The sequence below is a fragment of the Coturnix japonica genome, chromosome 1, assembly GCF_001577835.2.
Source record: "Coturnix japonica isolate 7356 chromosome 1, Coturnix japonica 2.1, whole genome shotgun sequence".
NCBI classification, from domain to species: domain Eukaryota; kingdom Metazoa; phylum Chordata; class Aves; order Galliformes; family Phasianidae; genus Coturnix; species Coturnix japonica.
Window position 1 is genome coordinate 44811554 of NC_029516.1, and position 136646 is coordinate 44948199.

General features: G+C 47.5%; 12 protein-coding genes, 2 long non-coding RNA genes and 1 other non-coding gene across 30 annotated transcripts in view; 9 read left to right on the forward strand and 6 right to left on the reverse strand.

Annotated features, from left to right (window-relative positions):
* The window catches only part of LOC107313500 (cytoglobin-1-like), a 3967-nt gene extending 3137 nt beyond the window's left edge, over positions 1-830 (reverse strand). The window contains exon 1 of the mRNA XM_015861824.2: positions 665-830. Coding sequence (XP_015717310.1) covers positions 665-759 — 95 coding nt within the window. The 5' untranslated portion in view covers positions 760-830. The remainder of the gene's footprint in view (positions 1-664) is intronic.
* Positions 831-10451: 9621 nt separating this feature from the next.
* On the reverse strand, positions 10452-14677 carry LOC107313402 (heat shock 70 kDa protein 12A-like). The gene is made up of 4 exons (XM_015861574.2): positions 14210-14677; positions 12359-12583; positions 11881-12052; positions 10452-11623 (listed from the first exon to the last, which is right to left on the reverse strand). The coding sequence occupies exons 1-4, from the start codon at positions 14663-14665 to the stop codon at positions 10578-10580; spliced, it is 1899 nt and encodes a 632-aa protein (XP_015717060.2). The 5' UTR covers positions 14666-14677; the 3' UTR covers positions 10452-10577.
* A 103-nt stretch (positions 14678-14780) lies between these two features.
* LOC107313428 lies at positions 14781-21184 on the forward strand. Of its 3 annotated transcripts, none has more exons than XM_015861636.2 (9): positions 14804-14894; positions 15253-15424; positions 15525-15647; positions 16227-16289; positions 17606-17695; positions 18347-18524; positions 19124-19228; positions 19636-19725; positions 20762-21184. In XM_015861636.2, exons 3-9 carry the CDS (start codon positions 15553-15555, stop codon positions 21017-21019), a joined length of 879 nt encoding a protein of 292 aa, XP_015717122.1. In that variant the 5' UTR covers positions 14804-14894; positions 15253-15424; positions 15525-15552; the 3' UTR covers positions 21020-21184. The 3 variants fall into 3 exon arrangements, with proteins under 3 accessions (XP_015717113.1, XP_015717122.1, XP_015717133.1); XM_015861647.2 differs by having other exon boundaries at positions 15253-15411; XM_015861627.2 differs by lacking the exon at positions 15253-15424 and having other exon boundaries at positions 14781-14894.
* A 13448-nt stretch (positions 21185-34632) lies between these two features.
* On the reverse strand, positions 34633-39319 carry LOC107313412 (heat shock 70 kDa protein 12B-like). Its single transcript, XM_015861586.2, has 4 exons — positions 38853-39319; positions 36506-36730; positions 35989-36160; positions 34633-35731 (listed from the first exon to the last, which is right to left on the reverse strand). Exons 1-4 carry the CDS (start codon positions 39306-39308, stop codon positions 34686-34688), a joined length of 1899 nt encoding a protein of 632 aa, XP_015717072.1. The 5' UTR covers positions 39309-39319; the 3' UTR covers positions 34633-34685.
* A 92-nt stretch (positions 39320-39411) lies between these two features.
* Positions 39412-44117, forward strand: LOC107313449. The gene is made up of 4 exons (XM_015861712.2): positions 39412-39517; positions 41294-41471; positions 42071-42175; positions 43695-44117. The coding sequence occupies exons 1-4, from the start codon at positions 39432-39434 to the stop codon at positions 43950-43952; spliced, it is 627 nt and encodes a 208-aa protein (XP_015717198.1). The 5' UTR covers positions 39412-39431; the 3' UTR covers positions 43953-44117.
* Positions 44118-45417: 1300 nt separating this feature from the next.
* On the reverse strand, positions 45418-45566 carry LOC116652796. The gene has a single exon (XR_004306016.1). It is a non-coding gene; the product is annotated as a U12 minor spliceosomal RNA (small nuclear RNA).
* Positions 45567-45838: 272 nt separating this feature from the next.
* On the forward strand, positions 45839-59747 carry POLDIP3 (DNA polymerase delta interacting protein 3). 3 transcript variants are annotated; one of them, XM_015861606.2, is made up of 9 exons: positions 45839-45982; positions 49072-49459; positions 51576-51653; positions 53876-53971; positions 54796-54978; positions 55876-55953; positions 56512-56641; positions 57352-57418; positions 57751-59747. In XM_015861606.2, exons 1-9 carry the CDS (start codon positions 45924-45926, stop codon positions 57923-57925), a joined length of 1254 nt encoding a protein of 417 aa, XP_015717092.1. In that variant the 5' UTR covers positions 45839-45923; the 3' UTR covers positions 57926-59747. The 3 variants fall into 3 exon arrangements, with proteins under 3 accessions (XP_015717092.1, XP_015717082.1, XP_015717101.1); XM_015861596.2 differs by having other exon boundaries at positions 45840-45982; positions 51573-51653; XM_015861615.2 differs by lacking the exons at positions 45839-45982; positions 49072-49459 and adding an exon at positions 49476-50415 and having other exon boundaries at positions 51573-51653.
* Positions 59748-61936: 2189 nt separating this feature from the next.
* RRP7A (ribosomal RNA processing 7 homolog A) lies at positions 61937-65095 on the forward strand. The gene is made up of 7 exons (XM_015861692.2): positions 61937-62072; positions 62191-62333; positions 62454-62579; positions 63221-63344; positions 63458-63555; positions 63906-64104; positions 64567-65095. Exons 1-7 carry the CDS (start codon positions 62021-62023, stop codon positions 64650-64652), a joined length of 828 nt encoding a protein of 275 aa, XP_015717178.1. The 5' UTR covers positions 61937-62020; the 3' UTR covers positions 64653-65095.
* Positions 65096-65910: 815 nt separating this feature from the next.
* On the reverse strand, positions 65911-74098 carry SERHL2 (serine hydrolase like 2). The gene is made up of 12 exons (XM_015861678.1): positions 74014-74098; positions 72932-73166; positions 72747-72860; positions 71681-71722; positions 71039-71058; positions 70760-70834; positions 69882-69991; positions 69539-69618; positions 69143-69177; positions 68314-68390; positions 67073-67166; positions 65911-66636 (listed from the first exon to the last, which is right to left on the reverse strand). Exons 2-12 carry the CDS (start codon positions 73077-73079, stop codon positions 66520-66522), a joined length of 912 nt encoding a protein of 303 aa, XP_015717164.1. The 5' UTR covers positions 73080-73166; positions 74014-74098; the 3' UTR covers positions 65911-66519.
* On the forward strand, positions 67173-70023 carry LOC116653387. The gene is made up of 2 exons (XR_004307081.1): positions 67173-67990; positions 69345-70023. It is a non-coding gene; the product is annotated as an uncharacterized LOC116653387 (long non-coding RNA).
* A 38-nt stretch (positions 74099-74136) lies between the features above and the next one.
* LOC116653386 lies at positions 74137-80239 on the forward strand. The gene is made up of 3 exons (XR_004307080.1): positions 74137-74197; positions 77854-77987; positions 78129-80239. It is a non-coding gene; the product is annotated as an uncharacterized LOC116653386 (long non-coding RNA).
* Positions 80240-84975: 4736 nt separating this feature from the next.
* On the forward strand, positions 84976-95719 carry LOC107313381 (suppressor of cytokine signaling 1-like). 5 transcript variants are annotated; one of them, XM_015861540.2, is made up of 5 exons: positions 84978-85333; positions 90605-90731; positions 93343-93521; positions 93935-94157; positions 94254-95719. In XM_015861540.2, the coding sequence occupies exon 5, from the start codon at positions 94320-94322 to the stop codon at positions 94956-94958; it is 639 nt and encodes a 212-aa protein (XP_015717026.1). In that variant the 5' UTR covers positions 84978-85333; positions 90605-90731; positions 93343-93521; positions 93935-94157; positions 94254-94319; the 3' UTR covers positions 94959-95719. The 5 variants fall into 5 exon arrangements, with proteins under 5 accessions (XP_015717045.1, XP_015717026.1, XP_015717011.1 ...); XM_015861525.2 differs by having other exon boundaries at positions 84978-85298; XM_015861531.2 differs by lacking the exon at positions 84978-85333 and adding an exon at positions 85381-85478.
* Positions 95720-105864: 10145 nt separating this feature from the next.
* Positions 105865-130326, forward strand: NFAM1 (NFAT activating protein with ITAM motif 1). 7 transcript variants are annotated; one of them, XR_004307108.1, is made up of 7 exons: positions 105865-109337; positions 111408-111746; positions 112789-112898; positions 114916-115014; positions 119317-127994; positions 128713-128748; positions 130040-130326. XR_004307108.1 is itself a non-coding variant. In XM_032444513.1 (6 exons), exons 1-6 carry the CDS (start codon positions 109061-109063, stop codon positions 119518-119520), a joined length of 921 nt encoding a protein of 306 aa, XP_032300404.1. In that variant the 5' UTR covers positions 105867-109060; the 3' UTR covers positions 119521-124916. The 7 variants fall into 7 exon arrangements, 2 of the variants coding, with proteins under 2 accessions (XP_032300404.1, XP_032300401.1); XR_004307102.1 differs by having other exon boundaries at positions 119317-128748; XR_004307107.1 differs by having other exon boundaries at positions 128713-130326.
* LOC107313374 (translation initiation factor IF-2-like) overlaps positions 127951-136646 on the reverse strand; it is a 9145-nt gene continuing 449 nt past the window's right edge. Inside the window, exons 2-3 of the mRNA XM_032444986.1 lie at positions 131999-132837; positions 127951-130813 (exon numbers count right to left, since the gene is read on the reverse strand). Coding sequence (XP_032300877.1) covers positions 130708-130813; positions 131999-132837 — 945 coding nt within the window. The 3' untranslated portion in view covers positions 127951-130707. The remainder of the gene's footprint in view (positions 130814-131998; positions 132838-136646) is intronic.
* Positions 132269-136646, forward strand: part of TCF20 (transcription factor 20) — a 109759-nt gene continuing 105381 nt past the window's right edge. Inside the window, exon 1 of one of the 2 annotated variants that reach the window (XM_015861464.2) lies at positions 132269-132416. The gene's annotated coding sequence lies outside the window, so the exon portion shown is untranslated. The remainder of the gene's footprint in view (positions 132417-136646) is intronic. The other variant, XM_015861459.2, reaches the window with a different exon arrangement.

A 136646-nucleotide genomic window follows, 5' to 3' on the forward strand; every position in this document is an offset into this window, starting at 1 on the left:
AGAATCAAAGGACGGTTGAGGTGATCACACACGCCTGGATCCATCTGCTCCAACTGCTGCTCATCAGGGACACCCAGAGCAGAGTACCCAGGGCCATGTCCAAGGTGCTCTAGGAGATCTCCAAGGAAGAGACCCTACAAATTGTGAGCAGCCCATGCTAGTGCTCCCATCACCAGCACAGCACAGAAGTGCCTGATGGTCAGAAGGAACATATGTGCTCCAGTTTGTGCCCACTACCTCTTGTCCTGGCACTGGGCACCACTTTCCCTTCAGGTGCTTGTACACACTGGTCTCCCCTGAGCCTTCTCCAGGCTGAACAGCCCCAGCTCTTTCAGCCTGTCCTTGCAGAAGCAATGCTCCAGCCCCTTCATCATTTATCATAAATACATCACTCTTTTTTAGGGGTTGGGAGGGAGGAGTGAAGAAAATGTTCCAGCCTCTCCCTCCTTTACCAGACCCCTTCTCCCTTCCTCTTACTTCTCTTTGTATGCATCACTCCTCTGCACCGTTTCCTCTCTAAAGTTGCACAATCCAAAGCAAACCAAAATGTTCCTTGTGAGGCTGTGTCAGACACAGTGAGATGTGCTTCTAGGTGGCAGCTCCATCCTTCTTGCTGGTCCCAGCTGGACCCCCAGGCTAGCAGTTAGATGGGCTCTTTCCTTACCTGACCAGCACTGCTGTCCCATTGTCTTCAGCATCCGCATACATCTTCTCCCAGGCACCACGGGCGCTCTGCACCTCTGCTTCAGAGAAGGACATGGTGGAGGAAGGGAGGAGAACACGGAAGCAGTGATGGGATGATTCTGCTCCAGGTCTCTCTTCAGGGCTGTCTAAATACTGCCTGGGGGATTTAAGAGATCATGAATGGACTCTTTGTCTCTGTTCCCATCGGTCACATTTCTGTCGGCTTTAGGGCTGCCTAATCGCCTTTAATCAGGAAAGAAATTAACCACATGAGGAGGGAGGCATAGCACTCCTGCGTGGAGTCTGAGGCCAGAGCAAAGAGCTTCATGTCCAGGAGGGAAGGGAAAATAGGGAATTTTCAGTGGGGAAGAAGAAGGTTGACTCTCCTCCCTTCCTACCCCTGCCTAAGCCAGTGTTCGGCCTCTCTCCTTGACTTAACTACTTTGTTCCCAAGAATGTTGCTGTGCTCAGAACACCCCGGTGCCCTGCACTCTAAAGATCCCCTTTCCAGCTCTGGCTACTCACTCCATACCTACTTTCATGCTGTGGCCATTTCTTTCCTCCCAACCTTCTGCTCTTTGGCTCATGCTTTGGCCTTGGAACCAGGCAGATGGCGGACCTCACTGAGGCTGATGATGATGACAGAGCATCTGTGGGCAGCCAGGCTGTGGTGCCTTCAAGGGCTGTAGCATTCTAAGGCAGAAGATGAACCAGTACAGGATGCTGGGACTGCAGCAGGGCCTTTCCTCCTGTTGGTCACCCTAATTCTCCTGCCTTGCAGCTATGATAATGTTCTGTCCCTGAGCTTGGAAGAGAGGAAGAGGTAAGTGGCAGGAGAACACACATGGGCTCACTATCATGACTGTCACTGGGAGAAGGAGGCCAAAAAAGCTCAGATTATCCACATGGCACCCAGGCTTAACCTCTGGCAGGAATGTGCTGGTTAAGCTCAGAGCACGCACACAAAATAGGGCTTAGGGGCCTAGGGAACCACCGCTGCTGGAAGGTGTGGAGACAAAGCCTCATTGTTTGGGATGGTGTGGGGGAGGAAAAGAGTGGGCACAGTGAGCAAGGCCAGCCCAGTGCCTGGGGCAGATGGAAAAGGATGGCTGCTACCCCACAGAGACCTTCTGGAAGTATTGAATTATCACAGAATCACTGCAGTTGGAAGGAACCTCTAAAGACCATCTGATCCCACTCAGAGCCCCTCCAGTCTGACCCTAGGTCAGAGACGGGGCATCCACCACCTCTCTGGGCAGCTTGTGCCCGTGCTTCATTGCCCTATTGCAGCACCACTGAGAGGGGCATTTGAAATGCTGGGAGGATGTAGAGGGACTTAGCACAGGGATGGGACAGAGGCCAAGGACTTTGTGGCCTTTCTCTGGTCTCTTTCACCTCACAGCCTGTGTTTTTCCTTTCCTCTTTCCTAATAGAGGTGAGAGCAATTCACTGAGCTCCTTACAAATTCAAGCTCTGTGGCAATGGGGCAGAAGGGACAGGTTGCTCCAGGTCCACCTCGTGACCCCATCTTTGTAAGCCTGCCCTGCTGCTGTGTGCTGGGCCACCACATCTGCTCTTTGCAAAACTCAAGTACTGCTTGCCTCCAAGGGCTTCACTAGAACCGAGCACCCTCTCCTTCCCACCCTCTCTATTTTGGCCAACAAAAGCTGTCATGCAAAGCTGCACAGCCTTCTGATTTCTCCTTCCCAGATCCTCAGAAAAAAGTCCCAGATTTTAGAAGATCCAGGCATGGGGGGACAAGCATGAAGCTGGGGATGCTGGCCAGCTCCCATGACTGGAGTGCTGCAATGGATGACTACAAACTCTTCAGGAAGGATAGGCAAGGAAGGAGGGGTGGCGGCGTGGCGCTCTGTGTTAGAGTGCTTTGATGTTACTGAGCTTGTGGCTGGGGATGATAAGGTTGAATCTCTATGGGTAAAGATCAAACCCCTCCCAAGTCCTGCCTATTCCTAGTAATCCCCTCCCCAAACTCCGCCTAAACTCCCCCAAGTCCTGCCTATTCTTGGTAAACCACACCCCAAACTCCACCTCTGAAGTAAGGTTTCCTCCCCTCTTTGATTTCTATGGAATTGAAGTGAGCCCCCCCAGCCCGTACATGTACAAGGGGACCCCCTGTACAACCCCCCCTGTACAGCCCCCCTGTATAAGGATTATCCTAGCAATAGGACTATAGGGAATAGCTTCAAGCTGTGCCAGGGAGGTTCAGGCTGGACATTAGGAAATACTACTTCTCTGAAAGAGTGGTCAGGCAGTGGAATGGGCTGTCAGGGAGGTGGTGGAGTCACTGACCCTGGAGGTGCTCAAGGAATGTTTGGACGTTGTGCTGAGGGACATGGTTTAGTGAGAACTATTGGTGATGGGTTGGACTGGGTGATCTTGTAGGTCTTTTGTAACCTTGGTGATTCTATGGTTCTTCCCGTATTATTCTTATTGCTTGGGAAAATTATCTTCTGTTTTTCCCTTGCACAATTTGCTGAAGTCCTTATATGATAAATGTAATGATACCTTGTAAAGTTTTGGTACTGATAACAGGTTTATACACACCTACACACCACCTCAGGGATCTCTAGAGACCAGAGATGAGAAGCTTTACAAGCCTATTGCTTTGACCTTGAAGTGGAATAGCTGTGAAAAAAAAATGCTGTTGAATCATAAAGCTATCAGTGCTTTGCTGGCACTCACTTCCACGCCCATAGGGAATGGGATCACGGAATCACAGAATTGTAGGGGTTGGAAGGGACCTCTAGAGATCATCGAGACCAACCCCCCTGCCAAAGCCAGTTCCCTACACCACGTCACACAGGTAGGCGTCCAGGCAGGTCTTGAATATCTCCAGAGAAGGAGACTCCACCACCTCCCTGGGCAGCCTGTTCCAGTGCTCCATCACCCTCACTGTAAAAAAGTTCTTCCGATGCATGTTGTTTGGTTTTTGTTTTTCCATTCCTTTGTCTTCTTTAGTTTGTTTTGTTTAATAATCTGTATACTGCAGAAACAGAGCAGGTACCTTCTGCTGAACAGACAGAAATGTTTTCTAGCATGGTATAACTGCAAAGACTGCCTCAAACCTGGGTGTGAGGCTCATTGCAGCTGAGGTGGGGAAATGACAAGTGGAATAGGAACCAAAGTAGGTTCCTATGTCCTTGGGGCTATGCTGCAGCCATCCTCATCCCAACAGCCACAAATGTTTCTATCATGGTCCTGCTTTTTGCTGCTCATTGTGTGCTTGGAGGGCTGGACGCTCTCCCCTCACCTGTTGAGCTCACAGAACCCAAACCCAGAAGCAGAGAGGGCTCACCAGCCCTGAGTCAGATGTGTGAGAGCGAACCCCTGGGAGATGTTTGGTTAACAGACCCCATGTTCAGCAAAGGGCCACAGAGACAGTGAGGGGACTGGAGCACCTCTCCCACAAGGACAGGCTGGGAGAGCTGGGTCTGTTCAGCCAGGAGAAGGCTCAGGGGAGACCTTATCAGTGTGTGTGCAAATACTTTAAGGGAGGGTGCAAAAAGGAGAGTGCAGTGAAGACAGTGCCAGGTTCTTGTCAGTGGTGCCCTGCACCAGGACAAGAGGCAGTGGGCACAAACTGGAGCATAAAGGTTCCCTTGGACCATCAGGCAATGCTTCTACACTGTTCAGGTGACAAAGCACTGGCAAGAGTTGGGCAGGGAGGTTGTGGGGCCTTCTCCTTGGAGATCTCCAACAGCCTCCTGGATATGGCCCTGGGGACCCCACTCTGGGTGTCCCTGATGAGCAGCAGTTGGAGCAGATGGACCCAGAAGTTTCTTCTGCTCTTTTTTTTCCCCCCAAACCCCCACATGCTTGTCCAACTGAGGTTAAAGTTACAACCAGGTTTCCTTGCTGCTCAGCTTGTGGTGCTGCTGCTCAGTGCTGATTTCACAGAGATGACAAGCAGCTGCATCTGCTGTGTGCTCAGTATCTGAGGTTTATTAGCTAATCAAATCAAGATTAGGAGCTGTAATCATAGCTGTTGGGCCTCACAGTACGTGAATGGGAAGGAACGGGGGTAGGAAAGCAGCTTTCTCAGCTGCAACCAGAATTCGCTTATCACTTCCAGTTAGAGAGCACCTGTGGACTTGGGTGGAGCTGTGTTGTGCTTTGCCCTGCTGAAAGTATAAATTCTAAAGGGTAAGAAAAAGCAGGAATGCTCAGCTTTATGATTCTCCTTTTATCTCTCTAGTGACACAGACAGACTTGAAGTGGGTTTAGTCTGAGGAACAGAGGACTGATGGGCTGGGATTGAGAGGGCCAAAATTAACTGTGTGGGAAAGGTGCACGCAGGGTTAACCCCAGCCACTCAATAAGACGTTTACTGACAAGTACCATCTGACTGTAGATATATGATCAAGTTACTGCTGGGAGTATTTAAGTTTTTATACACAAAAACACACGTGTTGTATTCAAAATATTTCAACATTTATCCATCGTGAGGCATATTTACAGATGAATACTCTGAATCTTGCTTTAAATATTGGCAGCCTTAAGCACAAAGATAGCAGCGATTCTAACAGAGTCATTAGAGCTATCAAAGGTTCTAGTTCTGATTTTGATTTTGGTGCCCTGAGGGCCGCCATGAAGGAAGTTAACTGTCACAGCCAGACCCAGTACACAGCAGTGTTAAATTCTTTTCTTGGACAAACTGGAACTCATGCCGCTCCGTTCTGGACCTGCTCTTGGGTGCTCTAGTCAGCAGGAAAAGAAATGAGCTTCTATGGAAGTGGAAAAGATCAGACTAAGGGAGGACCCACAGCTGGACAGAAGGACCAAGGCAACTGCAAGATCATTCTTTGTATGTGTAATGTTGCAATCTAGCATTAGTATCTGCCCAGTCAAGGAGATCAAACCACCCAGTGGATTAAGGGAAACACCACACTCCCCATCCATGGCTTTGGGCCGGTTTGGCCGGCTCCTGTGACTAACGGAGCAGGGCGACACACAGACTCGTGTCTGGGGAGACAGGGAAGGTGAGAAGGAAAGAAAGGGAGAAGGGAGATGGGCCTAAAAACAAAACAGTGGCAACGAGCTATGGGAAAAAAAACCTAATTTACTAAGGAATGCAAGATGACACAATATAATTGGAACCGAAGCTAGTAAATCCAATAAAATGAGAGCATGTGTTCAAAACCGAAGGCCTTGCTCTAATGCTGAAGGCAAGATGGCTGGAGAGCACACACCGCAGAGGTGGGCGGTAAAGACTAAGGGGCCACCTCATGGCTCCCAAGCAGTTTTGTCTTTCCCTCTAAATGGAAAATGGAAATAGAACAATGAAGTATTCTGGGATATGTAGTTGTTCTTCTCTTCTGAGAACCAGGTACCTGGAAATATCAGCAGTCCATGGAAATGGAGCATCACTCTTTAACTCCCAGCCTACTACATCATGTTATGATGTGGAATACTGATAACAAAAATCATGAAACCACGACACTCACACAGGTTTTGGACAGAAGTCCCCAGACTTTGTTGAATTACTGCTACACACAGAACCTTTGACTGGGACAAGAGCCTTTTAGTTGCACACAATGTATTTCTAAGAAATATTCTGAAGAAAACTAAAATACCTTTAATGATGTTCCCAGCAGATTTAAGCCTTATGAAGAGACCTGAGAACTGACTTAAGCTTTGTAAAGAGAGCAGATTGCAAACTAAGAGAGAAGCAAGTCTGAGATAATGCGTCCCTGTTACTAAGAAATTGGGAAAAGGTGCAAGGAGACCTGTGTGGATGAGTAAAGAGCTCATGTGCAAGCTCCACGGAAAATAGAAAGTACATGATATGTGGAAAAAGGGTCTGACCACTTGGGAACAATATAAGAATGTAGTCAGGGACTGCAGAGATGAGACCAGGAAGGCTAAAGCCCACCTGGAGTTGAATCTAGCTAAGGAGATAAAGGATAATAAAAAAGGCTTTTTAAAATATGTTAACAGCAAAAGGAAGGCTAGGGAGAATGTGGGCCCCGTACTAAGTGAGGGGGGCGTTCTGGTAATGGGGGATGCTGAGAAGGCGGAAATACTGAACTCCTTCTTCACTTCTGTCTTTAGTGAAAGGGCTCTCCCTCAGGAATCCCAGACCCTGAAGGTTGATGAGAGAGTCTGGGGAATGGGAGATTTCCCTTTAGTCAGGGAAGAGGTGGTCCATGAGTGCTTAGAAAACATTAAGGTCCATAAATCCATGGGGTGCATCCGCGGGTGCTGAGAGAGCTGGCAGAGGTCGTTGCTGAGCCGCTCTCTGTAATCTATCAGAGGTCTTGGAGAAATGGGGAGATGTCTGAAGACTGAAGAACAGCCAATGTCACTCCAGTCTTCAAAAAGGGCAAGAAGGAAAACCCGGGTAACTATAGACCAGTCAGCCTCACCTCTGTCCCAGGGAAAGTGATGGAACAGCTTGTGCTGGATGCCATCTCCAGACAACTGGGAGAAAAGGAGGTTATCAGGAGTACCCAGCATGGGTTCACCAAGGGGAGGTCGTGCTCGACGAACCTGGTGGCCTTTTTTGAAGACGTCACTAGCTGGGTGGACAGGGGGAGGGCGGTAGATTTAGTCTGCCTTGATTTCAGTAAGGCTTTTGATACTGTCCCCCATGACATCCTTATAACAAAGCTGAGGAAGTACGGGATAGATGAGTGGACGGTGAAGTGGGTCGAGAATTGGCGCACTGGCAGAGTGCAGAGGGTTGTCGTTGGCGGTGCGGTGTCTGGCTGGAGGCCTGTAACTAGCGGCGTCCCCCAGGGGTCTGTACTGGGTCCGGTCTTGTTCAACATCTTGCATACAAAATGACCTTGATGATGGGGATAGTGACCACCCTCAGCAAGTTTGCTGATAACACGAAGTTGGGAGGATTGGCTGACATGCCTGAAGGCTGTGCTGCCATTCAGCGAGACCTGGACAGGCTGGAGAGCTGGGTAGTAAGAAACCGGATGAGGTTTAACAAAAGCAAGTGTAGAGTCTTGCACCTGGGTAGAAATAGTTGCGTGCACCAGTACAGGCTGGGGGAAGACCTGCTGGAGAGGAGCTCTGGCTAGAGGAACCTGGGTGTCCTGGTGAACGACAGATTGACCATGAGACCAGCAGTGTGCCATTGTAGCCAAAAAGCCAATGGCATACTGGGGTGTATTAAAAAGAGCGTGTCCAGCAGGTCGAAGAGGTGATCCTCCCCTCTACTCTGCCCTGGTGAGGCCCTCATCTGGAAATATGTGTCCAGTTCTGGGCTCCCCAGTACAAAAAAGACAGGAATCTCTTGGAAAGAGTTCAGTGGAGGGCCACTAAGATGGGAAGGGCCTGGAGCATCTCCCATATGAGGGAACTGGGTCTGTTTAGCCTTGAAAAAAGAAGGCTGAGAGGGGACTTGATCCAGGTTTATAAATACCTGAGGTGTGGGAGCCATAGTGGTGAGGCTGGTCTATTTTAAGTAGCGCATGGGGATAGGACTAGGGGTAATGGGATGAAACTACAGCATAGGAAGTTCTGCACGGATGTGCGCAAGAACTTCTTTATGGTGAGGGTGACGGAGCATTGGAACAGGCTGCCCAGGGAGGTGGTGGAGTCTCCTTCTCTGGAGATATTCAAGACCCTCCTGCCCTCCTGGACACCTACCTGTGCAATGTGATGTAGGGAGCCTGTTTTGGCAGGGGGGTTGTACTCAATGATCTCTAGAGGTCCCTTCCAACCCCTAGAATTCTGTGATTCTGTGATTCTGTGATAATGTCATGAGACTGAATATGTACAAGTCTTTGGGGCCGGATGGCGTGCATCCCAGGGTTCTAAAGGAGTTGTCTGATGTGGTTGCTGAGCTGCTTTCAATAGTATTCAAAAGCTGTGGCTGTCAGTTGAAGCCCCTGCGGACTGGAAAAAGGGAAACATTACTCCCATTTACAAGAAAGGGAGGAAGGAGGACCCAGGGAACTACAGGTGAATGAGCCTCACCTCTGTGCCTGGGAAGATCATGGAACAGATCCTCCTAGAAGACATGTTAAGGCACATGAGGGATGAGCAGGTGATCCAAGACAGCCAGCGTGGCTTCACCAAGGGAATGTCTTGCCTGACCAAACTGGTGGCGTTCTGTGATGGAGTGACATCAGTTGACAAAGGGAAGGTGACCAATGTCATCCGCCTGGACACACGTAAGGCCTTTGACATGGTCACCCACCACATCCTCATCTCAAAATTGGTGGGATACAGATTTGAGGGTTGGCCTACTCAGTGGGTAAGGAATTGGTTGGAAGGCTGTAGACAGAGGGTTGTGGTGAATGGCACTATGTCCAGGTGGAAGCCAGTGATGAGTGGTGTCCCCAGGCCTCAGTCTTGGGACTGGTGCTGTTCAACTTCATCATCAGTGACACCCTCAGCAAATTTGCTGATGACACCAAGCTGAGTGGTTTAGTTGACACATTAGAAGGAAGGGATGCCATCCAGAGGGACCTCAACAAACTCAAAAGGTGGGTCCATGTGAACCTAATGAGGTTCAACATAGCAAAGTGCAAGGTTTTGCACTTGGCTGGAACTAATCCCAGATACATATACTAATCCCAGATACATATACAGACTGGGAGAAGAACTCCTTGAGAGTAGCCCTGCAGAGAAGGACCTATTGATCCTTGTGGGTGAAAACCAGCCAGCAGTGTATTCTTGCAGCTCAGAAAGCCAATGGTATCCTGGGCTCTATCAGAAGAGATATGGCCATCAGGGACAGGGAGGTGACTGTCCTTTTCTGCTCTGCCCTTCTGAGGCCCCATCTGGAATACTGTGTCCAGGTCTGGGGCTACCAGTACAGGAAAGTTTTGGAGTTGTCAAGAGAGGGTCCAGAGTTGGGCCACGAAGATGGTTAGAGGGCTGGAGCACTTCCACTATGAAGACAGGCTGAGGGGAGCTGGGCTTGTTCAGCCTGGAGAAGGCTGTGAGGAGACCTCATTGCAGAGTTACAGTAAAAGGGGATTATAAACAGGAAGGGAATCAACTTTTCACAAGGGTAGACATTGATAGGACAAAGGGGAGTACTGTTTTTGAGGCATGAACTCAGATATTAATGATCCAAATCATTTATTAGAGGTTCTAACATCCCTTATATTCATTAACTTTCCCACAGCCTTCACATGTCCACAGAACATCCCACAAACTCTCCTTTACGGCGCACGTAGGCACTCATCCCACCAGAGCCATCAGTCATTCCTAGCCATGTGCTTCTCCTCCAGTCACGGACAGTATCACACGGCCATCATGCATCTTAAATGACTTAGTTTTTCTGTTCTTCTGGAGGTGTCCTTGGTTCCTAGCCTTACTTCTCATGCCGTTCATCTTCCTCTGCAGCTCCTGCTCTGAAGAGTCTTCTTATGTTCCCACAGGGGAATGTTTTTGAGCTTAAGCAGGGAAGATTTAGATTGGATGTCAAGGGGAAGTTCTTTGCAGAGAGAGAGGCGAGCTGCTGGAACAGGCTTCCCAGAGAAGCAGTAGATGTTCCATCCCTGGAGGTGTTTAAGACCAGGTTGGATGGGGCCCTGGACAACCTGGTCTAGTACCAGATCTGGAGGCTGGTGGCTCTGCCTGTGGCAGGGGACTTGGAACATGATGATCATTGAGGTTCCTTCGAACCCAAGGCATTCTGCGGTGATTCTATGATGATGATTCTAGGTGACTGAATGATGACCTTAAGCTAAAAGAAACAGGTATGGGCATTGTATCACATACTGTCAAGGTGCAGATGATTCTACTGGAGGTATGTCAGAAAGGAAGGAACAAGGGAATCAGAATTGCAAACTGTTTACTGTTGTGAGAAGAAGGACAGATGACAGACTTCGTGGTCCATTTGCCTTTCTATCGTGGTGGTTGGCACCTCCCACGTAGGCCATGCTGCTCTAAGACTCAAGTATTTACACTGATAAAAAATCTATTGTAATTATCCGACTTTGTTTGGAAGTAACATCAGTAGCTGTGGCTTTAAATTCAGTAAGCCCAAACTTAATATCCAGATTCAGTTTGCGTTTCCTCCCTAACTTTGTGTCTGGCATTGGTACTGTGCATGAACCAACCAGCTCCAGCCCTTCCTCATCTGCATACATAGCATCCTGCTTTTCTGTGGAATAGAAAGCAAACAGTGCACATGTCTGATCTGGTTCTGTTGGTGTGAAATCATAATGGGCAACTTCATTTATACTCACAGACTCCCCAACTCCCACCAGTTTCTGGAAGAGACCTTCGCAATAGACATAGCCATCAGCTTTTGAGACTCTTCGATTACGAATGTCATGGATAGCCGGATCAAAATCCCTACTTACTCTTAGACCGTATGTCCGAGCACTGATTCTTGAGGTAACAACTTCTGGATTGATTCCAAATAAAACAGCCCCTTTTGCAATGGCAAGCTGGGCCTCCAATGGACAAAGTATATGATACTTCTTACTAAAAGCCTTCCTGACCTCATCTCTCAAGATGACACTAGATGCAAAGCCTCCCACAAGCAAAATGTACTGGACCTTGGCCATCTCAGGCTTGTCAAGGATTTCTTTCAGAGCAACAATAATATTTTTGATACTGTATTCAAAAAAGCTCTTCATTTTCTCAAATGTAATCATGATCATCCCGTCACACCACGTGACTCCTTCTGCTTTTTTGAAGAACTGGGAGATTTCCTTCTTTTTTTCTGCAAGTGTAGTCAATCTGTAGTAGCAGTGCAAATAGACTGCCTCCCTGTCAGAAGAGCATTTCTGGAGACCGAAGTTGTACATCATCTGCTGTAATTCAGAAGGGCAAGTCTCTACATATTCATCCCATACACCATCATCAAATATTTCCCTGAGAAACGCAATGAAGTTTTCATCCACTCTGTTTCCTCCCCATCCACCTCCGGACGCCTTATGTAGCTCCTTCAGGCAACAGTCTTCTTGGATCTCGTGTACTGTGATGTCTACCGTGCCACCTACACAGACACATGCACACACATGAATGAAGTCAGATCTTCTCTCTAAATTACCTTAGAAGACCCATTTTCTCCTCCCGTTTTTCTTCTTGTCCATGAAGTTTCCTTTAGTGAGAAACCAAAATAAAAATCCCATGACAAGCAGAGAAGTGGAGCCCAAGCACTGTGGTCCTTTGGGACCCCCCATATTCAGGGCTGCAAAGCACCCATGCTCTGCACCCAGCAAATGTGTACTCATTAAGAAGGGAGAAGATTACCTCCACAGTCAACAACAACGTACTGGATCCCAGGGGAGTCTTCAAACTTTTTACTGTTGCTGCCCTCTGTAAGAAACCCTTCCTGTGGAAGCTGTTTACACCAGAGTGATGCAGCCTCTGGCTCCAGGGCAATAATCAGCTTCTCAGAAGTCATGTCAGAGATAAGTCCTGCCTGAAATCACAAGATAAGTGTCAGTCTAGAAAAGGTGACAAGATCACTGCTGCATGGACACCAGCTGCTAGTGAGGCTGCTCTCACCCACTGTGGGGTAATGGCTCTTGCACTCCTGATTTCTGTGGGCTCAGTTCTGCACAGCCACAGGGGAAAGGGCAAAGCTTTTGTTATCGCCAGCTTGGGACATTTTCCTGCACACATATCATGCATAACAAGAGTTTTCACTCCGATAAAGAAAAACTCAAAATACAGACTAAGTAATCTCAGAAGAGAATGTGAGAAGTGGGATAACTACTGCCTTTACCTCCTTTGCTGCCAGCCGCATGAACTGCTTGGCAGCTGCAGTCCATATGGCTGGGACAGTAATAACCCAGGTGATCTCCTCAGGGTCACAGACGGTATTGAAAGAGGCCTCCTGGATATTCTTCATGGCATGTTGCTCCATGTAGCGCAGGCTTTCAGCAAAGACCAACAGTGCAGGAAGGGTCTTTCCATTGCTGGCTTCCAGCATCATGTCAGAAGTGACTTTCTACAGTTGACAGAAAATAGTTTAAATGTCTTTGGGGTTATATGTGGCAGCCTTGAGAACTGTCCTGTCCTCCATACACTGAGGACAGGAGCAGTGCACAAAGTGTGTTACAGAACGACATCCTGTCTCCATAGTTCAGTAAATTCCCCAAAATGATTTCGCTATGTGGCCAACTGAAATCTAACTGACACAGGTCAGCCATCAAACCATGTGATATTTCAGTAGACAAGATACAAGTGTGGCTGATTTAGCTGACTGTTTTTCCTGTTCCAGGTTGTATAAAGACCCTGTAGGCCAAACTGAGCAGTGCTGGGGGAGAACTGTTCTTTCTGTGTGACATAATCCTATGTTTCCCAAGCATGTGCATAGAGATTTCAGATTGCTCATGTGTTTGTGTGTGTGCAGATAAAAAAAATACACAGGACAAAATTATGTACAAATACGCTTATGTTCTGATACAGTTACTCTGTAATGTACCCTCTGGGTTTATGGTCTTATGTGTCTGCCTGGATGAACCTGAATCCTGAAGCAAATGGCTGCTCTAAACTCCCTCCATCAGTTCCTGGTTACTGGTTCTGTCTAGGAAGAGTGGAAATATTTGAGTGCATCCAAAGATGTTTCAGGAGCCAGCTTTCACCGCATGTGTTTCTCTTTGTTCTGCTTGGGCAGCAATCAAAGTTGGCCCTACAGCACAAGGATCATAAACTAGATCACCAACTCCATCAACCTGGGATCTTCTGCAGCCATACATAGGCAGGTCCAGGGTTATTCCATGCTAACAGGCACACACAGAAAGACCATGTGCAAGCTCTCACAGCAGAGAAACACTAATGTAGAGAATATCCACAGTAAAATAAAAAACACAGATCCAAAAAGAACCAGTAAAAGCAGACAGTGGCACTTAGAAAACGTAAACTTCAGTGGTCACAAAGCAGTAAAAGGTGAAAGACCCTGTGGGACCCTGGTGCATAGATGAGGAAGCTCTAGAGTAGCATTATATTATTGTGAAGGTGATGAGACCCTGGAACGGGTTGCCCAGTGAAACTGTGAACGCCTCCTCCCTGAAAGCATTCAAGGCCAGGCTGGATGGATCTTTAAGCAAACCTGGTCTAGAAGGAGGTGTCCCTGCCTAGAGCAGCAGGGCTGGAATGAGATGGTCTTAAAGGTTCCTTCCAACCCAAACCATTCTGTAGTTCCGTGTTTGGCTGAAGAAATCAACCCAGAGATGCTGTGAACAATTCTGAGCAAGCACAGAGCCTTCTGAGAAGAATGACGGCTGGGCACCCATAAATTGGCTTCAGCATATCCCTTCAAGAGAGGGAGAGAGAGGCCAGCATAAGTGTACAACATGGAAAGAGCCCTGTCTATGACCTTGAGGCTGCCAAACTTCAAATCGCACAGCACTTCTGTTGTTCCCTTTAGAAGACAATGAATACCACCAAAAAGGAAAAGCCCATAAAGCCTCTAGCTTATCAACAACATAAATAACTTCTTCTTCCATTTAACAAAGTGCTATTTAACTACTCTGATCTTCACCAGACAAACTGCCCAGCTCCCTTCACCTCTTCCTTTAGCCCTAATCCCTCCAATAAACAAATAGCCCTGATCCCATAAGCAGGAACATACCCTGTCGTACAGGCTCATCTTGAAGTTCTGGAAGAAGTACCACTTGTCAACTTCACCGGGTGGCAAGTTCTTGTATTTCATCACAGCATCATAGCCAAATTTCTTGAACTCCTGATTCTGGTTGAACAGGATGCAAGTGGGCGTCTTTGGGGTCTTGTACCCATGTTCCATTCCCCAGTACACCTGGCGGATTTGGTCTGTGCCCGAAGCAAGGGAATAACAGTACCCACTGTAGGACGTGCCAAAATCTATCGAAACAACGAAGACCGAACTGCTGGCCATAGCTGACAGCAGAACAGAGGTGCACAGACCTGGAGCTACAGCGGAATACAGCTGTCCAACTAAAATGAAACCGATACTGCTCTGGCAGCAACAAGAAACCAGCCCATTCCCGTCTCTAATCATGAGCGAGATTATAGTGTAACTGCAATTACAAGAATAACTGCTATTACCCATAAAAAGGAGGAGCTGAAGTTCACAGAGGGAAAACAAGTGCCTGACACTTGCAGTAGCTTCTTGTGCACTCAGCAGCACAGTCACTTGTACTGCTGCTCTTCTGGGCAAACATTTTCTCCTGTGGTAAGCGAGTGGATAGATTAATGTCTTGCATCTTCAACCAACACAAGATGCTTGAAGAAGAGTGTACAGACGCTTATCCTAGAGAGGAAACTTCAGAAGACATCAGGTATGTTGCACAGGGGTTGTCTCTGGGTAAATTTACCGTGTTTAACCCTAATTCAATGAAAAACAGGTGTCCTTAGTTAAAGATCAATCGACATAGCTGAAAACCAGTGCAATCAAGTAAACAAAACCAAAATCCATTTCAGTGGGAGAGGAATAGGAAAGTCATGGCAGAGAAGGGCATGACAGCCCCTTGCAGCAGTCATGCAGATGTGGATCTGCATAAACTGATGCATAGGCTTTGCCTGATGCTGCCTTGCTGTGGGAAGGAGCTTGCTGCGTACCCTACCTGTACCTGAGCTGAAGGAGCACCTGAGCTTGGGACTACATTTGCTATAGTTAGTTGGTGTTTCTTCATGAAGACCCCAAACAGGGCACAGAGGTTAGAAACTGCCAAAACTGCATCTAGAAGTGTGCTGAGCCATCGTGCGCCATGAAGCTGGTACCCTGGCTCTGATCTATTCACTAGCAGTGATGTAGCCATGGACTATCTGCTCGTGAGGCTGCCTGTCTTTTAGAAGGTACATCTTCAGGGTATGTCATCTTTTTTTATTCTTTTATTCTTTATTTTCAGAATTCCCTTTTTTTTTTCCTTTCCTTTTTTTTTTCTTTTGTTTCTTTTTTTTTACCCCAGAAGAAAAACAGTAAATATCCCGCAACAAATGGATACTTTGGCCTATGGAACCAATATTTCAGAGAAGGAGACATTAAGTGTTGGTATGTTAGAAAAGGTGGAGCAGCTGGAAAAAGAATGTAGGTGAGTCTGGTGACCAGAAATTATCTTCTAAATACTCATTCTTGTGGTCTGTAGTGGTGGACTCCTGCAGTTTCGCTACTGTCCTTCAGTGCTCCCAGCCTTTATGGCAAGGGTTGTTAGGACAGCAGGCACCTCGACGGCTGCAAAGGAAATCCAAGGGCTCTTTCCAGAGACAAAAGCAGATGCATGTTGACTGTCACCTCACCCTGACACTACCTAACTTGCTGAAGCTGACAGCACTGCCAATAAAAACATAACCCAGCTCGTGCCTGGCCCAGTGTAGCCTTAGGACAGCACTGCTGTGGCATGCGTGGGCCAGGTTAGACACATGATTAACCTTGCAAGCAAACAAAGCAAACAAGCAAGCAAGAAAAATGAGCAAGCAAGAAAAGACTGTGCTGTGTGGCAGAACTTAGTCACAAGTTGCAGATAAGCAGTGCAGAGAAGGCAGAGCTGCAGATGACTCTGCTACTCCAGATCTGTTTTCAGCCATGTGACAGGGCTTGATCCGTGTTGCAAAGGTGTGCTGACTGTAATGTGTTTTATCATTTCATTCTTCCTCGATGGACTGATGGACAGTGTGAATAGGTCCTGGCGTAATGATTGTGAGGCTCGACTACAGTTTCTGGAGAAGTGCTGCAGGTACTGTGACTATATGTATTACAAATTCACAGGAAGGGAAAATCATAAATGTTGTTATGATTTTTACTGAAACATGTTCAAACTTTGGTTACCACAGCTCTGTTCTCCAAGGTGCATCAAACTTACTGTCTTCTATTTGACCCCATTTGATAGCTGGTTATAAGCTCTGAGGCAGGTTGTCATGGAGTGCAGAGTTCATTGCCATGACATGTAAAAGGAAATCATCATGTTGTGGTATAAACTTTAGTTTCCATGTAACTACTTTGCTGAACAGGTAATGGCTGCATTAAGAATATCCCCGAAGGTAAAGGCACGCACACCAAAGGATGAAGAGGTGGTAAAGGTAATGCTGAGGACACTTCGAGTAGATGTGCAGAGTCAGACAGTGCTGGAATGGTGGGAAGAAAAAGGGATGCTGTTCATCAGGAAGGAAATAAATAAATAAATAAATAAATAAATAAATAAAGAAAAAAAGAAAAAGAAAAAGAAAGAGAAAAAGAAAAAGAAAAAGAAAAAGAAAAAGAAAGAGAAAAAGAAAAAGAAAAAGAAAAAGAAAAAGAAAAAGAAAAAGAAAAAGTAACCAAATTAATGAGTATAAAATGCATACAGAAATAATCCTCAATAACCAAGGTCAGGAGGGAATAACTTCAATTGGTGTAGTTGGATTTCCAAACCAGTCCTGAACACTACACAGCTTTGTAGCTTTCCTGTTGGGATTTCAGTGAGGACAACTTGTGGTATTCTAAAGTTTCTGAATATGGTTGGAGTATCCTTAGGGTGACGGGCGGTTTTCAGATGTGCAGTTCTGTATAGCCTGATAGCGAAGACAGTAAGTAGGAGAAACGTTCACATGTTCTGAAACCTGGGAGATTTCTTCAGGATTATCTCAGAGTTTGAGACTTGAGTTGATGTCAGGCAAAGGTTCCCAGACCGTGGACTCAAATAATGGCAAGCTTAGTTATGGGATGCATGATGATAACATTTTGAAGTTAAAGAAGAAAACTGGAGATTCTAACCAGTGGGGAATACCTGTGTTTTCCTCAAGCCCAGTGCAGTCTTCTTGTCTCACCTCTGATCCTTGTAACCCCACCTCCCTTTCTCCTACTCTCAATAGCTCTCCCCTTGCTCTGAGTCCTAGGTGGGAGCTTCTGGGGAGATTATTTAGCTGGTTATGTGAAGTCTTTCCTGGGTGTTCTACGCCTTCCCACCCGACAGCATTTTTAGTGGAATTTTGGGGGATTCCGTGGGGACAAGTCTACCATGATCCCAGTATCCAAATACAAAGGAACAGATCTCACAAAATAAATTTGTTGCAGTATATTTTCTGGAAGGGCCATCCAAAAAGAGGCTCGAGAGAAAGAAGAATGTGAGAAGCTCAAGGAGAAGATCAGAAAGCTAGAGGCACGGTAAGGAATTTGTTCAGATTCCTAATGCAGTGCATGTTCTTACACTGAAGAGCCACACACTTCTTGTTTCCCCGATTCCAAAGGGACTCTTTTGTTGTTGTTGTTTTGAGAAGGCAGCCTAGACACCTTCTCCCCAGACTTCTGACTAGCCAGACTCTGATTGCTGGAAGACAGTTTGCCTTCTCCTGGAAAGGAGATGTTCCCAAGGTGAACGTGTTAATAAAAGTAATCAGCAGACAATGACATAAATACTGCTCTTTGATTGTATTCTACTACAACCGTGCAAAACTGAATTGGTGAAACAGTATTTCCTACACAAAAGCAGATTGTTCATACCATTGAGCTAGGATGGTACAGTTGGGAAATACACCGTAGAAAATATGGTATTCATAAAATAGATTAATAACATGCTGCAAAACAGTTACATTCATCCACTTTTTAACAGTCTCGTGTGGGTTGGAAGGGACAGTAGAGATCATCAAGTCCAACCCCTGGGATTTGAGCCTCCTGTGTAGCAGAGCGGCACTTCTACCACTTGCGCCACAGGGGGGATTCAAACCAGGGCCTCCGGAGTTGCAAGCAACATTCCTACCACTGTGCCACTGTTTCATCTTGTCTTAGCTAACTTTTTGGATACCTTCCTTGTTCTAGAAACCAATATCTCTTGTCTCAAGCAATGAGCATGCACAAGCAGTCTGAGAACATCAATGACCCTCTGCGCTTGTCTGCTGTGCTGGAAATGTTTAAGAAGCTTAAGTTACAAGAATGGGGGAAGTGCTGGAACAGCTCAGCCCGTTGGTCCTATAAAACTGCCAGCATCATAATTCAGGTTTGCTCGTGTCCGCTTTATCAATCTGAATCTTATCAAATTGATATTCTACAGCCAGTACAGCAGACTTTGAGCGTTTAGTACTTCTGTATGAGACTAATGAGACTACAAGCTCTGTTGTTCCAGTCCAGCAGGGCCCATGTAATGCTAGAAGAGAGAAAGCTGTCAGAGACTTGCTTCCTTCTGCCTTTCAGAAGGTCATGTTCAAGTCCCGGTCCCACATCTCAGCCACATTAAGGAAAACATAGCCCAGTTTCCTTATGGTTGACGCTTTAAGTACTGTATGGGAGATGCTAGTCTGACAGCTGACTCTTTACTATGATCCTGAGGGTGTCTGAAAGGAAGGATCAAAATGGTAGAGTTTGAAGGACAAGGGTGAGGTGAAGCACTTCTTAGCACATGGATACTGAAGAATGGCCTTAACATACAAACAGCTAACAGAAATAGCTAATTTCCCAGGTATTAAAGAAGTATTTGAGCCAACTGGGGATCCTGCAGCTTACTGTGATACAGATGCGGTTTCAGCCCATGCCTCCTACATCGTGCTTCTCATTTCACTGTGACTGCTGTTGTGATCAGATGTTCTCTTTGCATTACAGAAGCTGTTTGATGCCTGCGAGAGAGATACTGAGATGAGAAAAACTGACATATGCCAAACCCTTGGCTTTCCACCTCCAGATTATGCTGCAAACAGCTACATACAAGTACTTGATATCTTTGTGTAACTATGCCCAGACAGCGGGATAAAGGGCTACCTTTATTTAGAGCTCAGCTTCTGCTAGAGATGCTGTTCAAAGTATACGGGCAATGACAGTGGGGATAAGTTATGAGCTGAGAGGGATGGGAGAGTGGAAAGCTGAGCTTCAGCAACCCTTCTCTGTCCCGCAGACACACGCTGCGTGGCTGAATTGCATCTGAGGCACACTTACAAATGCAGAAAGCATTTCCCAGATGCATGTTGCTTTTATGGGATCTTCCTGCACAGCCTGAAGCTGGAAGCTTTTCTATCTCTAATTGACATGATCTGAAAAACACCAACTCCCAGCGCTCAGGCAGTGAACTGCTTGGGTCACATGCTAACAGTCTGTTTTGTGCTGTGCTTCATTTTTAGGAGCAGATGTGTGGACAGATGCTAGCTATTTTGAAACTCTTAAGATATAGTTATTACCATAACGACTCAGTCATTTGCAAAATTATTACGGTAAGTAAAGATAGAGTCCTGAATTAAGGGCAGGGATTCATGTTTCTATGCAGTTTGTTACAAAATGGAATAGGTCTCTCTTCTGTTTGGAGTTTAGGACTTCCTGCCCAGATGCTCCCATATATTCCCATAGACATGACCAGAGCTGTACGTGTCCTTTTACCTCCCCAGAGCTGTATCAGGAGCAGTGGGGAGCAGCAAGACAGGCAGGGCAGTGCTCTCACCAGCAAGGGTAAAGTCCTACCAGAACAAAGCAAGGTGAGCAGAGCATGTTTGGTGACAGTGATCAGGGTCAGTCACAGAGAGGTGATCACCAACCAGGTAAGCCCGCAGTGACAAGGCAAGCTGAGGTTTAACTGAGAAACTGGTCTATGGATCGGATGAAACGATACAAAATTGGGCACAGGCACCCTTGATCCTGAAGCAGCTCCTGTGATGGGAGGTGAGGAGCATGTGGGTTGAGGCCTCAGATGAGGCTTCCCATAACTTCTCACGTCACTCCTTTTGCCAGCTTTGTTGTTTTTGCAGCAATCTGATCCAAAGTTGTACAGCCATGCTGTATCAGAGCTGACCCTGAGCACAAGCACTCAAATCCCTGTGAAGGCAGGGGAAAGCTTGCAGAAGCTGTTGGTGCATTCACAGCCCACTTGCTATCCAAATGAACTACAGACCAGTTTTTTCCCTCTGGAAATGCATATACATGAAGCTCCCAGGGAGCACCTTCATTCTTTTGCAGCTTGCTGGGCCCTTTCAAAATTTGAGCCTTGACAAGCTCTTTGTGAAACTCTTGTGTATGAGGAAATACAGACAGCTGCTGGATGTCGTTATGGTCTAGAAGCCAAGCCTTAGTAAATAGAAGGTCCTTTTAGGTGGCCCTGGACCCCTACCTGTCCCACTTAAAGAGCATCCTCAGCTTTGACAAATGAACTTCAGTGTTTGGATCCTGCAGGGCATCTGCACAGAATCTGAGTAGGGAAGCAAGGTCTGCTCATCGAAGTCATACTATGAAGCTGTGAAAACTGTTCTTTATTTTCAGCACGCTAACGTTTCTCCGAGAAATGCGGATCAAGAGCAATTTGCAAAGACCTGCTGCAGAGTTTTCTGTCTGCTGCTTCTTCAGGACTCACCAGTTAAGGCTGTGTGGGACATACGCGACTGCTCTCTGCAACATGTAGAGCTCGTGGACCAGCAAGACATAAAGTACTTTAAAAAATCAGAGCTTCAGATCCTATGGCCCTTACTGATGGATGGGAAAATTGTCATTGAGAGAGGTGTAGCGTGGAATGAAAAGTAACAAGGCTCTAATGTCAAGCTTATACTTATATGACCATGAGAAGATGAAATAGCTGTTGTGCAATTTGTTGCTTTTCTTTCTCCTATGAGCAGCCTGCTTCTCATATCTAGTTAAATCTTTCTGGCTTGGGACACCAAGAATAAACTATTATTGACAAAGAACCTACTAAAGAGTGAAAGTGTTTGCCTTGCTGGAGTGCATGCATTTTATGTAGCTTTGATGGTCACTATCTCCAAACAGCATTTTTGTGGAAAGTGTGGGATATAAGGAAAAACAGCTCCAAAAGAGTGGTCAGGTAGCGGTACAGGCTGCCCAGGGAGGTGGTGTGGTCACCATTCCTGGAAGTGTTTAAGAAATGTGTCGATGTGGTACTGAGGGACATGGCTCAGTGGTTAAATATTGGTGGCAGGCGGACAGTTGGACAAGATGATCTTAGAAGTCTTTCCAACTTGAGTGATGCTATGATTCTATACTGTTGGATAACACTGTTATCTCAGTGTCAGACATCTGCCATCCCATGGAGGTACCTGCCTCCTCACCAGCTCTGGCTTCCTCTAAGCATCTCTGAACAACTCCTTGGCAAGACCCCTAGCAGTGGTGGGGTCTACTTTTCTCTGAGCACTACCATACAGCCAGTGCACGAACTTCAGGCTCTTCCTTGCTGCCAAGCAGTGAGGATACAATGAACTGAATGGGAAGAAAGTATCTCTCTAGGGCAAAAAAGTGCTTAGCTGAGAAAGAGAACAAGGAACAACAACAAGAAACAACAACAAACAAACAAACAATTACATCAAACAAATAAAAACTCCGAGCTCAGAAAAGATACAGACTCTCACAAGACAGTTGGATGTAGACACAGACACAAAGGCTTACTCTTACATGCTGAAGGACTTTTCGTGCCCACATAAATGCTGCCTGCCTCCAGGCTGGTGAGAGGCAAGTCTATACTCACATGTGTATACCTTAACAACTCTCAGATGGCAAAGAACAGAAGCATCCCACAGAGAGATGATCAAGGATGGCAGTCTGAGTTTACTCAAACCTGTCAGAAAGGTGCAAGCAGGGTGAACACCAGCCGCTTAATAGGAAGTTTACTGACAAGTACCATCTGACTGTAGATATATGATCAGGTTACTCCTGGGAGCATGTCAGTTTTTAAATACAAAAACACATGTGATGTATTCAAAATATTTCAGCATTTATCCATCATGAGGAATATTTACAGATGAATACTCTGAATCTTGCCCTAATTATTGGCAGCACAAAGATAGCAGCGATTATGTTCAAGCTCAAGAGATGAGTGAGTGGTGCCAGCTCTACCCCCACTGGCTCAGCTGCCAACCCTCATGCTGCCAGCCCCCTGCACTGGCACAATGCTTTTGCTGGCTTCAAAAAAGCTCTAAAAAGAGCTTTTTGCTTTAGGTCCTTTTGACCTGTGGAACAGCACTCAGACTCACACGAGTCAGAATGTGAGGTAGTTTATTAAGATGTATACACTGGCATACAGGAAGTTTCCACTATCCCAACTGCACAACTAGTGTCTCCCAAGCAGTCATATTTATACCACACAAGATGCACACTCATAATTCCACAAAGCAGGTACTGCTATCTGATTCTAGACAGTGGGTTGTCCTATGCTAACTAATTCCTTGAGTATTTTCTTGTTCTCCACTCCTTCTTAGACATGCATATTGTATAGTCAAGTCAGTTTGAATAATTTTTCTTTTAAGGTCCAGTTTCTTATCCAAAGGTTTCAGGCCTAGGTTTCCAGAAGCTTCTTCCTTTGCGATGTGCTATGGATAAGCAAAAGCCTTGCACCCTTCCTACCAAACTTCAAGTTTGTGGCTTCAAGTTGTGCCAGGGGAGGTTCAGGCTGGACATTAGGAAATACTACTTCTCTGAAAGAGTGGTCAGGCAGTGGAATGGGCTGTCAGGGAGGTAGTGGAGTCACCGACCCTGGAGGTGTTTAAGGAATGTTTGGACGCTGTGCTGAGGGACATGGTTTAGCGAGAACTATTGGTGATGGGTGGATGGTTGGACTGGGTGATCTTGTAGGTCTTTTGTAACCTTGGTGATTCTATGGTTCTTCCCATATTATTTTTATTGCTTTGGAAAATTATCTTCTGTTTTTCCCTTGCACAATTTGCTGAAGTCCTTATATGATAAATGTAATGATACCTTGTAAAGTTTTGGTACTGATAACAGATTTATACACACCTACACACCACCTCAGCGATCTCTAGAGACCAGAGATGAGAAGCTCTACAAGCCTATTGCTTTGACCTTGAAGTGGAGTAGCTGTGAAAAAAAAAATTACTGTTGAATCATAAAGTTATCAGTGCTTTGCTGGCACTCACTTTCATGCCCATAGGGAATGGGATGCATGTTGTTTGGTTTTTCTTTTTCCATTCCTTTGTCCTCTTCTTTAGTTTGTTTTGTTTAATAATCTGTATACTGCAGAAACAGAGCAAATTGTACCTTCTGCTGAACAGACAGAAATGGTTTCTAGCATGGTAACCTCAAACTCCTTTTATCTCTCCAGTGGCACAGACAGACTTGAAGTGGGTTTAGTCTGAGGAACAGAGGACTGATGGGCTTGATTGAGAGGGCCAAAATTAACTGTGTGGGAAAGGTGCACGCAGGGTTAACCCCAGTCACTCAATAGAACGTTTACTGACAAGTACCATCTGATCTGCAAGATCATTGTTTGTGTGTGTAATGTTGCAATCTAGTATCAGTATCTGCCCAGTCAAGGAGATCAAACAACCCAGTGGATTAAGGGAAACACCACACTCCCCATCCATGGCTTTGGGCTGGTTTGGCCAGCTTCTGTGACTAACAGAGCAGGGCGACACACAGACCCGTGTCTGGGGAGACACAGAAGGTGAGAAGGGAAGAAAGGGAGAAGGGAGAAGGGCCTAAAAACAAAACAGTGGCAACGAGCTATGGGAAAAAAAAAACTAATTTACTAAGGAATGCAAGATGACACAATTTGATACAATATAATTGGAACCGAAGCTAGTAAATCAAATAAAATGAGAGCGTGTGTTCAAAACCGAAGGCCTTGCTCTAATGCTGAAGGCAAGATGGCTGGAGAGCACACACCGCAGAGGTGGGCGGTAAAGACTAAGGGGCCACCTCATGGCTCCCAAGCAGTTTTGTCTTTCCCTCTAAATGGAAAATGGAAATAGAACAATGAAGTATTCTGGGATATGTAGTTGTTCTTCTCTTCCGAGAACCAGGTACCTGGAAATATCAGCAGTCCATGGAAATGGAGCATCACTCTTTAACTCCCAGCCTACTACATGATGTTATGATGTGGAATACTGATAACAAAAATCATGAAACCACGACACTCACACAGGTTTTGGACAGAAGTCCCCAGACTTTGTTGAATTACTGCTACACACAGAACCTTTGACTGGGACAAGAGCCTTTTAGTTGCACACAATGTATTTCTAAGAAATATTCTGAAGAAAACGAAAATACCTTTAATGACGTTTCCAGCAGATTTAAGCCTTATGAAGAGACCTGAGAACAGAGTTAAGCTCTGGGAATACAAGAAAAGCTGTTCAGAGCAGCAGCTGTGGAGCAAGACAAACAGCATGAGAACCAAGGACAGCACTGCAAGGAGAAGAAGGGTCTCAGAGCTCTGATTGGATATGTGCCTGCATGGACAGTTGAAAAGTGTTTTGTAGAATGCTTTGTTGACATGTAAAGGTGGTTGGGAAAGTTGTAAGGGCGGGCGGGCGGGAAAGTCAGAAAATAACAACTTGTGAAGGTATATAAGGGATGTGAGAACTTGTAATAAACGATTTGGATCGTTCACATCTGAGTCCGTGCCGAGTCGCTGCAAATGGCGCCCAACGTGGGGCAAATCAACCCGCGGCTGAGCGAGCCCGGTCCGGCAGCGTCGCCCGACTGAACTTCGGAGACTGTTTCGCGCCCCCGCACCGTTCTGCAGGACAGAAGGTGAGCAGTCGGGAACTATGGGGAGCTCACTAACGAAGGAGCAGAAAGTAAATCTCGAAGTATTGCGGTCAGTGTTACCGTATCAGGATAAGACTGTGTCTACTAAAGCATTAGCTACTCTTCTTAAATGGATAAGCAAAAATGTCCCTGAATTTCCAAAAACTGAGTTCTCTCTCGATGGAGAACTTTGGGACAAAATCGGCTCAAAACTCTACGAGGCTTCTCTCGCTAAAGACAGAACGGCTGCTAAGCTGTTGCCCGTTTGGAGCCGGATAATGGAAGGGATTAAGCAATCACGACGGGAAAGAATTTATTCCGACCATTCCCTGCCGCCCTCCGTCCCAACCCCGCCGCTGCCTCTCGCTGCGGGAAGCGGCCCGTGCCCGGATCCGACCGGCGGCTCCGACCCCCCCGCGATTCGGGGAGACGAAAAGCCGCAACCGCCCCCCCTCGCGCTCCCGCCGTTCGCTCCTCCCCCGACGCTCGCCGCGTTGCCGCCCTCTACGGCGCCCCCGCCCTTCGCCCCGCCTACGACGTTCGTCACGCCGCTTCCGCCCCCCGCTCCGCCCACGACGCTCGCCGCGCCTCCGCCCTCCGCTCCGCCCATGACGTTCTCTGCGCCGCCGCCCTCCGCCCCCCCCACGTCGTGCGCTGCAGCGTCTGTGCAGCCGGCGTGTAACGTGATTAAAGACACGGACGGATCGAAACCAGGGGATCGTTGTGACCCAGGTCCAGTATATCCGGAATGCGAATCGGGCGCATTTCTTCCTGATGATAATTTGAAGGGAGCAGAAACGACAAATTTCCCTACAGCGTACTGTGGTGTCTTAGAGCAGTGCAGAAAAGAAGCAATATTAAGGGGTGATGGTGACACATTGCAAGCCTTTCCTGTGTTGTATCAGCCGAATCAGGTCCCCCGTTGGGAACCCCTGCCTTATGAGGCAGTGAAAGAGCTAAGGAAGTCAGTGAGAACATACGGAGTTCAGTCTACCTTTACATATAATCTTTTGGTTGCAATTGGTGATAGTTATGTTATGACCCCTCATGACTGGAAAAGTGTGTTACGAATGATCCTCTCTCCCATGCAATACACCGTGTTCATGACTGAATACCGGGAACAGGCTGCCCTCTAGGCCTTGAATAATTCGAACAACCTAAATCATATTGGCTTAGAGGAACTCATGGGGGAGGGGGTCCGGGCAACACCTCAGGCACAGGCACAGCTGGACAGGCAATGCCTGGAACAAGTTAAGACTTTGGTGTTGCGTGCTGTCCGTCGGGTTCCTGATATTAATTCACCCGATGCTTCATTTACTTCAATTAGGCAAGAGGCTACTGAGCCTTACATTAAATTTCTTGACCGTTTACAAAATTCATTAGAGAGACAAGTAGAAAATGAAGCTGCCCGAAATGTCTTGCTTAAGCAATTAGCAGTAGAAAACGCAAATGCAGACTGTCGAAAGGTTTTAAAGTCCCTAAGGAATGCAGACCCATCAATTACTGACTTGATTAAAGCCTGTCAAGATGTAGGCACAGAAAGTCATAAAATGGCCCTGCTAGCAGTTTCACTGGCAACCTGACTTGATGCAGGGACAGCTCAAAAAGTAAAGTGTTACAATTGTGGAGAACCAGGTCATGTCCAACGGGACTGTAAAAAGCCCAAGCGAGTAAATAAAAATGCTTCTGCTGTTCCAACTCGACCCTGTCCACGGTGCAGGAAGGGGCTACACTGGGCTAGAGACTGCCGATCCAAACTTCCTGTTGCTGCACAGCCCTGCGATCTGCCGGGAAACGGCAAGAAGAGCACGAGACTGCGTGCTATGACAGCAAATACGGTCCCGACTCAGCCAGACGCTGTCTGGCCAGCTCACTCAGACCAGCCACCATTGGCAGCGCAGGAGTGGATTTGTCCACTGCCCAGTCAGTGACGCTGACTGATAGCACCGTGACTCTCATTCCAACAGGGGTAATGGGTCCCCTTGGGGACGGGCGTAGCGCCCTCTTGTTAGGACGTTCTTCTGTTACAAGGATGGGACTTTTTGTTTTACCTGGAGTTATAGATGCTGACCATACCGGGGAAATTAAGATAATGGCATGGACACCCTCACCCCCCTGTTTTATTCCAAAAGGCCAAAAAATAGCACAATTAGTCCCTTTTCATTCTATGACCAAACCTGGTATTAGAGATCGAACCGGTGGATTTGGGAGCACAGATAAACCTGTTGTGCTATGGACCACACAACTGTCAAAAGACAAACCATTATTACCATGCTTAGTAAATGGCAGGCAGTTATTAGGACTAGTGGATACTGGAGCTGATGTTACCATCATTAAGTCCAGTGATTGGCCCTCTGAGTGGCCACTAAGAGACCCTAATTCTGCTATTGTGGGGGTTGGGGGCCTACAGCAGCCAAAACAAAGTGCCCGAATTTTATCTTTTGAAGGGCCTGATGGTCGCATTGCTCACGCTGCTCCTTACATTTTACCAATTCCCTGTACTTTGTGGGGTCGTGATCTCTTAAGTCAGTGGGGTATGATTTTGCAGACAAATTTTCAGTAAGGGCCATTGATCGGCAGCAACCTATACCCTTAGCTTGGAAAACAGAACAACCTATTTGGGTAGATCAGTGGCCCTTAAAAAGAGAAAAGTTGCTGCACTTACATGAGTTAGTTCAAGAACAGCTAGCTGCTGGTCACATAGTGCCTACTACCAGCCCTTGGAATACTCCGGTTTTTGTTATCCTCAAGAAGAGTGGAAAATGGAGACTTTTACAGGACTTGCGTGCTGTCAATGCAGTAATTGAGCCTATGGGAGCGTTGCAGCCTGGCCTTCCTTCACCCTCAATGTTACCTTCGGATTGGCCTATAGCAGTCATTGATTTGAAAGACTGTTTTTTTACCATTCAGCTTCATCCAAAAGATGCACCACGATTTGCTTTCTCAGTGCCCTCTATCAACCTACAAAGCCCTGTTCAGCGGTATCATTGGACAGTGTTACCACAAGGAATGCTTAATAGTCCAACGATATGTCAATTGACTGTAGCAAATGCATTACAACCAGTACGAAAGGCTAGACCTCATGTCCTTATTTATCATTACATGGATGATATTTTAATAGCAGCAGAACAAGAAGAGGGTCTAAAGGACGCTTTACTGCTCGTCCGGGAGGCAGTCCAATCTATTGGCTTACAAATAGCAGAAGAAAAAGTGCAACTTAGTTCTCCATGGAAATATTTAGGATGGAAAATTGCATCTCACACTATTCAGCCACAAATCCTCAAAATAGTACCTCACGTATATAGCCATCATGTTTGTTTATCACTTCCAGTACATCTCATAATAATATCCAACTTCTATCAGCCATATAGCTTGTTATGTCAATGGGATACCTCAAGAAAGGATCCTCTCATTATTCTCGAATGGGTATTTTTACCTCATACATTTTCAAAAACTATTACATCACGAGTGGAAATGTTTGCTATGCTAATACAGCGAGGTCGTCATCGTCTACAAATTCTACGAGCTCTTGACCCTGATTGCATATATGTACCTGCTACTAAAAAAGATTTAGATTGGATGCTTGCGCAGTCACTTCCTTTTCAGACTGCTATGGCAGACTATACCGGACAATTGTCCACTCATCCTCCCAAACATCAGTTACTACATAATTTGGCTGATATCCCCATTGCTACTAATACTTTACTTTCACATGTTCCAATACCTAATGCTGTTACTGTATTTACAGATGGCTCTGGCAAGACACACCAAGCAGTGGTTCTCTGGCGTGCGACTGCTACACGATGGCAGTCAGACGTACATGTTGTTGATGGATCACCTCAAGCTGTAGAACTCGCTGCAGTAGCTCGAGCTTTCCAAATTTTTTCAGACCAAAAGCTTAATATAATAACTGACTCTTTGTATGTTACAGGTATCATTCAGCGGATTGAAGGATCCTTTCTTAAGGAAGTTAATAATCCGGTTTTGTTTGTACAGCTCAAACGAGTCTTGCATTATGTTTCTCACCGTACTCTTCCTTATTTTATTATGCACATTCGATCGCATACTACATTGCCTGGTCCTTTAACTGAGGGCAACCGTAAGGCTGATCAAGCCACAGTCGCTTTTGCTACTGTCACGGAGTTCTCTCTAGAGCTCACTCCGGGACAGTGAGCACAAACCCGGGGCAGCAGGAACAAAAGCCCCCCCCTTTTTCTCTAGCGGCAATGCGGCGCGGCCCGGCGCGGCCCGGCCACGTGCGTTTAGGGAGACGGGGAAGGGAAGGGAGATTGCGATTAGGTCTAACAAAAAAATGAGGGAGGAAAAAGGTGATCTGAGAACGAATGGCAGTTTAATAACCTAATAACACTAAACAACAACAAGAGAGTCTCAACAAAGAGAATACCAAGTCCCAAATCTCACCGATGGAGCTGTGGAAGGCAGGAAGGTCTGACACGTTGTCTCCTCGCAGGGAGCCGGTCCAGCAACGCTGTCCCTTCCTCACTTCCCTTCCGGTGCCCCACCCACATGCTCATTAAGGCAGTTCACAGAAAAAAAAAAAAAAAACTTGTCCCCTTTACTCCCATTATTAGCATGGTGTTCTGATGTGGAATACCAACACCAACCAAATTGCAAAACCATAACAGCTACTCCTCAATTATTGCAGCAAGCGCGACTCTCCCATCAATTTTTCCATCAGAACAGGAGAGCCTTACAAAAACAATTCCAACTGACAGTAGATCAAGCCCGTAACATTATTTTAACATGCCCAGACTGCCAGGCAATTGCCCCTTTGCCTCAAACTGGGACAAATCCACGTGGAACAGCCCCTCTTCAACTCTGGCAGACAGATGTCACTCACGTTCCTGAATTCGGCCGTCTAAAATACGTACATGTAACGATAGATACTCATTCTTCTTACATATTTGCCACAGCACATACAGGTGAACGCAGTCGTGACGCCCGTAAACACTGGTTATCTGCTTATGCTGCTATGGCCCGCCTATACCTCTAAGGCCACTCAAACTTTCCTTCAAGAATGGGGAGTTAGACATATTACAGGCATCCCTCATTCTCCCACTGGACAAGCTATCATTGAGCGTACTCATCAAACACTGAAATCTGTTCTTAATAAACAAAAAAGGGGGAATACGGGAGACACACCACAAGAAAGATTATGTAAGGCTTTGTTTGTGCTGAATTTTTTGAATCGTGATCATACAAATACAACTCGTGTGGATCGTCATTTTGGGGGCTCCCCAGTGCTCAAGGAACGGCCAATGGTTAACATTCGAAATATGGCCACAGGGCACTGGGAAGGTCCCTTACCATTGATAACCTGGGGTCGTGGATATGCTTGTGTTTCTACAAGGACTGGCCCTACATGGGTTCCGGCAAGATATGTTCGGCCTCATCTCAAGGCAGAAAATAACACCCAGCCTTAATAATGATTGTGATTATACGCCTCTTACTTCATTGATATTGCTTTGTAATTTGTTGTATTGCAAATAATAATTTTAGTAATGGTAAGACATAGTAGGTAACTCTTCCACATTACTGGTATAAATTTAAGAATTAGAATTATTAAGCATTATTTAGATTATTGTGTGTCTTTCCTATTTTGGCAGTAGATAGAATATAAGTTAAATAGGATTTGATGTTACCAATGCTGGAAATTATGGGAATAGCTCTTTTAATTAGTAATGTTCAGTTATGATTTTATTAGCCTATCAACTAGCCTCTTCTTAGTTTGTAAAAATAAGACCCTGGAAAAGAATCCTGGACAAACGGATGATTCTTAAACATAACAGTTATTAACTCTTTTTCATCTCACTAATTGGGATTTTCAAAATATGACCATGCATCAATTGAAACAAAGGTGCTTGCAAAAAAAGCTAACCTCGGCAATTTATTCTGTTTTGTAAGCAGGTGTTCCACTTGGGCTCTGTACCACGCACTGGCCATGCGGATGCAGTGTACAAATGGAAAATACCATTCAGACCCTGAGTAGGAAAAGAGCAAGAGAGAATCCGTGGTGGATGAGAAAGGGAAAGTGCACCTTGAAGCAGGGGACGCCCTGCTGGCGCTGCCTATCGCATCCACCGCCAACATGATCCTTCTCTCTCCTTTTCTGCAGTTTTCTGCCTCTCCAGGGACAATAAGTAATAATGTGCTAGCTTAGGGAGTATTTGCTTCATGCTAACGGGATGGTCTAAAATGGATAACACGAAATTGAAGTCTTTTCTAACCTATTTCAAATTTACACAGAATTGGATTCTCAGGGGTTCTTTTCCAGGTTGTAGGAACTTAGGCCGCAGGCAAAATGCGTCTGATATTTTAGTGGATTTAACCATATATTTTGTCATTTGCCTTATCTCCTTTTTCATTTTCAGAATATTGTCAATTGAGTCCTTGATTATAATGATGATGTTACTTATGTAATTAGTGCTATTATTTTGTAGTATGTTAATAGTTTGCTAATAAACAAAAAAGGGGGAATTGTGGGAATACAAGAAAAGCTGTTCAGAGCAGCAGCTGTGGAGCAAGATAAACAGCATGNGAAAAGCTGTTCAGAGCAGCAGCTGTGGAGCAAGATAAACAGCATGAGAACCAAGGACACCTCTGCAAGGAGAAGAAGGGTCTCACAGCTCTGATTGGATACGTGCCTGCATGGACAGTTGAAAAGTGTTTTGTAGAATGCTTTGTTGACATGTACAGGTGGTTGGGAAAGTTGTAAGGGCGGGCGGGAAAGTTAGAAAATAACAACTTGTGAAGGTATATAAGGGATGTGAGAATGTCTAATAAATGATTTGGATCGTTCACATCTGAGTCCATGCCTCAAACGCTGCATTAAGCTTTGTAAAGAGAGCAGATAGCAAACTAAGAGAGAAGCAAGTCTGACATAATGTCATGAGACTGAATATATACAAGTCTGTGGGGCCGAATGGCGTGCATCCCAGGGTTCTAAAGGAGTTGTCTGATGTGGTTGCTGAGCCTCTTTCAATAGTATTCAAAAGTTGTGGCTGTCAGTTGAAGCCCCTGGGGACTGGAAAAAGGGAAACATCACTCCCATTTACAAGGGAGGAAGGAGGACCCAGGGAACTACAGGCCAATGAGCCTCACCTCTGTGCCTGGGAAGATCATGGAACAGATCCTCCTAGAAGATATGTTAAGGCACATGAGGGATGAGCAGGTGATCCAAGACAGCCAGCATGGCTTCACCAAGGGAAGGTCATGCCTGACCAAACTGGTGGCATTCTGTGATGGAGTGACATCAGTGGTCAAAGGGAAGGTGACCAATGTCATCTGCCTGGACACACGTAAGGCCTTTGACATGGTCACCCACCACATCCTCATCTCAAAATTGGAGGGATACAGATTTGAGGGGTAGCCTACTCAGTGGGTAAGGAATTAGTTGGAAGGCTGTAGACAGAGGATTGTGGTGAATGGCTGTATGTCCAGGTGGAGGCCAATGAGTGGTGTCCCCCAGGCCTCAGTCTTGGGACTGGTGCTGTTCAACTTCTTCATCAATGATCATGGGCTCAAGTGTACCCAGCAAATTTGCTGATGACACCACGCTGAGTGGTGCAGTGGACACTTTGGAAGGAAGGTATGCCATCCAGAGGGACCTCAACAAACTCAAAACGTAGATCCAAGTGAACCTAATGAGGTTCAACATAGCAAAGTGCAAGGTTTTGCACTTGGGTTGGAGTAATCCCAGATACATATACAGACTGGGAGAAGAACTCCTTGAGAGTAGCCTTGCAGAGAAGGAACTATTGATCCTTGTGGGCAAAAACCAGCCAGCAGTGTATTTTTGCAGCTCAGAAAGCCAATGGTATCCTGGGCTCTATCAGAAGAGATATGGCCATCAGGGACAGGGAGGTGACTGTCCCTTTCTGCTCTGCCCTTCCGAGGCCCCATCTGGAATACTGTGTCCAGGTCTGGGGCTCCCAGTACAGGAAAGTTTTGGAGCTGTCAAGAGAGGGTCCAGAGCTGGGCCACGAAGATGGTGAGAGGGCTGGAGCACCTCCACTATGAAGACAGACTGAGGGGAGCTGGGCTTGTTCAGCCTGGAGAATGCTGTGAGGAGACCTCATTGCAGACTTACAGTAAAAGGGGTGACTTGCAGAATCAAACTCTATAATCCAAAGATGGGTTATAAAGCAGATATGTTTATTCCAGTGTTGCGCAGCGCTGGGTGCAAGGTGGATAGCTCCACCAAACTTGCACACCATAAGGAGAAAAGTGTGTTACAGATATAGGTCAAGCTAATACATAACCAATAGTCTCCTCCTCAGTTTGATTACATATTCATTACATTCCCTGTGGCCCCATTCCCCACAACACCATTCCCTCATACCCCCCGACCCCATTCCCCACGACCCTTGCCGTTGTTTTGTGGTGAAATTCTTCTGTTTTTTTCTTGGTGTTATCTGCTGTTATTTTTCTCCCATGTCGGCATCATCTTGCCCGGGAGTATCTAATCCTTCTTCTTGTCATAGGTCTCCAGATGATTTCTTCTTATCTTTATTGTCCTCTTCTCTGGTTTTATTTGACTAAGTGTCTGTAATTCTCCTTTTCCCTGCTCTTTTAAATGTAAACTATCTACAGTTACCCTTTGTCTTGGTTTCTGTGAAGTTCCCCTTTCCCTTTCAATAGCAAAGTGTTACCTTGCCTCCATTTTGGGGCTTTACTCACTCTTCAGGGGATTATAAACAGGAAGGGAATCAACTTTTTAAAAGGGTAGACAGTGATAGTACAAAGGGGAGTGCTGTTTCTGAGGCATGAGCTCAGATATTAATGATCCAAATAATTTATTAGAGGTTCTAACATCCATTATATACATTCACAAGGTTTCTCTTTTAACTTTCCCACCCGCCTTTACATGTCAACAAAACATTCCACAAACACTCCTTAACTATGCACGCGGGAGCTTATCCAGTCGGAGTCATGAGTCATTCCTAGCCACACACTCTTCCTCCAGTCAGGGCCATCATCATGCAGCCATCACACAAGCTTACTTGGCATTGTTTTTCTCTTCTTCTGGAGGTGTCCTTGGTTCTTGGCCTTGCTTCTCATGACATTAATCTTGTTCCACAGTTTCTGTTCTGAACAGTCTTTCATGTATTCCCACAGGGGAGTGTTTTTGAGGTTAAGCAGGGAAGATTTAGATTGGATGTCAAGGGGAAGTTCTTTACAGAGAGAGAGGCGAGCTGCTGGAACAGGCTTCCCAGAGAAGCAGTAGATGTTCCATCCCTGGAGGTGTTTAAGACCAGGTTGGATGGGGCCCTGGGCAACCTAGTCTAGTACCAGATCTGGAGGCTGGTGGCCCTGCCTGTGGCAGGGGACTTGGAACATGATGATCATTGAGGTCCCTCAAACCCAAGGCATTCTGTGGTGATTCTATGATGATGATTCTAGGTGACTGTATGATGACCTTAAGCTAAAAGAAACAGGTATGGACTGGTACTTGTGAGAGTTAGACACCAATCAAGAAGCATTGTATCACATACTGACAAGGTGCAGGTGATTCTACTGGAGGTATGTCAGAAAGGAAGGAACAAGGGAATCAGAATTGCAAACTGTTTACTGTTGTGAGAAGAAGGACAGATGACAGACTTCGTGGTCCATTTGCCTTTCCATCGTGGTGGCTGGCACCTCCCACGTAGGCCATGCTGCTCTAAGACTCAAGTATTTACACTGATAAAAAATCTATTGTAATTATCCGACTTTGTTTGGAAGTAACATCAGTAGCTGTGGCTTTAATTTCAGTAAGCCCAAACTTAATATCCAGATTCAGTTTGCGTTTCCCCCCTAACTTTGTGTCTGGCATTGGTACTGTGCATGAACCAACCAGCTCCAGCCCTTCCTCATCTACATACATTGCATCCTGCTTTTCTGTGGAATAGAAAGCAAACAATGCACTTGTCTGATCTGGTTCTGTTGGTGTGAAATCATAATGGACAACTTCATTTATACTCACAGACTCCCCAACTTCCACCAATTTCCGGAAGAGACCTTTGCAATAGACATAGCCATCAGCTTTTGAGACTCTTCGATTACGAATGTCATGGATAGCTGGATCAAATTCCCTACTTACTCTTAGACCGTATGTCCGAGCACTGATTCTTGAGGTAACAACTTCTGGATTGATTCCAAATAAAACAGCCCCTTTTGCAATGGCAAGCTGGGCCTCCAATGGACAAAGTATATTATACTTCTTACTAAAAGCCTTCCTGACCTCATCTCTCAAGATGACACTAGATGCAAAGCCTCCCACAAGCAAAATGTACTGGACCTTGGCCATCTCAGGCTTGTCAAGGATTTCTTTCAGAGCAACAATAATATTTTTGATACTGTATTCAAAAAAGCTCTTCATTTTCTCAAATGTAATCATGATCATCCCGTCACACCACTTGACTCCTTTCACTTTTTTGAAGAACTGGGAGATTTCCTTCTTTTTTTCTGCAAGCGTAGTCAGTTTGTAGTAGCAGTCCAAATAGACTGCCTCCCTGTCAGAAGAGCATTTCTGGAGACCGAAGTTGTACATCATCTTCTGTAATTCGGTAGGGCAACTCTTTACATATTCATGCCATACACCATCATCAAATATCTCCCTGAGAAACGCAATGAAGTTTTCATCCACTCTGTTTCCTCCCCATCCACCTCCGGACGCCTTATGTAGCTCCTTCAAGCAACAGTCTTCTTGGATCTCGTGTACTGTGATGTCTACCGTGCCACCTACACAGACACATGCACACACATGAATGAAGTCAGATCTTCTCTCTAAATCACCTTAGAAGACCCATTTTCTCCTCCCATTTTGCTGCTTGTCCATGAAGTTTCCTTTAGTGAGAAACAAAAATAAAAATCCCTTGACAAGCAGAGAAGTGGAGCCCAAGCACTGTGGTCCTTTGGGACCCCCCATATTCAGGGCTGCAAAGCACCCATGCTCTGCACCCAGCAAATGTGTACTCGTTAAGAAGGGAGAAGATTACCTCCACAGTCAACAACAACGTACTGAACCCCAGGGGAGTCTTCAAACTTTTTACTGTTGCTGCCCTCTGTAAGAAACCCTTCCTGTGGAAGCTGTTTACACCAGAGTGATGCAGCCTCTGGCTCCAGGGCAATAATCAGCTTCTCAGAAGTCATGTCAGAGATAAGTCCTGCCTGAAATCACAAGATAAGTGTCAGTCCAGAAAAGGTGACAAGATCACTGCTGCATGGACACCAGCTGCTACTGAGGCTGCTCTCACCCACTGTGGGGTAATGGCTCTTGCACTCCTGATTTCTATGGGCTCAGTTCTGCACAGACACAGGGGAAAGGGCAAAGCTTTTGTTATCGCCAGCTTGGGACATTTTCCTGCATCCATATCATGTATATCAAGAGTCATCGCTCTGATAAACAAAAAACTCAAAATACAGACTTGTCTAACTAATGAGACATTCCTTTTCCTTAATGAGTAAAGAAATTTCAGAAGAGAATGTGAGAAGTGAGATAACTACTGCCTTTACCTCCTTTGCTGCCAGCCGCATGAACTGCTTGGCAGCTGCGGTCCATATGGCTGGGACAGTAATAACCCAGGTGATCTCCTCAGGGTCACAGACAGTATTGAAAGAGGCTTCCTGGATAGTGTTCAGGGCATGTTGCTCCATGTAGCGCAGGCTTTCAGCAAAGACCAACAGTGCAGGAAGGGTCTTTCCATTGCTGGCTTCCAGCATCATGTCAGAAGTGACTTTCTACAGTTGACAGAAAATAGTTTAAATGTCTTTGGGGTTATATGTGGCAGCCTTGAGAACTGTCCTGTCCTCCATACACTGAGGACAGGAGCAGTGCACAAAGTGTGTTACAGAACGACATCCTGTCTCCATAGTTCAGTAAATTCCCCAAAATGACTTCGCTATGTGGCCAACTGAAATCTAACTGACACAGGTCAGCCATCAAACCATGTGATATTTCAACAGACAAAATACCAGTGTGGCTGATTTAGCTGACTGTTTCTCCTGTTCCAGGTTGTATAAAGACCCTGTAGGCCAAACTGAACAATGCTGGGGGAGAACTGTTCTTTCTGTTTGACATAATCCTAGATTTCCCAAGCATGTGCATAGAGACTTCAGGTTGCTCATGTGTTTGTATGTGTGCAGATAAAAAAAATACACAGGACAAAATTATGTACAAATATGCTTATGTTCTGATACAGTTACTCTGTAATATACCCTCTGGGTTTATGGTCTTATGTGTCTGCCTGGATGAACCTGAATCCTGAAGCAAATGGCTGCTCTAAACTCCCTCCATCAGTTCCTGGTTGCTGGTTCTGTCTAGAAAGAGTGGAAATATTTGAGTGCATCCAAAGACGTTTCAGGAGCCAGCTTTCACCGCATGTGTTTCTCTTTGTTCTGCTTGGGCAGCAATCAAAGTTGGCCCTACAGCACAAGGATCATAAACTAGATCACCAACTCCATCAACCTGCGATCTTCTGCAGCCATACATAGGCAAGTTTATGGGCTGCCCAGCTAAAATAAGCAAGAATTGTGAGATGAAGCCTGTTCCAGAGGAGAAGCCACTGAAGAGAAAGGGAATTTATGTTTATATTTGCTTGTAAACTAATTTCTTGTCACTGATCCTGTCTCGGTTAACAGGAAAGGATGTATTCTCCATGGACACCTCCTGTAGAGATTCAGAAATAACGAATTGGGCTATTAGGTGTCTGGAACTGTGTTTACCCTTTCTTGCTTTTTGTTTTGGGATATTTTTGGGGGGGATGAGGGGTGCACTAAAATTTCTCTAAAGCCCTTCTACCCTAAAAGTGGCTAGGAGCCCATCACTCCACAGGTAACAACACTGCAGCAGACCACATCATTCACACCTTTCTCTTAGAGGGAAGTCTTCACAGATGCCTCCCATCTCCTCCAAAATCCAGTTCAGAGCTCATTGCTTAGCACTGGGAAATTCAAAGAGAAGATGTGAGACTTTAACTGGGGCTCACTCTGTGCTCAGGGTTATTCCATGCTAACAGGCACACACAGAAAGACCATGTGCAAGCTCTCACAGTGGAAAAACACTAATGTAGAGGATATCCACAGTAAAATAAAAAAAACACAGATCCAAAAAGAGCCAGTAAAAGCAGACAGTGGCACTTAGAAAACGTAAACTTCAATGGTCACAAAGCAGGAAAAGGTGAAAGAGCTGTGGGACCCTGAAGCACAGACGAGGAAGCTCTAGAGTAGCATTATATTATTGTGAAGGTGATGAGACCCTGGAACGGGTTGCCCAGTGAAACTGTGAACGCCTCCTCCTTGGAAGCATTCAAGGCCAGGCTGGATGGATCTTTAAGCAAACCTGGTCTAGAAGAAGGTGTCCCTGACTAGAGCAGCAGGGCTGGAATGAGACGGTCCTAAAGTTCCCTTCCAACCCAAACCATTCTGTAGTTCCATGTTTGGCTGAACAAATCAACCCAGAAATGCTGTGAACAATTCTGAGCAAGCACAGAGCCTTCTGAGAAAAATGACGGCTGGGCACCCATAAATTGGCTTCAGCATATCCCTTCAAGAGAGGGAGAGAGAGGCCAGCATAAGTGTACAACATGGAAAGAGCCCTGTCTATGACCTTGATGCTGCTAAACTTCAAATCGCATAGCACTTCTGTTGTTCCATTTAGAAGACAATGAATACCACCAAAAAGGAAGAGCCCATAAAGCCTCTAGCTTATCAACAACTTAAATCATTTCTTCTTGCATTTAACAGAGTGCTCTTTAACTTCTCTGATCTTCACCAGACAAACTGTCCAGCTCCCTTCACCTCTTCCTTTAGCCCTCATCCCTCCAATAAACAAACAGCCCTGATCCCATGAGCAGGAACATACCCTGTCGTACAGGCTCATCTTGAAGTTCTGGAAGAAGTACCACTTGTCAGCTTCATCAGATGACAATTTCTTGTACTTCATCACAGCATCATAGCCAAATTTCTTGAACTCCTGATTCTGGTTGAACAGGATGCAAGTGGGCGTCTTCGGGGTCTTGAACCCATGCTCCATTCCCCAGAACACCTGGCGGATTTGGTCTGTGCCCGAAGCAAGGGAATAACAGTACCCACTGTAGGACGTGCCAAAATCTATCGAAACAACGAAGACCGAACTGCTGGCCATAGCTGACAGCAGAACAGAGGTGCACAGACCTGGAGCTACAGCGGAATACAGCTGTCCAACTAAAATGAAACCGATACTGCTCTGGCAGCAACAAGAAACCAGCCCATTCCCGTCTCTAATCACGAGCGAGATTATAGTGTAACTGCAATTACAAGAATAACTGCTATTACCCATAAAAAGGAGGAGCTGAAGTTCACAGAGGGAAAACAAGTGCCTGACACTTGCAGTAGCTTCTTGTGCACTCAGCAGCACAGTCACTTGTACTGCTGCTCTTCTGGGCAAACATTTTCTCCTTTAATGTCTTGTGTCTTCAACCAACACAAGAAGCTTGAAGGAGAGTGTACAGACGCTTATCCTAGAGAGGAAACTTCAGAAGACATCAGGTATGTTGCACAGGGGTTGTCTCTGGGTAAATTTACCATGTTTAACCCTAATTCAATGAAAAACAGGTGTCCTTAGTTAAAGACAGGAGATCAATTGACAGCTGAAAACCAGTGCAGTGGTCTGCAGTGGTGGACTCCTGCAGTTTCGCTACTGTCCTTCAGTGCTCCCAGCCTTTATGGCAAGGGTTGTTAGGACAGCAGGCACCTCGACGGCTGCAAAGGAAATCCAAGGGATCTTCCAGAGACAAAAGCAGATGCATGTTGACTGTCACCTCACCCTGACACTACCTAACTTGCTGATGCTGGCAGCACTGCCAATAAAAACATAACCCAGCTCGTGCCTGGCCCAGTGTAGCCTTAGGACAGCACTGCTGTGGCATGCGTGAGCCAGGTTAGACACATGATTTACCCTGCAAGCAAAAAAAGCAAACAAGCAAGCAGGAAAAATGAGCAAGCATCAAACAAGCAAGCAAGAAAAGACTGTGCTGTGTGGCAGCACTTAGTCACAAGTTGCAGATAAGCAGTGCAGAGATGGCAGAGCTGCAGATGACTCTGCTACTCCAGATCTGTTTTCAGCCATGTGACAGGGCTTGATCCGTGTTGCAAAGGTGTGCTGTCTGTAGTGTGTTTTATCATTTCATTCTTCCTCGATGGACTGATGGACAGTGTGAATAGGTCCTGGCGTAATGATTGTGAGGATCGACTACAGTTTCTGGAGAAGTGCTGCAGATACTGTGACTATATGTATTACAAATTCATAGGAAGGGAAAATCATAAATGTTGTTATGATTTTTACTGAAACAGGTTCAAACTTTGGTTACCACAGCTCTGTTCTCCAAGGTGCATCAAACTTACTGTCTTCTATTTGACCCCATTTGATAGCTGGTTATAAGCTCTGAGGCAGGTTGTCGTGGAGTGCAGAGTTCATTGCCATGACATGTAAAAGGAAATCATCATGTTGTGGTATAAGCTTTAGTTTCCATGTAACTACATTGCTGAACAGGTAATGGCTGCATTAAGAATATCCCCGAAGGTAAAGGCACGTGCACCAAAGGATGAAGAGGTGGTAAAGGTAATGCTGAGGACACTTTGAGTAGATGTGCAGAGTCAGACATGGGGATTTTTAGTGAACACACTGATGAAAGACATCAATGCTGGAATGGTGGGAAGAAAAAGGGATGCTGTTCATCAGGAAGGGAAGAAAAAAAAAAGTAACCAAATTAATGAGTATAAAATGCATACAGAAATAATCCTCAATAACCAAGGTCAGGAGGGAATAACTTCAATTGGTGTAGCTGGATTTCCAAACCAGTCCTCAACACTACACAGCTTTGTGGAAAAGAGGCTTTCCTGTTGGGATTTCAATGAGGACAACTTGTGGTATTCTAAAGTTTCTGAATATGGTTGGAGTATCCTTAGGGTGATGGGCGATTTTCAGAAGTGCAGTTCTGTATAGCCTGATAGCGAAGACAGTAAGTAGGAGAAATGTTCACATGTTCTGAAACCTGGGAGATTTCTTCAGGAGTATCTCAGAGTCTGAGACTTGAGTTGATGTCAGGCAAAGGTTCCCAGACCGTGGACTCAAATAATGGCAAGCTTAGTTATGGGATGCATGATGATTGTTCATACCATTCTGCTAGGATGGTACAGTTGGGAAATACACTGTAGAAAATATGGTATTCATAAAAGAGATTAATAACATGCTGCAAAACAGTTACATTAATCTTCTGTTTCATCTTGTCTTAGCTAACTTTTTGGATTCCTTCCTTGTTCTAGAAACCAAAATCTCTTGTCTCAAGCAATGAGCATGCACAAGCAGTCAGAGAACATCGATGACCCTCTGCGCTTGTCTGCTGTGCTGGAAATGTTTAAGAAGCTTAAGTTACAAGAATGGAGGAAGTGCTGGAACAGCTCAGCCCGTTGGTCCTATCGAACTGCCAGCATGATAATTCAGGTTTGCTCGTGTCCGCTTTATCAATCTGAATCTTATCAAATTGATATTCTACAGCCAGTACAGCAGACTTTGAGCGTTTAGTACTTCTGTATGAAACTAATGAGACTACAAGCTCTGTTGTTCCAGTCCAGCAGGGCCCATGTAATGCTAGAAGAGAGAAAGCTGTCAGAGACTTGCTTCCTTCTGCCTTTCAGAAGGTCATGTTCAAGTCCCGGTCCCACATCTCAGCCACATTAAGGAAAACATAGCCCAGTTTCCTTATGGTTGACGCTTTAAGTACTGTATGGGAGATGCTAGTCTGACAGCTGACTCTTTACTATGATCCTGAGGGTGTCTGAAAGGAAGGATCAAAATGGTAGAGTTTGAAGGACAAGGGTGAGGTGAAGCACTTCTTAGCACATGGATACTGAAGAATGGCCTTAACATACAAACAGCTCACAGAAATAGCTAATTTCCCAGGCATTAAAGAAGTATTTGAGCCAATTGGGGATCCTGCAGCTTACTGTGATACAGATGCGGTTTCAGCCCATGCCTCCTACATCGTGCTTCTCATTTCACTGTGACTGCTGTTGTGATCAGATGTTCTCTTTGCATTACAGAAGCTGTTTGATGCCTGCGAGAGAGATACTGAGATGAGAAAAACTACCATACTCCAAACCCTTGGCTTTCCACCTTTGGATTATGCTGCAAACAGCTACATACAAGTACTTGATATCTTTGTGTAACTATGCCCAGACAGCGGGATACAGGGCTACCTTTATTTAGAGCTCAGCTTCTGCTAGAGATGCTGTTCAAAGTATACGGGCAATGACAGTGGGGACAAGTTATGAGCTGAGAGGGATGGGAGAGTGGAAAGCTGAGCTTCAGCAACCCTTCTCTGTCCCGCAGACACACGCTGCGTGGCTGAATTGCATCTGAGGCACACTTACAAATGCAGAAAGCATTTCCCAGATGCATGTTGCTTTTATGGGATCTTCCTGCACAGCCTGAAGCTGGAAGCTTTTCTATCTCTAATTGGCATGGTCTGAAAAACACCAACTCCCAGCGCTCAGGCAGTGAATTGCTTGGGTCACGTGCTAACAGTCTGTCTTGTGCTGTGCTTCATTTTTAGGAGCAGATGCGAGCTATTTTGAAACTCTTAAGATATAGTTATTACCATAACGACTCAGGCATTTGTGAAATTATTACTGTAAGTAAAGATAGAGTCCTGAATTAAGGGCAGGGATTCATGTTTCTGGCATGTCTATGCAGTTTGTTACAAAATGGAATAGGTCTCTCTTCTGTTTGGAGTTTAGGACTTCCTGCCCAGATGCTCCCATATATTCCCATAGACATGGCCAGAGCTGTACGTGTCCTTTTACCTCCCCAGAGCTGTATCAGGAGCAGTGGGGAGCAGCAAGACAGGCAGGGCAGTGCTCTCACCAGCAAGGGTAAAGTCCTACCAGAACAAAGCAAGGTGAGCAGAGCATGTTTGGTGACAGTGATCAGGGTCAGTCACAGAGAGGTGATCACCAACCAGGTAAGCCCGCAGTGACAAGGCAAGCTGAGGTTTAACTGAGAAACTGGTCTATGGATCGGATGAAACGATACAAAATTGGGCGCAGGCACCCTTGATCCTGAAGCAGCTCCTGTGATGGGAGGTGAGGAGCATGTGGGTTGAGGCCTCAGATGAGGCTTCCCATAACTTCTCACGTCACTCCTTTTGCCAGCTTTGTTGTTTTTGCAGCAATCTGATCCAAAGTTGTACAGCCATGCTGTATCAGAGCTGACCCTGAGCACAAGCACTCAAATCCCTGTGAAGGCAGGGGAAAGCTTGCAGAAACTGTTGGTGCATTCACAGCCCACTTGCTATCCAAATGAACTACAGACCAGTTTTTTCCCTCTGGAAATACATATATATGAAGCTCCCAGGGAGCACCTTCATTCTTTTGCATCTTGCTGGGCCCTTTCAAAATCTGAGCCTTGACAAGCTCTTTGTGAAACTCTTGTGTATGAGGAAATACAGACAGCTGCTGGATGTCGTTATGGTCTAGAAGCCAAGCCTTAGTAAATAGAAGGTCCTTTTAGGTGGCCCTGGACCCCTACCTGTCCCACTTAAAGAGAATCCTCAGCTTTGACAAATGAACTTCAGTGTTTGGATCCTGCACAGAATCTGAGTAGGGAGGCAAGGTCTGCTCATCGAAGTCATACTATGAAGCTGTGAAAACTGTTCTTTATTTTCAGCACGCTAACGTTCCTCTGAGAAATGCGGATCAAGAGCAATTTGCAAAGACCTGCTGCAGAGTTTTCTGTCTGCTGCTTCTTCAGGACTCACCAGTTAAGGCTGTGTGGGACATACGTGACTGCTCTCTGCAACATGTAGAGCTCGCGGACCAGCAAGGCATAAAGTACTTTAAAAAATCAGAGCTTCAGATCCTATGGCCCTTACTGACGGATGGGAAAATTGTCATTGAGAGAGGTGTAGTGTGGAATGAAAAGTAACAAGGCTCTAATGTCAAGCTTATACTTAGATGACCATGAGAAGATGAAATAGCTGTTGTGCAATTTGTTGCTTTTCTTTCTCCTATGAGCAGCCTGCTTCTCATATCTAGTTAAATCTTTCTGGCTTGGGACACCAAGAATAAACTATTATTGACAAAGAACCTACTAAAGAGTGAAAGTGTTTGCCTTGCTGGAGTGCATGCATTTTATGTAGCTTTGATGGTCACTATCTCCAAACAGCATTTTTGTGGAAAGTGTGGGATATAAGGAAAAACAGCTCCAAAAGAGTGGTCAGGTAGCGGCACAGGCTGCCCAGGGAGGTGGTGTGGTCACCATTCCTGGAAGTGTTTAAGAAATGTGTCGATGTGGTACTGAGGGACATGGTTCAGTGGTTAAATATTGGTGGCAGGCGGACAGTTGGACGAGATGATTTTAGAAGTCTTTTCCAACTTTAATGATACTATGATACAATACAAGCAAGGAAACAGAAGAGAGCAGCCTAAAGGATGGGCACTGTATGAAAGAATCCAACAGCTGGAATCTTTCTCCCATCACTCAATCCTTTACTTTTCAACAGCTGCAAGGATCCTTGTTTCATATAGGTGGAGAGAGTAAGTGAAAGGAGATGTTCTGGCTTGGAGCAAGTCCTCCTACCCATTGCAAAGAAGCAATAGGGCCAGAACCCAGGAAGCTCACTCAGCTCTTGGAATAAGGAGCAAGATAGCCTTGTAATTATTTAGTGGATCCCATTTAGATCATTAGAAGTACTTGTTCAATGCAATCAGTATTGCTTCTATTTTGGATAAAAAGTCAAATTGATGATAATGAAATCTACAGGTTCCACAAGGCAGATGTACTGTCATAGTTCTCCTGGAGCAATTACTTTGTAGACACATGACTCTAGCCTCAACATCGTGCCTTTCCCTTGGAGGGCGCAAGCCTGGCCCCCAACACAGTCACTGCCTTGCAGGTACTGGGCAAGGTCCCTTGGACATTGTTCTGCTGTGTGGCTTTGCCTACTCACCCAGTGTCCATGGGGGCAGCACACAGGCTAGCTCTGCCACCTTGTGGGGGGTGATGCCAGGGAAAGTGCCAAAGATGGATTTGGCGTAACTCAGTGCTGAAGGCTAGGGAATGGAGACAACGTATGGATATCCCACACATGCTAAAGGTCAGGTGAGACGCCAGGATAAGCCCTAACACCCCCAAATGTGCTTTAGAAGCTTTCTAACACCAGACTTCAACCGTTAGGCCGCACCGTACCAGAGCTGAGAGGCGAAGCCGCAGACAGCTCCAGGAGAAACAAAAGCCAGACGGCGGCGCTGCTGCCGCCACAGGACAGCCATATAGGGCAGCCATATAGGACTGCCATATAGGACAGCCATATAGGGCAGCCCCAACAAACGCCCCGGACTGAGGAACCGCCCCGCGGGGCTCTGTCGTTGTAACGCTGTGCACTGGGGGTCGGGCAGATCATTGCACCTGGGCATCCCGCGAAGTAAGCGGGTCACCCGGGGACGACCTGTACCCGCGCAAAAATTCCTCTCACATCAGCAGTGAGAACCCGGGCGTCACCCCGGGTCGTTATTTTCCTTACTCATAAGTTTAAGGCATAAAGCACAATCCTCCGCCATGTCAGCAGGGCCCTACGCTGGGCCTTTGTAGGTCAGGGCGATCAGCCGTCCCCGCCCTCTTTAGGCCCCCCATCGGTACCCCACTTGTACCCCACTTGTACCCCCGCTCCTCCCGCCCGTTCTCTCGCTTTTCTTGCTGCTCTGAGCCGCTCCGAGCCGGGACGCGCCGTTGTCCGTATGCAAATAAGCAGCGGAGCGCCGCGCGGGGTTGTGGGAGCGCCCCCTGCGCTCTCGGGCGGGGCGGGGTTGGCATCGCCCGCCTCCAGAGCAGCGGAAGCGCTGTGATGTCACGTCCGCGGCTCGTTGGCTGCGTCTCATCGCTGGGCCCCGCGACAAGATGGCGGACCTGTCGTTAGACGAGCTCATACGGAAGCGCGGTGTGACGGTGAAGGGGAGGTGAGCGGCGGGGGGGCGGCGCCCCGTGCTCGGCGGCTTCAGGGAGTTCCTCTCTTCTCCCTTGTGGCCGTCCCGCTCCGGAGGCCGCGGGCGGTAGCTGCCTCGGCGCGGCCCTGCTCGGCCCTGCCTCGCATTTCGCCTTCCCGTTGGCTCAGGCGGCGCTGTGCGGGGCGGCGGCCCCGATTCCACTCTATCCAGTCCCGCACAGCGGCACAGTGGATGGGCCGGTGTGGGAGATGCCGCCGGGTTGTGCCCGTTGGGATCGGCGTGGGGAAGGACTCAGGCTGTGGTGGCTCTGGAGGGCTGGTTGTTTGCCGCTCGGCCCTCTGCGACTTGGCCAGCAGTTCCCAGCCTCGTTGCTTCTGTGGATGTAGGGAGCGTTACGTATGGCTCTTCCATACAGCAGATGTCCTCCGTGTAGCTCAGGCCGTTTAGAGCAGCTGTTGCATTTCTCGCCTGCTTGTGTGGTCGCTTTCTATCCTACTGTGGGCTGTAGTCTCTTGATGCTTCTGGTTGCCCACGATTTTCTCCCCATCTGTGTTAGTTCTGATTTTGTTTTGTGTGTTTAATGATCACTGAGTAACAGCCACTTATTTAATAGGTCTATGTTAACACGTCTGCAGTAGTATTTCGAAAGTCTTATGCTATAAAATGCTTTTAATCGTGCTGTAAACAAGGCCTTAGCTTTGCACTTTCATTCATGCTATCCTCCATGTTTGGAACAGTCTTAAACAGCTTAACGTGCAGAACACCACCTTTTTTCTTTTTCACATCCTCCTTCACTTTCATTTCTTGAAGGTGATTACTCTGCTTTTTATCTGTGGAACAGAAGCCCCTCAGCAGCATTATAAGAACTTTTATACCTTGCATTTAACTTGTTTTATGTGTTCAGCTTAACTCATAAGATTTCTGAAGCAGCTGGTTTGCCTTTAGGAGGTTCGGAAGGCAGAATAGACTGGTATAATTATATTAACTGCCCTTTAGTAGTCTATGCAAAATGATAACTCAAAAACCTTCAGCTATCAAATATGCTAGCCTGTAAAATGTTGTATGATGCAATGAGTAAGTCAGAGCTTGTAGTATTTGAAAGGGCTTTTAGATATTCCCTTGTATTTCAGGTGCAGTGGCACAAAATGGGTATAAATCAGTTTGTGCCGTTCCAGGGTAAGCAATTCTCCACGAAGAGTTGCTTATTGGGATAAACAAAGCATTCAGAGAAGGTATAATCTCCAGTACAGTTTCCTAACTGATTTCAACAGCACACATCATTAACAGTCCGACTAATTCTGGCTTTAATGCTTATACATGGATTTCTGGTTTTGCTTTGACCTTTATCCTTATTAAAAAGAACCATTCATCAGTGCTTTGTGCAGCACTCTAACTAAATACTTTCAACTTTGCTGAATTAATGCTTTATAAAATAGCAAGGGTAGTGTTGTTTAGTGGTTGTTAGCTTTGTGGGTTTTTATTTTTTCATACTCCTGTCTTGTTTATATGGTGAGCTCTGCCTGTTTGAGACAGCAGCCATAGGATTCTTAGCAAGGTAATAGTGTTGCACCTCAGGCCCAGCTTTCCAGTTCTGGGAGCAGCATGTCTCTGGGTAGAGACGTGGCAGTGGACGTTCAGTCTTTCTTGTCCACAGATCTCTCTGCTGTCGGTATGTGATGGTAAATAATGTTAAGGTAGTAGAGTTAGCTGAGTAAACACTGTAGTTCAGTACCTAAAGGGAGCCTGTAAACAGGAGGGGAATCAACTCTTTGACAGGGTAGATAACAGCAGGACAAGGGGAAATGGTTTGAAGTTGAGAGAGGGAAGATTTAGGTTGGATGTCAGGGGGAAGTTCTTTACTATGAGAGTGGTGAGGTGCTGGAACTGGTTGCCCAGAGAGGCTGTTGATGCCCCATGCCTGGAGGTGTTCAGGGCCAGGTTGGATGGGGCCCTGGGCAGCCTGGTCTAGTATTAAATGTGGAGTTCAGTGGCCCTGCCTGGGGCAGAGTGGTTGGAGATTCATGATCCTTGGGGTCCCTTCCAACCTGGGCCATTCTGTGATTCTATATGAGAAATTGTATCATTGTTTGAATATGTGGCATTAGTCTTTTAGATACTAAGTAAGTTGTAGGTATCTAATTTTTAGGCTGAAGTACCGTGTGATGTGTTTCGGAAAGCAGATAAGCACTATGGCACAGTATCTTATTTTGAATTTATTGAAAAGCTGACCTTTCTTTGCAACTTTGTCATCTGCTCACGGGAAGGCAACTTAATGGAAAGAAACAATCCTGAAACTTTAAAAGGCGTTTAAAGGAGGACCTGTATTAATAATGAGGTGGTCTCCTTCCTTCTAGGAGGTGTCTGGGAAAAGTAAATCAGACCTGTAACAGGAAGCTAGTTCCTGCTTCGCTACATAATTGGCTGCTGCCTAGAATACTCATGTACAAACACTGTTCTTCCTGTGGACTGTTATATTCTGTGCTCACTTTTGTGATGAAAGTGGTATACTTAAAGTATAGGTAGCTGTTCTGTAGATTAAGGGAGTGGCAGTGATGTTGAAAGGTGGTTTGGCTGGTATATATTTGCTAAGAGTGAAACAGTTTTGGAACTGCTTTGAACTGAAGCTGGTACTTCTGCTTGTGCATTCTAAAATCCAGGCCTTCTACCATCCCAGAAATCTGAGTTTTCTGCACCAAAATCTTGAAATCAAGTATAGTTCCATGTATTTCTTTGTATTACAAGAGATGTTTAGCAGAGCTGCTCACTCCGAATACTAGAAAATCAGTTTCTGTTCCTCCTTGTCTTCCTAGGGCACCCCATAGTGCCCAAGTTTTTGATGAATTTCATTTAAATGTACCGTGTTTTTAGTGTGTCTATAGTCAGTCCCTTAAGCTCATGTTTATGAGCTTAAGGAAATGCAGAGCAAAATCTAGCATGAAACAGCTTAGGAGCTGTACTGCTGTGTTTGAGCATCAGACCTGGTTGGAGCTCTGTGCAGTCATAATGAGCTTTTGTTAGCAGTAACACAAATACTTCTGTGGATACTGTATCACATCTTGCAATGTCTGAAACTTTTCTTTTTTGTTTGTTTTTGTTTTCAGGCTCAACACCAGGCCAGTATTTGGAGGCATTAGATCTCGCATTGGGGTCCAGCAAAATATTTTAAGTAGATCATCACCAGCTGTCAATTTCCAGCGGACATTTGATGCTCGACAGAAGATTGGCCTCACTGATGCCCGACACAAACTGGGAGTTAAAGACGCACGTGAAAAACTGATTCAAAGGGACGCTCGGTTCAAAATAAAAGGGAAGGTGCAGGATGCTCGAGAGATGTTGAATTCCCGTAAGCAGCAAAGTGTTGCAGCTGAAAAGGTGACCAAAGTGGTAGATGCCAGAGAGAAGATCAGTTTAAAAAGGAACACTCCAGCTGCTATCAGCCCAACTATGGGGACAGTAAATCCAGCTGTGAAAATCACCAAGACTATCCAAGTAGGTCATGCAAGTCATCTCTGAGCTCCTCAGTATTTCTGCAGCAGTCCACTGAAAATAATAACACTTGTGTGAACATCTTCCCTTGTTTACAAGAGAAGTGACGGTGATACAGTTCGACCCAGTCTGTAGAGCAGATTCAGAGTCTTTGTGGTGTCCTTCTGGCTGCTTAGGGTTTTTTGAAAAATCCAAGCTTTCATTTAATTTTTTGGCCCAATAAAAATGAAAGTAGCGCTCTTTTCAGCACTAAAGTAGTTATTTTAGTCTGTTATCTCTGTCACCCCCATGTAAAATCCAAGGAAATGGGCTTTTTTTTTTATCATACTGCTGTTCTTTGCAAGAGTCTGATGTGGTAGATTGCCCTGTCTAGACAGCTAATTTATCTTAGTGGTGAGATAACAGTTTAGAATATACAACCGTGTTTATATCTTGAAGCAGCTTGAAAACTGTGTGTGCCTTTCTACAGTTTGTTTCCACTCACCCACTTAGCAGGAAAGTCCTGGCTTCCAGGGAATTCCTTGATTAGGTGATGCAGACCTGCTGAGGCTTGGGTTTTATTCCAGCTGCACTATAACCATTTGGTCACCATGAACTGCTGCTTTCCTTTGACTGATTTCTAAGTTCTGTGCTGTGTGCACAGTAACTTGATTCTTACTTGATTTCTCAGGCTAACATCTGTTAAACTATGTGTGTTACATACAGCAAGCAGAGGCAGAAGAGAACTTTCCAGAATGTCAGGATTGCTGTTGCAGGAGTGGCTGTGTTCCTCACCTCTTCAAGCACGTTGCAAGGATGTATATCTAGTCCCTAGTCTACCTCTTCTTTTCCCTCCTTCTGAAGATGAACAGTGTGCTTGCACACACCAGAACATCTCTGTCCTCATCAGTTTGAAAGCCCAGATGAGTTTTTCTGCTCTGCAGAAAACTACCCGTTGGCTCTTCAGATTTACTGCCAAGGTGGGAGCAAAAGGCTGGCCAGAGGAGGAGAGAGTACTTGTGGCAGTAGGAAGGGCTAATCACGGAGCAATAGAGCAGTCTGTTCAATAGCCTCAAATTAGCAGGGTAATTAATACTTGTACTGTCCAGATCACTTCCCGTAGGAGTCAAATGTTGTTAGAAAGTATCAAGGTGTTAAAAGACTTCTGCAGCAACTTGCTCTGGCCCGACTGAGCTGCTGCTGCTTTTTTTTTTTTTCACCTGGTTTGACCTGCTGTGTTTATTAGCATATTGCTATAAAATGCTGTAGGATGACATGATGATTAAGGCTGTAGACAAAATCATGCACGTAAGCAGTTATCTTACTTTTTATTTTTTTAAAGATTTGCATTGAAATTGCAGATTGCCAGTGGCCTTCCTGCAGTTGCCAAATGTGGGCGCGCAATCACACTGAAGTGTCTGAATCCAAGATGCAACCTGAAATTTTTACTGCTTGCACAGAGTGTTTTTGTAGGACCTTTTCAAAAGCAGAGAGGGTATTTTTGAGGTAACTGCAGGTTGATTTCAGTTGCCAATGAGTGCAGCTGTGTTCTCTGACTACTTCTGTTGCAATTTCCCTGTTTTCACAGGGTAGGAGATGAGACAGCCAAGGGGTCAGGTACATGATCTTATGCATTGTTTTATTCTGGTACAGCGTATTCCAGCTCTAGTGTGAAGAGGCAGTATGTGCTTCTCCTTAGAAAGGGATCTGAACAACTGAGTTATGTTGCTTGTTCCCAACTTGCTGAACTTAATGGGAATAGATATCTCTTTGTTCTCTGTAGTATGATAGAGATGTTGATTTACCCTCTTCCTCATTTTTTATTTACAGTGACAAAAATTGATCAGTGTTGTGAAAGCTGGAAATAAATCCACTTCCAATTTAACTTAGGCTAAAATGCAAGTAATTTGAGTGAAAATTATCCGTGTGGCTGAGGATTTTAATTGAAGAGCAGGTATCTCAACAAATTACAGCAGGCATTTTGCAGCGTTATATAATGTCTGTAACATGTTTGAAGAACAGGAAGGTAAATCTCGTTTAACTGATACCAGGTTATCAGTGACAACTTCAGTCTCCTGAAATGAAGATATGGTGGACTGCAGTGTTTAACGCTTTGGTTCTTTCTCTCTAATTGCAGCAGAAAGCTCCCGTTGTTCCTGGACACCCTCATCCAGCAGGAATGAGGATTAATGTGGTGAACAACCATACGCATAAACAGGTGTGTGCTCTCTCCCTGTGGTTTTTAACCTTTTATTTTTGGGGGTAGATTTGAATAAAGAGGGAAGGAAGGTATCCATAAACACTGACAGATAAGGTAGGAAAGAAAAGAGAGTTTGGATGCTCTCTGACAGCTTGTCTGTTGTAGGCTGTTGCTTGATATGGCAACACAGAGAGCTCATCAGTAAGACTTTGTGTGAGGAAAACCCTAGAATTTGTGTTTTTTCTCTTGAGATCAGTTTTGAAGGACTTTGCCATGGCCCCCAAGCATTCAGCTGCCCTACCCCACCTTAGGTTCTTTCATGGGGTTTATATTTATACTGCATATTTTGTGTATGTGCATTCATAAACTATGATATATTGATAAGTTAACACTGACAGTACCATGTCGCTGCTTATTTTTTGCCTCAGTTATGGTAAGTTTGTGTTTATCTCTGTATTGACCTGCTGCTATGACTGATCCCAGATGCTGTCGCTTGTCTTCGCTATTTGGACCTCTTTACTATAAGCCTTGAGTGTATTTCAGTTTGTCTCTAACTCAGTTATATTGTCCAGATGGCCAGCATTTTTCCCAGTTTTCTGCATAACTCTCCTACATTCCATCATCTTTTTTTGTTTCCTTTTCTTTGTAGCACTTCTGTGGTTGTAACTACTTTCTTGGTTGTAAACCGGAATCTTTCTCACCACGAAACCCACTTACTTTTCAAGTTATCATTGCTAATCCCTCAATTTTCTTTCACCGTTCTGCTAAATTAATGAAAATCTCTTTTAACGTGTAACTGCCAGTGTTCTGGGCAGTGCCATACATGGCTAGACTTTTTTCTTAGACTTTTCTTAGAAACATTAGTGTTCAGAGTACACCAAAAAATATTTATGTAGGTGTTAGACTCGGTATTTTAAGGCAGGACTGTGGGCATTAAGTAAAAGTGGGAAGTGAATTACTCATTCATTAAACTTCATAGTACAATGTTCCTAGTGCCAGACAGGCGTGTGCTGTGTTGAGGAAAGCATTCTGTTCTAAAGGAATGTTCAGTTCAGATGCATCCAGCAAGCACCTGCTTAAAATCAAAACAATCATAAGCACAAGCTTCAACTCTAGAGCTAGCAAGGAGTTAAAATGTAAGGTGTTAAGGCTTTATTCTAGCAGTGTGGTTTCATGAGTGCTGAAAAGGTGTAGAGATTAGAGAACTCTCTTTGTGGCTTCAATACACCTGGGGAGACAGTGTTTCTAGGAAAGAAGTTTGATTGTACTTAAACTGACATTATGAAGTGGGCTTGTATCGTTTTGGCTCTGTCCTGTAGTTGTGAGGACTGAAGTGAAGTCCAAAGAAGTTGCGGAATTCTAAACATGCAAACATTGTGTTTGCAATCCTATACATGAATCCAAGTTGAGTGTTAATAGAGAGCAGCCCAGCAGAGAAGGACCTGGAGGTACTGGTGGATGAAAAGCTCAGAATTAGCCACCAGTGTGTACTTGTAGCCCAGACAGCCACGTGTATCCTAGGCTGCATCAAAAGGAATGTGAGCAACAGGTCAAGGGAGGTCCTGCTCTACTCCATTCATGTGATACCCCACCTGGAGCATTGCATTCAGGTCTGGAACCTGCTGCATAAGGAGGACGTGAACCTGCTTGACCTGGTCTAGAGGAGGACCATAAGGACAATCAGAGCTCTGGGGCACCTTTCCTATGAAAACAGGCAGGGAAAGTTGAGGTGGTTCAGCCTGAAAAACAGCAGACTCTAGGGAGACCTTATTGCAGCCTTTCAGTATTTAAGGGGATCCGCTATAGGAAAAATGAGGAGCAACTCTTCTGGGGAGTTTAGTGTTAGGACAGAGTGTAACAGTTCTAAGATAAAAGGGTGTAAATACAGGATAGATATAAGGAGGAAATTCTATGTGGTGAGAGCATGATGTGAGTGGTGAGGCTCTGGAGCAGACTGCCCAGAGAGTTTGTTGGTGCCTCATCCCTGGAAACGTGCAAGGCCAAGCTGGATGGGGCTTTTATCAGTCTGATCTAGTGGGAGGTCTTGTCACCCATGGCAGGGGTTGAAACTGACTGCATGGTCTTTAAGATCCTTTCTAACTGAAAACTGTTCTGTGTTCATTTCTGCATGTTACCACGTGTCTTTTGAAGATGATGAAGGCAGGAGAAAATTGCTTAGTTTGGAAATGATGTCTAAAGTAAATCTGCCTGCTTGTGAATGTTACCTTGCTTCTTTTCAGGGTCTGTATGACGTGGAAGACGATGATGAAAGTGTCTCTCCCCTTCCTAGCAAACAGATGAAGATCACCACCTCAAACAGTTTTCTTCACAGTGTGGTAAGGGATGATCTGAACAGCCCCCACTGGGCCATTCTCATATTGAGTAGATGGACAGGCTGCAGTTTTACAGGGTTTATGCTCTTTTGAAGTATGTAAACAATGCTTCACCCTGAGATGTTTATTCCTCATCCTGCTCTTCTCTTTGTGCCAGTGCTTCAAGTGCTATTTTGGGAACAGATTCCCTTTTAGGCTGTGATTTTGCAGGCCTTTTGCAGCCACAGTGTGTGCTGTCTCCCTTGCCTGGGTAGGCTTCTGCATGTTTAGCATTTTGACTTTCTTGTTGGGAATGTGCATTGTACCTGTTCTGTAACTGTTTGAGAAGGCAAGCAAGGGAGGCTTTCTGCTACTTTTATAGACTGGACATCAGAGCAGGCAATCACTTGCCGTGCAGAATCACAGTTGGCAGCTTGATGAAGAATTACTGCTGTTTGCACTAGGGTAGCTCAATTTTTGTGTGTGTGTAAATGAAGGATCTTTGTGTACATTTTGTTAAATACTTGAGAATTGTAGGGCACCTTTGAAAAAAGGTGTTTTTCAAATTCAAACTGCACTGGTAATGTTCATTTAAAGACGATATGAAATCTAAGCATGGTGTAAAACGTGTTCTTTTGCAAGGGAAGTGCTCTTTTGAGGTAAACAAGCTAAAAAGAAACCAACAGCTTTGAGGCAAAAGTTGACTGAAGTCAACTGTATGCTGCAGTGGTTTTGGAACTGTGGAGGACATGTAGTTCTTAATTCTATCCTGTTGTTGGTGCTTGAAAAGGAGGGCCTACTTTTGCAGCCTACAGGTCTCATGGTTATTTTGTTCTCTTCTCCCATAGGCTGGGCTGAGTGGCAATAAGTTCTCTCTGTCCAAGACTGTTCCCCTGACTAAAGTGGTCCAGAATGATACGTACACGGCTCCTCCTGCACCTCCTTCCCCAATGAGGACAAAGGCCTTGACAAACATGTCCCGAACTTTGGTGACAAAAGAGGAGCCTCCAAAAGAGCCAGCACCTGTTGAGGTGAGCTCAGGGAAGTGAGACCTGTTTGTGAACAGAAGTCTCTGAAGCATCTGAAATTTGCTGTTTGTTGTTTTTCTTTGAGTAGTTTGCTTCTGCCAGGCTCCCACTGCTACCTCTGGGGCTACAAGCTGATAACTACAACCCGTCCCCTAAGAATTTAAAGCTTGTCTGAACATCATCATCACTGATGCTTGAGAGACTGGGAATTCTCATACAGTGTATCATACTTCATTCTTCTGCCTAGCATGGAAGCACATAGCATGAGAGAAAAAAGGGAAGATGCTACAGGAAGATGGCAGTTATTATTTGGACACTCTTTGGTGAATTCCATGTCCCTAGGAGTAATGCTCTAACACTATTAGTAATGTCACTTTCTACCTTCTGCTGTTAGCAAAGAGGAGATCAGGATTCTTCCCAGATGTAGCTTCTTGATGTCTATGCAAGAGCCTCTCAGGTACTCTGTAGACAACGTGCCTGGAATTGCTTTGCCAGTCTTCCTTGTGCTGGGTACAGGTGTTCTCAGACAGGTGAAGTTCAACAAGCTCTCTAGTGGCTGGAGCCTTACTTGAGGTTTGCTGGCTGGTTCAGCGTGTAGACTAGTTATGTTCTTAAAATGAAGGGGAGTCTGGCATAACTTGTGTGTGTAGGTAGATTAACTTAGTGTTACACTTGGAAATGGGAGAGAAAAGTTACTTCAGAAACAAGTTAGTGTGAAAAAGCAGCTCACTTTCATTCTTAGATGACCTGAGCTTTTCCAAGCATCAATATTTCCCATTGCTAGCTACAGTTTTCTCCTTTATGTATATATACCAATTTTCATAGGCATCCCTGTAGTGATTTTTATCTGCTGTGATGTCTGATTGCTGCATTTCTGACTTGTGCTTACTGTGTTGGCAGCTGGCCTTCAGTCCTTTGGAAGGCACGAAGATGACTGTAAACAATCTGCATCCTCGAGTCACTGAGGAAGACATTGTCGTGAGTATCTCTTACTGCATTAAATCCCTTTATGGTGAATACAGTGAGGAAAGATATGACTTTGCTTTACTTGTAAAAGAGAGTTTCTTGCTTTGAGGTTGGGGTAGGCTGGGTTTTTTCACTTATTTTTTAAAAATCTGGACTCAAGAAGATGGTAGAAAAGGTCATTTCTGGGGTGTACAGAGGTACCTGATACCACTTAGAATTCATGCCAAGTGATGTTTAGTGTTTTCCTTGGACTTATACGCGGGTGCAAATTGCCTGGGTGCTTCTGTTCTCAGCAGGCAGAGAACAAACATGATGTTTGTGTGCCTAAATAAAGAGTACAGAGCCTTAAACATTTTTGTTTGTGGCATTATGGAGGTTTGTCCAACCTGTATTAGTAATGCCCAGTACTTAGATATAGCAACCACACGAAGACAAGTTGCAATGGTCAGATTCTGCCACATTTTTACTGAGGAGGAGTGGGAATGTAATTGGAAAACTGAGCCTTTCTCACCCCTTGTTCCAGTGGTTCTTCTTTTGTGACCGCAATCCTGACTAACACTCTGCCCTCAGGAGTTGTTCTGTGTGTGCGGTGCTCTGAAGCGAGCCCGGCTGGTGCACCCAGGAGTGGCTGAGGTTGTCTTTGTGAAGAAAGAAGATGCAATCACAGCGTATAAGAAATACAACAACAGATGCTTAGATGGTAAGTTTGAGCAGGGTTACACTGAAGATGGTTGATAAATCAATGAAAAATGTTTTCTACTTCAGGAGAGAGTTTAAAAGCATTTCAGTGCTCCTGTGCTACTAAGAGAGGAAATGCCAAAAAAATGGCTCAAAAGCTGGACATTGTAATGCATGTTGAATATGTGCATAATTCATTTACATAACATTAGGAGAAAATCTTGTCCCAAAAGGAAAATGGTCAGAGATAGAGGCAGAGGGATTCCATTGTTTTGACCTCCAGATCAAATTTCTGTTACTTCAAACCCAGCGCCAAGAGCTACATTGTCTTTAGGAAGGAATTAATGCTTAGAGAGTAACTGCTTGCACTTCTTGGTCTGGTTGTATCTACATTTTGTTACAGATTGAAATTAGCTGTTAATTTCTAGCTTGAAATGGGTGCTGCTTCTTTCTCCGGATGAGTGGCAAGCTATGAATGTCAAATGAAGACAGCTGAGAATAGTAGATTATTGAGCATCTATAAGGGCTTTTCACCAGTATGTACTTAATTAATTACTGGAGTTCTTCATATGGCACTGTGTTTCAGTGGCTCTTTCGCTACTGTGATTATGTTAGAAAATGTATCAGCTGTTCCTTCTTGTGTTTCTGCAATCCATTGTTTGCGCTACTGCGTGATGTATCCGGTGTTTTCCAAAACTGGGATCCTAAGATGAGGACTCTGTTTTTGTTTAGGTCAGCCAATGAAATGTAACCTTCATATGAATGGAAATGTCATCACCTCAGACCAGCCTATATTGCTGTAAGTGTCTTTTGGGTAGAGGAAAGAACCAAATGTGTTTTCAGATTCTGTTTTGAGGAGAATCTAAGACTGTTGGCAAACTGTCCTCAGAATATTCTCCTCATCTGTGGCTCTTTGAGTGCAATATTGTCTCAATACATAACATTCTCAGCACTGGGGTTCAAAATGAGTCTGAGACTGGGAAGTTCTTGTATCTGAAAGTATGTTTAAACCTTCAGTTTCTTACAGTGTGAAGGGTACATGCTGAGAACAGCAAATACAGGCATTGTGTTAAATTTTATTTTATAATGGGAGGTTAAATGCTCTTTGTGTGTGTTTATTTAATCCTACAGCCGATTGAGTGATACCCCTTCTGTGAAGAAGGAGGGGGAACCCCGCCGGTCAAGTGCAAGTGCTGCATCAAATCCCCCAGCTGAGGTGGACCCTGATACCATCTTGAAGGCACTTTTCAAATCCTCAGGGGTCTCTGCATCTGTGCAGCCCACAGAATTCAAAATCAAACTCTGAGAAGGAGCAGTGAGCGGTGGACTGGAAAACTCATTTAAGCTGGGGAGTGAGAAAACTGCAGGAGTGCTCATTTTTGCATTTGCCTGCCTTGAAGATCTTTTTGTTTTCTATGATTGCTACCTTACTGTACAGTAGTGTTTCCTTTTGTGTGTGTTCTTTCTGTTTTCATAGTTGGAGTTTTCTTCCACGATTTTTTTTTTTTTTCCCCCAAGAGAATAACCTCCCCCTTCTGCCAGTAATAATATTACTAAGCATATACCATGTAACTCCCTCCTTTACTCCAAAGCCCCTAGTGGCCATTAAAAGTGCACATAGACTTTGAAGGAAAGGTTGGCAATCTCTTCTCTTCTGACCTACCTTTAACTAAAAGATGCATTCTCTTGATTTTCATCATTCAAGAGCAGCGCATGGTTTCTGCAATTTCCACACTGGGTACCAGATCAGGTGTGGTTGCATATAGGAATTGTGCCATCCTGCATCTTGGACTTTAATGCATTTAATTGCATACGGTTTGATTCTGACTGCTGAATATTTTTCTGCTCGGCAGCTGTGACGTTGAGAAAATACATGAAAAACTGATTTTCCTTCTGTGTATACTGGCCCGTGGAAGCTTTGGGCAGAATGGACATAAGCACAAGTGCAGCACCCATTTTGCACCTGTTGTGCTATGGGAGGGATCCTTCAACTCTGGTAATACTGAAGGTGGGAGGAACAAAGGCTCTGGCATTTGTATAATGAATATATTAGCCCTTTAGGGTGAGTGGAGTTGCTCTTTCCTTTCTGGTCTGAAAAAGCACCGGGATTGTGTTTGGAGCTGGAGGACACCATCCTGGTGTTTTGTTCCCAGTACGTTGTATTGCATCTTCCTGCTAATACAGGGACGTTTTTTTTTTCTTACCTTCTGACTTGACCAGTCTCCTTTTATGAAAAGGAAGGAGCTTGGGTCTTTTTCCAGTACTAACATGTAAGCAGCCTTCGCTTGCCTAGGAGAAATCACTTTCTTGAGACGCATATATATATGGGCAATGTTTGGCTGCTGTGCAGGCCTGCAGCTTACATGGGTGGGTTTGGAGGATGACCACTTTGCTTCCTTGCTGCAAGGAGAGGTTTTGGAGGAGGGCAGGTAGTGCTCTGTAAAAGAAGGCATGGAGAGGAGTATTAAGCATGTTTCATGCTGAGCTACAAGGACACAGCTTTGGCCCACGAGCATCCATGATGCACCACAGGCCACTAGGTGGCACTTCAGTACTTTGTCAGTACAGCATTTTTGATGCAGTTATTTGAAGTCCCGGTAGCTCCATTTGTTTGTGTTAGTTCAAATTATAAGAGAGGAGAAGAAAGAGCCACTGCCACAGTCTGGCTGGGGTTTGAATTTGAGCCTTCAAGCTAGTTCAGGTCTGCTGAACTTCAGTGAACTTTCTGTAATCATTGTAGGTCCAGATCCCAATTCTTGGTCAACTCTGTGTTTCTTTTGCTTTCTCATTCTGTATTAACTCTTCACTCTATCTAGCTGGTACAAACCATTCCTTATCTCACAGTGTCCCTCTTAGCCATGGAAATAACTGGGGACTTGACAGGACTTGTTTTTTCAGATTATTCTCTTTGGTTTGGAAATCTAGTAAAACACTAGTATTGGTAGGGTGCTTCATGTGACCAGCAGATGTTGGTAAGGGAGGGGTCTTAAGACAGCTGTTATTCCCCTTTCTTAGATCACCCGCCAAACAATTGTGTTTTAATAAACATTGGGGGGAGGGGGAGAAATGTTAGGGCTGGAGAAGATTATGTATTATCTGTTTCTGAATAAACATTTGTTATACAGAGATTGGATTGTGTAAGCCTTTTTAGGTGATGTGAAGCAACTGAAAAATCAGTAGGTAAGAGCTGAGTATTGAATCTAGCATGCTTTGAAAAACTTTTGATCTGGATTAGCTTATTGTTGTGGATAAGAATGATTTGCCTTCCCCACTCAGTCCTAATTTCTTTGTCACATGAAAGAAATGGCAATTTGTTATTGGCAGTCTAGTGATTTTAAAAAGTCATGTAAAGAAAAAACATGTCTAAACACATTGTCTAAACACCTTCCTATGTTGTATCCTACAGCAGTGTCCTGGTGTGCATTGCTCTCCTGTTCCTACAGTCAGTCAGCTCTCTACAGTCACCCAAGCCAGATAGCTCTTCACAGAGTTGGTTGATTCAGAAGGAACTGGAAGATTAATCTGCAGTTATTACTAGGCTTTTTCAAACCATTCACCTTGCAGCTGTTAAATTTAGTCTTGCTGTCCTGAAATTATCATGCTAATCTTATTCACGTTCTGCTGAGTTCACCTGCCACCTTCTGACCATTAACATCCGTGCACCTTTGCCATGATGCAGCGTGGTGTGTATATTTATTTATTATTATTTCTAAGCTGTTAAGAGATGATAAGCTTGTGTGTGAAATACTGCTTGTATTAACACAATATGCTAACAGGACAGATAGCTGGTAGGTAATTTGTAATAGTGTTTTATTCTATTTTCTTTGCTTTTCAAGTATGCTGCCTTCTAAGGTGACAAGTTTGCCTGGTATAGCTCTTGCATGTAGTATTTCCTCTGATAACATTCATTAACTTGGATATCTGCTTAAGTCAGCTGTCCATATTATTTCTTACTTCCACTAACCTTCCACCTCATACATAAGTCTTGATTCAAGATCTTTTGGAGTATGCTCTCTTCCATTCCATCATAAATATAGCTGCTTCTGTAAAGGTTGTCTTTTATTTTTCCTGATTGACGAGATTCTTTATTCTGACTGTTCTCTTTTAGTGTTCTTACTCTTTAACATTTCTTCTTTTATTTGCCTTGCTAGGATTACGTAAATTTGCTGCGTTATGCTGCTTTTGAGGTCTTCATTTCAGAACTGCTGAAACTAAATGATTGTCCTGTCAGAGTGCATCATAATGCGGGGACTCTAGGTGTTATTTTTCTGTGTAAAATAATATTATATTTCCATAGTCCTTTGCCAAGGATTTCTAGAGGAACTGAAGTATAGAATGACACCTATATCACCAAACTGTTGGGCAATATAACCTCTCTGGACAGATACTTCTTTTGCTCAGGTTCTGCCCCGCTTTAATCCCTTCTGCCTGCTTCATTTATTTCCCATATCTGCACCCCATTACCCCATGGAGAAGGGGAAAGAAAAAGTTGAACTATGAACAATTTTCCATAATTGTAGACTGTGCTAAGGAGAACTTCTACTGGTGCTTTGCTTCCTGTTATGCGTTGTTTGCTCAGCACGATATTCTTGCATTCCTTCTGCAAGTCTTTTCATGCACTACTTTTTCATGCTATTTCCATTACCATATTTTGGTGTGCTTTCTCTCTTCTGTGATGCTCGGCATGCACTTCTTCCAGCGTATATGCAGTATGCAAGGTTCCTGTAAATTGCCTGCCACCTTATGGAGCAAGTTGAAGTCAACGCTTCCCAACCCAGGTGGTGGTCACAGCTTTCTTCTGGAGATTAGAGTGGGTGTCTGACTCTTAAAGGCTGCATGGTCTACAGGTACAAGGAGCCTCTTGTCTTAGTTGGGTTGTACACCTCCTTATCTTTGGATTACGATAGAAGCTGCCTTCTATCCTCCTACGTTCCTGTTTTCACCCAGTACGTGCATCCCCTGATCCCAGTGACATCAGTCTTATTACCATCAGAAAACCCGAGCCGGTGGGTTTGCTGTTGGTGTTCAACCTCCCAAAACACATTCAAAAAGACAAGTGTTCAGAAAGGAGATGTTGATTTATTCCGTGCAGGGTGGGAAATCTCCACAAAACAAGCATACACAACATCTACACTGGCTTTTATGTATAGTCCAAAGGGTTTTCACTACACTCCTACCTAGATCACATATATTACTATATCACATATATCACTATATATTCACAGGATTACGCAAGTAGAAGGTTACTTAATATATTTGAATCTTCCGTTGAGGCTGCGGGTTGCACCTGAGGAGAGCTGGGGGCGCTATAGCAGCGGAGAGGCTCGGCCGCCGCCATTACCGGCGCCGCAGACTACAGCTCCCGGCAGCCCCCGCGGCCTCCGCTTCGCCCCGCGCTAAGATGGCGGCCGCTGAGCCGCGTGTGGCCGTGACGGCGCCGCCGGGATACACGGGTGAGGGGCGGCGGGAAGAGGGGAATACGGGGCACGGGGGCGGCGGTGGGGTGTTGGGGTGTTTAACCTGTTGGGGTGTTTAACCTGTTGGGGTGTTTAACCTGTTTGTCGCCCGCAGCTCTGGCGGTAAAGTTCGGGGCGCGGCAGCGCTCGCCTCACTACCTCTTGGTGAAGGAGCACCGGGTGCGGGAAGGGCCCGCAGACACACACCCGCCGCAGCGCACCCTCTTCGTCCTCAACGTCCCCCCGTACTGCAGCCCGGTAAGCGGGGTGCGGGGCTGCGAGGGGATCGAATGGGGGCTCCCGGCGCGGGGCTCGGTGCGCTGGGAAGTGAGGGGAATCACTCGTGTTCTCTGCCCTTCGTTGTTCCTCTGCGTGAAGGACGCGCTGTCCCGGCTCTTCGCCCGCTGTGGGGCCGTGCAGTCTGTGGACCTCCGTGACAAACCGGGACCGGGAGAGAAGGCGGAAAAACTCAAGTCCAAGTTCTTCATCAACAGAGAGGCAACGGTAAAGCTCGAGGGGGAAGGGGATGGTGGTGCTTTGGTGATCGGAATGGGAAGAAAATCCCAAGTGGTGGTGGTTGGAGCATGAGTTATGGGAAAACTGCGTGGGGGGGCGAGGGGGTATAGAGACATAAGTTGGAAGAGATCCTTAAAGCCATCCAGTCCAACTCCCCTGCAATGAACAGGGACACCTACAGCTCCATCAGGCTGCTCAGAAAAGAAATGCACATAAAAGAAAATTCAANGAAACGGGGACACCTACAGGTAGATCAGGGTGCTCTGAGCCCCTCCTGCCTGATTTTGGGATGAGGAACCATCACCTCCCTGGGCAAACTGTGCCACTGCCTCACCACCCTGACTGTAAAACACTTTCTTCTAATGCCCAATCTAAATCTCCTCTCTTTAGCTTGAAACCATTTCTCCTTGTCTTATCCCAACTGACCCTGAGACTAGAGTCTTGTCACCTTCTTTCTTATGTCCCCCTTTAGATACTGAAAGGCTGCTATTTGGCCTCACCAATGTGGTAGTAGTATTTAGATTTGTTACTTTTTTTTGTCATCCTACTGGAACTTGTGATTTGACCTCTATATGTGCATCCAAGTCCCACCATATTCTGACCATCCTGGGGGTGTTGTCTTCCTTTAGGGATTTCGAGTTGCATACGTGGTGTTCAGGAAACCAGCTGGTGTCCAGGCAGCCAAGGCCCTATCACAGAAGGGTCCCTTGTTGATATCAACAGAGAGTCACCCTGTGAAAACTGGCATTAGCAGTAAGTAATCACCGGCTGCATTCCTGTTAACTGGAGCAGGGGAAACGTTTCCTCACTGAATCCTTCCTGATGCTACAAGAGGCTACAACTGACTTCTGCTCTCTCTGTCTCAGAGTGGATCGCCAGATATGCAGACTCAGTAGTGGATCGAGAAGAACTGAAGGCTGAGGTGGATGCCTACATGGAAGACTATGACAAAATGATAGCAGAGGTGAGGCCAGGCCTGGGAGGGAACCCAACTAAGCAGTTTGTTTGTGCAGAGGAAAGGCAGGGGAGAGGACCTTTCAGTGCCCAGGTCCTAATGGAAATAGCAGAGGGGAAGCACTGGCTGACAGGGTTTGCTGGTTTGGTTCATCACAGCTGGCCCTTCTATCCAGGACTCCCAGTAGGCATCCACAAATAAAACAGGTCCTGTCTGGCATGCATTGTTGTGACTTGAGTGCCTGGTCCCATGCCTTCCTTCAAATCTTGTACAGAACCAGGTGCTGTAACTTTGTGTCTGAGTGGGACCTTGGAGGAGCCCTGCATTTACTAAGTTGCCCCACCTTCCTGTCTCTCTAGGAAGAAGCCAAAGCAGCCAAGGAGGAGGGTGTACCAGATGAGGAGGGCTGGGTGAAGGTAACACGGAAGGGCCGCAAGCCTGGCCTGCCCCGGACAGAGGCTGCCAACCTGCGGGTGCTGGAGAGGGAGAAGCGGAAAAAGGCCCGCAAAGAGCTGCTCAACTTCTATGCCTGGCAGCATCGCGAGACCAAGAGAGAGCGTGAGTGTCTGAATCACCTTCTACCCTTCTCTGTCTCACACCATAACCCAAAGAACATCTTTTTGCTTTCAGTGGAGCTACATCCAGCTGCAGGTGAACAGCTGGCTGGGAGGTTGGGCTAATGGTCTGGCCAGTTCCTGGGTGACCCTTGCCACCACCTGGCCTAGCAAAGGCTGTTGGAATATTTGGGAGAGTGGGCAAATGGTACCTTTCTAACAGGTTTTGTCAGTCTGCACAGAGGCAGCCTCTGAAAAGGAGAACTACCGTGTTCCTTCCCCAAGAGGGAGCTGTAGCACTGCAAAACAGCCAGAGCCTGAGCTCTGCTCTTAAAGGACCTGTTCTGAGCAATATGTGCTTGCAGCTGTCTGAACATCTTCCAGGGTGCAGAAGTGAAGCTCCACAGGGAGAGGGAGGTCTGCTGCTCTCCTGTGACCTGTTGTCTTTCTTTTTTGCGTGTTTCAGATATTGCCCAGTTAAGGAAGAAGTTTGAGGAGGACAAGCAGAGAATTGCACTGATGCGAGCCCAGCGCAAGTTTAGGCCATACTGAGCTATGCTGAATCTTTCAGTGCCTGTGCTGGAGAGGGCAGGAGAGACTCAGGTGCCATAGGTTTTCAAGGAACTGAGGCAGTTTCATATCCCTGCCATTGGATCTCGTGAGAGCATCGGCTTCAGTTGCACTGCATCCTGCTCTCCTGGCTGTGCTTGCACTGACATCATCCAGTACCATTTCCCAAGGTGCATGGGCCAAGGGGGCTGAGGCATGTCTTCTGATAGTATGTACCTCTGTGCCAGCTGAGGCCCCCCTGAAGTTTGGTAAGAGACAGTATTGGCCCAACAAAACCTCTGCTGGGGCAGGGAATTGCTGAAGAATTGTAAATAAACTGGTGCTGTTCCTCAAAGGCAGGAATGCCCCTTTCTCCATTGCTGTGCTGTGGGGAACAGTGTCTTCTGTATTGAACTGGGGTGGTGATAAAAGCCATGGCTTATGTGTAAGTGGTTCTTTAGGTGTTTATTTGGGGGTGATGAAGAAGGGGTAAGAAAGCCTTGGATAGAAACAACTGGAAAGTTCCCAGACCTGCTGTCACAGGGAGCCATCAGTGGTTTGGTACAGAGCCCTACCTTTTCTCTTAGTGCTTCCCTCCCAGGCAGCTCCACCTCAGCCAGGTGCTGAGATGCCCTTCCAGCTATATTTGGATCTCTGCAGCTAGGTGTAGCCTGGGCTGTGGGAACCACTGCAATTCAGCACTGTCACTAGACGAGGTGAGAGGACAGCCTAGCTTTGGAGGGAGAACCAGACTCTTCAAGGCGCTTCCACAAAACCTGCCACCATCCCACAGGAGGCAGGTAAGGATGGCAACATGGGCATCCAGTTGTGGGGCAGTGCTTTTGCTGCTAATCACATAACTTGCAACTTGATGCTAGCAGCTTGTGACAGCTGCTGTGCTGTGAAAGGAGGCACACCTAGCATGCTACATTTATTTTACTGCCTGCAGCCTTGGTAAGGGAGTGACCATGAGCATAAGGAGGAAAAACTGATGAATTCAACAAAGTTCAGCTAAAGTAGATTCACTGTCCTCTGGAAAATCCACCGTAAGTGCATCTTCCATTGCATGAGGAGTTTACCAGTCTTGCTTGCTACATATATCTTTTTGCATCTATTTAACTAGGAGGCAGATGGATACTTAACATGAAATATGCAAAGATTGCATGCAAAAATCACTGCTTCGTAGGATTGGCACTTGAGCTGCTTGGGTGAGCATCCTGCAAGAAAGGTTCACTCTTCTGTGCAGTCAAAGACAACAGTGTTAACAGTGAAAGATCAATCTTTATTTAGAAGGACAGAAATCACCTCTGCCAACTTTTCCATTACTAATAGTTCTCCCAGCTGCTTCAGCTAGAGGATTAATGACTCATTTCCCAGCAGTTCATTGAAATGGCCTTCTGTACCCAGGTGAGCTCTCATTTATCTGATTATTAAAAAAAGCAGCAGCCCTCACAGTAGAACAGAGAGGTTGAAGCTCTCTGAGCTCAGGCACTCATGGAAATAAGCAGAGAAGCAGAACTCTTTCCTGTTTTTTCAACTGGTTTAGCCCTGGGAGGAGATTTGTCACTTCATGCTGAGAGAGGAGGAAAGAGTGAGCTACCTATCTCTTGCAGAGCTACAGCTAGTGCTGCTGCTGCTCCCTGAGGAGCCCCTGCCTGTGTTCCTGCTTCATTTCAGGATGCAGAAGTTAGGAAGAAGAAAGGTGAGAGCCACTGTGTGTCTAACCTTGCAGATCTACATTCACTCCTTCAGTGAGCTCAGCATTAAGTATTATGAAATTGACATTATATGTGAGGTAGGAATGCTGACAATTTCTCCAGAGCTGGATTTTTAGCTACTCCTTGTCCTGGACTGCTGTTGCAGTGACTGCTTAGAGCCTGGCTCTGGTGTGCTGCGCTGTCAGGAAGTTACTGATGATCCCAGACACCACCTCTGGTTCGTTCAGGTGCACAAAATGACTCCCAGGCACTTCTACCAGCTGGATGTCCTACAGGGAGAAAACAAGCAGAAATAGAGCAGGAAAGTGTTCCTTCAGGCAAGCTGTGCTCACTGTGTGGTACCCACTGGGATGGAAGCCAGAGGAAATGCAAAAATGGTGTCTAAAAGAAAGGTTGGATTTCACATTGCCATAGCTGACTTCAGATAAACCAGCCACTGACAAACCCGTCACGTAAAGATGACAGTCCAACAGGGAGGCAAGACAGGGGTGGGAGGAACTGGGAAGAGCTGTATCTGGAGGGCAGTACTGACTAGGACTCTGGCAGTAAGGGCAAGGCCGGCCTTCCATCCCCCCATGTGAGGACTGGGCTGTCTAGGACAAATCCCCTGCTGTGGATGTGCTCTAAGGCAAGTTATTTCCTAGCTGCTTCCAGGTTGGTGCCCAGTGAAGTGGATGGAGATGCGAAGATGGAAATTGCTCTCACCTCTTTGAGGGTGTGCTCATATGCCTCCCGTAAGGATTTCACAAACTGATTTCTGATCTCTAGTTTGTGTGGTACCAGGAGTCCATCTTGTGCTCTGAAAAGTGAGAGCAAGGCTCAGTAAAGCACGTCGTGTGCCTCTGTCTTTGTGGCTGTTTCCAGGGCAGAAGCAGTGTCCACAGGACAAACTGGGATAGCAGACCCAGCTGCCTGCAGGCAGCACAGCTACGGGTTTGTGCATGGTTGTCAGAGGAGCAAGGCACAGCTTAGCTAAGCAGCTATTATCTATCAAGCTATCTGTTTAATACTTGGAGTACTGCCTAGTAGTATCATAGGAAGATGGGTTAAATATTATCCCCCCAGGACTGGCTCCTTAACTTGTCTCGGTATAGAATTCCCTGCCCTCCACCCTATCTTCTGCTCTTGGCTTTATTCCCTCCAGCCAGCTTCTGCATCTAACCTCTGTCCCTTCCCCTCCTCTGTGCTGCTGCTTGATCACTATCATCACAGTTCCTGCCCTACTTGGAACGGGAGGCACCAGGGCAGTTCCCCTGAAGAAGCCAGTGTCAGACTCCCTGTAGAAGTAAGATTGTGCTACAGGTAACTAGATGAAAGAATGTCTGAGGCTTGAGGGGATGTGTCCTGTATGGCCTAGATGTCCCGTCCTCACCATGATGTTGCATTTTTCTGCTCTGGACAAACAGGAAAAGTCTTAAAGAAAAATGCTCTTGTGACTTGAACAGCCTATAGAAGCCCAAAACTGAATCTCATTTCTCAGCTCCCAACACCTCCTTTCCCCTGGACAGTATGGGCCAATGTCACCAGAACCTCACACACCTTGCCCTGTAAGGAGACAGCCAAAAAAAGCAGGACAAACAGCACCCAGACCAGACAGATGGCTGATGGCTTGTGGGGCTCCAGGTAAGACACCAGCTGCTTCCCCAGCATCTCCTCCCTGCTCTGGGGCTGGGTCAGGCTCCAGAACCAGCCAGAATAGGTGAAGGCAGCAATGGCTTTACCATTTGTACAGCAAGAGGAGGAGAGGGCAGGTGGGTTGCTGCCATTGAAGGAAGAGTCAGGCACAAGGGAAGTTTGCAGGAATGATGACGGAAAGGCTCACGTGTCTGCCAGGATGTTCCCTTTGCTCAAGGCCAGGGGATGAACAGGTGGGGAGGAGCCCTTCTAGCCATCACCCCTTTGCACAGAGTGGCAGTGAAGGCTGGTTTGGCTTGTGCCTCACTCACAAAATGATGAGAACGCGGTCCTTGATACTCTGCAGGAGCTTCACACACTGTTCCACTGTGAGGTACTCTCGACTCTGCTGCAGGTGCAAAAACAGGGAGAGCAACAGATGTCAGGGACAGCAGCTGAGGATAGAGGGTATCCCCAAGCCCCATGCAGGAGAGGCTGAGGCCCCACAGCCGCTGTGCTGAGACAGGCCAGGCTGCCAGGCTGCACATAAGAGTGTCTGGCTCTGCAACTGCTCCTTCTATCCAGATGTGTTTCAGGGCTGCCAACTGCACTGCCTGCTGGGTTGCAGCACATATGGGAATGATCTCACAGCAGAGAAAAAGCTTTAAAAAGTCCTTTTACTAAAAAGGAGATAATACAGTACTCTGGTTTTCATAGCCTGGCAGTAGCACAGGTAGAGGAGGCCCTTCTTACACAATAGTGGCACGATGCTATCAACATATCAGATGTAAAGACTTCGTTCCACTCCCTCCCCCCTTCCTGTAAGGGTGACCTGACAAAGAAGCTGACCTAAAACATCCATCCATCTGCTGCCTTAAGAGTTACAACAGCAGGAAAATGTGGCCAGGAGGCCCCGGGGCTCAGGAACTGCTCAAAAATTCAGTAACATTTTCCAGTGACTCCAAGCTGAGTCAGTTAATGATCAAGTGCAGGCTCTTTTAAAAGCAGCATTTAAAAGCGGTGTGGGAATTAGGGAAGCAGTAAGTAAACGGTTGGGTGGAGGCAGGGTCTGGGCTCAGTGAGTGGGCCTCCGCTACCTCTGTTTTCTGTAAGCTCAGGGCTCAGAAGCAGCAGGGGGCAAGTCAGAACAGCAATACTCACCGTACGGGCTCTCATGTCTCTGTTATACACCAGCCCTGCAAGGAAAACAAGAGAAGGTTTTCATGTCTCATAGAAACAGGAGTTGCTCTGTCTCCTCTGCCCCTCACTCTGCGGTCTGCCCAAGACTTTTTGAGGTAAGAGGAGTAGGATTAACTCAAATATCTTTTTTTTGTTATTATTTTTCTTCCTTTACCCATTCTAGGACTTGAGCTCCAATGTCAGTTGCTGGGAAATGAAAGCTTTGCCTCCAGACTTAATTGATCCCATTCATGCTATGTAAACTCACAGCTAGGGCACTCTGGACCGTGGAAGACAATGGCTGTTGGCACTGCTCCCTTCCCACACCCGGTGCTGGGTCAGACCTGAGATGAGCCCCTTCTCCAAGCAGCCCCTTACCAGTGGGTGTCTCAGTCGCTCCTCGCTGCAGCAGGATTGCCCCACCCTCTGCTGTCAGATGTCTGTTTGCTTCTAAAAGCCTGAGGGAGACATGGCAGAGACATTGTGCTGCTGAAAAAAAAGGAGGAAGCGAAGCGAAAATGGCATGACAAGGTGACAGCAAGCTCTCAAGCTGTTTCAGAGAAGAGCAGGAAGCTGACTATAGAAGCAAAAAGTCTTGCAATGAGATACCAGAAGAGAACTTGAATGAGCAGAACCGTTACCGTTCCCCGTTATGGTTCATGCAGCCGTAACTGCCCAAGGTGAGGACAGGCAGCAAATGAAGAGACAGGTGGGAACCCACCTCTGCAACGCTGCTTCAGGGCTACGGGCTTTGGGAGCTTGCTGCTTTGCTTCTAGACTCAGTAATCTATCAATAGCCAGCCGCTTTGACTTCAGCCATGCCTCAGTGTCCTAAAACAAAGAGATGTACAGTGCACGAATAACCTTCCTTTTCTGAGTCACTTTATGTATTGTTAGAGGGTAGAGGAGGGTGTTTTACCCATCAGCATCTCTCAGAGCTAGTACCAGTTACGGATATATTAAAAATGCCCACTTCTCAAGGAAAGAGAACAGCAACACATAAGAGGCAGGATAGGAGCAGAGAACTAAGCACTGTTGTGCAGAAGTTATTAACTTTTCACTCTCGTAATCTCTTTTACCTTCTCCCTTTTAAACTGAAGACAGCCCTCTAAAAGAACAAGGTAAATCTGGGATTTTTATCCTCTCCGACCCCACGCTTCCATCCCATTTCTGTCTACCAAACCCCCAGCACCTGGTAGTGATAATGGCAGTCTGGGAACATAGCTTTATGTCCTGCCAAGAGCAGAAAAAATCTGCCAGCCTCGCACTTGGGTCACCCAACAAGCTGTTGGCAAGAAAACACCCTTGGCAGGCAGTTAGCTGCTTGGATAGAGGTTCCAGTTCCTTTTGCACATGGGCATGGCATAGACAAGTGAATTTCAGTGCTACAGGACTGCAGGATGCTCCTCAAGGGCCACCCTAAGCAGGGTATCACATCATGCAACAAGGAGCAGATCTGTGCTTGCCAAAGAAGTTTTGAGAATTGTGTGACCTGCCAGGAACTGGGCACATCAGTTTTTCCTTTGAGCAAATGAGGGGAAGACAAAAACATTCATTTTGATTTTAAAAAAGGGAGGGGAAGGACACATGAAGTCTAACCTCTGGAGCCAGTAGAAAGCCAAGATTTTCCAGCAAGATCAGCTTGTCCACCATCTCAGGATAAATGAAAGCAAACTGAAGAAAGATGATACATCATGAGATAAAGAGAAAAGCTGCGCATTGAGTGCTGTTTTCATCCTGCTGTACTGGAGAGGGGGTTAGAAAAGGGCCTCTCCTTCCCCAGGATCCAAGACCCGCGCAATCTGTCTCTTTACTCTCCCATTTGTCATTCTAGCTGCAAAAGTCACAAACCCCATGAAGAAAGTATGTTCTACTCACCATTCCTGCCACAGACCCACCTGTAAAGGGAAGGAGGGTGCTCAGTTAAGCACGAGACACCCCTTGGTAACAGGAGCACCCGTTCCCCAAAGCAGGAGCTGTCTTAGAAACATAAATGCATGTTCGTACCAAGGAACAATGCCCAAGCTACACAGTAAAGCTCTCTCAGCAGAGAGGATGCAAGTAGAGAACAGGACTGGTAAGCTGAACTCTGTGTCCTGTCCCATCTCCCCCTCAGGCAGCAAAGGAAGAGTTATCAGTTAAAACACTACAGTGTGCAGGTACTGTGAGCTGTGTCCAGAGAAGCCCTGGGCAAGAAAGGCAAGGCCATAAAGCCTGGGGAGAGCAGGAAGGCCTGCTGTGAATATTCCTGCCTTAGACCATTGCTCTTTGTTCATCACAGTTCCCTCCTGGGGGCTCAGGAAATGCCCACAGGGCCAGTCAGAGCCGTTTGTACTACAGCATTGTGGAAACAAGCATTTTAAGCAAGGATGTGAATTTCTGAATCACTCAAGCAAGAACCTGGTACTTGACACAATATAATGAATATTCCAGCCCAGCTTCTAGCAGCATGCTTTGTAAATTAATTATCTACTCATATTTCCGTGAATCTCACAGCTTACAAGGAAAAGAGCCACTTACCCATACTGTGACCCATCAGGGTGAACCGTCTCCACTGCAATGCTAAGTGGCAACAGACAAAAACAGACAGTGATGCATTAGAAACCAGAGCTGCGGCATCTTGCTGCTTCCCCACCAACACAGGCCCCTTCTCCCAAAAGGGCTTCTGCAAAGCTTGATTTTCTTCCCAATCCAGAAATAAGGTGGCTATGTAGGCCTGTTTTAAAGAAAATGAACAGCCACCACCTCATTTCCTTCAAAGTTATCTCACACAGCTCTCAACTATACTCTGCGCTGCAAACAAGCTACGGCAAATTCCCATTTACTGCCAGACATGAGACTGGCAACTAGCAAAGGAGCCTCACTGTGCAGCACCCACTGGAAGGGGGGACACCTTGACAGAGCACCCTGCTACAAGGTATGCAGCATGAGCTGCAAGGACACAGCCAGCTCTGCCGCCCTGTTTCATTATCCCAAATGAAAGCTCTCTGCACCAGGAATTACATCAGGCTCTTCAGTCCATTTTTAGGGAGCTCTGGGAGACTTATAGGAAAATACTGCTTCATCAATGCTGTCGTCTGAAAGGCATGTTTTACATTCTGGAACATTGAAGAGCTCCCATAGGCTCCCCCACAAAGATGTAGTCAGACCAGGAGTTATTAGAGACCAATGCACCTTGGCTTTGAGATTTCTTTGCACGGTCCTAAAGCAAGCACCAAGCTGTGAATGTGGGGAACCAAAAGACTCTCCAGTTAACATCTGACTCTGGCTGGAGGTTGCTGCCTGCTTAGGAAAGGTCAGTCTGGGAGAGCTATTTAGTTGCATTCACCACTCAGCCACTACGCTGCTTCTTGGTACAGAAGCATTTCCTTCCCAGGGTTTACTGTTTCTTCTCAAAAGACAAACAAACAAATCAAAAACCCACAGAGGAGGAGTCGGTTTAACAAAGCACCAGCTAAGGTCAGCCTGGAGAGAAGCACAGGGTGCTGCCTCCCAGCAGTTGATGCTGCTGACTTGTTCCAAAGAGCAGGAGTGACACAGCACCCCTTGCAAAGTCGTCATCTCAAAGCCCCTTTCAACTACTCACCTGCTACCACCCGGCGCACATCGCTCACATAATCCAGGAAATGGTAAAGGGAGCCTGCAGGTCGGTGGGATGACAAGCCATGGCCAGAGAAATCCATCGCCACGTACCGGCAATCTGAAAAGCAGAGAGCATCAGACACGCAGCCCTGCCACATGATAAGAGACGCACCAGGGAGCCACACTCACCTCTGGGGAGCAGTGGAATGAGCCTGTCAAAGGTGTTGGCGTTGTCCAGCCAGCCATGCAAGCACAGCACAGGGTGTCCCTCTGGGGGTCCCCAGGCCTTGGCTGCCACATGGCCCCAGGGCACGGGGAACTTCACCTCCAAGAACATGCCCAAAATAAAGCACTCTCAAGCGATGTCCCCTGAGAGCCACGTGCTCAGAACAGGTCCCAGGGAGCTCGTTAACAGCCTAGAGCTCTGAAAAGAGTAATACAGCTCTTTAGTAACTCGCTAGCTTTCTGTAGTCTTAATTAGCAGCTTGCTGATTTACAGCTCCCCATTCAACATCCCTAGCCACTATGCCTGCTTGCCTGTTTGGGGACTTCTCCTCCCTGCACGTACTAGTGTTGCTCCTAGGAAAAGAGGGAGTCTTCTTCCTGGGAATAAGGATGCTGCCTTCTGTACTAGATTACCACCGCCTTCTTCTCCTTTAAACTGATATTTCTCTTCTTCCAGAGCCTGACATCTCCTACAGAGTATGTCACACAGCAGGTTCCCTGCTGCCAACCCCCACATGCCCCTCTGGGCCACATGAGATGAGCCCACAACCCACCAGGCACCTGCTGGCACACGCTCATCTCACTGCTGCCAATCTGCCCATTAATTGCTGAGCTTGATCAACATGTAGAATGGTTGGATTGGAAGGGACCATTAACCCTGGGCTCTCAAGTAAACGCCCTCCAGCACAGACCAGCCTTCGGGGCTCTTTCAGGGCTGTCCTGAACACCCCTCCATTGCCCCTAACCCTTCTAGCTCCCAGAGACCCACGGGTACCTTAATCCTCCCACACACACCCATCCCCGCTGTGCTCCCTTCTCAGTCCCTTAAGCTGCCCACCCTACTGCAATGACTACAACGACTCCCTCTGTCACATCCAAGAGCAAACTGAAGGACACTAACTGAAGGACCTCCCCAGCTGCACCTGAGCCCTGCCCCTCGCATCCTCCCTCCCTCCCACCGTTCAGGAGCCCCATTAAGCTCATCGCGGTGCCACGTCCCCCAGCCCACGGGCTGGTCTCGGAACGGCGCAACGACCCCCTCCTACCGCTCCGTCCGCTCGCACGGCGCAGCCAGGCCGCAGGACGGAGCCCGTAGGCGGCGGGGCGGGCACGGCGGCAGCACCTCCCCGCGGCCCGGCCGCTCCTTCCGTGCGCCTGCCCGGGGCGGCCGCAGCGCTGCCTGGAGGGGCGGCCGCGGCCATTTTTGTGCCCTGCTGGGGAGCGCAGTTGGTAAGTCAGGTCTCTCTAAACTCATTCGCTGCCATCAGGTTCACAGCCTGTAACGGGAGTGAGGAAGGGTCTGAAGCCGTAATCCATCTGAGTTGGTCCTTGCCGTATCCTTCGCTACCTCCTGAAGTGATGCTGCTGGTGGTGGAAGCTGCTTGTATGGCAGTGTTACAGCATGAGGTGTTGTACATGTGACCCAAGAGCATCACAGGGGCATCACACAAGCTCTGTGCTTCACAGCAGTGTCGGATTTATCCCTTTTTGATGGAGGAAGTATTGTGAGCTCTGACATTTGCTGTAACTGCATTGCTCTGGGGATGAGAGCCTCTTACCCACACTGCTGACTCCACTGCAGGGCTGAGCTGTGGGCAGGTGAACAGCAGGCAGCACTGCAAGTAACTCCTCATCTGTGAAACTGAGCCCTCTCTGCCACAGATGATGAGGGGCCTGGAGCACCTCCCATATGAGGAAGGGCTGAGAACCCTGGGTCTGTTCTGTTGGGGAAGGGAAGACTGAGAGGGGATTGTGTCAGTGTTATAAATACCCAAAGTGCAGGAGCCAAATGGATGTGCCAGGCTCATTTCAGTTGTGTGCAGTGATAGAACGAGGGGCAGTGAGCACAAATGGGAACACAGAATGCTCCATACAAACACAAGGAAGACTTTACAGACTTCTGCATAACGTCACATGGTATAGAAGAACTTTTTGCCAATCTCCTGTCTCTGCCCTTTACTCTGCTGCTGCACCATAGAGGCCAGGCCCAGCCTGGTCCCAGGCACACTCTCATCACTCAGTTTTAATGTTCTTCAGTGGCATGGCTTGGGTATGTGGATATCTACATGACATACCTTTACACCACATTCTCTGCCTCGGATACAGTAACTTTCCACAGCACAGTGGCCCAGATGGATTTGCCTCTGCCCTGCCAGTTGTTCTTCTATTGTTGTAACCACCCCCATCAGGCTTTTGCCACCATCAGTGAGTCAGTGAAGCACTGGTTAGGCTTGTTCAGCAATATCTAAAACCAGCTGGATGGCCTTCGCTTCAACAGATTGGCTCAATTCACCCTCTGCTTAAGCAGTTTCTGCAACTTGTCGTGTAGGGCTCCATACAGCAACGTTCCACCAATGATGTTTTTCCAACTCAGTCCCCTTCATATGCTGTCGGTATCTGTTTTCCTGTTGGAGTGTAGCAAGGCTTCAAATTCTCTGTATTCCTGACTCCAGAATCCCATGGGTTGATATCTAGTCTCCTCTGGGGCTTTCTGTCACAGTCTCCAAGTAGGACCATTCTCCCTGGCTTCAGTGCAGAGCATGTTTTTCACGTCTTGTCCTGCTTGGACTGACCCAAGGGCTACCTCATGAACTATCTCCTGCTTATACTGTTCAGAGGTTTTTTGTTCAGGGCCCCATGTGAAACTGTTGTTCTTCCAGATCACGTGATAGAGAGGGTTTATAACCAGACTGTAGTTTGGAATATGCCTTAAAAATAAACAAACAAACAAACAAACAAACAAATAAAGCCTTAAGAAAGTTTGTATCCTTTTTTGCTCTCTGATGGGCACATAGAAGTTATTTTGTTAATCACATCCATAGGGATCTGCTAACATTCATCCTGCCATTTTATTCCCAAGAATAGTAACTCCTGTACAGAATCCTTGACCTTGCTTTGCCTTATGGCAGGACTGGCTCACAGAAGCACTTGGATTGTTTTCTTCCCTTTCTCAAAAACTTCTGTGTTGCCCCACATGATGATGTCATCAATGTATTGCAGGTGTTCAGGAGCTTCCCCCTATTCCAGTGCAGTCTGGATCAGCCCATGACAAATGCTGGGGCTTTCTGCATCCCTTGGAGAGTTGATTCCAGTTGTACTGGACGCTCCTCCAAGTGAAAGCGAACTGTGGCCTGCACTCTGCTGCCAGAGGGACTGAGAAAAATGCATTGGCAATATCAGTTGTGGCATACCACTTGGCTGCCTTTGATTCCAGTTTGTGTTGAAGCATGTCCAGAACAGCAGTGCTCAGCGATGGTGTGACTTCATCCAGGCCACAATAGTCCACTGTCAGCCCCCACTCTTCATTGCACTTTCACACTGGCCATATGGAACTGCTAAAGGGGGAGTCTTGCTGATTGCTTGTCCCTCCATCTCCAAGGCAGTTATACCCAAAGCCCATCTGTACCCTTGTGGGTCCTTGAAGTACCCTTTCCTGCAGCAATCTATACCAAGGATGCACAGAGCCTCTGGGGCAGTTTCTTGCAACTCTCATACCTGTGCCTCTAGGGTTGAGGTGGATTTTCCATCCCACTTCCTCATATCCTCTCCATGGTCACACAGGTAAAACCACAGGATGGTACATAGTGTGTACCCAACACATTCCCTCCCATGAGCAGGAGAACACTTACTTCTAATGAGATGCTGATCCACACAAATGGGGAGTAGGACATAATGTCTCTGGCTTACTGGAACTCCCAGGACAGTCTCTCCACAGCTGAGACACAGGCACATAGGGAAGAAATGTTATTTATATTGTTGAAGTAGGCTGGCCACTTTGTCCACTTTTGGATTTTTAATTATCTTTCCAGACCATTGCTGCCAGTGTGCTGGCACATGATAATGGTGTACTTCATACAGTTTTCTACCACATAATTCATGGGCACTTGATATCATCTAGACCTTGGAATAACTTCTCATTGTCCAGGTTAATGTTATAAGTCACCTCAGCACAGCTGATTCCCTCAGGTACTGCACACCTTTCTCCATGGTGGTCCACTTGCCTGGGAAACATACCAGATCTTCCTTGAAGGGATATTTTCCTTCACAGCTGACATGTGTCACCTCCATAGGGTGATGGCTCGTGTCTCTTTTCAAACTGCTTTGTCAGTGCTCCTTTCCATAGGCAGGGATACCAGCTGTCTGGCTTCACTACCCATTAAGTCCAGTCTACTGGCCCCATTATCCCAGCACTGGAGCAAGCAGGTGACTGCTGAAGTCTTTTCACATATCTTGCAGCTCACTCCAAGTTAGGGCTTTAAGGGTTATGAGTTCTGACTCTTCCTCCTCCTGTGCTCCCGATGGCGCTGCTTCATCTTCTCCTTCCATCCTCATTTTAGTAGGAGTTTTTGTCCTTAACAGACAAGCCTCAGGCCAGATTCATGGGGGATATTCATAAATAGTTGCTCAACCTTAAATAAAACCTGAAACACATTCAGTAGGCACAGCAATAGTAACATGCTGGTTTGAACATCCCTGCTTATCTATCTCCCCCCATAGCCTGGCTCCCCAAGGAGACAAAGTAAAGAGTGAAATTATAAATGGTTTCCAACATATGGTTCCCAAAGTATGAAGATGACCTCAACATCAAACACAAATAAAGGATTAGTTTCCCAAACAGTGTTACACTGCACACAGTGTGAGAGAACACAGTGCTATCTACAGTTTCTTTGCTACAACTGTCAGCAATGGATGGCTGATTACAAAGGGAGAAAAGCAGTTTGGTAGAACAGATTTGTAAAATATATTCATTCGCTGCTGCTGCTGTTAGAGAGAGCAGGGTTTTACTGCAAGTTGCTAAAATTTGATGGTGAGAAGCCATGCAAAAGCACTGTAACTCTTAGGCAGTGGCTGCCAGGCTTTCTATTCTGTGTCCATCTCCTCCTTAGGAAGGGGACCTTGTTTCCAGACCAGGAGTGATGTGGACTCTTGGGTTTGTGGGACAGCTGGCCAAAGGCAGGAAAATCTGAGCTGGTCCCATGGAGCTGGTTCACAGCCTACGTATCTGGACAGAGCTTGTCAGGTAGGTGCAGTTAACAGATTCACTTATCTGGCAGCTCTGACCTCTGCTTAATACCAGTTTTCAGGCACAAGCCTTCTTTGGGATAACCCCGAGATTGTGCTGTAAATGCTTACTTCGCTGTTATGTACATACTATCCACAGGTCTTAGAGCCTTTTCCCCATCATCCCACAGCCAGAAGCCATCCGGCATCAAGCAGTCAGAAGAATCTGGCCATTTTACTTTGAGTCACAGAATCAACCTCTGGGCCTTAGGCGGGAAGGATGCCTCTAGTGAATTCTGACTCCTGTGTCTTGCATCCCAAGTTACTTCTTGTAGGAAATCCATCATGAGAAACCCCATGGGAAAGAGAAAATTCCTCGCAGAAACTACCAGCGGTAGGTAATGTGAAGATGCTTTCCCTGAACAAAGATGGCTGCTCCAGAGGGGATCTTCTTTCAGAGCTGGAGCTTAAAGTGGAGGTTTTACAACACTGGACCCAATCTCAGCAGCAGCAGCACTGTGCTATAAGCCAAAGGAAGACTGCGGAGATCTTCTCCAGTTCCCTCATGTCCTCTCTTCTCAAACCCACGTAATACTGCATAGCCACTCTGAAAGAGCAGCCCAGCATCCTGCAAGACTGTGTAATTCCCAGCTGACCCTGCTTGGCAAACCACTCCCTGTGGGCTATGAGGGCCATATTGAGGATGCGTGGCTACATTTGGATGGCTCACAGAATTTGTTTTGCTGCCATGTATTTCAAAGAAGTGCCACAGCCTACTGAAGTGGAACTGCTGCCAGCATGGGACCAAGTTAGACTCCACCTGGTCAGGTGCTGAGGTGTTGGCTGAGCTGCTGGTAGGAAAGGCTGCTTTTGCTGAAAGAACTGGGAGTTAACTGGAGATCTCCCATGCACTTAGCAAAGGATAATTTAACCTCTGTGTCCTTGCAAGGAGGAAACTTGCAAGTGCGAACACTGAGACATGCAGAGCTGTTACGCTCTGCTGACTTGGAACTGCATTGATCAGTTTGTACTAGCTGCAGATCTGGTGAGGAAACTTTAAGTACAGCAGATTGATTGCTACCAAGGGACAAATTCCCCATAGCTAGTTGGATTCAAGCTCTAAAGTAGTGGCATATTGATCTCTTTGTGGTGATTTATTAGTAGTAGCCCTGTACCCCAAACTCTCCAGCACAGTTATATGAGTCAAAAAGTATACTATTGCTAGCTTAACTCATTATTTGTCAGAGTACTGCACAACCTCTACATAAAGCCCCACACTGCCAGGGCAGCCCACAGTGGGGCTGGAGGAAGCAGAGAGGCACTTAATGATCACAAGGCAGCCACCATATCTTCAGTCCATGGACTCCAAATGGGCCCTCTGCCCTTTGTCATGCACTGTTTGGTGTCCCCCTGGCTGAGGAATGCTGCCCTCTGCACAAGGCTGCAGGGGTAAGGATCCCATCCCCTAATCTGACTTGTTCAGGAGGGAGAACAGGATGTTGGAAGAGCAGAGCTCTCACTGAAAGACTGAACCACAGATCTGTGCATTGTGAATGCTTTGCCGTGGACATGCCCCTGCTGTGAACCCCATCCATAAACTGTGCTTGTCTTGGAGACAGTTCCAGAGAGTTATAAGGGTTTTATTCAGCTGCCCAAATGGGAAGAGCTGAGAAAGCCTATGACCATCCTGCCACCCAAGATGTTCTGCCACCTCTGGGCTCTGCTTGACTTTTACTACATATTTTTCCTTTAATTTTCCCTAATTTTCTATTTCATTTTGCTGAAGTGAATACGTTTCTGATGCCTGAAGCAGCTGCTGATGTATTAAGCTCAAGAAAAGCTGAGATGTTTTAGGTTGATTTTTCTCCCCTGTCTCCGTCAGAGCTCTCCAGACCTGAAGAAGGCAGGAAAGACAAATACGTGCTGGCTCTTTACCCACCACAGTCTGGTGATAGTATGAAGGGAAATCTTTGGCAGTTGAAGTTAATAGCCAAGATATGCGTGGTTGAAAAAGTAGCAAGCATCTGCTCCAGGGATTAACCTGCAGCAGAATTTGGATAGTGGGGACGCTGGAGTGTTAAATCATCCCCACGTGAATCATTGCTGTTCAGCTGGCAGCAGCCTCAGGCACACACCGTGCATCAGCTGCAAGTGGCACACATTTGTATTACTTTATTTGCAACTAATGAAATAGCTAGGAACATTTATTGCATATAAATTATATATGAGCACCCATCGTACAAATAAACTCTCTCCAGTCTCAGCTTTCCACTTCCTCTTTAATCAGAAAGTCTTTTATATTTGGGGTTCAGATGCAAAAGTCTCTGCTGATTCCCATCCCTTGGGCCTGTTCTGGGTAACTTGTGAGGAGAGCTGCCCTCCAGTTCTCTGCAAAACCTGTATATGCCATCAGATTAAGCAGCTATTTAGATGTGTTTAATGGAGGGGGAAGGGCAGGAGGTTCTATCCTGCTCTCATCCAGTCTTAACCTTCCTTCACTTTGAAAATCTTTCAGATTCCCCATAAGCTGAGGCAAAATAACAGCAAAAAACCAAAGTAACCTGACACTTGTAATTACAGGCCTACCAGCTCCTTACTGACCTCAGACAAAATAAGGAAATGGTGCATACAAAGAATCATTAAAAGCAAGACAAGAGTTGTAGCTAATGCCAAGTCTCATGTTTATGGAACAGAATCCATCAAACTGAGCTGATGACTGCTGGAGCTGTAGGTTTGGGGTGGGGCATTTGGCTGATAAATACAAAAGCTGATGATGTAGTAGGGCTCCAGCAAGGGATGCGAACTTAAAATGATAGCAAATGTACAGCATTTGTTGTAATTGGATCAAAAATTGGCTAGCTAACATGCCCAGGTGTTACAGCAGGTACAAGCATGTCAGGTGTGTTTTTGAAACAGCCCAATGCTAAGCTTCCCAGCATGGGCCCCACTCATGGACCAGCAGCTCGGTCCATGGGAGAAGGGACTTAGGCAAAGGCTGGGCTCTTGGCATACAACCAGTTGAACCTGGAGCTCACTGTACTGCATTTGCAAAGGCTCATTTGATCCTCAGGTGTGTGAATGGGGAATGGAGAGCAGGTGAAATGTGATTATATTGCATCTGCTAATCCCACGGTTGTGACTTATGGGAGTGTAACCATTTGACATGTACAGCTAAAGGAGGAAGTTAAGACATTGGTGAGGCTTCCTGCAGGTTGGAAGATAGCTGGGGGAGGACTGGTATGATCAAAGCCTAAATATACCTATGTGAGGATTGAATTTTTGCTTCTCTAATAGCTACCCCTGCCAACAATTGCACAGGAATAAGGCCTAGACAGAAGGTACACATTTTATAAGGGTGAAAGTAGTTAAATATTTGAACTTGTGATGCTGTCAGCTTCCCCATCACTGGCAATTCTTTAATCAAGATGGGATGTTTAATGTGCCCTCCCTTTCCTCTCCCTCATCTGCAGAACAGCAGAGGGTGTTGCAGCCCACACTGTACACCCCGGTCTCTTTCTCCCACTGGCCGTAGGTCCCCAGCCTCCAGCCCAGCTGCCAGCAGGTGTGGGAGACCAGCAGCCCTCGAGCTGCCTTTAGGCCTCCCTGCAGCCTCTCCGGGTCACGGCGTGTCGGGCAGCGTGTACCTTTGCTTTCCTGGAAAGCAGCTTCTCGACGATACTGAGAAGAGCCTTGTTCTTAGAGGGGGAGGGGGGGCCGGCCACGGCTTCACGCAAAGGGGCCACTACTTGTGCTAATTTTTCTTATAAGGGCTGAAATAATGCAGCTTGAGCTCTCTCTAAACCACAGAAAGATGTTTTTGTTTGGTTTTGTTTCTTTTTTTCTTTTTCTTTCTTTCTTTTTTTTTTTTCTCTGGGGGGAAGAGGAAAGAAAGCTGGGAGACTTTTTTGTGTTGATTTTGTCCTCCCAGCTTTCTCTTTCTGTGCTGGTTTTTGTTTGTTTGTTTGCTTTTCTTCTTAATGCTTTGCTGTTTGCGTCTCCCAGAAGGAGGCCTTTAGAAAGGACCACCTAGAAAGGTGAAGAGAGAAGGGTATTTGCACTAGAAGGCTGTACATTTTGTGCTCTGCCTGCGGGTTAGACACACGGCATATCAGGTCATGGCAACCATTGCCTACAAAAGCCCCAATCATCCTTCGCCCTTCTCTCTATATATCTTGTGCACTGTGCTGTCACTTATGCTGTGGGGTCCTTGCCTGCCACATCCTTGCTTCTCTCCATTGCCATTCTTCCAGCTGGCAGGAACTCCACATGCTGGCTCTGGGCCACTCTGATCAATCACCACCAGGGCAGGCTGTGTGCAGGCTGTGTGTGGTTCACCTCCCACCCATGTCCCACCTGCAAACCCAGTTTGCACACCCTGGAGCTTTCGGTCTGCCTGGAGGCCCAGCAAAGCACTGTGCCTCTAAATCAGTGCCCCACAATCCAGAGACCATGCTCCAGTCTCATCTGAGCTTCCACACACAGGTTTGCTGGTAGAAGGGCAAAGCAGCACTAACACTTAGAGTCATAGAACCACTGAGGTTAGGAAAGACCTCTAAGATCATCTAGTCTAACTGCTCATCCAAGCACCAATATTGCCTGCTAACCCATGTCCCTAAGTACTTCCTTCATCCACCCTTTTCTTGAACAGCTTCAGGGACAGTGACTCAACCACCTCCATGGGCAGCCTGTCCCAATACACTGTCACTCTTTCACAGAATAAATTGTTCATAATATCCAAGCTGAACCTCACCTGGTGCAACTTGAGGTCATTCCCTCTTGTCTTATTATTGTTACCTGGGAGAAGTGGATGACCTCCCCTTTGATACCACCTCCTCTCAGGTCATCGTACAGAGCACTGAGGTCTCCCCTGAGCCTCCTCCTCTCCAGCCTGACCAACCCCATTTCCCTCAGCCGCTCCCCATCACACTTGTGCTCCAGACCCCTCACAGCTCTGCTGCCCTTCTCTGGACACGCTCCAGGGCCTCCATGTCTTTCTGGCAGTGAGGGGCCCAGAACTGAACACAGCACTGGAGGTGCGGCCTCACCAGAGCTGAGTACAGAGGGACGGTCACCTCCCTGCTCCTGCTGGCTGCACTATTGCTGACACAATCTAGGATGTCATTGGCCTTCTTGGTCACCTGGGCACACTGCTGGCTCATGTTCAGCCAAGTGTTGACTACTATCTCCAGTTCCATTTCCTTATAGTCTTCCAGCCACTCTGCCCCAAGCCTGTAGCATTGCCTCAGGTTTCTGTGACCAAAGTGCAGAACCCAGTACTTGGTCCTGCTGAACTTGGTCCTGCTGAACGTTGTCCTCAGCCCAGTGATCCAGCCTGTCCAGCTCCCCCTGTAGGGCCAGTTCTCCATGTCTTCCTTACGACCCTTCTTCTAGATGGGAGTCACACTATCAAGTCTCCAGCCACCCGGGACCTCCCCACCACCACCTTCCCACCCCAGCACACCCCCTGCCCTCTGTGTTCTTCTCATGTTGCTTTTCTGCACTTCTCTTTCTCTCTGCTCCAGATTTTCAGTGCTTCATTCTCCCCACCTCGATCCTTTTTCTCACCACCTTATGCTGTCACTTTCCCCCCCCAAAAAAAGCCCTATCCTTATTTGCTTCCTCCTTCAGGTCAGCAGACGCAAAACTACTTCAGCATCCCTGTCCTTGTGAGTCAAGTCTGAGCTTTGGAAAACTGTGGTCAGCAGTGCCCCGGCGTCACGTCTCACCAGCTTTTATTGCTGGAGAGGATTGCTGCAACACACTGCGGCTGTAACCACTGCGAGGTCTCAGTTCCAAGTGGATGAGGGAGGAAAGAGCGAGACCCGTGGGTATGCAGTTACTTTCTAAAGCAAAGACAGAGAGGAAGAATTAGAGTAGTCCGCTTAGCATTAAGGCAAGGTGGCTGGTAGAGCCTATGAAATCACCCAACAAATGCTATAAATACCCACAGAGGGAAACTGGCTCCCTACTAGGCAACTGTAAAACAAACCACAGGATATTTTTGAAGCCGCCATCCAAAAATACAAAGAAAAGTGTGACAAGCCTCCTCGTAAACCAAAAATGGAACGGATGAGCATTTTGGCCCTGCCGTGATTTAGGGCCCCGGCGGCAGGTCCTCCCTGAAAAAGAATTACAGCTTTGCACTGGCTCCTCTGGAAGCTCCGAAATTCTTCTGTGGTCAGCAGCATCTTCATGCTTGGTTGAAAGGAAAAACAAGGACCGATGTCTCAATACTTAGCGGAACTTCTGGCAAGGCTGCAGGTTGGATTCCGTGTGCTTCTGACTGCTTCATGATCCCCAGCAATGCAAAGCAGCTGTAAAACTCCTGCAGTCAGCTGCATAACCCAGAATTACAGCCGCTTTGCATCACCAGACCGGTGCAAAACAGCCATAGCACGTCTGTATTCTGCATCTGTGCATGGCTTTTGCCCCACAGCGATCCACCGTGCACGCACGGCCAACAGCCACCGTGGGACTGGGCTGCCCATAGAGCTGTGTGTGCCCCATCCCTGGGGGTTTGAGGCCAGGTTGGATGGGGCCCTGGGCAGCCTGAGGGGGTGGGTGGCAGCCCTGCCCACAGCACGGGGTGGGACTGGGTGGGCTTTGAGCTCCCTTCCGACCCAACCATGCTGTGATTCTATGACCTGGTTGCAGCGTATGGATTAATCAGAGCTCCAATGGCGTAAGCCCTGCCCGACTGTGAGCTGGGCCTTTGGCAGCTGTGGGGTTTGTATGGAATTGTGGAGGTTGTCTTTTCTCCTGTTCTTTTTCACCAGCCACACGGTCACGCTGTGCACAACGCGCCGTACCGTTCTATCTCCGGAACGTTTTGGAGCGTTCTCCCGTTTTTCCGAGGTTTCCAATCGTTTCATCCGGCGCACCGGGACAACACGCGCATCTTAAGGCGCCCGTGAGCCCGGAGGGCTCCGCGCAGCCCCATCCCCCTGGCAGCCCGGGGGGCGGTGCGAGCAGGGCTGGGGGGGCCAGGCCCCTGGTCCTCGGGGGGCGGATGCTGAGGAGCCGAGCCCGCAGTGGAGGGGCGTTCAGAACCACTTTTCTTTTTCTTTCTTTCTTTCCTTTTCCCTTCTCTCTTCCAGTCTGGGCAACTTTTCTAACTTCTTCTGCACTCTTTTTTCTTTTCCCCACTCGGAGAAGCCACGCCGTGGAAAGACGGGGTGGCGGTGGAGGAGGGAGAAACCCCTCCCCTTCCCCTCCCTCGTGTCTCCTTCCTCGGAAAAGCCACACTTGGGGGGTTTCCTCCCTTCCCCCCCTCCCCACTCCGCGCCGCTCTCCGCGGCCGAGCAGCGCCCTCCAGGCACCCCCCGTCCCGGTAAAGCTCGCCCCGGCCTCGGGCCGGCGTTGAGGGTGAGGGCGGGGGGATGCGCGGCGCGGGGCCGCCTCGGTTTCGCTTCGGGGCGGGAGAGCGGCGGGGGAGGGCCGGGCAGCGCGGCTTGCGCCCCAGCGCCGAGGGCTCGTTCGCCCCGGCGGCAGCGCGACCCTTCGCCGGGAGGTGCGGAGAGTAAGCGGGGCGCGGGGGGAGGGAAAGGAAAGGGGGCTCTTTGCTTCTGGCTCCGGAGAGCCCGGAGGCAGCCGGGGCCGGGAGGAGGGCGTGCGGTCCGACCGAGAGCGGGGCGAGCGGCTCTCCGCGCTTCTCCGCCTTCCGCGCCGGGTTGGGCGATGCGGGGTCGGTCGGACGGCTCCGCACCTGCGCCGGTGCTGCCCCGCTCGTTGCTCCCGCAGGGTCGGCTCTAAGCCTTCCCAGCGGCGGGTGCTCTGTCGGACAGTTCTGGTGCAAGCTCGGTCTGTGCTCCTCTGAGGACTTCTCCCTCCCCCTCCCCCCCTTCGTGGTTTTTGTTTTTTAATTTAATTTGAGCTTGCAAACAGGATCTGAACGAACCCTGAAGGTAACTGAGAGGAACTCAAGAATGTTAAATTCCTATCTGTGGCCATTTTTGTGTGTCCCCTAGTATGAGGGAAGGACGGGGATGCAGCTCGACCATTGCTTTGGGAAGGCTGGGGTAAGGAGCACATCTGCAGCTTGTGCTCAACCTGTAACTCCCCATATCAGGGCTGCGTGGTGCTGGCAGAGGAGTTTGCACTCAGAGAGTGTCAGTGCAAAACCCAGCCACATGCTGACCGTGCTTAATTCTGCAAAACGGGGTGGGATGAGAAGCAGCTGCAGCTTCCTGATGCTTCGTTTGGTGGTGACCAGGCGGGCCCTCGTGGGGCCGTGCAGCCCCGTTTCATTCCACAAACAGCCATCGAACTGCCCGTGGGGTTTCAGCAGGCTGCAGCCACGTGCTTGAGATGATGCTTGTTTGCAGGCTGTGCTGAGCGACAGGTAACTGCCCCGCGGGTGTCAGGGAGCACAGGGGCACCGTGGGCTGGTGTAGCCCCCCTTCCCCCAGGCCTCTGTTTGGAGAGGGCTGAGTTGGGTTTCCAGATGACAGCTTTGAATAGCAGCTGGTGCCTCTGTCTGCGATCCAGCTGGAATGCCTGTGGAGCTGGTGGGCAGCCTGTGCAAGGGCAGATTCCTCGCTGCTGTCACTAATTCTGTGGCTGTGCTGCCGAAAAACAAACAGGAGAGCATGCTGGGCTCCTTCCATGGCTTCTCCTTCTCTGGAGCTTCATTCTTTCTTCCATTCAGCAAGGTGCTCCCATAGGGCATCCCTTGGCCTCCATTAGAGGCTGGTGCAGACCAGGCTGGCCACACCTCATTGGTGGGAGTGGGAGTAGTGTAGGGGATGGTGGGTTTTGTAAGTGAGGTGTTAAGTGTGTGCGATGCTGGAGGCAGGGTGTGTTGTAGCAAAGAAAGCAACTAATTGTTACTTTAATTACATCCCTGCTGGTGTGTACTGAGAGACAGGCATGATACCAGCTTACCCCCTGACACTGCACTTCACTGCCTGGCCTTCTGTTTGGCATCCATGCACGCCCTCCAGCCCCACTGAGGCACTCATTAGCAGAGTGTTTTGCTGGCCTTGGCCTCAGTGCCTTTACCCAAGCAGGTCAGTGGTGCTTGGGGCAGCAGGATTCAGTGGCTTTGCATTAGGGAATGAACATTCAGAATGAGCCAGGTGAAGTTCATTTCCCTTCTGACCAAGTGCAAGATCTGATGTTGAGATGGAGAAGCGAGGTGTCGAAAGCCCTATGTTTTAGGCTCTGGGAATCACAGGCCGGGCTCAGCAGTTAGCTCATAGTACAGCAGTATCGACTCAGCTTTAGTAAAAAGGCTAAATGCTGGTTTCCGTGTTGTCTTTGGAGCCCTTAGAGCTGCCCCTTATTTTCGTCCTCTTCAGTGGAGAAATGAAAAGGCCTGTATGCACTTCACAGGAAATGAATGTCTGATACACGCTCGCAGGCTGTTCATTTCCAAGAACCGCTCTCAAGGTATTTTGATAATGCACATTCTCTGCCTTCTCCCTTCCTGCTCCCCTCGTGCTCTGTGTGCTGCTGCGTGTACACAGACGTGTGTGAGCCCGAGGGGATGGCGGGCTGTGCTGGGAGCGGGCACACACAGGCTGTGGGGCTGCAGGAACTCAGCATTGGCCCTGCCTGAGAGGACACAGGCAAAGCCACATGGAGCTGGCAGCGCTCAGCTGCCTTTGTCTGAGCACCCCCTGCAAATGCTGAAGGAAAACATTAATTTGGGTTATGGTCCCTGTGGTTCTGCAGCTCAGCACTGATGCGTCTGCTTCCTTACATTCCCTGGGAGCAAACTTGGGCTAAGGAAGGTCTGTGCCTTTGGCTGGGCTCCCTTTAGCTGTATGTGTAAAGGTGGAGTGGTTTTTAAAGGTGATGCTTAATGCGAATGTTAAAACAAGCCCTTTGCTGCTGGATTCCTCTGCAGGAGCATGGAGGGGTGGGTGCTTCACAGAGACAGAGCAGAGAAGTTTGAGAAAGAAGAGAAATGAGTGCTCTCAGATCAGCTCTCTCACTTTCCCCAGCAGCATTTCAATGTGTGTGTGACTTGAGTTTTCCCCTTTTATGAGTTTTAAAATTACTTACTGTTCAATCTCAGTTACCTTTGAACTTCCTCTCTTCTTGTTTTATGAAAGAGCATAAAGAGAACAGCCTGATAGTAGGGGTGCTCCTGCTGCACCCCCTGCATCTCTGCTCCATCTGAAAGCCTGCAGGTGGCTTCCCACCACCCATCCTCAGGCCCATCCCTGTTGTCTCAGCTCTGCCTGTTTGTATTTCAGGTGTGCCAGGTGGTGGCATTACTGTTGCCTTCCCACCCTCAGTACTGTCTGCTGCACCCCACCAACTTCCCCCTGTTTCAGTTTTCCCCATCTCTTCCAATCGTTCCCTGCAGGTGGAGTAGCTTTAAGTAGTCAACACAGAAGAGAGAAAGCCCAAACTCTGCTTGCTTCTTTAGCTCCTCAGCAGCTCCTCACCCCCCTTGCTGGTGGCATCCTGGTGAGCCGAAGGATGGATTCCCCCACAGGCTTTCTCATTCTGACAAACTGAAAGCTCCATTTGTTTTCATTTTGTTTATCTTGGCTACCTGCTGTCCCGCTTTCATGACAGCCATCCTCATGGAAATTTGTTCCCCACCGACACTAATTCGTATTCCTTTATATCAGCTCTGCCAGCGCCAGCGTTTCATCTTTGCAAGCTGTAGAGGTTGGGGCAGGCACTGCCATCGCTGCATTTTGCACAGTGCCTCTGACCGTGGCCACTGCTTGCAGGGATCATCGCACACTGTCCCTTGAAGCTCTTTGCTTCTAATGGTTCAAGTCTTTTCTTGCTGGCTTCTGACTCTCGGGACCAGTTTCTTTATGTTGTGTGTTGGAAATCTGCGTTGCAGGGTGGCTGTGCTTTGTACCCCTCATTCCAGCCACCAACAGCGCAGGGATGGATTTCGGTCCCCTGCATCTGCTGGGGCCTGAGAGCAAAGGGAGCAGCCCTCCCCTTCCCCTCTCAAGCCTGTGGTGCTGAGCCAGTTTTCCCTGCGGATGCTGCTCATTTCCAAGGGCTGGTGTCTCCCCTGAGTTCCTTTCCTGTTGAATGTGATGGTTTCAATGAGAGGCAGCTGGCATCGTGGGGACCATTGACAGCTGTCGTGTCTCAGGGTTTACTCGTGTCTCTGACAGCAGCTGGGACAACCCAAACCAGCCGGTTCAGCCCAGCATGGTTAGAAGAAGCGTCCCCAAACCAGCGGCCTGTTTGCCAGAGGTGGGCAGCAGCACGTCTGTGTCCCTCAGCCTCAGCAGGAGAAGCCTGAGCTGTGGCTTTGAAGCTGGGTGCACTGATTTCCTGTTTCTAACAATTTTTGTATTTGAATTCTCTTTTTGCTGTGGAGGGGGAAAACCTCCGAGCCCAAAGCCAGTCTTGCGTGGGTCAGCTGGCGGGGTGTGAGACACGGGGTTATGGTTTGATGCAGGGCTGGGACTGCTGGGAAAAGGCTGTTTGGTTTGGAAGGAGTTGTTCTGAGTTCACAGAGTGTTTCAGAGGTGTGAGGAAGGGACCGTGAAAGCCACGTTTCTTCCAGCTTTTTTGGTTAGGTGAGTAAAAGCTATTAGCTTTCCCTACGGACCGCCACCGTCATTACTTATTTGTTTTTGGAGCATGTTATGTAGAAACCAAACATGCATGCAGGCTGCCCTGCCCTGGGGAATACTTGGAGCACGTCGAACTATCCCGTGGGCTTTCTCCTGGGTAGGAACCTTTTAGCCCATATTGGCAGAGCAGTGAAGCAGAAGGTACATCATAGAAAAGTGCGTGAGAAGCACAAAAACAAAGCAACAAATCTATGGGGAGGTGGAATTATTTGTGGGTTTTGGGGTTCCAGCATTATCACAGGAGCTTGATAAGAGCAGTCCTTCTGGAAGATCTATAGAAGGGTTTCCAAGGCCCTGCATGATTCCATCTATAGGTGGAAACAGGAAATGTCACAGCATGCGTAGTGCTGCGCTGCCTCGTACGAGATAACAGACTTACAGGGTTTTTCATATTGCATCCTGGTTGAATGCTGGTTGTACAGGGAAACATGGTTCTGGCTTGGTGTGAGTTTGTGTGTGTCATGTTCTTTTTATCTGCGTATTCCTTCATGTCAGACACGGTGTCATTCTTGCACCAGGCTCTTATTTATGGCCATGGCATCAAAGATAGTGAGAGCTGCAGTATCCCCATGGCCACGCTGTGCTGGAGGAGCTGTGACTGACACTGGGGTGGCACCACGCACCCTGCTTGTATCAGGAGTCGCAGCAAGGATTGGCTGCATGCTTTCTGATGGGATGCTCTAAGTGTTGTGCCTCGTGTTGAGCGCAAGCTTGAGCTCACTATTACAACTCCTAAAGCTTTTTCCTGTTGCCATCATCTCTTAACATTTGGTTTTTATGGGTTCTGCTTCCTAAAGATGATGACAGTGGTAATGTCTTTGCATTTGTCCTTAGGGCATCTGCGAGCTGTCTGCTAGTTAATCACACGGTGGCTTTGGTAGCAGCAGTAATAATAATAACACCAATAATGTGTCTGTTGCTATCTGAAGTGCTGTATAAAGCCTTCTGCGGTCATACAGGGTGAGCAGGTTGAGGCGGAGCAACCATCTCCAGATTTGTTGTATTTCACACCCGTATTACGGCCAACTAAGGGGCTCAGCCATCTGTTTGATGGGCATCTCTTTCTTTCCAGAGGATGGATGCGCTCTCAAGGACAGCTTTGCAAAAACTCAGCATCACTGCATCAAGCTTCCTGACCTGGGACCACATCCGGGCCTGACATCTAGCAGCTCTTCCCTATGGACGGTAAATTTCAAGAGGTAAGTGAGCCCTCCAAGAAAGAAAAGTGCAGGAATGAGTCCTCTCTGGGTGCCTGAAGCCACCATTGAGAGTGCCAGCTGTATCCAGGTCCAGGGCTGGCTTACACAGCAGCTGCACACAGCTGCCTGCTTCACCGTCTCCATAGGCGAAATGCAATGCTCTGCCTGGATAGTGAGCCAGGAGGAAGGCAGAATGCCCCGTGTCAAGAGCACTTGTTTTGAAAAGCTCTTGAACTTGCAGATCAGAAGGCCTGGGGGAACTTGTCCAGCCTTTCAACCAGTAGGACACCAGTGCTTCGGGGATGTTGCTTTGGCTGTAAGTGCTGTTCTTACAGTATGGAGGCAGCAATGTTCTTGGGTGTTGGAGCTTTTGGGGGCTGTTTGGCAGTGGGGAAGGAAAACAAACAAATCTTGGTATGGCAAACCAGATGAACCTTAAAGGCAACACCAATAAGTATTTGTAGCAGGCTAACTAACGCTACCCTGCCAACCAGGCATCGGTTGGAATTGGGATACTGAAGCTAAGCAAACTCGTGCTGTCTGAGGATATGACCCACGTGTAGATTTCAGACCAAGTCAGAGTGCTGTGAGGGTGCTATTTTTTGCATTTACTTTGAATTTGAAATGATGACACAGTCACAGTTCTTAGTCAGCCAGACTTCTAGTAGCAGTGGATTTTTCTTAAAGGGCTCAGGAGAGTGACTCAAGGTTGAAAACTGGGGCAAACAGTTGTTTTCCTGTTCTGTCAAATAGCGTCTGCAGCCTTAAACAAGGCAAAGAATCACAGAATCGTTTGAGTTAGAAGGGACTCTTGAAGGCTCTGTGATCCAACTCCCCCGCAGTGAACAGGGACACCTAGAGTTACATCAGGGAGTTCCAGCCTCACCTCATCATCTATTTATTTGTTGTTTTTAAAGTAGTCTGAAAATGAAAGGCATCTGCCTGCTTCTGTTTTCCTGTTGGGGTTTATTGTCCTACCTAGACCTACATCTCTGGTTCGGACTCACGAGAAGTTGCCCTTTGGGAGGAGTGGCTGCTCGTGGGAGTGGGGCTCCTTTTTGGTCCCATCACAGCTGAAGCTTTTGAAGGCTCTTAGAAGGAGTGCTACCTTTTTTTCCCCTTTCCTTAACTCACATAAAATGCTCTATATCTTCCTCAGCTGACGGAGAGGAAAAGGAAAGGGATGGAGATGCTGCAGCTTCTTGTGACGCCTGCAGTGCTGAGTCTTTGGTGGTGATAACATGCCCTAATGGTTGCCTTGCTTGTGTCCTGTTCACCAAATCAGCTTCCCCTAAGATTTATTCTGACTGGTTGAACCCTCTGAACAGCTTTCAGCTGCCTTTTACTTTATTTTTTTTAATGGAAAAGAAAAAAACCCAACTTGCTTAACACCTTCTTCCCCCTCCCACCTTTCTTAGGGTGGAATTTCCCTCCCACAGCAACACGTGGCTAAAGGGCAGGATCCGCAGTGTTCAGAGCAGTGCCAGGGATGTTGTGGTCTGCAAATCACAGGGTAGAAAACAGAGTGACACTGAAGAGGCTTTCCAGGCTTGGACAGGGTATATGGAGGCCAGAGTCTATTGCCCTGTAACAGAGGCGTGCCTGACAGTGGCTTTATTGATACCACTGCTGAGTATTGAAAGAGGAATAAGGAGAGAAAAGATGACCCTGGGCAAGGTGCAGCTGGGCACCTTTGTGGTGGGTCCCTTTGTTCTCCCCTAGTGAGCCCATGGCCAGAGTGGGGCCTGCTGGGGGGGGGGGAGGGGCACAGGCTGCTGGGGCACAGTGTTGGGCTTGCTCTGAGCATGGCTGTGCTGCCAGCAACTGCGACTGGGTTAATGGAGTGTGTCAGGGGACCCAGGGCAGGGCTTGGCAGGGAGCAACTGACTTGTCAGGCCTGGGGAAGTGGTATGTGACAGCTCCTCTTCTCACACAGAACGAGCCTCTGACTTGGGGCTGTGGTTTCTGTGTTTATGTATGTATCTGTACTCACACACACATAGAGAAAAAGTGCTTTTTTAGTAATTGACATGACTTGGATGGATGGCTGATGGCAACTCTGGGTACAGGGCTCTGTTTTCCAAAAGCAGACAGTCTGGTGTCAACATGAGGCACAGGAGATGAGCAGGGTTGAGACAGCGAGGGAGGACACCTGCCTGAATCATAGAATCGTAGTCATAGAATGGCATGGGCTGGAACGGGACCTCAAATCCTGCCCAGCTCCAACCCCTGCTGTGGGTAGGGCTGCCACCCACCAGGTCTGGCTGCCCTGGGCCCCATCCACCCCGGCCTTGAGTGTCTCTAGGGTTGAAGAAAAGGCAGCGTGGGAACTGAGGACAGTGGCTGGGAGAGGGCAGGCAGTGGGGTGATATCCCTGCAGCACAAGCAGGGTGGATGGTCCTGAGCAGAAACGCTCCTCAGGCATCAGTAGAGCCTGGTGTCAGCACAAGTGCCCTCACTTGTGGCAGCTCTGAAGCTGATGGTAATGCATATCATAGAATTAATAGGTTAGAAGGACCAGTAAGATCATTGAGTCCAACTGTCAGCCCATGTCTGAGACTGCTCTAGACCACATCCCTCATTGTGACATTCTTTTCTTGAACACCTCCAGGGACAGTGACTCAACCAGCTCCATGGGCAGCCTATTCCAATGCAATGCCACTCATTCTGAGAAGAAATTCTTCCTAATGTCCAGCCTCCCCTGGTACAATTTGTAGCCATTCCATCTTTTCCTATTGCTGTTTCCGAGGAGAAGAGGCCAACTTCCCCTTTGCTACATCCTCCTTTCAGGTAATGGTAGAGATTGATAAGGTCTCCCCTAAGCCTCCTCTTCTCCAGGCTGAACAACCCCAGTCCCCTCAGCTGCTCCCCATCACACTTGTGCTCCAGACCCTTCACAGCTCTGCTGCCCTTCTCTGGATGTGCTCAGTGGCCTCAGTGTCTTGTAGTGAGGGGCTCAAAACTGAACACAGCACTTGAGGTGTAAACCTGGATTTCTTGCAGACTGGATCTGGGAGCATCCTGATATGAGGGAATGGTTCCTGGGCTTTGGTGGGAAGGGCTTATTCTGCCTGCTGCTGCTTGGGGGTCTTGCTGTCTGTTCTGTTCTGCAACTGAGGGGTTGCTGAATGCCAAAATGAAAGATACCCTCCTGCTTGGGAAATTCATCTCTTCTCACTTGGGATCTCATTTCCTCTTACCAGACTCCAAGGCTACCCTGAAAAGCCCCTGACCACCCGGCAGAGGGAAACCACAAAATAACGAGATCTGCTAGATATAAGCCAGCCTAAAGGATGTGCTGAGAAGCCCTTAGTTGTGAAACATATGAACCCAATGGATGCAGCACTGTAACCCGGTCCCTTGCACTGGTGTGGCCCTGCTGGAGTTTCTCCTGCTTGTATTTGCTCGGTGTGCCTACAGTTGTGGGTTGGTAGCACATCACGGCTCTCCTCCCTGTGTGGTGTCCTCACTTGCTCAGCGCCAGGATGTAGGGCTCTGCCTCACTCTGCTTCTCTCCTGCAGGCTAGAGGCGACAGAGGAAGCATGGTAAATGCGACGTCTCCCCGGGATCCATGGGCTCTTTGAGAGATGATCAGAGGGAGGCCAGATGATCTGCAAAACACACGCACCACTGTTGCTTGTCTGCAAAGGCAGCATCGGAGTGTTCTCCCCAGCCCCGCGCCACCCGGCTTGCCCGATCGCTTCCGGATGTTTCGCAGTTGCGAGTGGGAGGTCTTGGAGCGATCCCTCAACATCCTGCAGGCCAGTGACTTCTACTGGGGCCCACTGTCCGTCGGGGAGGCCCACGCCAAGCTGCAGCGGGAGCCCGTCGGCACCTACCTGGTGCGGGACAGCTCGCAGGGGAACTGCTTGTTCAGCCTGAGCGTGCGGATGCCGACTGGGCCCGTCAGCCTCCGCATCTCTTTCCAAGAGGGCTATTTCCGCCTGAAGAACTGGTTTTCGGACTGCGTGGTCCGGCTGCTGGAGCTGGTGGTGGCGGGGACCCGCAACAACCCCTTGCACTTTGATGAGATGGGGGGCACTCCTCTGGTCTTCTCTGAGCCCTTGTGCCGGAGCCGCCGGACTGTGCCCATGCTGCGAGAACTGTGCCAGAGGCACCTGCCCAGTCCCACCGCTGCCATGCGGACATGTCCACAGGAGGCGGCGGTGTCACCCCTGGATGCGAGCGTGGTCCCCAACTCCTCTGCAGCCGGCACTAGGAGATGATGCCGGGTATATGAAGGTGAAAGGATGCACGCGGCCACGCTGGAGGGGCTGGGCTGGCTGCTCGGCAGGGCAGGGTGCCTGCGCCCACTGGCTGCAAAAGCTGTGTCTTCAAGCGTGCACAACATGCCTGACCTTCCCCCATATAGCTTGGGTGAAGCCAAGCCTGAAGAGCAGCTCTTCCTGCTCTTGGCTCCAGTCATGACTTACAAGCTTTGAGAACAGGGTGAGCTGCCTGTCCTGCCAGGTCAGCCCCACTACCCAAAGTGCCTAAGCTAGTTTATGCTGCCACTGTGCCTTTGTGAAGTCATATGGCCCCGCAGTGCTGCATCCCAGGTACCAGTGGGCACAGGCCACAAGCTAACCAGAGGCCACGTGTTAACAGGGGACCATGTGGCTGCACCTGAGCACAAATGCAAGACCTGCCCCTTCAGAGATCAGCACTTTTGGGGAAAAAATGTTGCAGCCGTGTACAAATACGTGCAGCTTGAGTGGCTTCTGCATTGCTTTATTTGAACAGGTTTTTGGGAGTGCAGATGAGTTACTTTATACTACGGGCGTTGTGCTCCTGGCAGGCAGGTCTGAGGTTGGTTCTGCCCTGCAGGATGTGAGCAGGCCCAGTCCAGAGCCTCTTGTTCTCCTCATCTGATAGTATGCTGCTGCCATCTATGGGCTACAAAAAAGTGTTTTGTTTTGCCTCAAGAAGAGGCAAAGGTTTTTTTATACAATTCCTAAATTTTAATAAACATGTTTTTTTATAATTATTTTTAAAAGCCAATGAATACACAATGATATTTTCATTCCCGTGCAGTACTGGCAACCCTGTTAGTTAAGTGCAGAGACGTGGCAATCAAACTGACCCTGAATGACAAGGGAATTTCTTTCAAAGAGCAGATGCAGTATGTAAAGGAGTGGTCCTAGCTGGGAACAACAGGCGTAGTTCACCCTATGGTGTAATGCAATAAGAATTTTATGTACATAACATAATTCCTAAAAATGTAGGGGTGACATTTTCAGAAGTATTTTTCGCGTCTTCAGACCTGCACTGAGTGTTTGAAGGAAACACTGGTGCTTTGAGATCCTAGAGAATGGCACAGCATCAGTGAGCTGTAACTGCGGAGAGTGAGTGGGACAGGGAGGAATTAAATAGGGCTAGGAAAAATCTTAATGTTGTTGATTCATTTTAGGGGTGCAGGCGGGTTTGATATCCTTGCAAACATGCGACTAAAAGCAGCTACGTGGAAGGAGTTTGGTGTGTTTGGTATTGTAAAAGAGGACACCTGAATGGGATCAGGGAGCAGTGAGCTTCCATGGGCGTATTGTGTGGGCACACTGCTGTGCTTGCTCTGCCTTTCCCCTTCAAACCTGCATGGGGGGGAAAAAAAAACAACCAAATGCAGAGAGATGTGACCCTGAATTTGCTCTCTTGGCTTTAGGTGTCTTATCTGAGGAACCACTGTGTGCAGTCAGTGCAGAGAGAGATACGGCGCATTATTCATGGCAGGAGCTCTTTGGATGCTGAATTAATCTCAAGAGACTTCTGTTGTGCTGCTGGCAGCGAGGTCCTGCCCTCCTCCTGAGGCTCTGCCTTGTGATCCAAGGCTGCTGAATTAGTGCTGTGGGGGGATCCATCCACTTGCCAGCCCCAGGGAAGAATGGGGCAGCCCAGTGGCACCGCATCTGCAGCAGTGGGTGAGGGAGCAATTATCTCCCTGTACTGGCTGCTCATTAGGCCCTGCTTAGAATATTACATCCAGTTTGGGGCTCTGTTTTGCAACAAAAATATCATAAATTGGAGTGAGCTCAGGGCTATGACCCCAAGATATTCATGGCTGCAGCACTTGCCCTGCGAGGAGAGGCTGAGGGAGCTGGGTCTGTTCAGCCTGGGGAGTAGGTGGCTTTGGGGGACCTAAGAGCAACTTGCCTGTACCTATGAGGGGGTCAGCAAGGAGTGATGCTCACCACAGCATTACCTGGTGGGAGAAGGAGATGCGAGGATGGAAACAAGTCCAGGCTGGATAGGATGGGGGGATCCATTTGAAGGCAGGTTGCTCAGAGAGGCTGCGCGGTCTATATGCTTGAAAGTCTTCACCACCCAACCAGGTGCACTCCTGTCATTCCTGTGCCCACCCTGCCATCCCCCAGGTGGCTTTGGGCAATGCCCTGCCATTCAGGGGAAGCTCTGGTGGGTCAGCAACGTGTGCTCCCCTCCTCCTGCCCACCCAGGGGTTGAGGCCACGTCTCCTGCCCTTCTCCTCACTCCCTTTCATCTCTGGGGTGCGTTGGCTGCCTTCCTTCCCTCCCTTCCTAAACCGGGGGTGGTGGGAAAGCACTTGGCTCATTTCTTCACCATTTACAGCCGAGCACAGGAATGCTTCTGTTTTATGGCAGCAGTTATAACTCGCTGAGGGAAGAGCTTTCTGACTGGATCGCGCTGACCTGGTGATGAACCGCTCTCATTTGGCCTGAAATGAGCATCTTGGGCTGCACGGCCGAAGGCTGCAGAACAGCCATGTTTGTGGCCAGGGCTGTGCTTGAGGAAAATCAGCCCAAAGGAGGAAGACATAGTTTGGGTTTTAATAAAATCTTTTTTGTTGTTGTTTTTTAATTGCTCAGCAAGTACTTGTCTCTGTCTTACAAGTAAGTCAATTCCACGCAGGGCTGTAGCAAATTGATTTGAGATCTGAGGATGAAAAGCAGTGAATGACTGCCAAGTATTGTTACATTATGGAAGTTTAAAGCACATGCCTACCCTCATTATCCCAGAGGAGAGGGCACGTCTTGGATCAGGATTGGTGCAAGAAAAGAAACCAATTTGGGAAGAACAAGGATGTGAGAAGTGCATCAGATGTGGCCAGCTTTACGGAGGGAGCCAGAAGTCCTTTTCCTTAGACTCTGGAGGCAGAAAAAGGTGCACAGAGCAAAATCAGAAGAGGTTACATCTCAGGAGGGACTGTCAGTGACATCCATGGGCTCTCAGCAGTGGGTGGGATACGTCGACTGCAGCCACCCTGCCCCTGAGCCACGGCACAGAGCAGCACATCGTGGCCCACATCCAAGCGCTGCGTTTGGTGGCTCCTAAAGGAGCTTATAAAGAAATTACAAACTTCCTCACAACCCCTCAAGCACCGTTCTGGGACTAGAAGAAAATTGTTTGCATTTTTATACGCTATGTTACACATTTCTCCAGCTGACTCCTTTCAGTTTGCTGAGGAAGCTTACACAGCCCTGCAGATGGTTTCCTTCAACCGCTCATCCTCACAGCCCAAATGGAGAGGTCCGGCCCCTCTGCCAGGCTGCCTGGGGCCGGCTCAGTCCCAGCGGGAAGCTGCTCCTCATCTGCTGCCCGCCAGCGCTGCTCTGGGGTCGCAAGGGTTAATTTCCCAAAATCCTCCACTGAAACTTGTTAATGACTTCCATATGTACCCCTCTGTGCGCGCAGGAGGGGCCCCACGGCCAGCAGCTCTTGTAATAACACTTGATTACCTCTGACATAAGGGTCTGTATTGCATTAGGGCTCTGCCTCAGAGATCAAAATTCACCCAAACACACAAGTTTTGTGCAAACACGTTTCAAAAAATGCATTAACATTTCAGCATATTCACTGTTTGAAAATGAGCTCTCCTATGCAGGCAAGCTTGAGAACAAAACCTTCTGCATACCCACAGCAGTGCCTTGGTTAGGGCTCTTGCCTTGATATTATAAAATATGTATGTCCATCATTATCATAGAATCACAGAATTAAAGTTTGAGCTGGAAGAGACCACTGAAGTCCATCTGGTCCAACCCCCCTGCGATGAACAGGGACACCCACAGCTCAATCAGGGTGCTCAGAGCTCCTCCAGCCTGACCTTGGGTGTCTCCAGAGACGGGGATCCACCACCTCTCTGGGCAGCCGGTGCCAGTGCCTTACCCCCTGATGGTAAAACACTTTTCCAGTGTAAACCTCCCCCTATTCAGTTTGAAACCATTTCTCTGTGTCCTGTCACAACAGACTCTGCTGCAGTGTCTTTCCCCTGCTCTCTTATAGCCCCCTTTAGATGCTGACCTTTAAATGTGCTAAAAATCTCAGTGTGCAAGGATACCTTGGTAGGGGAAGCTGACTATTTTGTCCGAGTTCATTTTGCAGCAATCCCTCAGACGTTTGGCATTTGCAAAGTGCTGTGCACAGCGGAGCTTTCTGCCATTGCCTGGCACAAAGGCAGGGCTGCAGAGGGCAGACGGCCATCAAAAGGAGAGCAGGTGTCAAAGGAGACCTGGCGGCATCCTCAGCTGCTTCCCTGCAGTGACGCCAGGTCCCGGCGTGCTCTCTGCTCCTGTGATCTCAGCTGGGGCAGCAGTGCTGCCATTTTGATGCAGACAGAGCAGAGCACTTCCAACTGCCTCCCCGTAGTGACTGGCTCTGTAGGCTGGGGTTTCTCATCGGGGAGAAGTGACATGCAGTAGGAGGCTGAGTGCGTTTTCTTTAAAAAAAAAAAAAAAAGAAGGAAGCAGCCAATCAGATACTCGAGTGTGAGCCTGAAACAAAAGGAGGTATTTGTTCACATGATGTCTGATAGTGACAGGACAAGGGGGAATTGCTTTAAACTGAATGAGGGGTGGTTTAGGTTAGATACTGGGAGGCAGGTTTTTACTCAGAGGGCAGTGAGGTGCTGGCACAGCTGCCCAGAGAGCTGTGAGTGCCCCAGCCCTGGAGGTTCAAGGCCAGGTTGGATGGGGCCCTGGGCAGCCTGTGGAGGTGGGCGGCAGCCCTGCCCACAGCACGGGATAAGACTGGGTGGGCTCTGAGGTCTCTTCCAACCCCACCATAATATATGAGTCTATGATTCTGTGATTCTCTGGGTAGGAAGATCAGAAGCAGAGGACACCCTCATCCCCAAGTGACAGCTGGAACAGCTCTGACCAGTGCACAGTTTGTGTTGGAAAGGAGCTTCAAACATCTCATGCAATGAGGAAGAAGAAAATACCACACAGCAGTGGCAGCCTCCTAGATCTGCATCCCACTCTGAGCAAACAGCTAAAGGAAGATTGGTGCGGCTCCTGGGCTACCTCCTCCTCTGCAATGCCACTCTTGCTGGCAGAGCTGCAGACCTTCCAGCCGCTCCCAGATGCTACTGAAATCAGTGACCAGATTGCTGTTAGCCTCGGAAGCTTTTGGATGAGACCCCCTCATTTTGTGAGTCTGGTGTGAGCAAACATGGGTTTTCTGCAGTAAACGTAATCACAATAAACCGTGCTCCCACCGGTTTGTGCATCAAATCATGCTGGGGGAATTGCTGGCATTCGGCATGATTAGCCTAAGCGTAGATGCCTTCCAGCTCATAAACAATAGCCTCAAGGACTGGAAAGGATCACAAACAAAGCACTTACAGACAAGACAGCATTTTCAGAAGTGACTTGAGAGCTTATGTCCACTGGGGGTTTGTCTTTTAAAAATAAACCAGAAGTAAACAAATTGAGAAAGACACCTCTGAAGAACCTAAGAGAATGAAAGCAAGGATGTAAGGATGTTCTACTTCAAAATGGAGAGAATGAAGGCGGGGAACAGTTTCAGGCAGGGCTAGCAGCTCTGTTTAAGATGCTCCAGAGCATGTGCCCACAGCACTGAGGATGGACGGGCTCTGGAAATGTCACCTGTCTGGGCAGATATGGAGATATAGGGTGGGTGGGAGGAAGGACACGGGCTGCATCCGACCTGCCTCCAGTTGGTCAACAGGGAGAAGTCTTTGCTCCCGTTCACAGGAGGAAAAAATATCCCCTGGAAAGCACTAAAAGCAGTGAAATAATGAGGCAACTTATACAAGTTAAGTTTTATGGGGACTCAATCTGCAAGGGGCATTCCCTGCACTGTAAGCTAGTGACAAACGACTGCAAAGCAGTTCTGTTTATGCAAACCATATTTTTTGTATAACATTTTAATTCATTTTTTAAACTCTCATTTCTTTATTATAATATTTTTAATCTTGGGCCAAATTATTTAGAATTTCATCCGTTTTGTCCTGGTCCTGGCCCAGTGAATTATCAAGCACCCAGCTTCACACCCAAGAGCTTCTGCGGTGGGCCATATTCTTGGCTGTGATGGAGTTTCTTGCTTGTTTGGATGCCACAGGAATGGTGTCATCGCTTGTTCTGGGGTGTTGGGTTGGGTGGAGAAGGACTGGGAGCCTCTTTGAACCTTGAACTGCAAAGAGCTCTCCAAGACATTGGGATGGGATTGCTTGCTGCTCTTAGATGCTGTGCAAGGGCTGGGCCAGATATGAAGGCAGCTCCAATGTATGTGCTGAAATACCTAAAATAAGCCATGCAAACAAATCAGTTGTATGCTATCCAGATGGGACTGTTCAAATCCAATAATAGCAGTAAAGTGCTCCTGAACTCTGCAGAGAGAGAGATTATAGAAGGATCAGGTATAATTATAGTGCCTTATTATTACCATTCTCATCATTCTTTCTAACAAAGATTTTCAATAGGATGAAACAACTTCTTGCAGAAGAACATAATGTGTTTGCTGGCATTTTTTTCATTTTTCCTTCCAAGGCTGTACGAGTCAGGCCTTGTAAATGGTATTAATAAATACCATAATGATCTCGGATTGTATCATCTTTCAGACAGTGCCCTCTTTAGTATCCCTCTCTGGCCTTGACCACAGCAGACACTTCTCCTGAAATTTCTCACTGCTGCTACCACTAACAAAAATACCTGCAAAAATACCTCCCTGCTGCTCTCATCCTTGCTTTGATACAGGCACTTCCAAGCAGGATGGAGAAGCATCTTTAAAATATTAGTGGTTTGTCTGTCTGTGTACTGCTTTGCAGCTGAAGTAATGTAGATGGAACCACTTAGCAGGTATTCTTTACTTCAGACAAGGTCACAGAGCTGCAGGTGTGTATCTGTGAGCAGCTGGGACCACAGAGAGAGGAGAAGGAAAATGGCCAGCAGTATCTCCTCCCTGGGCACCGCAGGATCCTGAAAGCTTTACCCTCAGCTAGTGACTGGTGGTGTGGTGTAGCAATGCTCTGTGACTGAGTGCGGACTTCCCGGGGAGGGGATTTCTCACAGGAGGGAAGTCCCAGACCCACTCCACCTCTGTGGCTTCCCACTGCACCAGTGAGTGTGTGGATGGTAAAACTTATGGTGACACATTGCGCTCAACCTGCAGCACCATGCTATCCTCATCCCACCCCTGGTTTGATGACTGCCATCCATGCTCTGAGCTCAGCTTGGAGAGAGATGGTGATGCACCAGGGCCTCCTGCTCAGCCACCATGTCCGTGGGCAGCTTTGCTTTGCTCACTTCTGCTGCCTGGAGGTCCCAGGTTAGCCAGGAGGAGCGGGCAGGGTGGTTTGAACAGATGCAGCAGGTTTTTTTGGCGGGGAAACTTGTTTCAGGAAGGAGGGAGGGAAGGGGCGGTTTGCTGAGGTGGATCTTTCTCTTTTCCTCTCCTCTCCCCAAGCACCTCAGAAGAGCCTCGCTCTTAGCTCAATGAAAGTAGGGCAGAGCCTAACCACATTTCAAGCTGTCTGCGTTTTTGGATTCTGGGTAATTGTGATCTCTTATCTGTTCCTAGAAGAGATTTAAACAACTTATAAACCACAGCTGGGCAGAGATAATAAAGGAAGCAGTGGCAGGGTGGGGAAGGCTCTCCCCAGCACAAGCAGAGTGGGGAGGGGGCTGTGGGAGAAGTCATAGGCCCAGCCGCAGTACAGGGGCTCCCACATGACTGCTGGGGCCATGGGGGCCAAGGGGGCTGGCTCAGGCAAACCAAAGCCACAAGTGCTAGTACTGGGCTGCAAGTAAAATGTGTGTGTGTGATCGTATCTGCTAATACATACATAAAGAGCAAATGGAAATATATTTAGCCATAGAAGGAGTCCAAACACTGTTATGGTATCCATGCAGATGTTCTTGTTGATGCCATTTCTCCACACAGACAGGACTTTCCCATTTTCCCTTCTTCCTCTCTGCTGTTCTACAGCTGCCATTCCACAGTTTGCTGTGCAGCCACACTCCTTCCACTAGAGGGGCTGAGGTGGGCTCAAGGGCCAGCCTCCAACCTCCAAGTACACAGAGAGAATCAGAACTTCCTTCTCCTTCCCCTGCCCAGCAATTGAATGCTTGATACTCCACCTGGCCACAAGGTTGTTTTCTGCTCTGCCTTTTCCTCCCCAGACACTGTCAGTGCTTCACACTTGCTGTGCCTGCTGGGGAAAAGCTTTGTCAGCAATTATGCTTTTATGCTTTTAGGCTGTATTCTCATCACCTGCCTCCAATTGCATGCAGGAATTTTGAGAAATGTTTAAAAAAACTAGGTGATGATCCTCTTGCATTAGGCCGGATCTGTGTCCTGCAGTCCTGTCAGCTCAGGATGTTGATGGTAGATGGGAATCTGGAGTGGGGTGTGGGGGAAAATTGAGAATGAAAAACAATTCTATGTTGGCAAAAGTCCTAGTAAAGAGATGGTTCTTCCAGCAAATGCTTCTGCCAGGATGGTTTATTTGGTTTGGATAGACAGAATAGGGTCTGGTGGTTTAAAGATGTTTTTCTACCCTAGGAGAGTTTGCTAGAACAGCTGCATCAGCCTGTGTATTCTGCACAGTTCACGATAAAAGCAAAGCTGAGGAATTAACAGAAAAGAAAGCCATCTTCATTTGCCAGTGAGATACTTAGCTACTTAATCCCTTTTCGGCCATCCTCCCAGGAGCTGGCGGAGGCCTGGTGCACATGGGAAGAGCAGTGCTGACCCAGTGCAGAATGTGACTGCATGCACATGTTTGCTGCTGGGTGGCTGCTGGCTCAGAGGTGGTGTTGATTGCTGCGGGTCCCTTGGCTGGAAAGCCACCTGTGGCTGAGTGGCAAGAACTGGGCCCTAGCTAAGCAAAAATAAAATAAAATAAAATAAAAATGGGGGGAAAACCCAGAAAAACGAAGGAGCTGGGGGGGGAATGATGCTGGCTAGGCACAGTGGAGCACAGAGACTTCATGGAAGAGAATGAGCTCAGAGTGCGGTGCAGCTGCAGGCACACCAAGGGGCATGGCAAGGTACCTGACAGCAAGCAGAAGCTGCAGCTTGCCAAGGCCTGGGGTGCCGGGCCTGGCACAGCCAACTGGCTCAGCCATCAGGGCCACCTGGAGAGGTGGTGGCTGGCAGGGATGGGTCCTGTGGCCACTGGCTGCCCCATCACCTTGCTCTGCATAACCCTCCCTGTGCCTGCCCCACAGCATCACTGATAGCACTTTGTAGTGTTTTGCTTGGGGTGGAAAGTACATAAGAAGCTTTCCCAGGAAAAATCAGAGTTACAGATCATCTCTGTTTTCTCACCTAGTGCCCAGCCAGGTGCCCACACTCTCTGTCAGAGGCCTCTGGAGGTTGAAAAATCTCATTCATAATAAAACTTCCCCCCCACCAGCACCGGCAAGAGTTTCCAATGTGCCCACAGCAGCGTAGGAGGGACGGCTTCTGAGGGTGGCTGACAAACCATGCCGGGGTGCAGTGAGGCTTGTCCCCACACCTCACCCCATGTGCCAGGGAGCTGCCACCCCCAGGGCCACTCCGGGCACACGGGGCTGGGACAGCAGTAAGAGCCACGTGCGGGGAATTGAGGACTCCAAAGGCTGCGGTGAGGGAGGGAGGTGAGAAGGGAGGGCGGCGGGTCAGGGCCGGCTCCACAGCCCTGCAGCTGTGCCGGAGCCCGGGCAAGGTTTGTTTTCCTTTCCTGCACCCCCCCGTCTGCTCTGCTCACCTTCGCCTCACGGGCGAACCGCCACGGCGATAGCTGCAGCGTGCTGAGTAAACGTTGCGCTGCGAGTTGTTGGTTACGGTTAATTAGCGTTAATTTCGCCTTAAATGGATCCTAGTTGTGCTCCTTGTCTCTGGGGCTGCGGCTGGGAAGCCGGTGAGCAGAGAACTTGGGATGGGGAGCGCGGCGGTACCCGATGACAGGGGGCACCCGGCACCTCTGTGTGTGTTTGGGACGGCGCAGGACGGGGTGAAATTAGCACAATATCAGCTTTTCGCACACTGCCTCCTCAGCGACCTGCGTGAGGCCGCCGCGGCACCTGCATCCGTGACACCACAGGGCAGGGCGCGGGGCACAGGGCGGCAGCGAGCCGGACGAACGGCGCCATCTTGTGGGTGAGGGCGCGGGCAACGGGCGACGGCACCGCCCTCCAGGGCTTCCCTGCGTGGCTGTGGGCGTGCAGGATGCTGGGCTGCCATCGCAGAGGCAGCAGCTGCCCCGCTGCTCCAACGCAGAGCGTTCAGCTGCCTCGGAGCGGGTGGGAGCCTGCGAGCAGCGCCTGCGGGCACTCACATTGTTGTCTCCCGCCCGGGGCGAGGGCTGTGGCATCCAGGCGTTCTGCTCAGCCGTGTTTCCCACAGCCCGGAGGGCTCTGGGGCTGAGCCAGGTGGAATTTATTTATTTATTTGTTTATCTATTTTCCTGGAAGACGTCAAAGGACTCCTCAAAGGTGAAATCCCGTGTCCCCCCTGCCCCCCAGCCTGTCACACAGGCTACAAAAGGAGAGCTGTGGAGGTGAGCACCACCAGGTTGAAGTGAGAGCCCCTGTGAGCGCATCAGGTGCTTGGTGATAATTCAGTCCCCGGGAATCTTCCCAGTAAAGCAGCAGAAAAAGAGCAGAAGCAGGATGATTTGTGAGGCAGACTCATTTTGTTGGTGAAAGGGAATCATAAAAGCACCCCCTCCTTTCCCTACGGTGGTGTCAACACCTTTCTTTTTCTGGTTTCCCTTCTAGTTGCTGATTGTTCTCTTCCCTGGAGCAGTTCAACTGGTAGAAATCTAGCGAGGGCATTGGCAGCTTTTACTTCAGCATCATCCAGCCCTGCTGAGAGGCACTCGACACAGAGCGGTGGTAAAATGCTGGCAGAGGTACGGCCCTGCTTGTTCTAGCTCTCCTATCGCTCTTACCAGCAGCCAGAGGGAAGCTGTAAGCCATAGAGGCCGGGGTTAGAGGAGTCAAAGAGATTGCGAATCCTTGGAGGTGTGTGTCTGCGTTGCCGCTGGCTGGGTTTGCAGCGGTGGGGGATTGAGCCGGTCTCTGACAAGGCAGCGAATCCAGAGCTGCTGTGCTGGGGAATGCTCTGAAATGCTCTCAGGCAGGCGCTGCAGTCAGGCTTCTTGAATTGCTGCAGCTCGTCCCTGCGCCAGGCAGTGTTTCTCTTACGGCTGGTTGTGGTGTTAAACGCTACAGCAATAAAGAGGCTTTGTTGTGGTCTCTGCAACGTTGCTTTTGCCTGGACTAGCAGTGGTCTTTTTGTTGGAATAAATGCTTTCCCTGGAATTGGCTGTGGGGGCATGTGTGGGCACGTGTGTGTGCCGCTGCTTGTGGGTATGCATTGGACACAGCTGTGAACAGGCAATTCTGGTAGGTTCAGCACTTGCCCAAACTTGTTGCATATGAGTGCCAGAATGATGTGCTCGCTGTTGGGAATGCTGGCTGCCGATGTGAGCTTTTGATAGGGCTTGAGTGAAATTAATAGATGCTTTCCAGCCACATGCAGAAATTGTTGCTAACATCTGGCCCAACGCTGTATTTATTCTCAGGAAGTGGTCAACTTTTGGTGCGTTGAAGGAAGAACCAAACTTATAGATCCTGACCAATCTGGAGTGGGACAAACAGTTCCCTTCTCATGCAGCAGGGACCGGCTCATGTGCAACACTGTACTGTGTAATGTATGGATGCAAGTCCTACAATGGCCCATTCCTTAGGAGCTTTGTAATTTTCTTCCTTTGGCATGGGTATCCTGGTTTGTTCCACCTAAGTTTCAGGAGGATCAGTCCTGCTCCAGGCTGGTTATAGAAACACAGAAACCCCGCCCCCCCCCCCTTTCCCTCATCTTCCTCCCATTTATGTCTCTAGTCCAGAATCCCCAAAACCAATGGAATTATAATTTAGTGTTCAAAGATTCAGGCTACCTTTAGGCTCTTGGGAACAGAATGCTACCCTGTTAATAGCTGCTGGGTAGTCATTTCAAAACCATTTCTTTTCAGCAGGCACTACCGTAGCAAATTCCAGCAGAGAACGTGTTTCTGGCCTGCCGTGCCAGTAATCCTAGAGCAGAGTCTTATGTGTGACCTCTTTTGAAATGCCAAAACTATATATTTCTTAAAATTCCAGACAGCACTATTTCTAGGACTTGGCATTTAGAGTGGCAACAGGGTTGTTTATAGGAAGAGAAGGGAAAGGACAGTAGGAAGATGTTGACCTAGCAGCCCTACAAACCTACCGCACTTAATCCACTTATCACTCTGAATTCCTGAAGCAGATAAATGCTGATAACAGTTAAAACACATCACTGACAGGAGCAGCATGTTCTGTCCTCTAGAAATACATCATTGCTGGAAATTGCAAAGCTGTGCTACCATGGGGATGAGTGCGATATAAGAGCTGAGGAGGCCCTCACTGTTCAGCAGAACTCTTCCTTAGGAAGGTAGCTATTCCCTCCCTCCCCCAGCTATCTTGAAGATGCAATTCGGGCCTGAGAAGTGCTGCTGAGCGTGGTTGTGACCCCACATCCCCCAGAGCCACAGCTGCCTGATCTGTGCCTACATATCTGAAATACCAAGTAGGCCCCCAGTGTCTTGTTACCGCTCTTGATTGTCCTTGCTGCTCAGCGTTAAGACCTGTGAGGAACAATTTGCAGCTGAGACCAGCCCCGTGCAACTCATATCAGCGTGTCTTGGGGAGAAGAGTTCCTTTTGGCTAATCTAAGCTAAACCTTCCCTGGAGGAGTGCAGCTGCTGCACCAGCCTTACAAAGCCACACAAAGCCACTTGCTTCTCTCTCCATCTGCCAGGGCTCTCCTCAAGGCACTGGAGCCGGCCCCAGGCTCAGGGGGATAGAGCAGCCACAGCTGTGCACAGCCTCCCTGTGTCAATACTCCTTCCTCCTGAGAACCTGTCCCAGGTTGAACAGGGGGAAAACTGCTATGAACCGAGGGTAGTTTTGGAGCAAGTCTTGCTCATACAAACTCAACAGACAGGGTGATTTTGAATATGCACAATTTCCAGGCTCATCTTGGTGTTAGAACAGACAGCACAGTCATCCCCCACCAGTTTCCACAGTGCAGCACCCAGTGTGAGTGTGAACCCTTGAAGCTGCAGCAACGCGGTTTCTTGTGGTCACTGCAAATGTCTCTCAAGAAGTCTAAAAGGACTTCTCTAGAGACAAGCAAAGACCTCTCAGACATCGGGGTTTTTTGAGTCAGACACTGCTCAGCTGTTGCATTGCAGATGTCTTAGCTAAAAACAAGCTTTCATTGAAATCAAAGACTCTTCGTGAGTGTAGGCGGCAGGATCCTCCCACAAAGAGAGGGTTTTCTTCTTCAAAGGGCTCTCCTTACATTTCCCTACAATAGATTTTTTTAACGTTTTCCTGCAGTGTGAAGCCGATTCAGAGCCAGCATCGTGTGAATCTGAAACATCACAGCTGTTACGGATGAATGCACTGTCTGGTTGTTCTCACTTCTGCAATACAAGTGCCTTTCTCTGAAGTAGCCAAACCTGTGGAAGGGAAGTGTTGGGCAGCAGGGAGTACAGCAGGGCTGTTTCTCTGTGCTGACTGCTGGTGCAGGTACTTGTTTTCCATTTTGAAGGCAAAACAGGTGATCTCATGCTCAAGTGGTTGCATAAAGAATTAGTCTGATAGTGCTCCTCTGTGGTACTGCATGGTAGCCACCGGAATAAGAGAATTTGAAGTGCCCTTTTCCCAAAATCTGGATACTCAGTGCTGTGAGGTATTCAGGGATGGCTGTTCCGAAACAAACGTATAAACAAATTCCTACAAAACTATGGTAAAAACCCTAATGTGCCACTTTTAAGCTTGTCCGTTGCTCCAAAATCAGTTGACTTGTTCAATGAATTTGACTACACTTACCTCAAATGACCTCAAGCTGCATCATCCAAAGCAGGTTTTTCTCTGTATTCCAGCCTGGGGCTTTGGTCACTACAGAAGGTGACGAAGTTTGCTATAAATGTGTGTGATGTTTTATGGTCATTGGAAGACAAAGCTCTGTGCGTTCAAGAGCTTACAGTCTAATCTTTTGACACCTGCTGATACACATAACACTGTGCTAATAGTATAGAGAAATGAACCACAGTGCAGGGAGGAGTCTGACAGAAAAGCAGAAGAGGTTGCATCTGCCAGGAACAGCTTGCCAAAGGCAGCGTGTGTCTGTCCCGCCTGTCCCTGCACAAATGGGAGGGGATCAAACAGCCTTTCAGGCGCAGGAAGACCTCATGAAACACAATCGCTTTTTGCCTTCTGGATCTTCATATCTGGATGCTTTCTTACAGCCTTTTGACCTTACCATGGGCTCTAATCTAAAAGTCATCTTCCTGTTTCTTTGGTTGCTTCACTATGGAGGTAAAAAAGTTTTGGTTTTGGTTTTTTTTTTTTTTCCACTTCTGTTTACTCTCACGTTTGTTCATATGAGAGCATTTCCAGCTGCTATCTTTTGCTAATTTCCAGAGCTCCCCTCTAGGAATTTGCACGCTGCTGCTATTTCTGTCTTTTAAGCATTTCAAAGCTCAGAGAGAGAATCCTTAAGAAAGGGGGAACATGGGAGAAGGGTTATATAACCTAAATAAAATGGTTTGGCTTTTTCCCTGGCATGTTCCTCTCAAACTAACGGCTCCTGGGATACTGTAAGAAGACAGATCTCTCCTCTGCTTTTTTACAGTGGTGCTTTACAATGTCTTGTATAAAAACTGCATTCATGTGTGTTCTGCTGGGTAGAGATGAGGAAAAGGATGGTGATTTATTTTAGAACATAAGGCCCAGAAGAGACTACTCAGGTTATCGCTCCCACTGTGGCTGCAGGAATTTCTCTTGCCTTCTTTCCATAGCATTATATCTAGCACACACAGGACTATGCACTCACAAAGACTGTGTCCCTCAGGACTTCATTGTATCCTAGCTGCTTTTACAGCCAAGAACCCTTTTCTAATGATGTAACCTAAACTCTTCCTTACTCTTAGGCTATTGTACTTGGCCGTGTCATCTGTAGAAGATTTTCCTTAACTGTTGTTACTTCCCCAAAGTCTTTTCTGGACAGTGGTTGTGCCTCCTTCTGTCATTGCACCCCTCAGTGGTCTGCATTCAGTAGCATTGTCAGGGTTGCCTCTTCTGATGCTGGGTCCCTTCACACAAAGGTGGATACCACTGTTCCGATGGAGCATTATTGAATGATGACAGGAAAGCAAGTCTGGCTGTGTTCTGGGACCGCTTTATTAATGCCTTGTTATGATCCTGTTCATAGATGCTGAACCCCAGAGAGTGCCATCAGAACCATGAATGGAAAAGCTCTACTTTACCTCTCTATATTTTTCCCCTTTTATTTTCAAGTCTGTGAAGGAATCCTGATTCCATCATTTTGTGACAAAACTTGAATGCAAGTTTCCAGTTCCCTTCCCTTTTTTAAGTACAGCAATGCTTTGCACAGACCTCCTCTTAAAGGGCTTATTTGTTATGTTCTATCCGCTACCAAATAAATGAATCCAGAGTCTGACGTTAAACCCAGATTTGGCCTGTATCTCAGGCTCCTTATTAGACTCACTCTTAGCATTTTTTTCCTTTTATTTTGCAGAACAGAGAGCAAACTCTGGTGTGGTTCACCATCTCTGCTTATTCATCCTCTCTTGTAACTCCCTACACCATTGCCTTCTGAGTTGCAGTGACAGAATGCTTTCAACAGACCTATGTAAGGAGGAAGCACATGAAGGTCATGGTCTCCCATCTCTCTGCATGAGATACTGTCACATGTAGATACTTAGGATCTGTAGTCTTCCACAAATAGTTCCTGCATCTAGCAACCACTCTTGTGCTTTGCTGCCCATTTACAGCAGCAGCAAGTTGGGAGTGATTAAGCTGTGTCTTACTTCTCATGTCCCCGGTGCTGGGCCCCAGGCACAATATGCAATTTCCTTCCTCACTCACGTTTCAGAGATGCACCTGCTTGCACACAGCATCTTCTTGCTGGTGCAGAGCAGTCACATGCAGGTGTACACACCTGAGCAGAGGATTGTAACTCAGGAGGTACAGAAAACATCCAGTTAGTGTTTGTCATAGAAAATTGCTTTCCTTTTTCATAATTTGTAAGTAGTCTCGCACCAGTGCAAAATCAGTTCACTTCCTGCTTCATTTCCTGTCTTTCTGTACACTGGCGTTTTGCAGAGGAGCTCACGAGGGAAAAGGGGAAGCCTATGATTGCAACAGGCTATCTCAAATCACACAGCAATTACCTAAGAGATGTGGCAGATCACAAGGGGCACATGCTCTGCATCACTCAGTTTCTGACAAGGGCCAGCGCTGCTTGCTCTAGACATGCTTCTCGGCATACATTTATTTTCACCATGTGATCATGTCTTTGGGGCAGCAATTTTCTCCTGACTTACGGTAATGTTAGATGACTGCTAACAATTATCACCCTTACAGGGGGAGATGTCAGTGTACAGCAGAAACCTCTAATCCAGGTTGCACTACTTAAGGAAAAAGTATCCATCCCCTGTGAAGTCGTCTTCCCATACACACCGAAATACACCAGATTTACAATCTTCTATTACTGGATTAATGCATTGGACCAGGAAGTATCCATCTATAGTAAGAAACAAGAAGTAGATATCCCCCCTGGAAAAGAGAATATGACTGCCATCATATCTTACGATTACGAAACAAAGCCGCTTGAAAGCATCTCTTCTACTGGCACATACTACTGCAAAGTCCAATGGGATGACATCCAGATAAAGGGAAAAGGAGTGTTTGTCCTTGTTAGAGGTAAGTGAACAACCAGAAAGGAAGGGCATACAGGTAAAAATCAGCTGGATTTTAAGATGAAAATATGATCTTCTTTTTCTACCCAAGCAAGCTATAAAGTCACACAGGAGTAATGCTTAATCCCCAATATTTAATGCCATCACAGTTGAACGTGTTTTACACAGGTTACCTGTGCCATTGTTCCCAACTTACAGGTGGTAACATGAATATGCAGTAATTTCTACCTACCCTCCACAGGCACTTGGGAGCACCAGCCTTAAAATCAGGATCTAAACAAGGACCAGGTGTTTTTAGTGTAAGTGTCCAGGACACAGCATGGTTTGGCCTTTATCAGTGTGACAGAGATGAATGAAAATGAGGTCAGTGGTTACAGTGCTCACTGTGATCAGATGTACAGGCTGGGTGTTGACTATTGGGGGCTCACAGTCAAACTAGGAGCTCACCCTAATCCCTCCCCTTTTTCCACATGGCTACAAGGTTTCAGTTGTTCCATTGATGAACAGACTGGAAAACAAGGGAGGCCTTCAGGCCAAGATAAGTGCAGTGCTATAGAAACGTGGTAAGAATGTGCATGCTGCTGATTGGCTGGATTTGCATTACTGAATGCTTTATATGAAGAACTACTTAGGGTAAATGTGAAGAGCCATCATGAAAAAGCTCTGCTACACTGGTCAGGGGATGACTGCAGTACCTGCAGTACCCGCTCTGCTATTTCATGTAGCCACCATCTGCCTTTCTCCCCCTATCACTCAAGACCTTTCCCAGCCTCTAACTACCTACCAGCCTTTTTGGCTGCCATATTTAATTCACCTCCCTCTAATCTACATGAAACACAGCTGTTCATACCCCATCTCCTTTGCATCATCCTCCAGCTGTGCCCTGCTGTCTGTTCAGTCAGACTGTGTTAAGAAGCATATATGTGTCTATATAACCTCTGTATTGCTTCTATATTTTAAACTTCCTAGGACTTTTGACCAGAGTTAAAAATACGAGAAGCATAATTTCTGCTCACAGTATGAATCTTTTGCCTTCTTTCCCACAGGTGCAGGGTATGCACAGACCTCTTATGGGCGAGAAATCCTCATTACCCTTACCACTCTTCTGGCTGCACTGAGCATCACTGCAACGGCTCTGCTAGTATGGAAAAGAAAGGCAAGTTATTACCAAATAAAAAACAATACCTGACACGACCCATTCTAGGAATTTATTTCACTTGCTTCTAACTTGGCCGGATTGGAACTCCCCGTGCTGAAATTTTTCTGTGCTGAGTGTCTGCCTCAGGTTTATTTTCTTTTTCTAAGTTCAGTCATTCTGAGAAAAAAGATTACGGAAAAGATAAAGCGAGTCATTGATTTGTCCATTAAATAAATTCTAATAACCATTTTGACTTTGGCATGCTCTGCTTTAGAGCAAGGATCTGAAACAGGGTGGGAAGTCACACCAGCAGTGTACCAAGCAGATGTAGCCTTGTGATGGGTCCTTGGGAAATGGCTGTTTCTGCATGTTTAGTTTGTGTCAGTTTAGCAGCTCAGTTGTCTAAGGGATCCTGTGCAAGGCTGGCTTTCCACGCAGCAGGTCCTGAGTCACAGGGACTCTTGGTTGAGAAGGCCAGTAGCACAGGCTGGAACCATCTGGGTGAGAAAGAACTGAGGGTAAAGGGGAAAACACAAGTGGGGAATAAAAGAGGTGTAGAGCAGGAGAAGAGGAGCTGAAAGTAGAACTGAAAGGTCTAAATGAATCAGGAGCCTTGTGGAATAAATTCTGAGGTTTTAATACTGGAATCTCTGTTGGCCAGGTGAAATCTATTGTTCCTATTACTGCTACCCTCAGATGTTCCTTTGCAATCTTTTGGTTATCTTAAGGCTGGTTTGAATAGACCTGGTGTATTTTAGAACTGAATTTGGGGAATGATAGTTTTTTAGGCATTGTATCCACCCATATTTACTCTGTCAAGCTGCCTTCTGCCATTACAGCAGCAGAGTCTGTGCACATGTTTTTATGTGAAAGCTGTGTTGCTGATGCAGACCTTTGGCTCCAAGGAGCATCAGGTTTCAGCATGCACAGTCAGAGATAGTGAGATTGAACACAGAATGGCAGCAGTTGGCAGACCTGCAAATCTCGTGAGATTTACCTTGCAGGCAGGCAGATGGAGGGGGAAGGAGTTAGAGGCAGAGTGACTAGGCTGGAGATGAGCTCCCACCTCTGCCTGCTTAGACAGCATCTCCATGGGGATAGGACGGAGGCACTGTCACAGCTTGCCAGTTGGCATCTCTAGACTCTGAGGCAGGCCAGCAAGTCTTAGACCTACGGGCTCTCCTTGGGGCCTGAAGAGATCATGCAGTCATTACATTTGCCCTCCTGCTGAACACAGACCATATTTCTCACCACAGCTTGCTCAGACCTGCTGGTTTAAAAATGTTTATCTTTAAGAGAAGCTATTTAGCATCCTCCTTAGTTACTAATGGACTGGAAAGCAGTTCATCGTTTTCATGTGATGTGAATATAATCATCCCACTTCTTTCTGAATTAAAACAGAGATACTTAGCAAAGCTTTCTGCCTTCTCTGCCTTTCTTTTGCTTGCTGAGCAGTGCTAACCCTTACCTGTGCATGAATGAAGCATATTCAAGGAGAAGCCATCCGATGCGAGAAACATTTCAGAGGAAAATACTTTCTTCCTCCAACTCCTTAACTCCGTGCTGGACCTGCCTGTTAGTGTATCACTGACTATATGTCATCATTAATGCCTGCCTGGTGCTTTTCTCTAGACTCTGTGTATTAGCAACATCTTCCCAGCCAAACCTTCACAAAAAAAATCACTGCATTCTGTCTCTCTGAAATTTCTCTTGCATTTTGAACATGGCCCTGCTTTATTCCCCATCCTACAGCATTGTACATGCTGTTAAATGCCTATTCCTTCCATCCTGCTGTCAGTGGTAGAGCCCAGTTTTGCTTTCCAGTGCTTCAGTGTCAGCTGTCAGACTCCTTCCTTTCACTTAATGGTGAGAAAAGCGACTGTCCCGCATTGTGCAGAATGCCAGCATTCCATACTGTGCAAGTACTCAGAGGGTGTGTAGGCAGCTGGCTTTGATGTGACACTGGCATTCATTTCATCCTTGGGGAAATGGTGGTTTTTCCCAAATGTCTAATTCTGTGTATTGTCCTGAGCAGATATTGTGTCCTAAAAAGAACCAGCTAAATATCAGGAGACAGAAGATAGAAACTCGGCCTCCTTCAGCAACCCCACCACCACCTTCTCCTGTTTATGATGTGAGTATCAGAATCACTCTCCATCTCTACATTAATGATACCTATATACCTTGCAACCCCATTTCTGTGCTCTGTCCTGTTCAGCTCCTCTCAGGACTGTGTACGTCACCATCCTGTTCCCAGTGCCAAAGCTTCGCTCCATGCCCTGTGCCTTTCCACTGCCAGCAGCATACAATTGAGCAGCGAGCATGGGGCCAGAGAGAGCTTTAGGCATTGGAGGTAGAAGGACCTCTAGATGTCAGAGTGGAAGACTGGACCTCAACCTTGCTTGTAGTGCAAGTGTCTCAAGGACATGGTTTTCTCAGGTGGAGATGATGATTCAAGGAAGTGGTGGAGAGAGAAACTCCCCCGCCAACAACTTTTTAGAGGTTCTGCTGTGTTTTCTGCTTTGCTGGCGTCAGTGGCATGGAACACTGCAGCCCTGAGCTGGCTGACTAGCGGTCTGGGGGCAAAGGACAGGAAGAAAGCAAAAGGGTACTTTTTTGGAGCATTTTCTTTTTCACTGCTTTGAATGCAGCCAATCTCCTTTCTCCATTCCCCAGAATGAAGAACACTGGCTGCTGCCACTCTTTGAGCCCAGTAGTGGCAGTGTCATAGGTAATAGGATTGGCGTGGCTCTCCTGAAACGTCAAGCCCAGACCTTGACTACCTCAAGTAACCATGACCCCTAATCACATTTACAGCCCATCCAGTTCTATTTAAAATGTATTGCTTTTTTTTTTTTTTTTTTTTTTTTTTTTTTTTTTTTTTTTTCCCCCTTTGACTCCCATGGGAGGGCTGCTTTGCTAAGAAGGGAATGATTTATTTCATTTGTTTATTTCTTTTCCACATGGTATGTGGGACAAATGAGGAGGAATAAAATGAAAGTGAGAAGGATGTTGCCTGAATATTAGGAAACCTTTCTGACTGTGAGGTCTGTAAGGGCTGGAAAAGTCTCTCCAAGGAAAACCTGTAAGCTCAGCTGCATGAATCATTTAAACTAAACAAAGCAGAGCTCTGGAGAATGTACTGCAGAGAGGAGCAAAGCCCTGCCAAAGAGACATGGAAATCTGATAGGGGGAAGATGTGAAAGCAAGGGCAGGCCTGCCCCCTTCTTGTTCACACATCACTGAGTGGGGGCCACTGCTTTGTGGCCCTTCAGTTTCTGGAATGGAGGTTTAGAAGAAAGCACTATATATGGTACGTGATATGTTTATTCTGTGTAAAAAGAAAAGCTTTGGGTAAAGGATGTTGCAGGTTATAAACCTTTTCATTTGTATCCAGTAATTTCTTTTTAATTCTGTCTTTTAAAAATCCGAATGGGTAGTTTCCTGCTGAAGTGGATGATTTCTGCAAGGAGACAAAAAAAAATTCAAATCCATTTCTCGCTCAGTCGGCCTCGTCATGCATCCTTAGCTCCATCTTAATTACATGTTTCATCATGTTGTTCTGTTCAGGAGGCCCCACTAAGGCTAATGCAGCAAGCCAGCAGAGCCAGCCTTAGGCACAGGCAGTCCCAGTAGCTGGCTGGGCTCCTGTGCTTCCACGAGCCCTATGGACCTGGCCCATCCAGCCTTCCCCCATAGCCCATTAGCCGCACACCAGCTGTGCAGGGCTTGCAGCCAGCCCAGTGTGCAGGGCAGGCAGCTCAGCCCCCTTTGGCAGAGCGGCAGGCAGCCTCAAATCATGTCATGTATGCCATGGGGTGTGAGCCTGCCCCACAGAGCAGCTGCTGTGACTCGTTCAGGCATGAGGCAACAACTACTGCAGCAGATGCAGGGCACGGTGAGAGCAGGGCTCTGAGATATTATGGGAAAGGTAATGGGGAGGAGAGCGTGAGCCCGGGGATGGAGAACGTACTCTGTGAAATCCTGTTGGTGTTTAACTGGGCTGCTGAACACATAGTGATTAATTCCTGGGGAAGAGAGGAACAGATTTCTATCTGCGGTCAGCTCTAGAGGAAGCTAAGGCAAGGAAATGGTGTGGATGAATGGAAAGTCACTTCTACTGATGAGATGGAGATCAGAGATAAGGTGAAGGGACAGGAGGCCAGCATGTGCCAGATGTGCTGTCTGTGGGGGGAAAGCAGAAGGTTCAAGTCTGGAAAAATGTCAGGAAGCCACAGTGTTCTAGCGGGCCTGGAGCTTGGAGCAGACACAGCAGACAGCAGGACTGGACATACAGCAAGGGCTTGGAACTGGCTGGTGCACTTGTTAAATGGTCTGTGCTATCTTCCCTGGCAGCAAGGCTTGTCCCTGGCACAGAAAGGCTCCCAGCACACCTTCTGCAAAGCCATTCTGCTGCACGTTGCTAGGAGCGAACACTCTCCCCACCATCTCTTCCAGGTGTCACCTTATGGTCCCTAAAGGAGAGTGTATGCAGTGAAAAGCAGCCTGAGTACAAAGTCCCTGTAGTGGGGGTAGCTGGACACCTGCTTTGTGCCACTACACTGCCAAGCACTGCAAGGCCTCTTTGCCCTCCTTCAGCCCCAGAGGAGTTCATTGTACCACCTGGACCGAAACCTGTATTTCCCTTCATTTTCCAGCTTAGGTGCCTAGTTAATGAGCAGCTTGGAAATAACAATCCAAGGGCCTTGCTTTGCCTGCTTTACACTTCAAACAAGCTTTTTTTTTTTCAGCAGCAAACAGAGCTCCTGCAGCGCAGGCGAGTTCCAGAGCATTGGAGCTTTTTGAGAAGGCATCTGCCAGCAGGGAGGAGAGGCCTGCGTGCTACCACTGTGACAGTAGCAGGTGCTCAGTGACCGTGTACAAGTAATTGATTTGCAAATGGCAGTTGGAGACACTAGCCTTCCAACTGGCCTGCAAAGCATTGTCAGGAGCCTCCATGGGAAGGAGAACCTGCAGAAAGAGGGAATCTCTTTGGGGGTTTAAGCACTACAAGGTTGCGTCTTGCTTGTGAGTGGCTTTGGACTAGAGCAATGAAAAAGGCTGCCTGTCATGTCAACGGGATGCAGAGTCAGGCTGTTAGGAGCACAACACATGGGACAAGGTCCTCGCTGCAAGCATCACAAAGAGAACTGAAAATGAGGAAAGGGAAATGGGATTTTCTGCGCACACGTGCACACAGAAGTAGTCGGGAGCGTGTGCTCTAGGCCAGTGGAATCTTGTGAGAGGGACATGGTCAAGTGAAGTACATTGACTTCCTACCAGAGGAGGAGGAGTGGAAATGGGAGAGCCACGTGGAGCTTCTTTCACTGTGGCCCTTTCTTGATGGGTGCTTGCTCCCAGCCCCATTTCCAAATGCTGCTCTGCTATCATCTTGTCCTGTTCACACCGCAATCCTGCTGGCCATGAACCAGAAAGATGCTGAACTCTCGATGAAACTATGGGGGTCAGATGACTGTCAGTCCCAGGAGAAAGCCCCTCTATTTTGCTGGTCACCTTTGCTGTGTTGCAGGGCTCCTTGCTCCCTTCACAGTCTCTCCACTAATACCATCTGCCCCTCTTATGGCTGAGCTCCTCCCATCTTCCTGTTGCCAGAGAAACAGCCACCTTGGCAACCTGCTGTCATCCTTGAAACACACATGGAAAAGTCCTCCTGATTGTTATGTTTGATCCTTCAGGCAGATCTGGAACATCACTCAAACTGACATGCATCTCTTGTGACATGATTACCTGGGGGACCAACGGGTGCATACACATGTAGAACGTGTGTGTGTTTCTCTATATCCATGTGGGACCACAGATATGTCTGTGGGCCTGCAAGTGTATTGATTTTTCTAATAATTAATTGTTATTATTATTCTTTACTCACTCTAAGAAGAAAAGACAGTTCTAGCTTGGAAAAAAAAAAACAAAAAACAAACCAGGTAATAAATGGAAAACATGCCTATTGTAGGATTTCCTGTTTTCAACAGCCATGTACTTCAAGACCCCAGACTAGCCTTCCTTCTCATCACTGTGTGCCCAGAACAACCTCTGGCAGTTAGGCACCCAAACACTCTTGGAGAGATACATCTTGCTGCCTGTTACTCGTGGTTCCCTTTGAGCACCACAGACAGAAAGGTCTTTCTTTTACATTCTGGGACAGTTTGGAGGGAAGCGGGGGCACTGGCACTGTTCTCTTCTGCCTTACATTGGATAGGTAATGATAGGTAATGTCATAACCTTTGTCTTTCAGCCTGAAAAAGGAAGGTGATGAAGTTTTAGGGCAAAAATGATTTTATTTTTGTGCAAGACACAAACTTCAGAATTTTGGAGGTCAGGTGTTCCTCAGAAATGGCAGGCACGAGATGAGGAATCAGATATGCTTAACCCTAAGCATTTTATGTAAACCCTACCCTTTTCTCTCTTCCCTTTCCAGTGCCTGGATTCGCAGCAAGTTGAGGTCTATTCTGTCCTCGAGAACAACACGAAGATCCCAGAACATAGAAAGAGTCCTCCAGGCAAGGTAAAGGATGGGACTATGTTCTTGGAGAATTCTCTTTTATTCTGGAAAACTCAGAGGCACCATGGCAGTAGCAGGTAGTAAGTGTGTCTGTAATTTCCCTACTTCCAGCCCCACTGAAAGAAGAAAATGGGACGTGACATCCACTCACCAGCTGGGCTGCACATGTAGTGTATCTTCCTGCTTCTGACAGAACCCCTTCTCCTTCAGTGTTACTGGTTCTGGCAGTCCTGGCCTCATACAGATGCGTTGCTGAAAGGTATTGAGAAGTTTGGCACTGCTCCCTCTAAATGGCCCAGACATTCATGGAGAGTTGGTCCGATGCTGTCCCCCGCTATTGCCCTTTCCAGATTGTTTAGGCAGCCAAGAAGTCCTACAGTGTAGAGGAATCTGTGCACTAGGGGCAGACCCAGGACACAATTTTACTCTGGCAGTAAGTACCTGAGAGCCATGTCCTGGTAAAAGAAGGTAAGATGGTCTAAGCAGAGGCAGGAAAAGGCAGTATGACTATGTCTTCTATCTTCTTGCTCAGCTGAGAGTTACGAGTTAGAGACGAGGAACTGAATCCACTCATAATGAAAGTAGCAGCAACTTGGAATATGCAGGCATGGATCAATTGTGGGGGCCATATGGTGTAGAATAGAGGCTCACACAGCCCTGTACCCTGCCCTTAGCACAAGTATCAGATGTTTCTAGGGACAAAACCCCAGGGAACACTTCCTTCCTGCCCTCAGATCTTTGTTGCTCATTTCCCCTCCAGAATTCTTATCTACTTAAAAAGTATTTTCACTCTTATAACACTGGAAAAATTTTATGAAAAATGTCTCCTGCTTCTCCCTCTAATGTCCTGCTGCAGGGAGTTCTCCAGGTTAACTATGCAGTGTGGAGCCTGCAGCCAACTTTGGATGGCACTATCCCTCTGTTTCATGATGGACGGTATTTTCCAGTGTCTGAAGCACTTTCACAAATCTGATGGTATAGAATCAAGTGCCTTCTTCTTTGTCAGAGCTTGTTGCATGTGTTCTGCTTCCAGCACCAGTGCTGTGGCTTTAATGCGGTGGTAGCAGAGGCAGTGGCAGGTATCTGATTACTGCAGTTGATTACTGAAGGAAAGAATAGGTTCTTTTATATAAGCTGTCTTATACCACAGTACATCTTATGTTCTGGAAGAGACAGCACCCTTGCTCTTGTGTTCTTCCATTTTGAGCTCATTGGGTAGGAAGATCAGTAAGTCCAGATTCCTCTTCTCTGTCCTATTTATTTGTCTGTATACCTTTATCAGCTGCCCCCTTCTAAACGATTCAGTCTGAATGAGGAGATGCAGTACATGTCTTTTTTCCTACCACAGAGTTGTCTGGGCTGTGCTGAATCACCTGTGTGTGGCCCACATCACTGAACTGCTGCTTTAGGGGCCAGCAGACTTGTGGGAACAAAGTGGGAACAAAGCAACGAAAGAAGAGCAAAGGAGTATCTGTGTGCAAGTGGGTCTGGCTCTTGTGGTCTCAGCGGGGGAGAGGTAAAGATTGAAAAAGAGATGGGAGAAACAAAGGAGAGGAGAGCAAAGAGAGGTGATAGGATGAGCTCTCACTGCCATGAGCAGACACTTCTTAGTGTGTTCAGTCTTCATGTTGGTCAGACATGGGGAGCTGTGAGCGGCAAGGCTCCATCACCCCCACTGCTGTGTCCCACCTCAGGGTTCTGCTTATCCTCTCCAAGTGAGGAGAGTGGAAAGGTTCTTCTGCAGTAGGAGCAAGTGTGAGGACTGGAAGAGAATGTCAAGGCCTTGGGCTCTCTGTGCAGTGAACAGTGATTTAAAATGGAAAAGGTGGGAGAATTGTATTAATCTCTGAAATCGTTTCACAAAAGCCAGGAATGAGTTTGGTTCCCCTCAAAGGGACACAGCCTTCTCTGCACAGGTGAGTTTGACTGTGTTTCTCACTGCAGTGACGAGCCTCTTGATCAGCTTCTCACTCCATCATCCTGGGCTCTGGCCACCTGGTATGCTCATCCTCTAGCTGCCCATGTCAGAACCTAATAGGGTGTTTTCCTAAGAGCAAAACTTGTAGGTCAGTGGGTTTGGGCTGGAGCAGGAATCTTGGGTTGCTGAACTGCGGCTGAGACTCACTGCAGAGAATCACTACCAACCCTTGGTGCACGATGCTACATGTAAAGTGAAGCAGCACAGAGAGCACTTGAAACAAGAGCATTTGCAAGCTGTTGCATTGTGCTGACAGCCAGACTGGGTGGCAAGGGGTTAATCCTCTAGTGTCTGTTCCTGCTGTGGAGGTGCCTGCACTCAGATTTGTAGACTGTTTCCCTTTGGCGGTGGCAACAGAGAAGAAGCTAGTGTAGGTAGGGCTCCATTCACCCTCTGGCATTCCAGCTACTCGCTGTATAACCTTGCTTACAGCAGGCCTGTGCCACGCGGCGCTTAAAATATCAGTCTGTCAGCGCCTTGTCTGCACAGGGAACAGTTGTGAGGAATAGACTCAACTGTTGAAGAAACAGGATTGGGGAGGTCAGGGAATTCCTCCTTCACAGAATCCAAAGTGATTTATTTTTTTTACTGAGTCCAATTTTCCCTCCCCTCCTCGTCTGACAGCTTTTTGGGCAAAGAGTGACAAGTAAAGGAGGCATCTTTATCCCTTGGGCTGGATTAGTCACGTTTGTCTCTTTTGGAGCAACATTTTTCAGCACAGCGGCTTCCGTTTCAGCAGATCACTTATAGCCATTTCTAACAGAACAAACGTCAGTGTCTGCTGATTAAGAATTAATTCATCTTCTTTTGAATAATTTTCCTCCATTTCTTTTTTCTCCTTTTCATCATTCTGCAGACACCTAAGAAGCAAGAAACTCTAGAAGAATACAGTGATATACTGTATGAGAATATCTAAGGGAAAAGCTGACCCTGTGTGGATCAGACATCTTCCTGCACAACAGAACTACCTTCTACACCCTCAGTTCTCTGCGAAGACCCAGAGTGACTTCAGGGCACAGACATGGGGGACTTGTGAACCTTGGGCTCCCTCCAGATTGCCCTTCATTAGCAGCAGAATGCATCTGTTCAAATCCCACGGGTGCTCAGACTGTATTTATGCAGCAAAGCTATTTTGCAGCAAAGCTGTTTGATGCAAAAGAAAAGCTGTTTTTTGTTGAGCAGTCACATGTATCTTAAAAATGGTGCAGATGGGATCTGTGCAGGTTTCTCTCACCTGGCCTGGCTGAAATACTTGAATACCTTGTGTAAGTGGTATCACAGCCCACAGACCTCCCTGCTTGCTGGCCTGATCTTCAAATCCTGACCTGCAGCAGTGCATCTGATCCGGTGCCTATGGCTTTCCTGACACAGCCATCAGGCCTTCGTGCATAGTTTAACAAAGATCCAAGCATCCACCTGCCCATTTTTCCTTTAACCCCACAGTGAAACATGCTTTCTCATAATCTGCTAATCCCATCAAATTGTCACATATGCCTGCTGTGACCATACTCAACTGACTCAAATCAGTGTCTTGGAGGAAATGCTTTCCCTTCAGCAATATCAGCAGTATTGGGCGAGGGATGGATGCATGAACAGAGATAAAAATGGAGTTGAGGAAGACAGAGAGAATATCCGTGCCTGCCAAGATGTCTCAGAGGCAGTGACCCCTCCAGAACAAGCAAAAGGAAAAGCTGGGAACTGAGGAAACACTCTTGCTGGGTTGTGTAATCCAAACAGTTGTGGGGTCACATCCCAGCCCAGAGAAGTTCAAGCTGATCTCCCCAGTTTGCTGTTCTTTTTGGCAATGGGCATTCTTACTGTTCGGGATTTTGAATTTCTGTGGGAGGAGGTTTGGTATCTCTGTCCCACCAAAATCCATGGGTTTGCCTTTGTTTCAGCTGGCCATTTTTTTTCCACAACAAAGATAGAAGTTTTGTTGTGCTATGTTTTCTCTTATAGATTATTTGGGAAGATAGAGCAGTTCTCAAACTTAGAATGACCAGAGCGAGGAGAGAGACCCTCGTGGTGAATTTTCTATCCAAGCTCTTTTCTCTCCTGTCAGCTGGAACTTTCCAAGCCTTTGTGCTGATGCATATTCTAGTTCTGGTAGGGAAAAGGTTACATTTAATATCCATATAACACGATCAAACCAGCGGATCAAAAAGCTGAGGCTGTTTTATCTCAGATTAAAAAACAACAACAAAATAACAACCAAACAAAACCAACCCAAAATAAGAATACGTAGAATAACTTGAGAGGAATCATAGGAACCTCTTTAAAGAAGAAGATCAAATTAAAACGGAGCTCCAGGGTCATAGGACCCTCTCTAGTTGAAGATAATGTTGCTATGCATCAGAGATAGAGGCTATGGAAAATGTCTCCAGGGCCTCCAACCTTCCTATACTATGTTTAAAGAGATAATCCGCTTATTGCTTTGCTCTTTTTATTAGAAGAGATTTCAGGCATGCAATTTGGACTTTCTTTAACCACAGGAAAACGCTTTTTCTCTTCCCAGAGTTGAGGAATTCATTTCTGAAAGAGCAATAGACAGTGTTTCTCTCTAGACTCGTCTACCAGTTGTTAGGTGATCGCAATAATTAGAAATAGAAATGTTGGAACTCGGCAGTTTTGGTATTTAGTGATGGGACCTGAAATAGCGATTGGGATAAAAACATTTCTCAGAAACAACAACAAAACAGGGGACTGTGCAGGTATAATCTTTCCTTTCCTTAACAGATCTGAAGAAATGATGAGATGAAATATGAATACGTTCTGGTGTGGCAATAAATTACTCCGAAGAAGCTGGTGGTTGAGATGAAAAGTGTTAAGCTTTCCAAATAATGCTGCTTGTTTGGTTTGGTTTTGCATGTTTTGCCTTCTAAATGTTATACATACTAAAAATGACAGTGCTGCAAATTTCCTGGCAAAGACCTCACTTTGCAGTGAAGTGTTTTGCTTCGCCTTTCCGTTAAATAGTGTTCCCTCCATTTATGTCTGAACAATTCTATATATTAAGTAGCAGAAGGTGTTTAAAATGAAACAGAAGAAGAATGGTATTTGGAATAGAAAGACTATTTCAGAACAGTCAGTGCTCAAGTACTGAACGAATCCCAACCGGTTCTGATCAATCAAGTGAAGAAGTAAAAATGTCCAAGAAACGCTGAAAGTCTGGGGATTTGGGCTGTGTGCCAGAGCCTGTCAAAGTCAGGAGGAGTTGCTGTGTTGATTTCAATGGGTTTGGGATTGGTTCTGCCAGGCTAAAAGACTGCTGCTTGAGAAAAAGGAAGCTTGGAAGCCGCGTAGCCTGAAGCGAGTATCGCTTCTCCAGCGCTGTGCTCTGTGGGCAGCCGCCCAGAGTGTGTGAGAGAGAAAGGCGTAAAGCAAGAGATGGTGAGAGAAGAGTTGTTTTTAAATGGTGCAGAGTTTTCCAAGGAGGTATGAGGAAATGCCCTCTGGCACGGGTAGGAGAAACCAGTGAATATAATTTATATAATATTGATGCTGTTTCTTTATAGCAAAGGTTTGTTCAGGAAGAAAAAAAAAAAAAGGCAGTCGTTTGCTCTTCTTGTCTGTACGGTCTCTAAGAATGGATGCAGAAGAGATTGTTTTTTAAGTGTGGAACAATATAAATAATAATAATGAAACGTACAAAGGAGAAGCTAAGGATTAGCTACCCCTGCTCCACACAAGTGAGACTTGATGACGGACTATTGTGTTTATTCCTGAATTGAATGCTGAGAATGGATTCCTCTCAAAAACGATGTCCCTGAGGGCCACAGCTCTGCTGGCTTTCCCCAGCGTGGTGCAGTTACACACAGAACATGCTCTCAGGTTGCAGAGCTGTAATCTTTGATTCCCAGGTGGTGGGAAAGCTAAGAGAAATTACCCCTTTGTATTGACAGGATTTCAGGAAGTGGAGATGTTATCAAAATAAGCAGAGGTACAAGGTGGAAAATGCACTGTTTTCTTGTAAAGGAGGTGTCCTATTAACACAGGACCCTTTATCCTCTGTACCAAGAGCAAGCTTTTGCTCCTAAGATGCAGCTTCTCACTGTGATGATCCTCTCCATGTTGTCTTAGCTGACACTGCTCTAAGTGTGGCAGTTGGTGGCACTGAGGCCATCCTGTCCCTTTCAAACAATCCCTTCACAACACTTTCCAGCAAGTCCTACTTTCAGAAGGCAAAAAGCTGAGTGCGTGTGAGTGGTTCACTGCTTTCATCCTTTTTGGTAGAGAACAAACTCTTGCATGGGTGCTGTTTTCTGGTATGAAATACACCAACCATGTTTTGCCTTTTATCTGTAGACAACAAAGAGCTTGTTGTGATAGGTGACTGAAACAAAATGCATGACCAAGGTGTTGTCCATTGTGTTCTCTTTCACTGCTTCTGTCTTCTGATCATCATCATCTCTCTTCTCAGGGGTATCGTTGACATTAAACACTTCTATGGTAGGTGTCTGAAGATCTAGCTTGGGCTGAGTCTTTTTAGAAGAGGAGGAAGTGGAATGGCTACTGCAGCTCTGTTTGGACCTCTGTCCCACCCAGCAACGCCCAAAGGACCAAGGGCACAAGTCCCTGCTGGGTGGTCTCTCGGCAGAGTCTGTTGTTTCTCCAGTCCTCAGCCATGCGAGGGCTGTGACCTTGTGCGTCAGGGATTTAGGGAAGGCGGTGAGTGAAGCCACCAGATGGTGCCCTAGGTCCTCTCTGCTCCCTCTCCTGTCCCCTGCCTGCCCGCATGCCCCTGGAGGCCCCCAGCCTCCCGAGGTGGGCACCTGGAGCCACGTAGAGCCGCCCCAGCCAGGGCTGCCTTCTGCCTATGTAGATGGTGCCTCTGGCCCAGCACAGCTCTGCACTGCAGCCCAAGGGCCACCACCAGCCCCTGAGACGTGATGAAGACAGTTCCCCTCCTTTGCACCCATGACATAAGTGCATCTCCTGGAGCTTTGCTTTTCCTTCTGAAATATGTGGCTTGTGTTCCATAGCTCTTGGCCACATGAAGGTTGAGATATACAGCTGGTAGGGCCCGGCAGGTCGGCTCCCCTGCTTTGAGCAGTCAGAATGTAATTGCCCAAATTGGAACAGCATGAGAATGGAAAAGCTAACATATGGGCTTCTTTGGAACGTGTCTTAAGGTAACCAGTTAGAGCCTCTGTTTTCTATCCCATCTGAAAATCTGTTAGGCCTGCAATTTGGGGCAAGGATTTCTGAGTGCTCCCAGGGGTAATAATTGTACCCAAAATACATGTGCTGCAGTTGCGAGGGAATTAGCCTTGTAACGCCACCAGCGGTGCTTTATGCTGACACATGCCATTAAAATCAAAGATGTCAAGTGTCCTTGCAAGGCTCAGTGTGATATTTCAGCTTCATACATGAGGAAACGGAGACTCGGGAGGTTAAATGACTTTTCCAAAATTGCAGAGGGTCAGAAGTAAAGTCAGGAGCAAGAATCAGCTTCCTACGTTCTTATTCAGATCAGGCTGTCAGGGTGGGAGCCAGTAGCTGGGTAAGCTGGAATTATTAAGCTCCTTTCAGATTTATAAAGTATAGGGGAAAAAAGTCTCTTCCTGGGTCTCCAGCACCCGTTTCAGCAGCACTCTTTTTTCATTGTTGGTTTCTTATGCAGGTATTGATTGGGGCTGCCATTTGACTGGCTGAGGTCTGCTCACAGGGGTCACCAAGCTGCAGAAGTTACTGCTCTCTCTGATGGAGGTATCCACCATTTTGGCAATAAGGAGAGCTCGTAAAAGCCAAATTACCATGGAAAGCCCAATTACTTATGCTGTAATTCCCCAAATAAATGTTTATGGAGGGGACGTGATGAGTTACTGCACATCCATCTCAGAAGGTCTTAACTGCTGAAGAATCTCCTGGGCTGGTGGAGGGGGCTTAGGGCAGGCAGAGCAAATGGCTGTGGCTCATCACAGCACAATGCTCAGGGATGAGAAGATGGGGAAGCCCTCAGCCCCAGCACAGAGCTTCCCGGGGAAGACAGAGGTGCAAAGAGAGGTGCTGCAATCATTCTATGAATGGGAATGCTTGCCATTCTTTTGATCATTCGAAAGAAGCCGCAGCCGCGATGTGATGTAATTCCTGCTTGGCTGGATTATTTATTCAAACAGGGCTGTGCTGTGTAAGCACGTGGCGAAGAGAAAGTAAAACTTCAGCTCAGCTTTTGCTCTCTGGGGATTTCTGTAGGCTTTCAAACTCACTGAGGTCAAGGCAGGGTCTGAGCCTGGAGCACAGCGGCTCTTCAGAACAGCTCTGTGCAGCCCTGCTCTGCTAGGCAGTGTGAGAAACGCAGCTATGGGTTCTGGAGAAATCAGTTTAATAAGGGAACTGTAGCTCCTCTTCTCCTGCCCAGTAGATTTAAAATAATCTCGCTGCCCATAAAAATCAGGTTAGCTATTTTGGGTTCGTGTAGAGCTAAAATGAATGCAGCATCTCTCATTTCCAGTCATGATAAGTCACTAGATATCAATTCTTAATTGCTTGATTAATCTTGAATTTTCAGAGCTGACACTGCCTGTCCTACCTCCAGAGAAAAGCTACATTTAAAAGAAAGAAAAAAACACTTTCCTCTTGATCAAGACCAAAAAACAAATGCAAACCTCACAAGGTAAGCACATGAAATGAGAGAGGTTTGTGGCAGGTGTTTTCCTGAGACAGCCATTAGGCAGAGTGTGAGTGGAGCAGCCAGAGGTCCCTGAGATACAGGGAAGTGATGGACTCATTTCAGTGTGTGCTTCAGCAGTTAATTACAGGACAACCTCAAACCCAGATATTAGTGCACTCGTGTTTGCTTGTGTGTGTTAGGCCATGGTATTCATTCTCATAAATAAGTAGAGAGGTTTCCTTCACAGAGATCATTACATTTTTACCTATAGAAAAGCTGTTTAAGGTCAACAATTACAGTAGATGATACCTTTGCGTGCTTTGTGTATGCTTGGACTGATAATTATCACTGCAGTGCCTCCCTAAGGGTGTTGTTAAAAAAAATCCAGACCCAGAAAGGAAAGGGAAGATGTTCAAACTCATTAAAGATCATTTATAAAATTGTCTGGGCTTTTTTTTTTTATTTTTAATTTTCCTGTTAAAGCATCGTGTGTGTGGCACATTCAGGATGAACAGCACCATGGGGCATTGCCCCTTGCTTGGCCACACCGTGCTGTAGGTCTCCTATTTTGTGGTGGCACAACGTGCTGTAAAGGTGGCAAAGGTGTAAGTTCAGGCTGGCTTTCCTACCGTGTTAGAAAAGGAAATACTTTGATCTCTTCACTCTAATTAAGGAATAATAAGGCTCTGCCTTTTTCTCTTTTTTTCCCCATCTCAATTAGCTGCCATCTACAGATGCTACAGACTCCTTGGAAGAGGTAGGTGCTGTTAGACAGTCAGAAGTGGGACATGCCCAAGGCACACTGTCCCCACCTAATCCCCTCCTGCAGTCACTGCTTCTTGGTCACCTTCCATGAATTGGGTGATGGGAGCTCCTCTGGGATGCTGTCATGCAGATCTGTAGATTAATACTTCCTTGGTTTAATTTCATTTACATTGATATCATTTACACTCCCTCAGACAACCCTAATCAGTCTTTCTCGCTCCCTGGTGTTTCTGCACCCCTGAAGTTCTTGTATGCAATTCCCGTGATGCTCTTCACAGTTGTTATTTGGCCAACCTACACACACTGTAATCCCTTCCAGCTTTTTTTTTTTTTTTTATCATTTTATGTTCTTATTTTTTTATTTCCCTCCAAGTCGTTGACATCCAGCTTGTACTGAGCTGTCCAGATCTAAACATGTCTTCAAACCATGGTCTCACCGCTATATTAAAAAATGGGACTATTGCCTGTATCTCTGAGAAGAGGTCTCTGCCTTTACAACCCCAAATTAAATTAACTGCATGATTTTTGCTGCCATATAACATTGCAAAAACATATTAAATCTGCTGTCTACTGTCTCCCTGAGGTCTTCTGGTATTTCTGCTTTCAGTACTTGAGCACAAATGATTCCTCTCTTCACCTCAGTTCCTGCCTTTCAGAAGCTCGCATGTTGTGCCTCTCAGACACGTGGGATTGCTCAGGGTTCCTCTCTGAGGAACAGTGGTGTGACTCCTTACATAGGGGGGAATGCTTTCTGTGTTTCAGTATGAAATAGTTTATTTCCACTGTTTCCCTCCAAGCTGTCCCATGACGGTCTGTTCCAATGCAAACAGAAGATACATTACTCCTTTTGGTTTGCAGATATTCCTATCTATAGCTGTGTCTGTATGTTAACCTGCCTCAATCTGCTGGAGCTTTAGGACCACAGGTTGAAATCTTCCTATGGGCGCCTCAATACTCTGAAATTAACTTCCCAGGGAAATAAAGTCTAGCACAGAAATTGCCATCGTCCTCATTTTGCTTGGTATGAATACAGAGCAACAAGAATAGAGGAGAAAAAAAAAAAAACCCAAACCAAAACACCAGCTCACAAGACCAAAACACTGCTCTGCACTTCATTTTCTTCCTGGGCAGGGAACAAGACAAAGAAAACCAACCCCCACGTGTGACAGATGTTACTTGGATCAGTTAATGTAGTCCTAGGCTGTACTCGAATATTATGATTATGAAAACAGCATGAGAATCGATACAAAACAAAATATGTTTTATCATATTCTGTTTCATAGATAAGAGAATCTGGAAGAATCAGTTAGAGAAAGCGAGACAGTGTTGTTGTCATAGCTGTGATGGTCTGAAGATCCCAGGGAAGCACGGTTTGTGGAGAAAGGTAATATCTTTTATTAGATCAGCTGATATGGCTGGAAAAAGCAAACAAGCCATTGGGCTCAGGGTCTCTTTATCAGATCTGACAGAAAGCAGCAAAATTCAGGCTAACTACAGGCTAGATGCAATTGTTCTTAGTTTAATCTAATTATATTAATCAATTTGACCACTTGAGAGAGAGAAAAAAAGAGAAAAAAAAGGGAACACCTATGGAGTGCAAAGGCGCGTGAGCAGGAGTGAGTAACAAGCTGATGGCTCTCTGCTGCACCATGAGCAAGGAGAGGGTTGAGATTTACCTTCTGGGAGTCTTTTGCTGGTCTCCTCTGGGATAAGGACTGAGGATCCCGAGTTGTTATTTTCCAGCACATTCTGCTAATGATGAGTATGTGTTCCTCTACTTTATTGTCTGTCTGTGTGCACCCGTTCTCAGATGGCAATTAGTTGGTTTCACTCACATGGCTTCTGTGGGGGTATCTCATCTGCCGGATGAAGTGATGAACTGTAGATTTGGGACAACTCTGCGCAGGAACAAAGAATTTCGGTGGTTTTGCTGTGCGAAGAAGGGCATTGATTATGCTGTCTGTGGAGCGGTGCTGGCATATTTCATGTTTGATGCTCTGGCGGGATCTGGTTCTATTTCATGTGTTTTCATCTGCAGATTTGCTTCCTGTAATGAGCTGGGAAAGGGAGAGGTGGAAGGTTAGGGGGAGAGGCAGTAGGAAAAAAAAAAGGCTTTCAAATTGAGATAGCCATTTAAAAGATTAATTTATGTGTGGATTTTAGCATGGGATGTTATTGCTACGGGGGGCACATGATCAAGGGAGGGGGAATACTGCGTTAGCGACTCTAAACTAAAGAGCAGAAAAAATAAATTGCCAGAAAGCTGATGTGGTCAGAGGCTTTGCCAGTCCTTTGTAATGCTGGCCACACTAGACAAACACCAAATGAACCTGAGCCCTTGAAAAGCAATTGTCTAAAATTGCTCTTGTTGACACTGCATCTGTATTGCAATGGACATGCCTGTGTGCTGCTGCTGTACCTGCAGCTTTGCAGGGCAGGAACCAGCCCCTCAGGTGGGCACAGCAGTGCCAACAGGGCCAGCCAAGCTCCTCAGTGTGCTTTGGGTGGTTGCTGGGCACACATTAGCCTTGCAGAGGTAGTTTTAGGCCCTGAAGGTTGCTGGTTCATGGGTGTTATGTTTTTGTGCCACTTGTGGTGCCACTAAAGCCAATGTTGGTGTAGGAGCAATCTCAGGAGCAGTGGGAGGCTGCTTCTCAGAATCACTGAATCACACAATTATTAAGGGTGGAAAAGACTGTAACAATCATTGAGCCCAATGGCCAGCCCACCCCCACCATGCTCACTGACCATGTCCTCAGTGCCACACCCACATGGCTCTGGAACACCTCCAGGGATGGTGACTGCACCACCTCCCTGGGCAGCCTGTGCCACTGCAGCACCGCTCCTTTGGAGAAGAAATTCTTCCTCATATCCAACCTGAACCTCCCATGGTGCAACTTGAGGCCATTCCCTCTCATCCTATCACTGTTATCTGGGAGCAGAGGCCGACCTCCACCTCACTACAACCTCCCTTCAGGTCATTATAGAGAGTGATGAGGTCTCCCCTGAGCCTCCTCCTCTCCAGCCTGACCAACCCCATTTCCCTCAGCCGCTCCCCATCGCACTTGTGCTCCAGACCCCTCACAGCTCCGCTGCCCTTCTCTGGACACGCTCCATGGCCTCCATGTCTTTCTGGCAGTGAGGGGCCCAGAACTGAGCACAGCTGAGCTGAGCACAGGAGGTGCAGCCTCACCAGCACACAGAGCCGATCAGCCCCCGCTCCCGCTGACTCTCAAGCCCACCAGCCGCACACCGCCGTGCCGTGCCGTGCCGTGGGCAGCCCCGGGGCGGGCCGTGCCGTGGGCAGCGCCGAGCGCCGCCGGATCCCGCCCCCGCGCCCCGCCGAGGAGCGCTCCGGCGCGCGGCTCCTCCTCCTCCAGCGCCGCTCCGCCGGCAGCAGTCGGGCCTGACACCCGCGCCCGGCGGCGGGGCCTGGCCTGGGCGGGGGGCGGAAGGGAGCGAGGGGAGGGAGGCGAAAACCCAAACAAACAAACCGAAACAAAAACAACAAATCAAAGGGAAAACAGAAGCACCTCCACCACAGCTGACCCCCCCCCCGGCGGGTCACATGACGTGACCGGATCTCGCCCGCTCCCCGCCGCGCAACAAAGAACCGGGAGCCCCGCGCCGCGATGGCACCGTGAGCGGCGGCCCCGCCAGGTGAGCGGCCGGTGGGCGGCGGGATCCCCCTCCCCTGCACCCGCCGGAGGGGACTTTCTGCGCTCTGCCGCTTCGTGGGGGGTTGCGCCGAGCGGCCCCGACCGCTGCGGGGCTGCGGCGGGACGTCGGGAGCCGATGGGGTGGACGCTGCGAGGGTGTCCGCGGTCACACAGCGCCTGGTCGGGGCCGGCTGCCCCGAGCTGCCCCGCGCGGTCTGCTCTGAGCGAGCTGCGTGTGTCGCTTCCCATCCCGCCGTGACCTCTGGGGCAGAGCGTTGGGGTGATGCTGGTTTTTGGCGGAGCTCCGTCCGGGTCCGAAGTGCCGCTCCCCGTTCAGCAGGAGTGTGGCTCGGAGTTATGACAGCGGGTGACACGGGGGTGACGCTGAAGTTGGAGGGCTGGACGCTGGGATGGTGGCGTGGCTATAGCCGGTGTCGGCAGCTTAACATCCCAAATCTACCGTCTGCATGGCACAGTCAGAGGCCGGAGATCGGGGCAGGAGGAGCCCGGTGGGCCCACAGCCCCTTGTGTGTGCATAGCATGGGGCAGTGCTGCGAAGGGAGCAGCACTTTGCACGGTTTCTTCTTTTCCTTCTTCAATTTTCTTCTTGGCCCGTGACCTTCGCCGCCACGATGCTGAAATAACGTGCTCCTAGGCATCACCAGCATCGTCTGCGCTTGCCAAGTGGCCGCCCAGCAGGGATTGAACGCCTCCAGGCCTGGCTGCGTCCGACTAGGAGTGCCTGTGGGCTGGCGGCTCCCTCGGGCACTTATCTTGGCTTGTGGGAACAGGCAAGGAACTGCAGCTCCTTCCAGGGGAAGGTGCTGGGCTGGATGTGCTGCTGTGAACCTGGATTCAGAATAAGCGAAGTTGAGGGGTGAGGAGGAATGAGGCAGGGCAGGACGTGCTCTGTGTGTGCCTCAGGGTCTGTCCAGAGCTGCACTGGGGCCCATGATGGTGTGTGTCAGGGTGGGCCATGTTGGCAGGTAGTTTGTGCGCATCTTCATGCAGATGGGCTTTGAGTTTGTTTATAATGAAAGCTGTGGATCTTACTGAGCGGTTAGAGCAGCAAGTGTTCCAAACTTGGGGCAAAGCAGAGAGCAGACAGTGCTCATTTTAATTGCTCCTTTCTCCTCCAGCCGTTCTTTATCTGCAGCACCTTTTCCTAATTCCTTCCGTTCACAGCCATGGTGGGGAACAGAAGAGGATTTGTCAATAGCCAGCTTGGTTTCTGCTGATTAGTGCTGAAAGTATGACTGCTCTTAATGTAACCAGCTGTGCCGTGAGGGCCTGGAACTGGGATCTGGCAGCGTGCTTGGTGTGGGTCGTTAGTGGCTGTGGAAGACTAATGACAGGCTGACAACTTGTGTCCTCAAAATGAGGAGGAAAGGTTGGTTTCTCCCCTGGAGCAGGGAGGAGGTTTGAAGTGAAGATTAGTGTGTCTGTCCATTCCCTTGGGACAAAAAAACAACGCATGGCATATTTTTGAATCCGAGTCATCAGGTAGAATTTATTTCAAGTATTTTTAGGCTCTTACGGACTCGGTGTGCTTTGGTTGTATTTTCTGTTGCCCTGCTGGGAAGTCTTGCTCAGGTTTGCTCTGACTGGGCTCAGAATGGTAGCGAGAGAGCCTCTGGCTGTGCCCCTTTCAGGTCTGAGCAGAGCAGCAGTGCTTTGGAAGGGTAGGGGCAGCAGCCATGTAACGAATACCTTCTCTGCAGAGATGCTAAGGAGCAGCACAAGCCACCCAACCCCTCTGTGCTGCTGGAAGCATGTGAGCGTGGGAGCAGGGAGTCATGGAGCGGGCTGTCTGCCCTGTGGGCTGCACACACTACAGGGAAAGGGAGCATGGGAGGCTCCTGGCACCAGCCCAGCCCGCCTTCCCCATCCCTCTAAGCTCTGCTGCTGCAGAGGGGCAGTACGGACTCTAATGTGTGATGTGCCTGGTCTGCTAAGTCACTTTGGGGCAGTCACAGTGGGGATGCGCGGCTTCAGAGTGATTATTAGTGTCGGATGACTTGGCCAGGATTGTGTAATGACACCGAGCAAGAGATAAAAGGTTTTATATCCCATAAACTTGGTTCTCGCTCCAGGGTGATCTGCGAGGCTTTTGAAAATGTGTGAGTTTGATGGCTCGCTAGTAGCTGCAAATAGGTGCAAACATAAATCACTTGAAACAAGTCTCTGAAAATAAGAACAAACACAGATGTAGGCTATAGGCAGAAAAATGAAAAGAAGGGCTAATTACTATTTTTTTCTATATATTTTTAAAATGATGCTTAATCCTGTGGATATGGTTCTGGAAGTGACCCGGCAGCTCCTGCAATTTATTCATTTATTTAAAGAAGCTTTGTAGTTCACCTTGAAAACCGCTTCCTGCCATATGGTTATATTATTTCCCTATGCCGCATTTTTTTTTTTTTGCTAATTATCAAGACCATTTGCTTTAAAATAGGTGTTTTTAATTTCACAGCCTTGTCTGCCTCTCCTGCTTGATCCTGCCCTGGAGTCAAGAGGCTGTGTCTGTTCGTTCTCCATGGCAACGGGTTGTGATTTACTTATTTCAATTTAATTAAAAAGCAGCTATCAAATTCTAGGCATCTTATATGTTCCTTGTATTAGAAAAATATCGGTGGCTCAGCCTCCGCCAGCCTCAGAAAGGATATTCTCAGCCTGAGCTGCTCATGCCTTCTGCAGTTTCTTCCTTTTGGAACGGTTTGGGAGAGGGAATGGTGCCACGGCCTGGCTAGAGGTTGAGGGGATGGGAGGCCTGGATGTGGGAACCTGGACCTGAAGGCCTGGGCAGAGAAACCTGTATATGGGGCCTGGAGTGGGGAGCCTGGATTCCAGGGCATGAATGGAAAGGCTTGGACTCCAGGGCCTTGGTGGCAGCACTGGGTGCCAGTTCCAAGCACCCAAAAGGCTGCCGGTCCCCTCCTGCTGTCCTGCAGCTGCAGGGACATCGCAGGCCACGCTGTGGAAACATGGGCACCCCAGGCCTTGCATAGAAGGTACATGTGGGCCGTGGGCTCCGTGTGTTGGGCCCCCTGCGGTGGCTGCATCCCAGGAGCCATTTTGTGAGGTAGCGCTGGGCTGTGGTGGCAGGGCTGTGTGGAAGGGGTGCACACAGCTGGACTTCCTGCAGTGAAGAGGCAGAAAATGGCAGCCCTGCTGGAAATGGTGTGGTGTTTACCAGCAAACCCAGTGTGAGAGAGAGAGCAAGTCCAAATCCTTCACGTTGGCTTTGTTTCTGTTGCTGTTTTCTGATCCTTCTTGATGCCTGTCTGTTCTTCGATGCACATGTGATACAGCTTGGGTTTTCAAGCTGGTCACAGTAGAGAAGCCCCAGTGCCCTCTTGGGTTAAGTGTGCCTGGTATTTGTATGCAGGCTAGAATTGAGTTTAATCCTGAATTAGTTTTCCAGCGGCTGTGGCTATACAAAAACCAGTCCGTGTTGGTCAGGGATAAGGAAACGAAGCTGCTGGCCAACGCAGGGAAGGTGCCAGGAGAGGACTTGCAGGGTGGAGTCCAGGAGTGTGCGGGTTTACTGACCCAGAGGTGCTAGGTTTGGTGGTAAACAGCCTATGCGATAAGACAGTGCCAAAATGAGCACTGCTTTGTCTCCAGCACCACCTTCCTGGTTCTTATAGGGTGGTTCTGCTGTGGTGAGTGGCTCGGGGAGAGCTGGGCACATTGGGCTGTACAGTGCTTCTGAGCTGCAGGAACGCGCGGAGGAAGAAAAGTTGGCTGTGTGTTTTTATTAAACCTGGAGGAGCAGTTAGCATCAGAAGAGCGCCTGCATATTTTATTTTCCTTCTCTTTAGCGGTGCTGCTCCCTGTGCTTTTTTGCAGGCGGTTATTTTAACGTCAGGCTCAGGTTTTTGCTCCTCTTGGCCCTGCCAAAGCCCGGGAGGCTGCGATAAAGTGTTGGACGCTCTCCTGGCTGGCAGATCTCCATTAACAAAATGATGTGTGTGGTTTTCAGCTGCAGATTCTTCATTCCTGGTGATCACGCACGAAGCTAATAAAAACAAATAAAACAAAAAAGCAACACCCCAGAGTGGGCTTTTGTTTGGTGCTGTATTTAAGCAGATACATTCACCAAATTTACGTCCCACTGGTGGCTTCCTTAACCCTTTATTACTGGTTTTAGTGGTGTGCAGGCACGATCTGTATTCCTTAATAGTGTATCTGTTCCTCTTCCTTAGCCAGCTTTGAAGCAGACCTCTGT

What these genes read in the sequence shown, in the direction of transcription:
- LOC107313402 (XM_015861574.2), bottom strand. Translation starts at nt 14,665, where the DNA reads ATGGGTAATAGCAGTTATTCTTGTAATTGCAGTTACACTATAATCTCG. An exon ending in AGATGAGCCTGTACGACAGG is followed by an intron (nt 12,584 to 14,209) that starts GTATGTTCCTGC and finishes TGTCAACTGTAG; the next exon opens with AAAGTCACTTCTGACATGAT. An exon ending in CGTTGTTGTTGACTGTGGAG is followed by an intron (nt 11,624 to 11,880) that starts GTAATCTTCTCC and finishes GTGTCTGTGTAG; the next exon opens with GTGGCACGGTAGACATCACA.
- LOC107313428 (XM_015861627.2), top strand. Translation starts at nt 14,809, where the DNA reads ATGTCTTGCATCTTCAACCAACACAAGATGCTTGAAGAAGAGTGTACA. An exon ending in ATCAGAAAGCTAGAGGCACG is followed by an intron (nt 17,696 to 18,346) that starts GTAAGGAATTTG and finishes TCCTTGTTCTAG; the next exon opens with AAACCAATATCTCTTGTCTC. An exon ending in TCATTTGCAAAATTATTACG is followed by an intron (nt 19,726 to 20,761) that starts GTAAGTAAAGAT and finishes CTTTATTTTCAG; the next exon opens with CACGCTAACGTTTCTCCGAG.
- LOC107313412 (XM_015861586.2), bottom strand. Translation starts at nt 39,308, where the DNA reads ATGGGTAATAGCAGTTATTCTTGTAATTGCAGTTACACTATAATCTCG. An exon ending in AGATGAGCCTGTACGACAGG is followed by an intron (nt 36,731 to 38,852) that starts GTATGTTCCTGC and finishes TGTCAACTGTAG; the next exon opens with AAAGTCACTTCTGACATGAT. An exon ending in CGTTGTTGTTGACTGTGGAG is followed by an intron (nt 35,732 to 35,988) that starts GTAATCTTCTCC and finishes GTGTCTGTGTAG; the next exon opens with GTGGCACGGTAGACATCACA.
- LOC107313449 (XM_015861712.2), top strand. Translation starts at nt 39,432, where the DNA reads ATGTCTTGTGTCTTCAACCAACACAAGAAGCTTGAAGGAGAGTGTACA. An exon ending in GAAACTTCAGAAGACATCAG is followed by an intron (nt 39,518 to 41,293) that starts GTATGTTGCACA and finishes TCCTTGTTCTAG; the next exon opens with AAACCAAAATCTCTTGTCTC. An exon ending in CTGCAAACAGCTACATACAA is followed by an intron (nt 42,176 to 43,694) that starts GTACTTGATATC and finishes CTTTATTTTCAG; the next exon opens with CACGCTAACGTTCCTCTGAG.
- POLDIP3 (XM_015861596.2), top strand. Translation starts at nt 45,924, where the DNA reads ATGGCGGACCTGTCGTTAGACGAGCTCATACGGAAGCGCGGTGTGACG. An exon ending in AAATCACCAAGACTATCCAA is followed by an intron (nt 49,460 to 51,572) that starts GTAGGTCATGCA and finishes CTCTAATTGCAG; the next exon opens with CAGAAAGCTCCCGTTGTTCC. An exon ending in ACAGTTTTCTTCACAGTGTG is followed by an intron (nt 53,972 to 54,795) that starts GTAAGGGATGAT and finishes CTTCTCCCATAG; the next exon opens with GCTGGGCTGAGTGGCAATAA.
- RRP7A (XM_015861692.2), top strand. Translation starts at nt 62,021, where the DNA reads ATGGCGGCCGCTGAGCCGCGTGTGGCCGTGACGGCGCCGCCGGGATAC. An exon ending in ATGACAAAATGATAGCAGAG is followed by an intron (nt 63,556 to 63,905) that starts GTGAGGCCAGGC and finishes CTGTCTCTCTAG; the next exon opens with GAAGAAGCCAAAGCAGCCAA. An exon ending in TCGCGAGACCAAGAGAGAGC is followed by an intron (nt 64,105 to 64,566) that starts GTGAGTGTCTGA and finishes TGCGTGTTTCAG; the next exon opens with ATATTGCCCAGTTAAGGAAG.
- SERHL2 (XM_015861678.1), bottom strand. Translation starts at nt 73,079, where the DNA reads ATGTTCTTGGAGGTGAAGTTCCCCGTGCCCTGGGGCCATGTGGCAGCC. An exon ending in TGTGCGCCGGGTGGTAGCAG is followed by an intron (nt 71,723 to 72,746) that starts GTGAGTAGTTGA and finishes GTTGCCACTTAG; the next exon opens with CATTGCAGTGGAGACGGTTC. An exon ending in AGCGACTGAGACACCCACTG is followed by an intron (nt 69,178 to 69,538) that starts GTAAGGGGCTGC and finishes TTTTCCTTGCAG; the next exon opens with GGCTGGTGTATAACAGAGAC.
- LOC107313381 (XM_015861559.2), top strand. Translation starts at nt 94,320, where the DNA reads ATGATCAGAGGGAGGCCAGATGATCTGCAAAACACACGCACCACTGTT.
- NFAM1 (XM_032444510.1), top strand. Translation starts at nt 109,061, where the DNA reads ATGAACCACAGTGCAGGGAGGAGTCTGACAGAAAAGCAGAAGAGGTTG. An exon ending in TGCTAGTATGGAAAAGAAAG is followed by an intron (nt 112,899 to 114,915) that starts GCAAGTTATTAC and finishes TGTCCTGAGCAG; the next exon opens with ATATTGTGTCCTAAAAAGAA. An exon ending in CACCTTCTCCTGTTTATGAT is followed by an intron (nt 115,015 to 119,316) that starts GTGAGTATCAGA and finishes TTCCCTTTCCAG; the next exon opens with TGCCTGGATTCGCAGCAAGT.